The sequence below is a fragment of the Chionomys nivalis genome, chromosome 25, assembly GCF_950005125.1.
Source record: "Chionomys nivalis chromosome 25, mChiNiv1.1, whole genome shotgun sequence".
Lineage (NCBI taxonomy): Eukaryota > Metazoa > Chordata > Mammalia > Rodentia > Cricetidae > Chionomys > Chionomys nivalis.
The window spans coordinates 34,333,202-34,459,062 of record NC_080110.1 but is presented as its reverse complement, the minus strand read 5'-3'; the positions used below and the strand labels follow the sequence as shown (position 1 = coordinate 34,459,062).

At 39.8% G+C, this 125,861-nt stretch overlaps 1 pseudogene; it reads left to right on the top strand.

The window, feature by feature from the left end:
- The first annotated feature begins 22,304 nt into the window (after nucleotides 1-22,304).
- On the top strand, nucleotides 22,305-82,615 carry LOC130866212 (60S ribosomal protein L24-like; annotated as a pseudogene).
- The last annotated feature ends 43,246 nt before the right edge of the window (nucleotides 82,616-125,861 follow it).

Here is a 125,861-nt window from a genome sequence, read left to right as displayed (position 1 = left end):
TTTTAAATAGTTGTTCTTGCAAGGAACCTCTGAATGTGGTTGACAGTTGTATGGCTTGGGCAGACTGGGGGGCTGCTGGCAGTGCCACCGGAATTTATCCCTACTGCATGTCCTTGCTTTTTGGGAATTTTCTTTAGATGATACCTTGCTCAGCCTATATACAGTAGGGAGAGTCTTGGACCTTCCCCAAGCAATGTGCCTTACCCTCTCTGAGGATTGGATTGGGGTGGGGTGGGAGAGTGTGTGAAGGGTATGGGAGGAGGAAAGGGAGTGGGAACTTGGATTGGTATGTATAATGGAAAAAGTTTGTTTTCTTTTTCTAAATAAAAATAAAAAAGGTGATGGTTCTAAAGTAAGTAACTAAATTTTTATTTAATAAAATTGGTTTTTTATTTAGATATTTGAAAGTGCTATACATTGGTTTCCCATTCCTAGGGAAGGATTTCCTTCCTTATTTCCACCAAAATTCAGTGTCACTTCCTCTGCAGTACTAGTTCTTTAGCCTGGTTCCATATTGGAATCACTTGAGAAATCACACACACACACACACACACACACACACACACACACACACACACATACACACACACACACAGTGGCCTGGTTTCACTCCAGGAACTTTGAGTTGGTTTAGAGTGTACACTCAGTACTAAAATTTTAATTCTAACAACAAAAATGTAATTTTCTGATTATTTTCCAGTTACCACAGGTCAGGGAGGAGGGGCATTTTCCAGTGGATTGAGTTCTAAAAATAATCAAGATGAATTTGGTATTAGGAAAGGCATTTGAGATAAATGATCCTTGCCTTTGGTTAATTCCACTTGCTCAAATGTATGCAACGAGAGGAAGAAGTCTATTATTCCAAGGCAGCCCAGATCTCCAAAGAATTTAAGAGACAGGAAGAGAGGTCTTTGGAGTCTAGGATGCTTGCTGGTACTTCAAGATAATGAAATGGGCCAATGAGCGCCCAGGGAAAGGCTTTGAGGGTGGTAAACTGGGCGGGGTTAGGTAGTTCATCCTGCATCTCTTCTCCTGGATTCTCAATTTCTAGTCGTGGCAGCTCCTCAATTTTCTCCAGATACTACAGTTCTCTGTCATTCCCTCCTCTTTTACTTGCCGAAAACAAATGAGTCAGAAAAATGTATAGACTACTTAGTCCAAATGTACAGAACATTGCTGGTTTCTGTTCCATTTTCTGTACTGCTTCCAACATTTGTCAGGCTACCAGACTGACCCTTGCAGCACCCCAACCCCTGTTTACTGCCAGCCATTAGGTGGCATTAGGACTTTGGTGCCCAGGGAAAACAATTATAAGTGACCACTGGCCTTATTAGAGGGGTTAATGAAGCACGAATATAAAAGCTTGGAGACGGAAATTGGGGTTCAGCCTGAAGACCAGAAAAACAAAGCAGTCAGCCACTGGCTCTTACCTCCATCTCAGTCTTAAATGGTGATCCTGCCTCCAGGAATCTCAGAATGAAACTGTGTCTGCGAGCTGTCTCCTCCTGTCTTGTACTTCTCTCTAGGGCTGGGATTAAAAGCAGTAATGAGATTAAAGGCATGCACCGGCTGGTTTCTATGGCAACTATTATGGATACTGGGATTAAAGGTGTGTGTTACTACTGTCTGGTGTGTAAGGCTGACCAGTTGGCTGTTTTACTCCTTGATCATCAGGAAAGTTCTATTTATTGAAATACAAATGTAATATCACTACAGGTTAAATAAATTGCCAAAATGATTATTGCCATTTTATAGCAAAATGGTTAGTATAATATTTAAAATGTATCAGTCTCATTGGAAGCTTAGACCACTACCACCACCAAAAATCCCAAACCAACTTTCAAAACACACATTACTTTATATAGGAGCATCAAAACACAGTAGGTACTAAATAACATTTATAGGAGACATTTGCTTATTCAAGCACAAACATAAGCTATTCAAATGGAATGAGTCTGACTTCCATCTTGGCAAAGGTTCCAAATGATAGACATTACATTCTAGCAGTAAATATGAAGCTGCCATACTGAAGCTGCATGTTTACTCTCTCCACTAAGGTTACAGATGAATTAGGAGGTTGGAGGTTGGGTTGGTTCCCAGTGGGAGAGCTGTTCTTGACCTGATGGAGAGGGCAGGGTAAGTCTTCTATCCTCTCCCCAAGACTGAGGGGTGTTCCTGGTGACTCTCTCTCTCTCTCTCTCTCTCTCTCTCTCTCTCTGTGTGTGTGTTTGTGCATGAGTGTTACTTTCCTCCAATTGTGGGATCGTATTTATCCCACTCAAGAAGCAGAAAAGAGAGAGGAAGAACAGAGGCTGGTAACTCGAGCTATATGGTAGATGCTCCAGGATCGAAGGAGAAAGTAACCAATCAGAAGAACTTTTATTACCATCAAAGGAAGAAAGATAAGTGAGCCAATGAGATAGGTCTACAGAAGAATCCAGTCATGATAAGTGGTATCAGTCAAGATAGATTTTTTTTTGTCTCTTTTTTTCCCATCAAACCAGATGCCTCTATGGCCATAAACTTGATTAGCACTCCTCCTGAAGGGGTGGGGATGGATTATCCCATTTTCCTAGATGGTCCAAACTCAGGGAGAGTTTAAGTACTTTGCTTGATTGAACATAGTTAACTAAACTCTAACAGTGTGTTGCCTAGGAGTAACTGGAATGTTTTATTGGCAAAAAAAAAAGTTTGTTTGAGTTTTATTCCTTACCTCAAGTTTTCCAAAGTCAGGGTAAAATTTAGTTTTGCAAAAGGTGGTGGGGAAAATGGACTTGACTTTGAATAGGTGCCATTCTACTTGGTCAATTTTAGGGATGCAGGTTTCCATCAGGAGGGTTATTGATGTGTTGGAATATGAATCTCCCCAAAGCAGTGACTCCCTACTGGAAACTCACAGCAAGGAAGTTCAGTGACATTTGAATTCTCCTGCCTGCCCACTCTCCAGAGAAAAGTCAGGATACCCTCTGCATATTAGTCTCCATGGAGGTTCAGCAAGTGCTCTGGATTCATGAACAAATTTATTCCATGGTCAAAGAGCCTGGCTTCAAGTAATGCTGTTTTTCTTCTCTATTTGTTAACATACAAATCATAATGCTGCTTTAAAAAAGATTTCTTTTTTTATTATTTATTTATTTATTAAAGACTTCTGCCTCCTCCCCGCCACCGCCTCCCATTTCCCTCCCCCTCCCCCAATCAGGTCCCCCTCCCTTGTCAGCCCTAAGAGCAATCAGGGTTCCCTGCCCTGTGGGAAGTCCAAGGACCACCCACCTCCATCCAGGTCTAGTAAGGTGAGCATCCAAACTGCCTACGCTCTCACCAAGCCAGTACGTGCAGTAAGATCAAAAACCCATTGCCATTGTTCTTGAGTTCTCAGTGGTCCTCATTGTCCACTATGTTCAGCGAGTCCGGTTTTATCCCATGCTTTTTCAGACCCAGGTCAGCTGGCCTTGGTGAGTTCCGGATAGAACATCCCCACTGTCTCAGTGTGTGGGTGCACCCATTTGGACCTTGAGATTTCAGTCCGGTGCTCCAATGTGGGTCTCTGTCTCCTTTCATCGCCTGATGAAGGTTAATATTCAGGAGGATGCCTATATGTTTTTCTTTGGGTTCACCTTCTTATTTAGCTTCTCTAGGATAATGAATTATAGGCTCAATGTCTTGTTTGCATTTTGAGGTGACAGTGAGCAAATTCAGGAAATTATCAGACACAAGGAAATTTTCGTCATCTAATGAATGACATCTCATCTCTACTGAGTTATTATGACTCCAGTTTTGGGTCTTTTAAGTCAGATGAGTGAATACTTGTCCCATGACAGAACAGCAGCAAAGATGTTTGTCTTTATCTCTTTTGTTTTGTAACACCTACTGCTAAGTCAGTACAGTCCTAGAGGTGTGGACAGCTAGAACAGCAAGGGTATTTGAACCATGGAAGAGCTGAAAGTGAATTTTGAGGACTGAACTATATTATTGTTACACTACTATTATCAATGCCACCATCTTTATAGGTATACACTCTGGGTTCAATGCCACCATCTTTATAGGTGTACACTGTGGGTTCCACTGTATTATTGTTACACTGCTATTATCAATGCCACCATCTTTATAGGTGTACACTGTGGGGTCCAGTTCCTACTCACTGTTCAGTTTCGTTCCTCGAGACCTTCTGTCCCTTTGTTTCACTTCCCACAGTACTTTGCTCTTTGCAAAGCTCAGATTTCATTTTCAGTACCATTATCTTTTCAAATGGTCTTCTGTAGCCAGACACACATGACTGTGAAGATTAAAAAATTCTGTAGCTTGAGTTTTGTTCAGAATTTTATTACTATAATATCTTATGTGGCAAGTGGCATCTCCATTAAAAATATCAATTAACTCAGACACAGAAAGGCTAAACATAATTTTTTTTTTGATTAAGCCTGGGCCTGTCTCGACCTAAATCTTAATATTGAAATTTGTAATTACCATTCTAATTTAATCATTGTGGAAGGACTATAAATCATGCACGTTAAAATTGGTGCCGCTAATGCCATTTCTCTTTTGCTTTGAAAGCTCATTTATTAATGATTTCTTCAGAGATTTAGCCTACTTTGGGAAACTTTATATCTCATTTTCTTTCATGAAACATGTCCGTAAAATTCCTATAAAAATATTTTAAACAGTTTTTAAGTTTTTGTTATAAACAGAGAGTTAGTAACATAATAAATTATGATCAGTTTATATTTGAGTCTTCACCCCCTTAATAACTTTGAAATAAATTCTCCTTCATTATGGTTTCTATAGACATTCTTCTTCATGTTTATGTGGATGTGTGTTTATGTGTTTGCTCACATGTGTGGGCATGCATATGTGTGCGTGTGTGTACATGAGTATGTGTATTATGTAAAGACTGACATCAGAAGTCTTGCTCAGTTGCTCTCCCATGTTGCTTGTTTGAACCCAGAGCTCATGGATGAGATGAGTTTGGCTGGCCTGCCACCCCAGGGATCCTGTGTCTCCATTTTCTCTGTGTAGGAATTACAGACTGGGCTGCCACAACTGCCCCGTGTTTATGTGGGTTTTGAGCATCTGATCTTGGGTCTTCATATTTGTGTGACAACTGCTTTAACCTCTGAGCAATCTCTCCAGTCAGGTTTATATTTTTATTTGCCAATTTATAGCCAAGTATGGATATGGTGGATTTGCCTCAACTTTTAGGAATGCATGATATTCATTAAGGAGTTTTACCTCTGTACATATGGTTTCATAGAAATATGACAATTCATAGATCCTAAAACACAATGTATTTTCTTCTCTTTACTGCCTGTGCTTAGATTTCTCTCTCGCCCCTCTCCTACATCCCTTACATCAGTTTTTCCACCCATCTCATGGAGAACAGGTAACAATGGTACGAGTTAGCCCAACCAATCCTATAAAGATGGCCAATGAATCAATTTATAGTTTATTTGTACTCACATAACACCATATTCTTCAAATATACAGCATTTCTAAATAAGGGTATCTTTCCCCCTCTTTGTTCCTCTCCACAAATATTATTTCATATTAACTTAGTGCTTCTTGCTGTTTGACTCAATAATACCTCTTTTAATCATGTGAATCATGTGACGTACTGCCTTGTTATTTATAATGCTTATATAAAAACCTGTCAGGTGATGCTGCTCAGCCATTTATTAACAACAGGCATTTTGTTTCCATGCCTAAGCGCTTTTGATTAATGTTGCAATAAACATCTCTACAAGCATGCTTTCACAAACTATCTTTCATATCTATGGGATGGATTCCCAGGGGCACAATTGCTGAGTTATGGACTATATACAGCCTTAGTTTTAATAGCTTGAGAAGTTGTTTTCTGTAGGGCTAAAATGCTGCAAACTTTAACAATGCACAGAATCACACTTTCCTCTGAATGTGTTTCAGGAACACGTTCTATAGCTCTCCAGAGACCATGGAAGAAGAATGGGACCACACTCCCTTTAATTTGTGTTTTTCTCACTACTAGCAGACTTAGGCTTTTCTTATATGTTGTTAGTATGTTATTCTCTGCCATTTGTATGCTCATCCATTTTATCCACTTATATCCCTTTGGACTGTGTATGTATATGTGGGGTTTGTGCAGTATTATAAAGGATACAATACATCATAGACTAATTAGTCTTTTTGCTCATTTTTATTTTAATCTTTGAATTTGGTTATTGTTTTTAACTACATATACTTTAATATTGATTTATAATAACTATATAAAATAATGGGTTTCACTTTGACGTTGTTATAGTATATTTTGATCACATAGTCTTCATTGCCAACCCTTCATCTTATCTCCCTGGTTCTCTCTTCTGGTCTCCTAGTAGCTCATTCCACTTTAAATTTTAAAACTGTATTATTTATTTTATGTGCATCATGTTTTGCTGCATGTTTGTCTGTGCACCACATGCATGCTTGGTGCCTGTGGAGGCCACAAATGGGTATCAGATCTTCTGGTAATAGAGTTACAAACAGTTGTGAACTATCATGTGGGTGCTGGGAATTGAACCCAGGTCTTTTAGAAGAGCTATTAGTGCTCTTAGCTGTTGATCCATTCATTTATCACTGTCTTCTTTTGTTTCGATGACTTTTATTGTCTATATTACACATATGAGGAAAACATGCGATACTTATATGGTTTATTTATATAAGGGAACTATGGTTTATTTCCCTTAACATTACAATCTCCAGTTACTTTTATTTTTCAGCAAATGACATGACTTTTCTCTTCTTTAAGGATGATTGGTGCTTAATATTCCATTGAGTATACTTACCATATATTCTTTTTCAGGACTTCATCAATGGGCCATAGGCTGGTTCTCTTGTTGGTTGTTATAAATACAACTGTGATAAACATGGGTATCATGATGGCTCGTCTTCATTGTTGGCTTGACTGGGTTTAGATTCACTATGGCAACCCTGAATGTGGGTGACCCCATTCCATGGAATGGGATCCTGAGCAGAATAAAATGGAGATGAAAAGTGATCAGTTTCCTTACATCCCTTACATACATCCTGATCCCCAGGGAGTAGGCAGAGAGGAGAGGAAAGGAGAGGAGAAGAGGGGAGGAAAGGAAGAAGGGAGGGAGGGAGAGAAAGAGGGAGAAAGAGAGAGAGAGAGAGAGAGAGAGAGAGAGAGAGAGAGAGAGAGAGAGAGAGAGAGAGAGACTGGGCTTGGTGTTGGTTTTTGAAACCTCAGTAATGTAAGGAAGTAAGTAATAAGTCATGTTGCCATGACTTTTTTTGTTGTTGTAATGGACTGTGCTCTCAAACCGTGAGCCACAACAAACTCTTCTTTAAATTGTTGAACTAGAATCCTCTGGAAGAGTTCTACATGTTAATAACTGTGAAGTCATCTGTCCAACCTTCTTTATGCATTTTAAAAATCTTGTCTTAGTCGCCTTGCTTGTCCTAGTCACTGTTCTGTTGGTGCGAAGAGATGCCATGACCATGGCAATGTTTATCATAGAAAGCATTGAATGGTGGCTTGCTTATATTTCAGAGGTTTAGTCCATTTCCAGCATGGTGTGACATGGCGGCATGCAGACAGACATGGTGCTAGAGAAGTAGCTGAGAGTCCTACATCTGGACTCATAGGCAGCAGAAAGTGAGCGAGAGCCACTGGACCTGGCTTGGGTTTCTGAAACTCCAAAGCCCACCCCCTAGTGACAAACTTCCTCCAACAAAGACACACCTCCTAATTCCTCTAATATCTCTTAGGTAGTGCCATTCCCTGATGACTAAGCATTCAAGTATATGAGCCTATGGGAGTCATTTCTATTCAAACCACCACGGGGAATCATTTAACTGGGACTTGCAATTTTAGATGCTTAGTCTGTGATCTTTATTGTGGGACGCAGACAGTCACAGAGCTGGAGAAGTAACTGAGAAATTCAGATCCCCAGGCAGTAGGCAGGGAGAGAGAGAAAGAGAGAGGGAGAGGGAGAGGGAGAGGGAGAAAGAGAGAGGAGGGAGAGAGAGAGAAGGGAGAGAGGGAGAGGAGAGAGGGGAGAGAGAGAGAGAGAGAGACAGAGAGAGAGAGAGAGAGAGAGAGAGAGAGAGAGAGAGAGGGAGAGAGGGAGAGGAGGGAGAGAGAGCAGAACTAGGATGGTTGTGGGTTCTGAAACCTCCAAGTGCACCCCCAAGGACATATTCCTCCAAAAGGGCCACACCTTTTCCAACAAGGCCACACCTCTAATCTTTCAAAAACAGTTCCACCAACTGGATACTAATTTCAAACATATGATCTAAGGGGCCTTTCATATTCAAGCCACCACACTGCTCTTGCTGAGATTTAAATCAGCATATTACGAATGAAGAGAATGGATAGCCTTATCTTACTCCTGATCTCGGAGGAAACACTGCCAGTTTCTGTCTTTTCGGTGTAATGCTGGATATATTTATCATATATGTACTTTCTTATCTGAGGTATGATCCTTCTATTTCAGATTTTCTCATGTTTTTTTTTTTATCATGAAGGGTTGTTGAATTTTGTCAAAAGTGTTTTCTACATCCATGATATTACTACATGACTTTTGACAATGATTGTATTTATTTGTTGTGTTGTGTCTACCAATTTGTAAATGACCTGTTCTTGTGTACCTGGAATGGAGTCAGCATATCATGATACATATGATGTTTTGAGCATGCTATTGAATTCAGCCTTAACGCAATTTATTGAAAATTTCTTTGCTTCATTGATACTTGGCATTATTCTTTTATTCTCCATTCATTAACTTCAATCCTGGTTTTCATTATTTCCTCTTGCTAGTTTTGGGTTTGACTTGTTCTTGCTTTTTTTCTAATGCAGTGAGATGCTCACTGAGGTTACTGGCTTGGAAGTCTGTCTGGTTTTATCATGTAGGTCCTCATAACTGTCACTTCATCTCTTAGAGCATCTTTCCTGGATCCTATAGATTCTGAGAAGTTGTGCTCGGTGCCCACAGTGCTTGTGGACATAAAGATCACTTAGTCGGAGGATATTTGAAGCAGCTGTCCTTGTATTATGCAGAGAAGTACAACTTTTCTGGATGACAGTTTGACAGCACACGAAAAGATTCAAGAATTAATCCTCAAAGTGATCCAAGGATTTATCTTTTCACATGTTCAACCAAGCTCTATTTGAAAGAGTAAAACCCAACAATAAGCTAGGTGGATTACAACATAATGCTTCTTTTTTTATGACCTTCTTATGTTTTGATTTTTCTTCAAGAATCATGCATTACTTTTAGTGTTAACTTATTTTCTTTTCTTACTTTGAGACAATGTCTCACTGTCTCTTTTATTTTATGAATGAGAGAGGGAGGGTCTCAATTTATAGTTCAGGCTGGCCTGGAACTCACTATGTAGCTAAGGTTAGCCTCGAACTTTCGGCAATCTTCCTCCTACCTACATACATGCAAATAATGAAGAATCAGGTAGTTCAGTATGTATTTAACATACAATCAGTTTTGATCAATTCTAAGTCACATAGACATAACCCAAATGATGAATGTACATTCATTGCCAAAATATGACAAAAATTTGTGTTTTTTTTTTTTGTTTCTTGGGCATTGCAGTATTTGTTTAGAAAGGCACAAAGGACAATAAATTCAGTTTTGATAATCACAACAAAATTAGAGAAATTTCTTCCCATTTAATTTCCATTCACACAGTTTCTCCCTTCTAACCATCTATAACATCCAGATGCAGCAAAAGGGTGCTCTTCCTTCCTTCCTTCCTTCCTTCCTTCCTTCCTTCCTTCCTTCCTTCCTTCCTTCCTTCCTTCTTTTTTTCTTTTGCAACAGGGTTTCTCTGTAGTTTTGGATTCTGTCTTGGAGCTCTGTCTGAGGCTGGCCTCAAACTCACAGAGATCCACGTCTCCTGAGTGCTGGGACTAATGGCATGTATCACCACCACCTGGTGCTGTTTCTTTTCTCCAGTAGATTCTATAAATGGGTTTAGATCTCACATGCATTTCTTGCATTAAATTACAAAGTATTAAAAGATGGGTACTGTGGTGCACACTTGTAATTTCTAATTGCAGAGGCCAAGGCAGGAGGATACTGAGCTGGAGGTTAACCTGGCTATCCTGTGAGACCTTGTCTCAAAAACAATGCAGATCACCCCTCAAATTAACAACAACAAACATAAAACATTAGACTCTTATAAAAAGGGGAAAGGAGATTGAGTACATGGGGAGCTAGCCTGGTATTGAAAAGAAACATAGACGAAGGGAAAACACAGAAGAAAAGAGGGGCTTGCGAGTTGTAATTATTTCAATATTTTCTAGTTTTAAAAATCATAATAGATCCTGACTTTAAAATGATATATACTTGTTTCTCTTCTATATAAGAAATACCATAAATTCTTTGAACAAATCTACTTTGTTATGTTGTTGGGTTTGTCAAAATAGTACTTGCAAATCTCTGCCCTTCAGATAGACTCTTTAACTACCTGGTCACCGGGACTTGGATATTTTAGTCCTCCATAAATCTCAAGTTTTTTCCTTCCTTTCCATCCTCACCCCACCGCCACCCCAGCACTGGTCAAAGCTACTGTCAGCGTTCATTTGACTATCTATAGTTGTCTCCAAAGTGCCCTCTGCAGCCACTGGGTACCATATTCATCCATGTCTAGAATACCAAGATCAGTACTTTCAATGAACAAATTTAGTCAATCCATCTTCCTGATGAAAACTGTGAAAACATTTCTTCTGAAGAGGAAGGCAGAATTGACTGATATGGCCTACCACAAGGTCCATTTGCTTCCTGCTATCATCTGGATGTGGTTTATCTTAAAAATATTCACATCCTATAAGCCTGGTCCTCATTGTGGTGTTGTTGAGTGGTGGAATTTTCCTTTTCATTTACTTATTTATTTCTGTTTACAAAATTTAAAGACTTATTTATTTTATGTGCTTAGGGGGTCTTACTAATGTATGTGTACGTGTGTACCACAGTTGTGCCTGGTGCCTATGGAACTCAAAAAGGGTATGGTGTAACTTTTAAGAGGTTGGGTTAAGAATTAGGAACTAGGTGCTTTCCCATCACGGATGGATAATGGACGAATGCTTCCAAGCTTTATAGATTTTTGGATTTCTTTGTCAGGCATGTAGCAAATTTACCCTATATTACTTAATATTTATTTTTTAAAAGTGGGGCAAATCATGCCTATACTATTGAAATTGGGAAGAGGATAAAATAAGTGGACACAATACCCTGCAAATATGGCAGCCTTTCAGCAGATACTGCTGTCATTGTCCTCACTGCTTTGTGATAATTCTGCTTTCCTGGTGTTGAGAAACCAGCCTTTGACTGTGGTCTTAGAAATTTCTTATTTGCACTGGGACTGTTTTCTAGAATTGGAAGATGCAGTATTTCTGTCTTAGAGATTTACAGGGCACCCCTTTTCTCCCCTGTCAACAGCTTACTGAAGTTGGCGATGGCTTCAGAGGCTTGTGTTTTCAAACACCCACTGTCTTGCAAAGGTCTTGTTTCTCTCTTGACAGAATTTCTAAGCGAGTTCTCCTATGAACTTGTTTCGAAAGGATGAGCTAATTCTTCTTGGAAACAACCCAGTGACTCCATTTGTAGTGATATTGGTGCCAGGGAACTGCAGAGAGAGGGCACTTCATAACAGACACGTTATTAACGACCATCAGGCTGTGAACATTTTGGGTTTTCTTTGTCTATTTTGTTTCTACCTAGAGTCTTAACTTTTCACATTGTTTTATTAAATAAACAATTCTGACACTTCACAGGTGCCATTGAAACTCATGTTATGTTTCTTTGTTTCTCAAGAAACCTAAACTGTCAGATTTACCCAGCTCTGTCATCCCTCCCTCTCTCCTGTACTTTTCTCCCCTTCTTCCCAAAGTTGATCAAGAAAAGGAACAGAGACCACGCGTGAAAAACAGAACCAATGTGTTGGAATGTCGTCTGTAATCGCTCCTGCCTTTTGCACATTGGAAACGTATCTTTCTAAGACTCACTTGAGGTTGGCCATGTCTTGTTGGGAAGGTCAGCCTATTGATAGAGTTGTTCTTGGTGTTTATACAAAAATTCTTTCTGCTATTAGTTGCTGTTTATGACTTGTGTCTTAAACAAAATATAATAGATAGACCATACCCTTTAAAGTACTTTGTCTCCAAATATATTTTGAACTCAGGAAGGGTATTAGAATATGATTATAAAATATTTTCAATTTTTAAATTGTTTTCAGATGTGCAAGCTTCTAAGTTTTAATTAAGCTGTCCTCTAATTTAAGAATTATTTTGAAATATCATTTGCAAACTGATTTGCAAATTTTATAGTGATGTTAGCTTTATAAATTTTTATGGGTTGCATAGCTGAAGCAATACAATAACAATCATAATTAGCTTCTGGCATCTTGTGTGACAGGCACTGTGTCCCAGTCACAAATAGGACTTTACTGTGTCTTCTTGCTTAATGAAAGATGGCCTGCACAAATGGCATTCTTTCAAGCCAAACTAAATTAAATCAGTGCACCAAAACCTTCCTAATGCTTAGTTTTGCCTTAGTTACCAAAAGGGAAATATAAAGTTACATTCTGTTTCAGGTCTAAATTATTTCTATGGCTAACAAGTTTAATTGATTTTTACCTTTTTTTGACTATATTAGGTGAATAATCCAAATCTATAGTAGTCAAATATCTGTCGATTTAGCACAGTTTTTAAGGGCTTGAGACTGGGGATAAACTGATATATAGTGTAGAAACTTTGACTCCTATACAATCATTAAAAATAACACTGGGCAGGCAGTGGTGCACGCTTTTAATCCCAGAACTCGGGAGGCAGCAACAGGCGGCTCTCTGTGAGTTCAAGGCTAGCCGTGTCTACAGAGTGAGTTCCAGGACAGCTAGAGCTACGTGTAGAGAAACCTTGTTTCAAAACACAAACAAACAAAAAAATTGTTGAGTGGAATGTGCTCCACCATGGATTGTTCATTTTTCATATCGGACAGTGTGCCACTGATAAACACTGGACGCTTTGTCTTCTGTAAAACCTTGATTTTACTTATTTATTTTTTTTCAAGACAGAGTTTTTCTGTGTAGTTTTGGTGCCTGTCCTGTAACAAGCTCTTGTAGACGAGGCTGGCCTCGAACTCACAGAGATCCACACTGCCCGGCTGATACCTTAATTTTGCAGTATAGGTCTATGTTGGGTGAAAACCAAACAGTTATTAAATAACAGGACTGTGAAACTTTCCCCCACATCTGAATTGGTAATTGTAATAAGTTTTCTAATGTTGAACAGCTGGAACGGAACTTCCAGATGTGTGGCATGCTCTTTCAGAATGGAGGCATCTTGTTGTTGTGTTTCTGTGGGGATGGGAGTTCTAAACTTTCCCCTTAAGTTTTCAGGGCTGAATTATGACAGTAACAGTGAAACTGGAAGATAGTGACATTTTAGAAATTACAGAAACTTCTTGACCCACAACCAATTGCATTATTAAGCATCTAAGAGGACACTAGGAAAAGTCCATTCTGGATAAGTGCGGTAATGGTGTCTGGGAGAGGCCAGCCATATAGCAGAAAGATAAAACTGTGACTGGGCACAATAAGACATAACCTGAAATCTCAGCACTCTGAGGGAGAAGGAAGAATATCAGAAAAGCCAGCATCAGTTATATTCCAAGGCCATTTTGGGCACACACAACCCTATCTTAAGAAACAAAACACACAGACAGCAACCAAAAAGCAACGAAAGACAAAGCAACCACACCCTTTCCCAAGGGTAAAGGATAAAATTCTTGCTTGATTTCCACAGACATTGATTGCAAACCTCATGCTCCAGTTTCCTCTAGATTCTAGAGTCTAGAAGATCTGAAGTAAACGATTAACTAGAGGAAAACTACCTGCATTAGGAAGCATGAGTCCCCCAGCACAGAAAAGATTTAATATTAAGTACAGAATGATTAAGACCATAAGGAGTCATATCTTTGCTACATTATAGATTTTTGTACAGTGCTTGGCCCAGAACATCCATCCTGTATTTTCTCTTACCATTATCATCTTTGTCATATGTAGAACTTGATCAAGTGAAGTCAGTTTATAGCTATGCTATGAGGTATTTAATTAAGGAGTTATTGAGACTCAGGACCCTTGACTATCAGAGTGTCCCCCGCTAGTATGATAAGCTTTTCTGTGACTATGATGTGCCTTCCAGTGAGTACCCAACCCAAGGGCTCGCTGTGAGAGCTGTCCACTGCTGTTGATGAGGCCCTTCTCCTCTTTCTTCATGGAATAGCATTGTAATAACGAGATGTACGCAAACTAGCTCATACTTACAATTCCAGCGTTTGGAGGCAGAGACAGGAGGATTATTGTAAGTTCAAGAGCAGCCTGGCCTCCATAGCAAATTCCAGGCAAACCAGTGCTACGGACTGAGACCCTGCTTTAACCATCCCCAATGAAAAAATACACAATAAGAAGTAAACGTGGAAGGGTTGTGTTGGGTGTTGAGATTGTAGTAGTGGATGATGGATGAAGTCTATGTAAGCATGAAGCCCCCGTGGTAGAGAGACCTCAGAGGCTGTGTTAATTTCAACAAGGCACGTGCTTTTTACATCCATTGTAAATGTGTCTAGTTTTGTTGTTTTATTTGGAGCAATCGGCTTATTGATCTTGTTTTGGCCATTTAATGTCTGAAGAATTATTACCTTTTACTATAAAGATGTCTGCTTTTAGATCTTTTTGTTGATTTTTTTATAGGTTGCTGTTTTCTAAAATGTTAACCAAGCGCATAAGTTAATGCCTGATACATTTCTCCCTTTCTTATTTGATTTACTAATATTTAAGTAAAGATCATCTGGTTAGGATATAAGTGTTTTAAAAATGAGATACCCCAATCAACACATATTTAAATGTAGTTAAAATTCTAAAGCTCAAGTCACTGAATAATAGTTGGCCAAATTATGGTAGAATCCAAACAGCTGTTTGACAGCTTGTCAGAGTGGAGGGTGATTCCTTGCTGAATGGTAATTAAAATCACAGCCCAAACCAGTGTTTTAAGAAGTATTTTGAACTTTAATTCAGAGCTTCTGTGTGTGCCACTTTAATCAGTAAGGTCTCCTGACGGTAGGGCTGGTAATGGAGCTGTGTGATTGATTTTCTCATGATTATTTCTCACATTCTACAATCTTCATTTTTCTTCTTGACAGAAAATATTTCTTAGTCTATCTTTCTTTCTTTAATTTTTTTTTCCGAGACAGGGTTTCTCGGTAGTTTTGGAACCTGTCCTGGAACTAGATCTTGTAGACCACGCTGGTTGAACTCACAGCGATCTGCCTGCCTCTGTCTCCTGAGTGCTAGGATTAAAGGCGTGTGCCACCACCACCCGGTGTTTAGTCTATCTTTCTAAAGACAAACTGTGGGTAAAAGTTAAGTGGTGCTTGAACATTCAGAAATGTCTCTGTTTCATGGACGACCACAGTTTGGTTGCATACAGACTTCAAAGCTTGTAGTTTGGGCAGAAGTGGAATGTCAGCAGACACAATGTGAGAGCACTGGAAAGCCTCAGTTGACTTTACAGCTTTTGTTCTCGACCATCGCTATGACGCTATGACTGAGATAACCCATTAGGAAGCTCTCTAGATTACCTGAGTGCCAGGTGAGTGAGCACAGCTGAACCCAGAAGAAAGCCAGGGCTAAGATCAGCCTACATTGGCAGCTTGTGCACAGAGACCCTAAATAAGTCTGTTATCACTTCACGATTCTGTTTGGGGGATCGTGGCTTCATACGCAACACAACTGTGACATTTGATATCCATCACAACAGGTACATTTCTTTACCCCTTGCAAGTTGCTGCTCCCTTGTCTGCTCTCCACAGGGCTACTGATGAAAAGCACAAAGGAAATGTGATCCTTCTTATTATATTGCTAAAGTGTTGCTATGGTTTAGATAGGGTTGAAATTTGTCCACCAAGATTTCACATCTTCGAGGTGTGGTGATGGAGCAGTGGTAGGATTCTTAAGTGACCAGGCCTTTTAGGAGTCCTTAGGTCATTGAAAATGAATTGACATAGTTTTTGCAGGGCTGCACGAGTCATTCTTGAGAGAAGATTGCTGTTAGAAAAATAAGCCTGGTCCCTCCACTTCTTTCTGACTTTCTGTCTCTTGCTTGTTCATGTGTTAACAGCACAGTGATGTCATCACCATGAGGTCCTCAGCACAGCAGAGCAAAAGGCAACAACATGTCCTCATATCTCCAAAACTATGAGCTACATAAACCTCTTTTGAAAACAAAGTCACGCCGGGCGGTGGTGGCAGTGGTGGCGCATGCCTTTAATCCCAGCACTCAGGAGGCAGAGGCAGGCGGATCTCTGGGAGTTCGAGGCCAGCCTGGTCTACAAGAGCTAGTTCCGGGACAGTCACCAAAGCTACAGAGAAACCCTGTCTCAAAAAAAAAAAATAAAAAATAAAACAAAGTCACTCATTTCAGCCCCAATGGATTTGTCTACATCATAGCTCTGTGTCCGTGGCTCTGGGAACTTGGTGGATAAGGGGCTGGGAAGACTGTAAGAGTCAGAACACCAGGAAGTCTGCTGTGAAACAGTCTCTCATGGAAAAGGCTGCACAAAGAAGACCAGAACAAAGGCAGTATAAACAGCCATGCTGATGTGGAAGTGGGAAAATATCTTGGGGTCCCAGCTAGAATCTTCCCGGTAAGCGCACCTTGGGGTGCTACACACATGAATAGAAATGGGCCAAGCAGTGTTTAAATGAATACAGTTTGTGTGTTGTTATTTCGGGGCATAAGCTAGCCAGGTGGCCGGGAGCTGGGGTGGCAGGAACGCAGCCCACAGCTCCTTCAACAAGAAACAACGGAACAATTGAAAACCCATGTTTTCTGGGGAAGACTGTGGTTGACATATCTTGGCAAGATTGATTTTAAGAAGCCATGCACATCTATTGATATGAAATTAAACGAAATTACTTAAAAATCCTTGTTATTAATCTAGTGGAATAGGAAGTGATATCAATATCAAAGATTTGGCAGCAAGGGATACAAAGAAACTTTTAAGAATTGAGTCTCTTGGCGATATGCAAGATATTCATCAGTATGATTATAGGATAGGTTCATTTCAGGTTCCCTATCCTCAGGTGCCCCAGTGAACTAACTGGGGACATTGCCCTGGGCATCTGGTAGCCATTCCAAGTTCAAGTCTCTTGCCAACCCTTAGGTGGCTCCCTTAACTAAGATATGAGTTTCCCTGCTCCCCATCCAACCTTCCTTTATCCCCAATCACCCCTATTCCCCCAGTTCCCCTCATCCTCTCCTTCACACTTTTCTCTCCCCATCACCCCTCATCCCCATCCCACCCCACCCCCAAGATTCCAATTTTTTGCCCATCAATCTTGTCTATTTCCCATAGCTGGGAGGATATCTATATGTTTTTCCTTGGATTTACCCTCTTGTTTAGCTTCTTTAGGATCACAAATTATAGACTCAGTGGCCCCTATCCATGGCTAGAAACCAATTATGAGTGAGTACATCCCATGATCTTCTTTTTGGGTCTGGGTTACCTCACTCAGGATCGTATTTTCTATTTCCATCCATTTGCATGCAAAATTCGAGAAGTCATTGTTTTTTACCGCAGAGTAGTACTCTAATGTGTATATATTCCACACTTTCTTCATCCATTCTTCCATTGAAGGGCATCTTGCATATCGCCATAGAACCTTCATCTAGCGATGGATGGGGATAGAGACAGAGACCCACACTGGAGCACCGGACTGAGCTCCCAAGGTTATAATGAGGAGCAGAAGGAGAGAGAACATGAACAAGGAAGTCAGGACCATGAGGGGTGCACCCAACCACTGAGACAGTGGGGCCAATCTATTGGGAGCTCACCAAGGCCAGCTGGACTGCTACTGAAAAAACATGGGATAAAACCGGACTCTCTGAATGTAGCGGACAATGAGAGCTGACGAGAGGCCAAGGAGAATGGCACGGGAACCTTCATCTGGCGATGGATTGAGAGAGAGACAGAGACCCAATTTGGAGCAATGGTCTGAGCTCTTAAGGTCCAAATGAGAAGCAGAAGGAGGGAGAACATGAGCAAGGAAATCAGGACCACGAGGCGTGCACCCACCCACTGTGACAGTGGAACTGATCTATTGGGAGCTCTCCAAGGCCAGCTGGACTGGGACTGAATAAGCATGGGTTGAAACTGGACTCTCTGAACGTGGCGGACAATGAAGGCTGATGAGAAGCCAAGGACAATGGCACTAGGTTTCGATCCTAATACATGAACTGGCTTTGTGGGAGCTTAGCCTGTTTGGATGCTCACCTTCCTGGACCTAGATAGAAGTGGGAGGACCTTGGTCTTCCTGTAGGGCAGGGAATTTGGACTGCTCTTCAGTATCGAGAGGGAGGGGGAATGGACTGGGGGGAGGAGAAGAGGAGTGGGGATGGGGGGGAGCGGGGGGAGGGGGCAATATGTGGGAGGAGGGGGAGGGAAATGGGAAACAGGGAGCAGTTGGAAATTTTAATTAAAAAAGAATAAAAAAATGAGAAAAAAAAAGAATTGAGTCTCTTAAAGACATGATCTCCTGAGTAAATTGAGAGCAGGAGGACCATGGGAAAGGGTAAAAGGGGAGGGGAGAGGAAAGGAGGGGACCAGAGAAAAACATATAGCTCAATAAAATCAATAAAAAATTAAAAAAGAAGATAATAAGCAAAGGCTTAGGGTACAAAAAAAAAAAAGAATTGAGCCTCTTGGCACTAGCAAGAAAGATCCATGGTTAAGAGCACTTGCTGTTCTAGCAGAGGACCAAAGTTCAATTGCCAGCACCCATAGAGTGGCTTATAACCATCTACAACTTCGGTCCCAGGACCTGTACCTCCTTCAGACCTCTGTGGGCAGGGGTACAAATGTCATGTACTTACATATACTTTGGCAAGAGTCATACATGTCACGCACATTTATACACATGTGTAAAGCACTCATGTACATAAAATAAAAATTAATCTTCAGAATAGTCTCTAAAATAGTAAAAACCAAATGCCCAAATGAGTTTAGGAAGGGCACTCTATCAACTTAATTTCACAGAGGAATAAGAGGGTAAAAGAGCAAGGTGTTATTGTAAACCTGACGACAATGCAAGAATATGATTAGTAGGAAGAAGGCTTTTCCTGCTCCTTTAAAACAGAAACTCAGTCCTAAGCATGGACAAAGAAGCAATACTCCAAAGATTTTGTTTCATTTTCGTGTAGAAAAAAAAATCATTGTGTTGAAAAGCTGCGATTATAAGGTTTCCAAGTTAATGGACTACGCATTTTTAATTTTATTTTAAAAACATTTTTATTGTTTTTATTGAGCTATATATTTTCCCATTCCCCTTCCTTCCCTCTTTCTTCCCCTCCACCCTCCCCTCCTGCCCGCCACACTCCCAATTCTCTGGAACGGTGGTTTGTAGTCTGGTTATCTTTCGCTTTGCTTTATGTCTTCTATCCACTTATGAGTGAGTACATACCGTGTTTGTCTTTCTTAGTCTGGCTACGTTTTGATTTTGAGGAAAGTGGAATTCAGAAGATGGAGAAGACAGAACAGAATAGAAGTTTCTGTAATGAGTGCTGAGAGATACATTGATTTACTGGTATGATGAAAAGTCGTTAGGCATCTGCTTAATGCTATATTGACTTCCAAACCTCGCCCCCAAATCAAAGAAAAAGAGAGAAATTTACCCTTTAGCAAAATTTATTTCATTCGGAATGAGTATTTTATATATTATTTTTGTCTTGCTCTGACATTTACTGGTCCAGTATTAGTGGTGTGGCTCTCAACCTTCCTAATGTCATGGCCTTTAAAACACAGTTCCTCATGTTGTAATGAGCCCCAACCATAAAACCATTTTCATTGTTAGTTCCTAACTGTAATTTTGCTACTGTTATGAATCATAATGCCAATATCTGATATGCAGGATGCCCGATATGAGACCTTCAGAGGGGCTGTGACCCACAGGTTGAGAACCACTGGTCTGCAGGAAAGGAGGAAGACCAGAATGAGGTCTGCTTTGAGCTGTCTTGACAAGATTCCCTTGCTCCCTCTTGGGGTGGAGACTCCTAATTAATCGTGTGCAGATTATCACTTCAGCACATCCTAATGCACACACGGCTTTAATAGAAATAAGCCAAATAGTGTAAAAGGTTAAATGCATGGGCCTCAGCATCAGCCTCTTTATTGTAACTTCACTGGCAAGTGGATAACTAATTTTAATATGCCTTTGATTTACTCTCTGAAAGAAACAGAAAGATTCGATCCAGGCAAAAAAGGAGGGCAGTTCAAGACTCTGCTTAGTTAAGCGTGCTCACAAAAGAAGAAACTGACTTGGATCCTGGTGCCGTTTTGCACTGTGCTTCCCTTGGAAAACTTGCTTAGAAGCCTGTTCCACTTAACACACTAGTTTTCTGTGGCATCCCAACTTGCACGTGTTACTAGTTTTTCACGGTGTATTTTTGTCTGGAAAGAGCAGAACCTAAACTGAAGTATTAATATCTGTGAAATATTTTCACAAAAGTTGTACATTAGCAAACGAGTGAGTGGTTGATCCGTATTCCCACGGCAAACCAGTATTTAAGTAAATACCTCCATTCCAAATCCCACTGGCGCTCGCAGCATTCCCACGAAACCTATTTTAAGCGCTGTGTTCACATTTTGGCTTGGGTTACTGTACACGAGTCTCACATATGGATGCAATAAAATCCCTCAGGACAATTTCTTTGCTGGTGTGGCCTAGGATGGTATTTCTCAAAACTAGGACCCCAGATCTCAGTGTTCCACAGATACATTCTCTATAAGATAGTTTTCACATTTTGCGATTTGTCAGTGCTGAGGCTTTAAAACGCTTGCATGTTTGCAGATATCTGACTTTGCGTTTCGTTCTCCCATGGTAGCAAATTAGTGTTCCTGTCTAGTTTTGCACCAGTGTGGGGGTCCTCACTTCTCTGTAGTCAGTAGGATGCTCTAACCTTAACACGTACTGGGTTGTCGCATCAGAATCTAGGACAGAACTGTTGCCCTTGCACAGAGCGATGCTCCAGTTGTTGGTAAGGGAGGACTCAGTGAGAATCGTCTCAGCAAGAAGTATGCCTTTGTCCTTAGATTCACCCTTATCCCCTAAACCCCTACCGTGATCGAAGGCTGCCTATTCTTATTCTTTCCAAATATTTCTAAGTTAATGTGAACCCTCTCCTTTGTTCTGTTCTGTAACCGTTTCCATAAGATCCCGAATTTTACTTCCTTCAAGATTGAAGTATAGTTTCTCTTGTTACGGTAGCGATTCGGTTCTGCTGGGTCATCTATTACTCTTGTTACGGTAGCGATTCGGTTCTGCTGGGGCATCTATTCCGGGATATTCCCACTGGAGAGTAGTCATCTAATTATCTGGTTTAGCTCACTGTCATAAATTATGGCCACTCCCATTTGACCCCTGAGAAAGGGACAGACTTTTCTAAACCAAGAGGCTAACAAGAACTGACTTCTGTGGCTGCTGAGGATTGCAGAGTTTTCTTTCAATCTAAGCATCTTTGATGAGGACTCAGAATATTTCTGTCCAGGCAGCTAACATTTACTGCCCCTTTCTGATGTTAGTTCTTTCTGCTATAATCAAATGCGCCAGCACTCTGATGAAGGACAGCACTCTTATAATCTCAGCCTGTTTTGAATAATTTTATTATGTATGCATACAATTTCAAGTTGTCTTATAAATTAGTCATTTGAGAATACTGTTTTAACATAGTCATAAAAAGAATTCTTTGCTTGTTGTGTTTAAATTTCTTTAAAATGAGGGCAACAAACCATACAGTTAATAGTGCTCTATTAAAATTGCTAAATATACCTTAACATTACTTACAATTTTATAGACCTTTAAATTCCCAATTCATCTTTATTGCTTTAAAATGTAGTCTTAGAATTGTTTACTTTTTTAAAAATTAAAGCTTTTCTTTAGTAAGCAGCATAATAGGCTACTGATATTTGACTTTTCTTATATTTTGATAATTTAAATTCAATAAATGTTTTCTGATTTTTCTCCTGTATGGTAAAATAAATGCTGGGGCTTTCTTCCATTAGTGCAAAAACATCCTGTCTCTGACCTCTGTTGCATTCTCTTTATCATTTTGGTAGAGTAGAACCTCTTCTCTTCATGACTAAAATGGCCAGGTCTTGAAAAAACAGTCCTGCCCTTATCTTTATTGGTATTCCCACCCTACCTTCTCCCTGGCTGGAGTTGGAACATGAACTGGTGCAGGTTTGATTGAATAATGGTGTTCGAATAGCATGTCCAACATCCTGGAAATTATAACGGTGATTGAGTGTGGGAAAATGATCTTTAAAGATCTGATTCAGTTAAGAATCTTAAGGTGAGGTGCTTATTCTGGGTCACCCAAGGATACCCTAAATGTACTGGAATTTACCTTTGTAGAAGGGCTAAGACAAAGCCTGGAGTGAGACAGCCATCAGTAAGGGATGTCAGAAGCTCCTGGAAGGTAAGGGAAGCTGATAAGGAGCCACAAGAGCCACAAGAAAGTACAGCCTTTGTGGTGCGTTTAATTTCAATCCAGAAATACTGACTTTGAGCTTAGGAGTCTTAAGATATGTAAGAGAATAAATTCTGTGGCTTTAACGGTTAAATATATGGTTATTTGTTGCAGCAGTCATAGGCGACTGATGCACTAGGGAAGCCATTTAATAGCGGGGGGCTACAGTAGCCTGGAAACGGTTAGAGGATCTGAATCACAGCACACCCGTTGTCATTTGGTTTTGCCATTTTTACTAGAGCAATACACTTCAGATCTAAGGTCCTTGTTTACAAGAAGGGGGCCAGTAAAACTTTTTTGTATGATTATGGTAAATCCATGGTCTAAAAATACTTAAAGAACTTCTCGGATTGTATTCAGCGGCTATTGCAATCGCTAATACTTAAAAACTGCTAGCACTGAAACTGGCTCATGTGCACGGAGCTTGGAACTCAGTTCTCTCGAGTGCCTGAAAAATAATGCCGGAGAGCAGAGCCACAGATAAATCAGACTAGCGACCGGAGGGCAGAGTGCATACACGTTGCTTGGCATTGTAAATATTTCTGCCTCTGCCGGTGTGTGTGTGTATGTGTAGTTTTTAACGAAGTTCTGATGTTTAGCTGAATCCGAATCACTGTTAGCTAAGGTATGGGTTTAATGGGTGTTAATTAAGACAAAGCATGCTGTTTAAAAGGCCATGCCACTGGATCAGAATATTGCATTGAGGATGAATAAAATGTTAGGTTTTCTTTTTGAACTAGAAGGAGATCAAAGGGAGCCTGAGGCCTCTGGCAAAGGCAAGCATGCAAAGAAAGAGTACTGGTGATCCTCACTCTTCAAAGTGCCACCTGGCTTAGCTGCCCTGCAGGGAGGATGGAGGGACAGATGGGACAGGTGGTATCTGACCACTCTGCTCTCTTCTCAGGAGGTGTTCTCTCAGTGTGTGCCTTTCTCATCAATTTTGTGTGACCCTTCTGAAACTATACTGCACCTAAATTGAATTCAGTTTCAATGATTAAGTCAGCACACACACACACACACAAACACACACACACTACTCATAGGCATGCACATGTGTACACACACACAATTTTGTCCAAATCATTATTTTATAAACAAAGAATTATTTGCTTATTATACTCAATAGGTTAAAATTTTTAAATGATTTACAATTCTTAATATATATTCCAAATGTACTCAACATTTTAGAACATCAGGAGGACTATCTCAAAGTTAATGTAACTTGAGACACACATTACCTACCACAGTATAGAAATACTAGCTAATAACTACACCCAGTCATTTGTATTAATTTAAATTAAATCAGATTAGAAATTTGGCTTCTTAGTCACACACACCAATGACAAGAACGAATGTCTGCCATCCTCTGTCTTCACCACAGTGGACTCTTTTCTCTAAAATTGCGAGCCAGAGTGTACCCATCCTCCTTAGCTTTCTTCTGTCAGGTATTCCATCATAGCAACAAGAAAAGTAGCTAATATAGAAAATTAATACTGACAAATGAGGGCATTGCTGTGAAGAAAGCATGGCCATGTGCACCTTCAGAATTGTTTTACAGAAGATGTGTGGAAAAATAGAGAGCCAAGGGTGAGAGAAACCCTGGAAATGTGGTGAGTATAGACTGTGCTTTGATGTTGCAGAGGGGAATAAGGTCTCTTTGGAAATGAGGATAGAAGCCATTCGTGTTGTGTTCTAGCAGGACTCTGCCTACTTTCTGTTCAGGTCCTGGCAATTTGAGTGAGGCTAAATTAAAAAAGAATGGAATAAGGTTAAATTCAAAGACTAAAGAGTGAGTAGATAAGTGAGAATGTGAGCGACCTAGGCCAGAGCAGGCCTGAGGCTGCGAACTCCACAAGAGAGGGACTGAGCCAGCAACCTGGGCCAGAGCAATCCTGGGACAGTGAACTCCACAGGAGCATGAGCGGATCTGTACCAGGAACATTTGCAGAAACAAGACTGGGCCAGCAACCTAGGCCAGAGCAGGCTGAGGTAGCAAGTTTCATGGGAGCAAAATACAAGAGATGGAACAGAGAATATCAAGGGCTGAAGATACACTTAGAGGAAATAGCCCCATTGTTCAAAGAAAACATTAAATCTAACAAAAGCTTAACACAAAATATCCAGGAAATATGGGACACCGTGAAAAGACTAAACCTAAAAATAATAGGGATAGAAGAAGAAGTTGTTCAACTCAAAATTGCAGAAAATATATTTAACAAAGTCATAGAAGAAAACTTCCCCAACCTAAAGAAAGATATGCCTATGAAGATATAAGAAGCTTACAGAACACCAAATAGACTAAATCAAAAAAAGTTCCCTCGTCACATAATAATCAAAACGCAAACATACAGAATAAAGAAAGAATATTAAGAGCTGCAAAGGAAAAAGGCCAAGTAACATATAAAGGCAGACCTATCAGAATTATCCCTGACTTTTCAACGAAGACAATGAAAGCCAGAAGGTCCTAGTCAAGTGTTTTGCAGACATTATGAAACCAGCCGAGACTACTATACCCAACAAAACTTTCAATCACCATAGAAGGACAAAACAAGATATTCCACGACAAAACCAGATTTAACCATTTAACCAATACCTAGCCATAAACCTAGCCCTAAACAAAATACTAGAAGAAATACTCCAACCCAAGGATATTGGCTACATTAACAACAACAACAACAACAACAACAACAACAACAAAAAACGGACAATTGGTGATCTCAGCAGCAAATCCCAAAGAAGGGAAAAACACACAAATTAACATCACCAACAATGAAAACTAAATTAACAGGAGATAGCATTCACTTGTCATTAATATTCCTTAATATGAATGGTCTCGATTCATCTATAAAACGACTCAGGATAACAGACTGGATACGAAAACAGAATCCATTCTTCTGCTGCATACAAGAAAAGCACCTCAACCTTAAAGACAGACATCACTTCAGAGTAAAGGGTTGTGAAAAAAATTTCCAATTAGATGAACCTAAGAAACAAGCTTGTGTAGCTATCCTAATATCTAACAAAATAGACTTCAAACTAAAATCAATCAAAAGAGACAAAGAAGGACATTTCATATTTATCACAGGAAAAATCCATCAAAAGGAAATCTCAATGCTGAACATCTATGCCCCAAATACAAGGGCACCCTCATATGTAAAAGAAACACTTCTAAAGCTTAAATCATACATTAAACCACACACACTAATAATGGGAGACTTCAACACTCCCCTTGCATCACTGGACAGGTCAGTCAGACAAAAAATGAACAGAGAAATAAGGGAACTAACAGATGTTATGACTCAAATGGACTTAACAGACATCTATAGAATATTCCATCCAAACAGAAAAGAATATACCTTCTCAGCACCTCATGGAACTTTCTCAAAAATTGACCACATACTCAGTGAAAAAGCAAACCTCAACAGATACAAATATTGGAATAGACCCATGTATCTTATCAGATCACCATGGCTTAAAATTAGAATTCAGCATCAACACTAATTCTAGAAAGCCCACAAACACGTGGAAATTCAATGGGTCAAAAAAGAAATAAAGGGAGAAATTAAATACTTGCTAAAATTCAATGAAAATGAACACACAACATACTCAGATTTATGGGATACAATGAAAGCAGTGTTAAGAGGAAAGTTCATAGCACTAAATACCTACATAAAGAAGCTGGAAAAATCTCACACTAGTGAATTAACAGAACATTTGCAAGCTTTAGAACAAAAAAAAGCAAACTCACCCAAGAGAAATAGACGGCAGGAAATAATCAAATTGAGAGCTAAAATCAACAAAATAGAAACAAAGAAAACAATATAAAGAATCAAGGAGACAAATAATTGATTCTTTGAGAAAATCAACAAAATAGTCAAACCTTTATCCAAACTAACCAAAAGGCAGAGAGAGAATATCTAAATTAACAAAATCAGAAATGAAAATGGGGACATAACAACAGACATGGAGAAAATCCAGAGAATCCTCAGGTAATATTTTGAAAACCTGTACTCTACAAAATTGGAAAATTTAAAGGAAACAGACAATTTTCTGGATAAATATCACTTACTAAAATAAAATCAAGACCAGATAAGCAAATTAAATAGACCTATAACTGCTAAAGAAGTAGAAACAATCATCAAAAGTCTCCTAACCAAGAAAAGCTCAGGACCAGATGGTTTCAGCTCAGAATTGTACAAGTCTTTCAAAGAACTAATACCAATACTCCTCAAATTGTTCCACACAATAGAAACAGAAGAAACATTGCCAAACTCTTTTTTATGAGGCTACAATTACCCTGATACACAAACCACAGAAAGAGATTACTAAGAAAGAGAATTACAGGCCAATCTCACTCATGAACATTGATACAAAAATACTAAATAAAACACTGGCAAATCGAATTCAAGAACACATCAGAACCATCATCCACCATGATCAAGTCGGCTTCAGCCCACAGATGTAGGGATGATTCAACATATGAAAATATGTCCACGTAATCCACCATATAAACAAATTGAAAAATAAAAACCACATGATCATGTCATTAGATGCTGAAAAATCTTTTGACAAAATACAACATCCCTTCATGATAAAAGTCTTGGAGAGTGCAGGGATACAAGGAACATACCTAAACATAATAAAGGCAATATATAGCAAGCCAACAGCCAACATCAAACTAAATGGAGAGAAACTCACAGCAATCCCACTGAAATCAGGAACAAGATAAGATTTTCCACTCTCTCTATATCTATTTAATATAGTTCTTGAGGTCCTAGCTAGAGTAATAAGATAACAGCAACAACAAAAAAGATCAAGAGGATACAAATCAGAAAAGAAGACGTCAAACTCTCACTATTTGCTGATGATATGATAGTTTACATAAGCGACCCCAAAATTCTACCAAGGAACTTCTACAACTCATAAACACTTTCAGTAATGTAGTAGGATATAAGATTAACTAAAACAAAACAAAACAAAACAAAACAAAAAACAGTAGCCCTTCTTTACACAGAAAGGGCTGAAAAGAAATCAGAGAAACATCACCCCTCACAATAGCCATACATAGCATAAAAAAATCTCGGAGTAACTCAAACCTAACAAGTGGAAGACTTGTATGACAAGAACTTTAAATCTTTGAAGAAAGAAATTGAAGAAGACACCAGAAAGTGGAAAGATCTCCCATGCTCTTGGGTAGGTAGAATTAATATACTAAAAATGGCAATCTTACGAAAAGCAATCTACAGATTTAATACAATGCCCATCCAAATCCCAGAAAAATTCTTCACAGACCTTGAAAGAACAGTACTCAACTTCATGTGGAAAAGCAAAAAACCAGAATGGCCAAAACAATCGTGCACAATAAAAGAACTTCTGGAAGCATCACAATCTCTGACTTCAAACTCTACTACAGAGCTACAGTCTGATGACAGCCTGGTATTGGCATAAAAACAGACAGAAAGACCAATGGGCCTGAATTGAAGACCCGGATATTAATCCACACACCTTAAAACACCTAATTTTTTGACAAAGAAGCAAAAAATATCAAGTGGAAAAAAGAAAGCATATTTAACAAATGGTGCTGGCATAACTGGATAGCAACGCGTAGAAAAATGAAAATAGATCCACATCCATCACCATGCACAAAATTCATGTCCAAATGGATCAAAGACCTCAACATAAAGCCACCTACACTGAACCTCATAGAAGAGAAAGTGGGAAGTACACTTGAACATATTAGCACAGGAGACCACTTCTTAAATATAACCCCAGCAGCAGAGACACTGAGAGAAACAATTAATAAATGGGACCTCCTGAAATTGAGAAGCTTCTGTAAAGCAAAGGACACAGTCAACAAGTCAAAATGACAGCCTACAGAATGGAAAAGATCTTCACTAACCCCACATCAGACAGAGATCTGATCTCCAAAATATGCAAAGAAATCAAGAAATTGATCATCAAAAGAACAAATAATCCAACAAAAAATGGAGTACAGATCTAGACAGAGGACTTTCAACAGATGAATCTAAAATGGGTGAAGGACACTTGAGGAAATGCTCAACATCCTTAGTCATCACAGAAATGCAAATCAAAACAACTCTGAGATTCTGTCTTACACCTGTAAGAATGGCCAAGATAAAATCACCGATGACAACTTATGCTGAAGAGGTTGTGGGGTAAAAAGAATACTCCTGCATTGCTGGTGGGAATGCAAGCTGGTACAGCCCCATTGGATGTTACTATGGTGATTTCTCAGAAAATTAGGAAACAAGTTTCCTCAAGACCCAGCAATACCACTTTTGGGTATATATCCAAAGGATGCTCAATTTTGCCACAAGGACATGTGCTCAACTATGTTCATAGCAGCTTTGTTTGTCATAGTCAGAACCTGGAAACAACCTAAATGTCCCTCAATGGAAGGACTGATAAGGAAAATGTGGTACATTTACACAATGGAGTACTATATAGCAGAAAAAAATAATAACATCTTGAAATTTGCAGGCAAATGGATGGAGCTAGAAAACATCATATTGAGGGAGGTAACTCAGACCTAGAAAGACAATATTCATATGTACTCGCTCATAGGTGGTTTTTAAACATAAAGCAAAGAAAATCAGCCCACAAATCACAATCCCAGAGAACCTAGACAACAATGAGGACCCTAAGAGAGACACACATGGATCTAAACTACATAGGTAGTAGAAAAAGACAAGATCTCCTGAGTAAATTGGGAGCATGGGGACCTTGGAGGAAGGTTGAAGGGGGAGGGGAGAGGCAGGGAGTGGAGCAGAGAAAAATGTATAACTCAATAAAATAAAAGAAAAGAAAGAAAAAAAGAAAAGTGAGAATGTGCAGTTTGAGAAAGAAGAGAGTATGAAGGAGTTGAAAGTTGCATACAAAGTAACTATAGATAAAGCTTGATAAATAGATTGTGCTGTTAAATAAATCAGCACAAAAATAGAGGAACTTGTCACTTCTCCGTAGGACAACAGAAAAGGGGCCTTAACAGAGAGACCTCTCCAGCCAGGACTCTAGGATATGAATAGAAAAATCCCTTTAAAAAACATCTGTTTAAAAGGAGTGTTCCTGAAAAGACAGTCTCCAGTGTGCTGTGTTCAAGGATGCCTACACAAGGACATATTTTCCCCCAGATTCAGGTAAGGAGGTTATATAAAGCTGCTATGGCTATGGTCGAAGGGGTAGGCTGCTTGCTGAGCTGGCAGCAGAACTTGACATTTTTCATGCAAGGCTGATTTCCAAGCTTGCAAAATGAAAGAATTACGGGGTGGATGGAAATGCGTGCCAGTATTCTAAAAAGTGGCGGAGGTCCAGAAATGTGCAGAAATGTTACATTCCTTGTGCGGACCTCCTGAGTGTGTGGCGTTATGAAGGTGAAGTCTCAGTTGCAGTGGAGTCCTCTAGATGTAGATATTAGGAAAGTGTGAAGTCCACTGAAGAAGCATAGGTACCGAGTGCAGCTGGCCCAGCAGTGAGCCCACATGTTACAGGGCTTTCTTTCCCTTCTTCACTCCCTTCCTCTCCCTCCCTCCCTCCTTCCTTCCCTGTTTCCTTTCTCTGTCTCTCTCCTCTCTTTCTCCTTTGTTATTTTTTCCTTTTAGTTTTTTTTAAGACAGGGTTTCTCTGTGTAACAGCTCTGGCTGTCCTGGAACTTGCTTAGTAGTCTAGGCTGGCCTTGAACTCCCAGAAACCTGCCTGCCTTTGCCTCCTGAGTGCTGGCATTACCAGTGTACACCACCACTGCCCGGCTAGAGGAAGGGCTTTCTTAATATGAACTTTCTTAATTTAAAGTTCAATGGGTGCCCAGGTGATGTCACCGCAGGCCCTGGTTATTGGGCATGAAGCTTTAGGGTTTGGTATTTGCCCTGATGGGTTTTGGCCCTGCTGTGTTACAGTGTTTCCTAGTGTTGTCTAAATTCTTCCCTTTCTGAATAGGATTGCTTTCTTTGTACTATTGTCTGTCGGTACTATGAAACTTGCTGTTTGATTTGACAGGGGCTCATACTGAAGAGATTTCCCAGAGTCTCAAGAGTCTTTAGAGTTTTGAACAATACGAAACTGTAAGATTATGGGGACCTTGGTTAACACAATCAGTCTCTGGCTCAGATAAGTAGATACATGGATAAAAGACAAATATTCCTATATTTTCACTGTTATTCTGAATTTTTGGAAATTAATAAAATATAATGAGCCCAGCTATTAGTAGAACACATACATTAATGAAATAGGATAAATATAGTAAGGATACTGACTTCTGGGCTAGAGTGGAGTAATAATAGAACAACAGCCAGATTTAAAAGTGTACTCTTAATGTTCCTTATAGAGTTTATTAATATATACAATATGTTATTAATAATATTAATATAATATAATAATTTATCTCATGTTATCTAATACAGCTTTCCAGGGTAAATGTCTATTTTTTAAATTAAGATAAATAGGTAGTTTATGATGACATATAAACACCATTTTTACAGTTTCAAAAGTCCCCTTTATGTCCATTACTTGTTAATAGACAAACTGTATGAGAAAGCAATGGCTTCCTTTGCCATGCAGATGCAAACACTGCGGATAACTGAGTAATTTACAAATTTACACACATAGCTAAGAAGTGGCCGGACTAAGAACAGAGCTCAGAGATAAAACTTATTAATGAATCCAGCAATGTATAATTATATCTGTATTTTCTGTAGGTAAAGAATTTTGGTTCTGAATTAGAGCTGTCTTTCTGTGGGAAAATAGGGAACTTTCTAATATGGAGAGAATGACTTCTATACTTATTGATCTTGGAAATATTCCCTGAACCGTTAGTGATATCTGAAAGAATTAAAAAGAATTCTGTATCAATTGTTGGGGTGTGTGTGATAAAATCCATTTCTGTCCTAAGATTTCCCACTTCATACTTTTTAAGCACTTGAGAAATTATCCTTTAAGAAAGATGTTTCACTTGATCTGACTTGATCAAACCTATTCACCGAAATACCTTTATGTGTGCACATTGGACAGAATACTCTGTAGGAAGCCCTGCCTTGATGATAGTGGTCCAAAACTTGATGGCATTGCACACATGAAGTCAAATACCCACAAAGAAGATGAAGGATTTGAAGTATTTAGGAAGCAGACAGTTAATTCATTCTTGGGCTTTTGTGCACCCAGTTCTTAGGAAGTTCTTTTTATAGAGGTAGCAATAACAGGTATTCATCAGGAAAGTTGTGTCTGCTCTATATCTCATTCTGGATTACTAACTACAAGTCAGAGTTTTCTGACTTGGCATAAATCAAATGTGGCCCAGGTTGCATGATGGGAAACTCTTATAGTGATTTATATACTACATAGGATTATGGGAAAGAAATACAACAGTAATCATGAGAAACTCAAAACAGAAGAACACTACCCATTTCACGTAACTAATGTAGAGTAACAGCCCTGCTATGAAGGAAATAATAAAACAGTTTATTTTAAGTCAAATATGAGCTACCATGGCTTGGGAATGTAATGACATCTTCTGCTGTAGAAGAGATGACGTGAACTTTTGTAGCCAAAGAGCAAAGAAAGCCATAAATCAAAATTTTGACAAACGCATTGGTGGGAACTTTGGGCAGGCTAGCTAGAGCAAAGGGGCTAATCATTCCTACAGGCTTCATGCATTATTTTATATCATTCTTACCTTTAGAGTTGGTGAAGGCTAAAGGTTTTCTAAGTTTAATACAATCTAAGGGGTTCACTCGGTATTATGAGAAAATTAGCCATATGGGACTGCACATGCGGGTGCACACATGCAACCATACTTTTGAGAGGCTGAAGCAGTAGGATCATGAGTTTAAAAGAAGTTTGGGCAACAACAACAACAATAACAACAGCAGCAACAACAACCCTGTGTCAAAACCAAGTAAGGAAGCAAGCAAATAATCAGAACAGAAAGTCAGACTGTGTTCAGAGGTTGAGAGTGAACGGCTGTTTTCTCAAGGACTCATGATAGCTCAGAATGGTTTTGGTTCTTCAGTACAACATTCCAGCATGCGTACTCACCATGTTTTAGTGAGGCCAAGGTTAACTTCTCCAAAGAACTTCAGCTTCACAGTGTAAAGGAAAAACGATAAAGAGACCAAAAGTAATTTTTAAAATCCTCCAAATTAAGAAATGCTCAATCACTTGGACTTAGATGTTTAATCTGATCAGTTCTTTACATATTGTACTGGCTGGTTTTGTGTCAACTTGACACAAGCTAGAGTCATCAGAGAGGAGGGAGCTCCAGTTGAGGAAATGCCTCCATGAGATCCAGGTGTAAGGCATTTTCTCATCTAGTGATCAATGGGGGAGGGCTTTACCCATTGTAGGTGGTGCCATCCCTGGTGGTCCTGGCTTCTTTCTATAAGAAAGCAGGTTGGGTAAGCCAGGAGAAGCAAGCCAGTAAGCAGCACTCCTCCATTGCCTCTGTATCAACTCCTGTCTCCATGATCCTGTCCTGGTTGAGTTCCTGTCCTGACTTCCTTCAGTGATGAACAGCAATGCTGAAGTGTAAGCCATATAAACCCTTCCCTCCCCAACTTGCTTTTTGGTTCTGATGTTTTGTCACAGCAATAGAAACCCTAACTAAGACACATATCAAGTTCAAAGAACATGGAATCTGAATTTTGATGATCAGAACATGCTGAGCCAACCTAAATGATGCCATATACAACTGTATGATTATTGTAGTTATCTATTGATTTTTTTTTGTAATAAGAAGTAAATAACAGTGGGCAAGTACATTCAGGCTGTAGACAGGTCTGTGAAATAAATATTCCCTGGGAAATTTTAATTTAAGTTTGAACATTGACAAAAATAGTCTTGAATTGGAATAAAATGACTTAGAATTTAATACCAAAGGGGGGCCCAGGAGACCAACTATTTCATGGCTGTAATTTTTGGCAAAATAAATTTATATGCTTAATATAATTCTAATACTAATCTAGACTAGCTTTTCTTTTAAAGTCTTGCTACTGTTTCTAAACCCGACTAGCAGAATAAATGGACAAGAATGTTCCAGAATATTTTGAGAAAGAATTTCATATGGGAACTTTCACTACCAAATATTACATCATACATTTATAATAACATAATGTAGTCCTGATAAGAAAACAAATCATATATAAAAATCAGAAAGGCAAGAAACATGTTAAAATACATTGGAATTTATGTCAAGGAAAAGGTGACATTTCAAGTCAATAGTCAGTGACCTGATCATTTAATGAATGAAACAAAGGGTAGAATAGCCTCTTATTTGAATTTTAAGATGAAAGATTTATCTGTTTTCCATAATTAGGAATTTTCCATTTCTCTCTCCTCTAGTCACTGGTAATTACCACTCTACTCTCTGACTTTATGAGTTTGAATGTTTTAAATTCCTCATGTTAATGGAATTGTGTGCTGCTCACCATTCTGAATGGGTTTATTTTGCCTAGCATAATATCTTAAACACAGTTCATGTTGTTGCACGTTGAAGAATTTTCTTAATGTCAAGGAAGAATATTTCATTGTGTGTGTATACCACATTGTGTTAGCCTACTCGTCTTTTGTCAGACATGTAGGTTGTTTCTACATCTTGGATACTGTGAGCGATGGCAGCTGTGGCTACTACCACACTATGCCTTTGAGGTCTTCTTTTCAGTTCTTTGGGGCATGACCTAGGAGTTGCTAGACTGACCATGAGGTAGCTACATACAACACAGCCTCGCTAATACTGCCCTCTTTCCATAGGCTGCTGGACTTCAATGGAACAAAGCTAACTATTCTTGTTTATGTATGTATCAGAATGGCTACTTCCTTATATCGTGGCATACTTTCCATCTTGGAGATTGTCCAATATCAACAAATAAGAAATAAATAAATAAAATACAATCTCTGCTAAATTCCTTAAACTCAGACAGTCAGCTAAGAAGCTCCATCTTACATATCTATACCAGTCAGGACTAGTCACACATGTCTTGATGACAAACATCTCTTAATAACTTAAAATAGGGTTTTTGTTTAGTTCCTCCCCAATTCCTGAGATGGACTAGCAGAAGTGGCTTCCTCATTAGTCATTCATATAATGGGACCATTGGGCCTTTTACTCCTCCAGTGCAAAGGGAGAAATTAAACAGGATATTTAGTGCCAGTAAATAAATAATTTATGGAACGGTATCCAATGTTTTCTTCTGGTTTCTTGATATTTCCCTTGGATGACCAGAGGAGGAAGGACTTCTTTACTGCTGACAAGTTGGGTCTTCCACATGTCTACTGTTACTGCGCCTTTATAGTGAACTCCAGTCACCCAAACGTGGATTAAGGAGGTCGTCATTTGAGTTTTGTATTGCTTTTCTAGATGCATCATCTGCTAGAAAATGAAGCATTGTTTTGATATGTTTTGATCAAGTTCGTTGACCATGCAGTCCAAGTTTATAGACACTTGGTAATATTTTTTTACACTGTAAAAGTTCATTTCATTTATTCTTCAGGAAGATATTTTTCAAGTATCAACTTTACACGGAAACATAGAAACCAGCAATCTTGCAGCTTGAAAAGACGAGCAATTTTTCCTTTCTGTTTTTTACATTTCTCATCAATGGGTCTCATGCTGGCCTCCTAGCTGTTTGAAACTAGGAGATAGCACTATTGAGCTGAAGACATGCTGGCACCTTGATTGATTCCTTGAATGTTTGTGAGAAAATTCTTCCATCATTCATGAACAACATTTAACTCCTAAACTTGGAGGAGCAAGGCATGCCAGTGTCTCATTCTTTTATACATAGATTAATCTTCAGTGAATATAAAGCTGGGTGGTAATGCTCAGAAATTATTCTTACAAGAACAGTTTTTAAAAGTGCCTCTTTATGTTCAGCCATTTAATTGTTATATTTCATTTTATGTTAATTGCATTCTACTTGAGTCCATGAAAAGTGTGTATCAATCTACGTTAAGCGTCAAGGTTCAAGTGTATAAATTATAATAAAATTTGATCTTCAATTAAAGCCTTGACTCATGAATGCCTGTCTCATATATCAACAAGGGCCAGGATTGTATCCTGACATGTCATTTGTCAGAAATGTCAGAGACTGAACAAACGTGTAGCGTGGTGAGGTAGTGATCCTTACCTGGTTAATCATGGCTGCGGGAAAAGGTAAATTATGACCTGCCACACTCTCTCAATTCTAAACATAAACCCAAACCCTAGACTTTATATGAAAAGTAGTGATTTGGGAAATTTAAACTATTTTCAAAAATTTCTTAAAAAACTGTCCAGAGTTGGATATGATGGCACACGCCTTTAGTCCCATCACTTGGGAGGCAGAAGTAAGTGGATCTCTCTGAGTTCCAGGCCAGCCCGGGCTACATGGTAAAACTCTGTCTCAAACAAAATCAAACCAAAATAGTCTAGGCTAACAAAACACCTTGTGACCTTGCATTAGATAATTTATAGATATTTTACATCCATTATTTTATTGAATCTTATTACGAATCTATGAAGTATTTTGGTTATTGGTACTTTATAGTTGTGATAATGAGGCCAAGAGCAATCAAATGATTTACATGAGGTCACAAGGTGGTATTTGCTTAGGTACTATAAATTATATTAACTATTCTTACTCTTTAAGTGTGCTTAGTAGATGCGTTGTGAGAATTGGACCAGGCATGCGTTCAGGCATGTGGATGCCCTTTCTCTTCAGGTCCCAGTGTCTGCTGTCTCCATGTGACTGAGTTTGACCTTTGTGATTTCAGTTTGTCACCTGCCAAGTGGGAGCCTTCAGCAGACCTCCTGGCTTCTGCAGTTATGTCCAGCTGTGAAGCTCCCCCCGGCATCTACGTGGTGTCCAGGCAACAGTGTGGCAGCTGTTAGTCCGCACACACAGCCTTGTTACTCACTCCATTTCTGGCATTTTCTCTTTTGTCTCCACACAGTCTGAAAAGATCAAATATGAGGGGCTGGGCGATGACTCTGTTTGCTGCTCGTTCAGATGACTGAGTTCTGCTTCTAACACCCAGGTTGAGCATCTCACATCACCTGTAGCTCTGGTTCCAGAGGACCCAAGTCCCTCTTCTGACCCCTTTGGTTCTCTGCGTGTGCGCGCGTGTGCATGCACGCACACACACATACACACACACACAAATGCTTTTTTATAAAGGTCAAATATTCAATATTGGTTGACTTAGTCTGATTCCCACTTTTAAACTAAAAACTCTTACTTTTTTCCTAGATATATCCTTTCTGTACTGCTTAGCTATTAACTAAAAATGCAGTTCTAGCCTAGACCTCTCCTTTGATCAGAAACTCTAATTTGACTTGCAGTGTGTTTTTTTTATTTTGCTCTTAAATGAGAGAGTGCTATTAAATATGTAACTCCCAGTGCTATTGGCTCTTTTCAATATTCTTAAGTGTAAACACCTACTTCTTTTGCCTCTTGGGGAGATCTCCTGAGTAGTTCTTTAGTTTTTCAAAAGGTTAGATGACTTGGGAGACAGTTGGAATTCATGTCAATTAAAGAATTTTTTTTTCTAAGAGCTGGGGGTACATTGCAGTAGAGTATTAGCCTAGCATGTGGCTTATATGAGGGTGTGGGCTTGATTTCCACTGTCCCACTCCCAACCCCTCCCAAATCCCTTTCATTTGGATCATATACAAGGAGTTGCCATGGAGTTTTTCTTTCATGATGTTTTCTTGGCTACCACAATGCCATAGGGATTCAAATAGGCCCATGTTGCATACAATTAAACTTTAAAGTGATTAGAAAAATATGTATTTAGCTAGAAGCCAGAGTATTGTATTCATCTAGTACGGGTCCAGCACTATGTTGGTATATGTTATCTGATATCAGCAAACTCATGCCAGCTTCCTGGGTTTAGAAAGGTCGACGGGTTTCCCAAGGTCACACAGCTACTCAGCAATAGTCTTTGACTGAAAACTTGGAATAGGGTCAAATCTCTTTGTACTCCTGTGTTTACTTGTGTGTCGACTTCATGTGCTACCCAGTAACCAGATGGGCTCTCCTGGTTTCCTGCCTAGTTGAACGAAGACTATAAAGCTTCTCAACATCATAACTTGATTAGCCTAGTCACCGGAATCTCTCTATTTCTGTCTCTTTATCCCCCTGTCATCTCTGTCTCTCTGTTTATCTGTCTCTCCCTTGCTTCCTCCCTCTCTCTCTTCCTCTTCCCTTTCTTTCCTTGCCCCATTCTCTCCCTGACAAATACATCACGCACTGGTCACTGTTGTGTGGCCATCCTCACCCCATGTTTGGTTGTATGCCAATAGAGCTGATTCCTTTCTACTTTTTCCTCCTCTTACAAGAGTTATTTGGGTGTAATTGATCATGAAAGTTACAGCCATGAACTTTTAAGTAAATTTATATAACACAGTCTTTAGTACACTACCAGAGTCATATGAATAACCAAAGGTTAGCTATTAAAGTCATTACTCTGCTTGTTTGAGCAGACTAGTTTATATCATTGGAAAAATATTCACCAGCTGTATAACATTTATTTAAGTGGTACCTTCCATGACATCAGTGTTTATGTAAAAGACTCCAAGAGTCCCCAGCTCACAATATGCACTACATATGACTACCTATTTTGCTGTCATCTTCTACTCTAGGCAGTCAGTTCCCTGTGGTTTTTGGTTAAGACATGAAAACTAACTGTGTGCACTTTCTCACTCCAATTCCTCTGTTTGGTCGCTCTCAAATATAATTTCAGCTTATACAAATTCTGTATGTGCCAGAGGCTAACGTTTCGAATGACAGTAATTTCTTTCCTGAGTTCCATAGTGATCTAGCTGACTGGTTGTATAGCATAGCCTGTGTCAAACAACATTCTACATTTCTGGCATCCATCACATGTCTACCACATTGTCCTTGTCCTCAGGGAATGCATACACACACTTGGTGCTTCCTAACTTTGTCCAGGGTATTGATACATAAAATCAGATACATTTTCAAACTTGGATGCCTTTTCTTTGTCTCTCATATGTCCTAGTATTCTCCTCAATGCATAACCAGTATTTTTTATAAGTCCAAGAACAGTGACAACCTGCTTAGAAGTTGTGTTACTTACACTAACAGCAAATAACTGCTAATTTAGGAATCTATCATTTGAAGGTGAGCCATTATTACCAATCAGAAGTCGTATACTCGGCACATATTTAAACCATGCTTCCATGAATTATTGAGGCCAATTATTTCAATAGGACATATTGCAGACACGCAATCCTGTAAGGTATATGTCTATTAGTGAAATGTATAGCAGTTGCAGAGGTCAAATCACTAACTCCAGCACTTTGCCCTTCTCCATCAGCATTCCTGGTGCAGCCCCTTAAGTGGCAGATTATGCTTCTCTTCTCCTTGGCTTTGAGGTTAGCCATTGATTTGTTCTGATCAGTGGAATCAGGGCAAGAACTATAGCTGTGCAAATTTGGAATCGACAAGGACTTAATAGACCCCTCATATTTCTTATTCCTTTTTTTGCATCTTTTTACATTGTTATGTGGAAAACAGGCTCAAATAGTCTGCAGATCCAAGAAGGACGAGATACCAGGAAATAGCCATCCTGCCATCATCCTCTTGCTGCCTTACAGGGAAGCAGGAAGAATGAAGCCAGTCTAGTGTGAAGTGGGGTCCCTAGCCACATCCAGTCTGGATCAGCTGAACTTGAGAGACAGCCCTCAGGGAAGAGCGAACACATGCCAGCTGTCAGGAACCACTGAGAGCCTGGGATGGTTCATAGATGAATGTGGGTGGCTTCAGGTAGCAGAGTTTGTCCTCTGACTCTATTGCATCATTAACTAGTACCCTAACACCTACTAGCTTACTTTCAACCTAACACCTACTAGCTTACTTTCAATGTTTTAAAAACTATTATAAAGTCAATAATATTGAAGAATAAGCACAAGGAAAATAAAAGACAATAGAGGAGAAAGCAGTTGATAATTCCTCATGAAATTCAAGCCAACTTTTGTCTTCTCGAAGGGGCATTCTTTGTCTCTCCCAGTTTATGTTAGGCTCCTCTAGATAGGGTCTGTCATGCTAGGTCAACCCCTTCCTTTATACTTTGCTCATATTGGTGGCTCTATGATGGTCTTTATTCTTAAGTTATAAGGACACCACCCTCATTGGACTATAACTCCACAGGGGTGAGATTTTGCTATCTTTATTTACTACTACATTCCAACATCAAGTCCAATGGCACAAATCAAGGAACTCAGTTCTTGTCAAATAAAAAGAAACCATTTGGTGGACACCACTATCATTGGTGTATGGCTGAGGTTCACCAGGCACACATCTCTGGCATACTGTTCTCGGCTCGTTGTTCTGTCATCTATGTAATAAAAAAGGCTTTCCATGTTTGTGCCTCTAAGTGGTTTATACACTTCAGGTGCTTACTTCCTGAGCATGCTGCCTCCAACAGCAGCTGACCTCTTGCCACATCCAAGTGAGTTCTTCACGCCACACGGTGTCGTGACACCTTAGTGATTTTCCCGTTTATACTCTAACGATTTCTCAGACTTTGGGGGGAATCACCAATTTTCATAATGCAAGTATAGGTGGGGCATATCATTTTAGTGAAGGTTCAGAATAACTCAATGGAGGGAATTTGGGAGTCAGAAAATGCAGTATGTGTGCCTGAGTTCCTCTTTGACAACTTTCTATGTCATTAAACTAAAACAATGAAGACAACAGTGTAACATCTCCATGGTGTGGGAGTTGTAACAGTCAGGGAAAGGGAGTTTGCTGTGAGATTGTGTATCCTAGTAATGGCAAAAGCTACACCCACAAAGTCTGGCCAACATGCCTGCCTAACCAGGAGCTGAACAAGAACAATAGCAGTAGACAAGCTTCGGGAAAACTCATGAGGCCTCAGCTGTACACTAGCAACTGTTGGCAACCCAGGAATGTTGGGAGTGGGAGAGACAGCTTTACCTAGGGGAGTGCTCACTGCTAGGCTATCCAATACCAAATGGTCGGACCTGAAAACACACATGCAAGTAACAGTATATGGACTGAGCAGGCTGCACATACATGTTTAGGAATATGTATATATTATATATTATGTATATACATATAACACAGCACTTAATGAAAAAGGAGGTCATGGATTTGAAAGGACCAAGAGGAGTATATGGGAGAATTTGAAGGAAGGAAAGGGAAGGGGGATATGATGTAATTATAATATCAAAAATAAAAGAAATAAGTTTAAGGATTAAAATAAAAATATGTTAGTGTTCAAAAATTAATAAAAAATTAAGTGTCAAAAATTAAAACTAAAAGCATTATTGATAAAAATTATCCTTTAGCGTGAATGAAAATGACAGCTGACAAAATGTTAAAACACCTAATTCTCCAATTTCAGAAGCACTAATACACACTAGGTAGTAATTGTGAATTTGATACAATGATGGAAACATCAAAGAAAAGATGCAAGGCATGTGATGATTGACACATAGACAATGAACAATGGAGAAAATAAGAAACAGCCAGAGCCCAGAATGATGATTAGGAGGAGAAGCAAATAACCTGAATCTAACCCCCCAAAATAAGAATCTCCTGGATCTGAGAATTTTAATGAGGGCAGAACTCAGGTCTCTTTGACTGTAGCAAGTCTTCTGTAAACAGAGTGTAAAAAATACTCAAAATGAAGTATGAGAGAGATTTAGTTTTGAATCATGGCTGTGCTGCTAATAGATCCGTGACCTTGCATAATTTGCCTCTCAGTAAATTGGGAGTCATAATAATGGTCTTCTATGGTTGTTGGGGAAATTAAGATAATGTCTGTGATCCTCTGACACGTCCAGGTGCCTAATCAATGCTGGCTCCCCAGTTCCCTTCCTAAGAAACCACGTTGCCTGAATGAGCAGCAATTAGACTGTCTTCAGCCTCTTTGTACAAATAATTTGTACTAAAAATTGGACTCATTTGACTGTACTTTTTACGAAAAAAGAAGTGCGACAAAATTAAGGAGAACTTGGTGACAGAAATAGAGGCTTAATTCTGAGCACAGAAGCAGACCCACATATGGGCCTGGTGTCCTAGATACTCTCCCTGCAAGCCAGTTCCAAGGTTCCACTTCCTCATTGAAATCTTCCAAGGGTATTAAAAATGCCAGGCCTGGTATATGTTTTAACCTTTAGCAGGTATCACAGACTCTAGGATGACAGAAAACCAAAACCAAAACCAACAAAAAACTTCATCACATAAATAAATCTTGGGTTTTTTATGGAGTAATTTAATTATGGCGTGTGTGTGAGAGACAGAGAGGGAGGTGGGAGAAAAAGGGAGAGGGAGAGAGAGAGAGAGAGAGAGAGAGAGAGAGAGAGAGAGAGAGAGAGAGAGAGAACGAGCAAACTTCACACTGGTGAGGAAAGTATTGAAGAAGAGCTTTCTTTCCCCGACTGGAGTCTTTAAAAATAGGATGACTGGACTCCTTTAGCCCACAGTGGACCTAGAGTAGTTGAACTGATATTGTTCACAGAGAGCCTCAGTTTTATCTCAAGATACAGGGTGGTTCAGGATGCATAGTTTGAAGTAAAGAATGGACACATGATCCGAATACTGTATTAACGGCCAGATATTAGACAGGGTGACACAGTCCAGGTATGAGGAATGAGACAGAAACTAGACACAGAGGGTGAGTGTAAGTGTGTTTGTGACAGAGGGGACAAGAAGAAACGGGGTGTATTCCTAGTCTCTGAATGTACCTACCCAGTTGCCTAGGACACAGCTCATATGGTCCAAGTGCAGTGCCTACTGAGTGAGCATGCTCCATCCACTGATAAGGGGCACAGCACACCCCATTGCAACCTGTAGAGTGTGTGAATCTTAGGATGTCTGCACACTAGTTTTGGAACAGCAAACGTGGCTCCTGAAATAGATAAAATTGTGAAAACAGAAGCAATGAGGATGGGCAGGTCAAAACTTTCACGAGCCCACTGGCATCAATAATGCTTTTGAATGTGTTCGGCCATACCACGCTTTCACTTCAGAACCGCGGTTTGCACATCTAGGAGGAGTCTGCTCACTGTGAGGTCTCTTTAAAGGTATATATATAGGCGGTATTATGTCCTTTATAGTCACAGTATTTTCAGCTGCAAGTTTATCCATATTTGGTCTACGTTTCTTGTTGTATGTGCACTTGTTTGTTTGTGCAATAGCTCTCCAAATTATTATTCTTTATCCTCTACCAACCTATTTGTCAATCTAACAATGATTGATTTAGCTGTATATCTATCAATCATTTATCTATGTGGATCTACCTGTCTCTATCATCTGAATCACTGCTTGTAAAATTGTGGATCATGACAGCGTATAAGATCACATAACTGAAAAGGGTTTCAAAGGGTTTCGTGGAAAGAAACAGCAAAAGCAAAATATTTCTGAATGCTTAAAATATAAAAAAAACCCTCAAGATTAAGCATGTAAGGGATCACCAGTGTTTCTGACAGCTCTTGCCCATAGAGTCTTTTCAGCCCCAGCCTGGACATCCTGCGTATGCACTTTACACACCTTTGTGATAAACAACACCAGTGATGGTTGCCTGAAGCACATTGGCTCTGATTTGAGATGACTGTGCTTTGAATTGTGGTAGTTTGTTCATTTTGCTCTGATAGAAACACCAATGGTTTCATTTGAAAAATGAAGACTTTAAAGATTTTCTTACTGTCATTTCATTCCTCAGCATTATATATCAAATTAGTATATCTTTGGGGGTGTGCTGTTTTAAAATGCTAGACTTTTTAAAAAATTCTATTTGAGTTGTTGACTTGAGCATTATAAAAATCTCTAATGAATTTTGCTTTGGGATTAGGACAGACGTTTGAAATGGCCCAATACACTGCTTTTGTCCTATGTACTTATGTGAGGTGGATTCTCAGCAGACAATTAGAAAATGACAAAAGTTTATTTGCTCTGAAAAACATTGGGATGCTGTATGTCCCGCATTGTCAAACATTTAGCTACAGTTTGTGCACGTAAAATAAAAAGATATGTCCTTCTGATCGGCAAACTTGTGTTCTTTAGAAATTGTAAAATGATACACATACTGAGGAATTGTTTTAAAATAAATTTATGAATTTATGTATTATCAGAACATGTTTATTGATACATTTTATCTACCTATATAATAAAGGTTGCGTGGAATTTTCCTGGACACAAAAGGGTCGTGAGTGGAAAAAGTCTAAGAGTCTCTGATGTATCTATCAAATATTTATGAACATATGTGTGAATGTATACCTTTCAGTTTAATTCTAAAAGGGTGTTTGCCATAGCTAGTTGTGCAGAAGGGGCATGCAAAGGTTAATCTGTGGACATATGAGCCTAGCTGCCGAAAAGCACAGAGAAGTTCTGCCAGCAGTGTCCGTACCCCACTTTCCAAGGCAGTTCCACCCTCAAATGGGCACCAACGTGGGTACTGCCTTTGTACTAAAGGGTTAGGCGGATTTCATCAAAGAAGTGCAGCCCAGAAGAATAAGAAATTGCTAGCAAGAGTTTTGCTGAGAGCTGGAAGAAAATAGCACCCTTCGCCGGGCGATGGTGGCGCACGCCTTTAATCCCAGCACTTGGGAGGCAGAGGCAGGCAGATCTCTGTGAGTTCAAGACCAGCCTGATCTACAAGAGCTAGTTCCAGGACAGGCTCCAAAGCCACAGAGAAACCCTGTCTCGAAAAACCAAAAAAAAAAAAAAAAAAAAAAAAAAGAAAATAGCACCCTTCGTGACACAATGAAAGAAGGTCATTCTTCATGTGACACTTGAGCAAGTATGTAATTAGACAGGGAACAAGGACTCTGATCTCCACAGCATAGGAGCAATGTGGATACAGAAGGGACCAGTCAGAGACTATGGACCGTTCAAGAAGACAACCTGCCTGCATCCGAGCTTGCCTTCTGTCTGTAGTGGATACGCACTCCGTCTATGCATTCAGAGTGGACCCTCTAGTGGACTGTGTAGCTGGTGGGACAAGAGGGTGCCTTTCTTTTTTTTTTTTTTTTTTTTTTTTTTTATTTTTTTTTTTCTTTATTTTTTATTCTTTTTTAATTAAAATTTCCACCTGCTCCCCGTTTCCCATTTCCCTCCCCTCCTCCTAAATATTGCCCCCTCCCCCCACTCCCCTCCCCCTATCCCCACTCCTCTTCTCCTCCCCCCACACCATTCCCCCTCCCTCTCGATACTGAAGAGCAGTCCAAATTCTCTGCCCTGCGGGAAGACGAAGGTCTTCTATCTACGTCCAGGAAGGTGAGCTTCTAAACAGGCTAAGCTCCCACAAAGCCAGTTCATGTATTAGGATTGAAACCTAGTGCCATTGTCCTTGGCTTCTCATCAGTCTTCATTGACCGCCATGCTCAGAGAGTCCGGAATCAACCCATGCTTATTCAGTCCCAGACCAGCTGGCCTTGGTGGGCTCCTAATAAATCAGTTCCACTGTCACAGTGGGTGGGTGCATCCCTCGTGGTCCTGATTTTTTGCTCTTGTTCTCCCTCCTTCTGCTCCTCATTTGGACCTTAAGAGCTCAGACCGTTGCTCCAAATTGAGACTCTGTCTCTACCTTGATCCATCGCCAGATGAAGGTTCTAAGGTGATATGCAAGATATTCATCAGTATAGGATAGGGTCATTTCAGGTTCCCTCTCCTTAGTTGCCCAAGGTACCAGCTGGGGACATATTCCTGGACACCTGCGAACCCCTCTAGAGTCAAGTCTCTTGCCAACCCTAAGATGGCTCCCTTAGATAGGATATATACTTCGCTGCTCCCGTATCCATCCTTCCTATATCCCAACCATCCCAATCCCCCGAGCTCCTCCCATCCTCCCCTTCTCATATTTCTCATCCCATTTCCCCTTTGCCCCATGCCACCTCACCCGCAAGTTCCCATTTTTTGCCCTGCAATCTTGTCTACTTCCCCCTCTCCATGCGGATGACTATATGATTTTCTTTGGGTTCACTTTCTTATTTAACTTCTATAGGATCGCACATTATATGCTTAATGTCTTTTACTTATGGCTAGAAACCGATTATGAGTGAGTACATCCCATGTTCCTCTTTTTGGGTCTGGGATACCTCACTCAGGATAGTGTTTTCTATTTCCATCCATTTGCACGCAAAATTCGAGAAGTCATTGTTTTTTACTGCTGAGTAGTACTCTAATATGTATATATTCCACACTTTCTTCATCCATTCCTCCATTGAAGGGCATCTAGGTTGTTTCCAGGTTTTGGCTATTACAAACAATGCTGCTATGAACATAGTTGAACAGATACTTTTGTCATTTGATGTGGCATCTCTTGGGTATATTCCCAATAGTGGTATTACTGGATCTTGGGGTAGGTTGATCCCTAATTTCCTGAGAAATCGCCACACTGATTTCCAAAGTGGTTGCACAAGTTTGCATTCCCACCAGCAATGAATGAGTGTGCCTCTTTCTCCACAACCTCTCCAGCAAAGGCTATCATTGGTGTTTTTGATTTTAGCCATTCTGACAGGTGTAAGATGGTATCTCAAAGTTGTTTTAATTTGCATTTCCCTTATCGCTAAGGAGGTTGAGCATGACCTTAGGTGTCTTTTGGCCATTTGAATTTCTTCTGTTGAGAATTCTCTGTTCAGATCAGTGCCCCATTTTTTTATTGGGTTCATTAGCATTTTAAAGTTTAGTTTCTTGAGTTCTTTATATATTTTGGTGATCAGACCTTTGTCTGTTGCAGGGTTGGTGAAGATCTTCTCCCAGTCAGTGGGTTGCCTTTTTGTCTTAGTGACAGTGTCCTTTGCTTTACAGAAGCTACTCAGTTTCAGGAGGTCCCATTTATTCAATGTTGCCCTTAATGTCTGTGCTGCTGGGGATAAACGTAGGAAGTGATCTCCTGTACCCATATGTTGTAGAGTACTTCCAACTTTTTCTTCTATCAGGTTCAGTGTGTTCAGACTAATATTGAGGTCTTTAATCCATTTGGACTTGAGTTTTGTGCATGGTGATAGATATGGATCTATTTTCATTCTTCTACACGTTGACAACCAGTTCTGCCAGCACCATTTGTTGAAGATGCTCTCTTTTTTCCATTGAATACTTTTAGCTCCTTTATCAAAAATTAGGTGTTCATAAGTTTGTGGGTTAAAATCAGGGTCTTCTACTCGGTTCCATTGATCGACTTCTCTGTTTTTATGCCAATACCAAGCTGTTTTCAATACTGAGGCTCTGTAATAGAGTTTGAGGTCAGGGATGGTAATGCCTCCAGACGATCCTTTATTATATAAGATTGTTTTGGCTATCCTGGGTTTTTTGTTTCTCCATATAAAGTTGATTATTGTCCTCTCAAGATCTGTGAAGAATTTTGATGGGATTTTAATGGGGATTGCATTGAATCTATAAATTGCCCTTGGTAGAATTGCCATTTTTACTATGTTGATCCTCCCTATCCAAGAGCAAGGGAGATCCTTCCATTTTCTGGTATCCTCCTCAATTTCTTTCTTCATTGACTTAAAGTTCTTGTCAAATAGATCCTTTACTTCCTTGGTTAGGGTTACCCCAAGATATTTTATGCTATTTGTGGCTATCGTGAAGGGTGATGCTTCTCTGATTTCCATCTCTGCTTCCTTATCCTTTGTGTATAGGAGGGCAACTGATTTTTTGGAATTGATCTTGTATCCTGCAACGCTACTAAAGGTGTTTATCAGCTGAAGGAGTTCTTTGCTGGAGTTTTTGGGGTCGCTTATGTACACTATCATATCGTCTGCAAATAATGAAAGTTTAACTTCTTCCTTTCCGATTTGAATCCCTTTGATCCCCTTATGTTGTCTTATTGCTATTGCTAGAATTTCAAGCACTATATTAAAGAGGTATGGAGAGAGTGGACAACCTTGTCGTGTTCCTGATTTTAGTGGAATAGCTTTGAGTTTCTCTCCATTTAATTTGATGTTAGCTGACGGCTTGCTATAAATAGCTTTTATTATATTTAGGAACGACCCTTGTATTCCTAATCTCTCTAAGACCTTTATCATAAAGGGATGTTGAATTTTGTCAAATGCTTTTTCCGCATCTAATGAAATGATCATATGGTTTTTTTCTTTCAGATTATTTATATGATGGATTACATTGATAGATTTTCGTATGTTGAACCAGCCCTGCATCTCTGGGATGAAGCCTACTTGATCATAATGGATAATTTTTCTAATGTGTTCTTGGATTCGGTTTGCCAGTATTTTATTGAGTATTTTTGCGTCGATGTTCATGAGTGAGATTGGCCTGTAGTTCTCTTTCTTGGTTGTGTCTTTGTGTGGTTTTGGTATCAGAGTAACTTCAGCTTCATAAAAGGAATTTGGCAATGACTTCTCTGTTTCAATATTGTGAAATACATTAAGGAGTATAGGTATTAGGTCTTCTTGGAAGTTCTGGTAGAATTCTGCATTAAAGCCGTCTGGACCTGGGCTTTTTTTGGTGGGAAGGTTTTTTATAACAACTTCTAATTCTTCGCGACTAACGGGTCTATTTAGATTGTTCACCTGGTCCTGGTTTAACTTTGGTATATGGTACTTATCTAAAAAAGTGTCCATTTCTTTTACATTTTCCAATTTTGTGGCATACAGGTTTTTGTAGTAAGATCTAATGATTCTCTGAATTTCGTCTGTGTCTGTGGTTATGTCTCCCTTTTCGTTTCTGATTTTGTTAATTTGCGTATTCTCTCTCCGCCGTTTGATTAGTTTGGATAGGGGTTTATCAATCTTATTGATTTTCTCCAAGAACCAGCTTTTTGTTTCATTGATTCTTTGGATTGTTTTCTGTGTTTCTATTTTGTTGATTTCAGCCCTCAATTTGATTATTTCCAGTCTTCTACTTCTCCTAGGTGAGTCTGCTTCTTTTCTTTCTAAAGCTTTAAGGTGGGCTATTAGGTCTCCAATGTGTGCTTTCTCCGTTTTCTTTATGTGGGCACTTAATGCTATGAACTTTCCTCTTAGCACTGCTTTCATAGTGTCCCATAGGTTTGAGTATGATGAGTCTTCGTTTTCATTGAATTCAAGAAAGACTTTAATTTCTTTCTTTATTTCTTCCTTGATCCAGGTGTGGTTCAGTAGTTGACTGTCCAATTTCCATGAGTTCATAGGCTTTCTGGGGATAGCATTGTTGTTGAATTCTAACTTTAATCCATGGTGATCTGATAAGACACAGGTGGTTACCGATATTTTTTTGTAACTGTGTAAGTTTGCTTTGTTACCGAGTATGTGGTCTATTTTCGAGAAGGTTCCATGAGCTGCAGAGAAGAAGGTATATTCTTTCTTATTTGAGTGGAATGTTCTATAGATGTCTGTTAAGTCCATTTGATTCATTACCTCCCTTAATCCTCTTATTTCTCTGTTAGGTTTCTGTCTGATTGACCTGTCCATTGGTGAGAGAGGAGTGTTGAAATCTCCTACTATTAGTGTGTGTGGTTTGATGACTGCCTTGAGTTTTAGTAACGTTTCTTTTACATAAGTGGGTGCTTTTATATTAGGGGCATAGATATTCAGGATTGAGACTTCATCCTGGTGAATTGTTCCTGTTATGAGTAAAAAATGTCCATCTCCATCTCTTTTGATTGATTTTAGTTTGAAGTCAACTTTCTTAGAAATTAGTATGGCCACACCTGCTTGTTTCTTAGGTCCGTTTGCTTGATAAACCTTTTCCCAGCCCTTTACTCTGAGTAGATGTCTGTCTTTGTGGTTGAGGTGTGTTTCTTGTAAGCAGCAGAATGTTGGATCCTGTTTTCGTATCCAATCTCTTAGCCTGTGCCTCTTTATAGGTGAGTTGAGTCCATTGATATTAAGTGATATTAATGACCAGTGGTTGTTAACTCCAGTCATTTTTCCTTTCTTTCCTTCTTTCCTTTGGTAGTAGAGTTTGTGTGTTTCCCTTCTTCAAGTTGTGCTGGTGAAGGGTCATTAGATGTCTGAGTTATTGTGGGCATTGTTGGACTCCTTGGTTTGTGATTTTCCTTCAATTACTTTCTGAAGGGCTGGATTTGTGGCTACGTATTGTTTAAATTTGTTTTTATCCTGGAAAATTTTGTTTTCTCCATTTATAGTGAACGAAAGCTTGGCTGGGTATAGAAGTCTGGGCTTGCATCCATGGTCTCGTAGTTTCTGCAGTATATCTATCCAGGACCTTCTGGCTTTCATGGTTTCCATAGAGAAATCAGGTGTAAGTCTGATAGGTTTACCTTTATAGGTAACTTGACCTTTTTCCTTTGCAGCTCTTAATATTCTTTCTTTATTCTGTATGTTTTGTGTTTTGATTATTATATGACGAGGAGATGTTTTTTTTTGATCCAGTCGATTTGGTGTTCTGTATGCTTCTTGGACCTTCAAAGGAATATCTTTCTTAAGGTTGGGAAAGTTTTCTTCTATAATTTTATTAAATATATTTTCTGGACCATTGAGCTGTAGATCTTCTCCTTCTTCTATCCCTATTATTCTTAGGTTTGGTCTTTTTATTGTGTCCCAGATTTCCTGAATGTTTTGTGATGAGAATTTGTTGGTTATGCTGTTTTCTTTGATGAGAGTGTTTATTTTCTCTATGGTATCTTCAGTGTCTGAGATTCTTTCTTCTATCTCTTGTAATCTGTTGGTGGTACTTGTCTCTGTAGTTCCTGTTCGTTTATTCAAATTTTCCATCTCCATCCTTCCCTCGGTTTGTGTTTTCTTTATTACTTCCACTTCATTCTTCAAGTCTTGAACCGTTTCCCTTACCTGTTTGATTACTTTTTCTTGTTTCTCTTGGTTTTCTTGGGTATCTTTGAGAGATTTATTCATTTCCTCTACCTTTTTGTTTGTAATCTCTAATTGGTTGTGGCAGTTTTTCACCTCCTGTTTAAGGTCCTCTATTATTTTCATAAAATTCACTTTTGAGTCGAATTCTTCTAATTCTTCTGGATTAGGGTGTACACTTCTCATTTCGGGATTCCTGGATCCTGGTGATGTCACGTTGCCTTTCAAGTTGTTGGGGGAATTCTTGCATTGGCGCCTGCCCATCTTTTCCTTCAAATGGAGCCAGGAGAGGCCTGATGTCTTGGACCAGTCTTTGCTGTGACTAACTCTCTAGGTGTATCTCCTCAGTGTAGGGGCAGGAACCGTTCTCTTCCAGGTGAACTCCTCAACACCAAAACATGGATGCGTGGTATTCCAATGACCCGCGTAAAGAAGGCCGAATGCAAGGGGTCGGGCGGGGTCAAGTAGAACACAGGCGACACTGCAGTACAAGCTGGAGGTGCCTGCGCTCCCTTTCGGGGGTTGCTGAGGCCTGCCCGCTAGGCAGGCACTCACTGCTCTGGTTGGGTATCCTTAGTGTAGGGGCGTTTGTGCTCTCTACCGGGACCGTCCGCCCCAGGATAGTACACACTCACCCGTCCCGATGAAACTTCTGGCACCTACACAGGAACTCCTGGATGCCCCAATGAGCCAGGGACTAAGGGAAGTAGGGCGCAGGCAGAGCAGGTCCAGGAGATCACAGCAGAGACTGCAGCCCCAGCAGCAGGGGCCCGCTTTCCCTGGCGGGGACCTTGAGGCCTGCCCTCTAGTCAGGCACTCACTGGTCTGGGCTGGTAGCCTTAGTGAAAGGGCAGGAAACTGTTCCACAGCTAAGGACCTTGCAGACAAGGCAGGCTTGGGGGTGGGGGTGGGGGCGGGTGTGTAGGAGAGAAAGCCTTGCAGCAGGAGCTGGGGGAGGGGTGTTTGTGCTCTCTACCGGGACCGTCTGCCCCAGGATAGCACACACTCACCCGTCCCGATGAAACTTCTCGGCACCTACACAGGAACTCCTGGATGCCCCAATGAGCCAGGGACAAAGGGAAGTAGGGCGCAGGCAGAGCAGGTCCAGGCGATCACAGCAGAGACTGCAGCCCCAGCAGCGGGGGCCCGCTTTCCCTGGCGGGGACCTTGAGGCCTGCCCTCTAGTCAGGCACTCACTGGTCTGGGCTGGTAGCCTTAGTGAAAGGGCAGGAAACTGTTCCACAGCTAAGGACCTTGCAGACAAGGCAGGCTTGGGGGTGGGGGTGGGGGCGGGTGTGTAGGAGAGAAAGCTTTGCAGCAGGAGCTGGGGGAGGGGCGTTTGTGCTCTCTACCAGGACCGTCTGCCCCAGGATAGCACACACTCACCCGTCCCGATGAAACTTCTCGGCACCTACACAGGAACTCCTGGATGCCCCAATGAGCCAGGGACAAAGGGAAGTAGGGCGCAGGCAGAGCAGGTCCAGGAGATCACAGCAGAGACTGCAGCCCCAGCAGCAGGGGCCCGCTTTCCCTGGCGGGGACCTTGAGGCCTGCCCTCTAGTCAGGCCCTCACTACTCTGGGTTGGTAGCCTCAGTGAAAGGGCGAGGGTGCCTTTCTTATTTCAAAGTATAGGTTCAGTTACCTTCGGCTATTTTAATTGAAAAGTGTGTGTGTGTGTGTGTGTGTGTGTGTGTGTGTGAAAGGACAACTTTCATGAATCAGTTCACTTCTAACATGTGGGTCTCAGGGTTTGAACTCAGGTCTCAGGTTTGGCAGCAAGTGCCATCACCCGTTGAGCTCACCGTCCTCAGCTAATTTCATAAAATCAAGTCCCACACCCAGGAATGAGAAGCAGCTCTTGTGACAGGAGACACTTGCACACACACACACTCATCCTTATGTACACACTCACCATATCCAGGCACCAGTTCCTGATAGCATTGAGCCAAATCTTGAGGAAGAAACTTCAGCTTTGCTGTGTGAGACATGCAGTGTGGCATTTACTACGCTCCTTTCTCTATGGCATGTGATGAAGGCACAGGAGTCCATTTGGGAGCCTGTTCATTACTTGGGCGTCCATTACTTGACAATCTTTAATGCAAAGTTCTTAAAACTATCTCAAAATCCAACTTCAATAGATCCGTTTCTCCTGATTCTGCAATTCATGTTCATCCCCCTGGTCACAGAGTGGTCTCATGCGATTTTCCTTTTCAATATTTATGTTTCATGCAATCCTTACCCTTTCTGAAAACACTTTTCCTATTGATCACATCTGTAATAGCCACAGACCCCTCTGACCTGCCACTCGCTCCCTGTCTCACTATACTGTGTGTTTCTGAGTAGTAGTGAACACTCTAGGAACACATCTTCTGTTGGTGCATGGTTTTTCACATGCGCCCCTTGGCTGTCTGTCATCTTCCCTTCACTCATTTGAATCCCATGCTTTGTGAATTCAGTATCCCTGCCCATCTTTCCCTGGAACAAGGACAGAGCAGGTGTATTGCAGGCAGAGGAGCAGCTACTAGGAGATCATATGTAAAGCAGCAAGACATCCGATTTTATTCTCAAACGGCCCTTTTCTGAGACAGCACATTATCTGTATAGAAGACATACCATACCCTAATAAGTCATTGCTGTGCAAAATGAGACCCTCAAGACACTCTTGCCGTCAATAACAGTGGATTAGTTGCTCTCCATGGGTCCCGGAGGCTGTTCTTTATTTGTGAGAGGGAAGAAAGAAGGAAAAGCGAGAAGACTGGAGGTCAAAGGCTAACTATTCCACAGTAATGCTCACCTTCTCCTGACCTTCACACATCTGTTTTGTATCTGCATACTTCACGTTAGAATTTTTTTAATGCAGAGGAAAGTGGAAATGTCTGTTTGGTGACTAATACCTTGCTCTATCAGGACTGGGGTAGGGGTAACCACTGGACTATAGGTGTCCTGAAAACCAAGAGAATCTAAGGAGAGGGCTTAGACATTGCAAGTCACAACACAGGTGGAAATGTGAACACACACAGTCCTAAAACGCCTATAGACAAAGGGCCTAAAGTCTGTGTTAAAGTTTATTCGTGCTTCATGTGTGTAAATTCTAACCACTGGGCAAGCAGGATTGAGCAATGGTCTGAGCTTGCCGGCAGGTATGAGTCTTTACAGTAACACAGCTACTGACCGCCCCAAACACGGGGCCAGTGTTTGTTCACATCCAAGAGTCCATCACACTCTTCTTTCAAAGTTGCTAAAGCATATATTGAAACCTTTAAAACAAAGCAAAACAAACAAACAAAAAAAACAAATGCAACTCACACGGGTGTATCCACTACTTCTGGGCCACTGGAGCTAATGCCATTGCCTGTAACTTGCCTAGCTCTAGCCCAGAGAGTGAAGGAGAGAAATGCAAGGCTCCTACAAGCCAACTGTCTGGAAATCACTGGAAAAGCACCCAGGACAAAACTGGTTATAAAAGTCACTTGTATCTGCGAAACTCACCCTCTTGACATGGAGGAGTTAACCAAATGCACAGAAGTGCTGATTTTCTGGGTGGGAGTGTGGGGGTGCACAAACACTCATTGCACTTGTTAATGGCTTTGTGCAAAACCAAAGGCTGCTAGAGAGCAGATCTTTTCTCTGCAAAGGCCATAAAGGGTGTGCAGGAAACGGCATTTTGGAAGCCAATTTTGTATATATTTCGTATGCATTGAAGGCTAATTAGGGTACTGTGAGTTTTAGTTCCTTTAATTGTTTAGTGTTTTCCCATTTCAATCCCGTGTTCTGCATAAATGTAGGCGTGACTCTGGTGTTCTAAACTGACATCGGCATTATTCCCATCATGTGACTGTGGGGTTGAAATTATGATTCTAAGCAGCCAAAGTGCTTTTCTCAAGGACAAACTCTAAGCCTCAAGTCCACAAGGGCTTTTTGACCTCCTGTTGATTTTTTTTTTTTTTTTTTGGTTTTTTCGAGACAGGGTTTCTCTGTAGCTTTGGTGTCTCTCCCGGAACTAGCTCTTGTAGACCAGGCTGGCCTCGAATGACCTCCTGTTGATTTATCTATAATCATGACTCTTTGCATTACCACATCTTGGTGAACTATCTTGGGGAATATAATGCTTGGTAGAAATGTCTAAAACTACCTGAAGACACCACAACTCAATATTCTTTTTATTCATGAAATAGAGTGGAGCCAAGAGAGTCCCACAATTTCTCCTCTCTCTGGTGCTCTCTCCAGGTTTGGGGCATCGGTTCCACATCCCCTGTATCTTCATCTCTATCCAGTACCCCACAGTGACTTTGTTTGAAGGAAGAGTAGAGGCCCTGAAGTTTCCTGCTCTTTTTCCTTCCCAATCCTCATCTCATCCTTGCTTCTTTCGCTAGACTCAGTGACTATCTATCTGTCTGTCTGTCTGTCTATCTGCCTATCTATCTGTTTATATCTATCAGCCATCTATCTGTCTATCTATCTGTCTGTCTGTCTATCTATCTATCTATCTATCTATCTATCTATCTATCTATCTATCTGTATCTATTTCTTTATCTCTATATCTATCTCTCTATATAATTTCAAACTTTGAAGATGTTTATTTTCATATTGAATTATTTCCATCAGCCTCTGATGACTAGAGAGAAAACCTATAATACCACAATGTCTCAAATTCATTTCCGTGTAACTCCTATCTAAAATCAAACCCATCTAGAATTGAGTCCCTAGCTGGTCCTCAAAGTATTCTTTAATTAGTGAATGGGTTTCAGAGAAATTTTAGTCACAGATAAAACAGCTTAAAAGCCAAGATAGGAAATCCAACCAGTTGCCCAGACAAATTTAAGTACCATTAATGAGTTTCTTTGGCACTGTTTTTACTTCAAGAGGTACACAGTATAATTTCCATGGGTACAGAGGATAGAAATCCTTTTGCAAAAGGGAACATTAATGTGACGGAAATATCTCAAGAGACAGCGGAATTCAGTGAAGCATTATATGTTTGACTGAGAGAGAAAAGGATGCTTAGGAAGAAACAACTTTGGCTGTGAAGAGGCCTTAGTTTCTCAGCTGTTCTGCAGGGGTAGGCTTCTCAACTGTCAGCAGCTTCTCTACCATATGTTTTCCTGTATGTAAGAGAGGTGACAACCACAAAATCCTGGTCACTGTCAGCATTGGAATGCACACAAGCGTTGTCTCAGCCACAAGCAAAATTGGTAACAACAAATCCTTATTTCCTTATTTCTATCCTAGGTTGGCCTTGAACTTCTGATCCTCATGTCTGACCCTCTGAACGGAGGGTTTGTAAGAGCTCCCACAGCTGACTCCAATACTTTTAAATAATGTATTAATAAAACCCACAAGAAGTCAAACGTAGTGGCGATTATCAGGCGCCCTTGGGTCAAGACTGATTTCTCCATCTAAAGACACTCACAATATTGTTGACAAGTGATGACAATTATCTCTTGAACTCACTGCTGTGCCTCCAGGGGCTGCGAAATGAAGACGGACTTGGACTATTAAGTTCTTTAGTTAGAGAATTCGAGGGACTAAAGAAAATGAAGGCAACAGAATGGAACCAAAAATAATGCTAGAAGGAAAAGGAAATGAAAACGGAATGCGAGGGCAAGGCCAGCGCTGTGATGTAATCATATTCCAGCTCTAGAAACTCAGCACCTATTATTGCTATTTTACAGAGGAAGACATCAGGAGTTGGAAGCGGTAAGCAATTTCCTGAAGTCACAGCCCCTCCTGTCCATTCCACTGTTAATGACTGAGTCATCAACTCTCAGCTTGCAGCTGATGCTTTTGCAGAATGTCTTAGGGTACAGGAGAAATAAGTTTAGGATAAGTAAAAATGCTTCCTCCTCCTCCTCCCCTTAAAGGTACTAGAGAAATGTGATTTGTTGTGTAAACAAGGTTTTGAAAAACCCGACAAAACAACCTCTGTGGATTGCTCCATTGATTTTTTTTTCTCTAACAAAGCTGTGATTGTTTGAGACAAGGACCACACAAACGTAGTGCTAGACACGTATAGTCTGCCGAATTCCAGTAACCTATAGAACAGTGTTTCTCAATCTGTGGGTTGCAACCCCTTATGGGGGCAGGGTCTAACAACGCTTTCACAAGAGTCACCTAAGAGGATTAGAAAACACAGATATTTACACTACGGTTCCCAACAGTACGAAAATTACAGTTATGAAGTAGTAATGGGAATGATTTTATGGTTGGGGTCACCACAACATGAGGAACCATATTAAAGGGTCGCAGCGTTAGGAAGGCTGAGAAGCACTGTGCTAAACTTTTTTTGGCTTTGCAGTTCAATAGCTCTCTGAACAATTCTGGAAGCACGCTCTGTAAATAGTGGTTCACCTTTCTTTTATTTTACTTTCATGTGTGGTGTTGTGTGTCATGTATATACCTGTGTAGGTGTGCGCATAGGTGTGCATGTGGGCGTGAAGGCCCAAGTCTAACCTTGGGTGGCTTTCCCCAACTTTGGTATTTGAGACAAAGTCTCTCACTGAAATTAAAGGTCATTGGTTAGCTTAGACTGGATGGCCAATGAGCTTCTGGGATCAGACTGCCTCTACCTTGCTCCCCCTGTGCTGACTCACAGAAGCAACACCTGGCTTTTTAATGTGTGTTCTGGGGACCCAAACTTGGGTCTTTCTAGTTATGTTATGGCCCATGTCCCCAGCCCCTTCCGTTACTATTGTTGTTATTTTTAGAAGAGGATCCTGGTACAAGAGGACAGGGATGCCAGCCCCTAAAACATAAACTTATTGTTGTGAGACTTGTACATACAGGAGAAACTCTCCAAACAGAGAAGCCTGCTCCATACTGGAGATGAACATCCACAAAAGAAACCTGTAGGTCATCTCCTCTATCCATCAGGAGCAGGATGCCTGCGATCCCGAGACATCCTTACCAAAGAGGAAACCCTGGATTTAGCTGTCTTCAGTACTGCCCTCATCACACTTCTCCGGGTCACCACCCATCAACTGCACCATACATGCCCCCCTCCCCCAGACCTTTTCTGTGTTTTAGTTCTAGATGGTGTTAGAAGCCTAATTCTAAAATACTCCTTTGGGGTTTACAGATTTCTCTGAAGATCTTTTATATACTCATGATGTCTGTATGAAAAGGGCAACATTTCTAAGCAAGGAAAGGAAGAGTTGCCTTACTCCATAGGGAATATAACTTTTATGCTTTATGTTTTAATATTTCATTATGTGTTCTGGTGGTAGAACTTATTAATTCATTATTTTACTAATCATAGACTATTTTATAGCCACATGACAGAGTGAACATATATCTTGATTGAAGTCATTTGTGTTTATGTGATTAATTATTACTATCAAAACATAGTAAAACTGAACATTAATAAGCAGAAAATAAAGATAAGCCCGTCATGCAAAATACAGCTTTTGCCTCAAAAGGATGAAGCGAGGGTTCATTCTAAACTGGATAAGAATGACCATGGTCTGGGAACATGGATCAGGATTTTTCTGAAAGAATATGTTGCAACATGGAAGCAATTATAGAAACTTTCATAATTGCAAAAAATGAGAGAAAGAGTCAGAAATCAGGGCATTTATGAAATACATTGCTTCTTATGCATTATTACCTTCAAAAAGCAAATCTCTGCATGGTGAGCTTAGTTAGATGAATATTATATGATCATAGATAAGTGAACAGTGAGGGCTTGCCATCACTGGTTGTCAGTAGCCAAACATTTCTGAGAATTTTGCTATGAAATTGTTTCATCTTTTATTTAACACTTTCTCCAAGATTCTTTGCTATTTGGTTTCAAAGTTAAACTCTCAGTAGATATGTAATTTTAATTCCTCTCACGAGATTAACAGCTGAGCCCTACTCATGCATCTATGAATTATAAGAAAATAAGATGCAAAAATCATGAGACTTCAGTGCTAGTATTTTTTTCTATAATATAATATATATTTAATTAAATGCACAAAGGGAAGAGAGAATACGACTGGTTCCTGGTGTAAGCTATCACATTGTTTTTAATTTTTTTCAGAATTTTGTACATGAGTACACTATTTACATAATTTCACCCCTTCCTTTCTTCTTCCAGCTCCCTGTGTTCCCCTACTCCCTTTGAAATTCATGACCTCCTCTTCCTTAATTATGATATAGATATATAATATGCACACATATGTATATATAAATACAGATTGCTGAGTCCACTTAAAGTTCCTCATATGTATGTGTGTCAAGGGATGATGACTTGGGACTGGATAGCCTATCAGCGAGTTCATCTTTGGAGAAGACTAATTCTCCCTGTCTCAGCAATCACCTAAGGGTGTGGGCCTGTGAGATTCCCCAGATCACATCCACTTTGGCATAATCAACTGGTACTGAAATTGGGTAGGTATGGTCTAGATAGCCATATTGTTGGGACTTCATGGGTACAGCTTCCCTGCCACATGTATTTTCTCCATTTAATGTTATTTGGGGCCTGTGTCAGTAAACTCAACCCCCCAAAGAAATTGACTAGAAAATAGTAACTTTCAAGATTTTCTGTCAGTTGTTTGAAAACAGACCTGAAGATCTTCTTCTGTAACTGGCACAGCCATAACGATTAAAGGTCCTGTATCAATTTTCATCCTGATGTTTTCTGTTTGGGTTTTGGATGAGTGGACATACTGGATTAGTTGAGATCCCCAGAGTTGGACCTCTAGCTCACGACTCTGTTAACACCATTTGTAGAGAGAAAACCTGAAAAAAAAAAAAAGAAATAAACACATGTCAAAGTTGGCACTTATGGGGAAAGGCACCAATATCTCAGAATATTGCTAAATACAGAGTGGTCAGAATGGCAATATGCATCCAGGAACTTGAAGGGTGTCATGTAAGGAGGAGTGAATGTAGAACTCTTCAACTAAAATGCTTAATAGCACAAGCTGTGTTCCCAGGGGAAAGAATAGTTGTCAGTAGTGGTGAGATGGGAATTCCACAGACTTGCCTTTCAGGGCACAGTCTGAGCATGATGAGTCTTTCCTGTCTCTTCATCCTCTGCTAAAGGTCTTTTAAGAAATGATCTTTTTACTGCCTTTGATTTTTATCTTGTGAGGTCCTTGTGGTTCTTCAGCTCTATCCTCAGATCTCTAGGTAACTGGGCTTGCCATCTTCCCTGACTCTCTAGTCTAGTGCTTGGTCCATGCTCTCCTTGTTTTAACAGGATAGATACATTTTCTATTTACCGGCCCACACATCCTACTAAAACACAGATGAAGAGGATAAAAGCAGAAAAAGTTCCTAACATGTGTACCTCCTGAATATACTAGAGAGGAAGGCCATCTCACCCCTTGCTGGATGCATGGCATGGATATCTATAAGAAGAGACAGATGAACATGGGAAGGACGCATGGGCATTTATCCATTCAGGCTTTGTACAGTGTGGGAAGACCAGAGAAACAAGGGAACTTAGGTTTATGCTCAGGATTGATACAGGCAGACAGCTGGGCAGAGGGATGATCAACAGAAACCTGACCCATCAGGAAATCCTATCACTCGCTTCTGAGAACTACTATACAAAAGACAGGACCTAGACTGGTGGAGAAGTAACAACTGGCAGTCCCCAGTCTACAGATACAAAGGGCACCTTCATTGGAGATGTTGCATTTTGTCATTGAGAACCACTCTTCATCTTTTAAAGATGCAATCAGAGAGAAGGAAGAGGTGTCTAGAGGGATTTCTAGCTAATTGTAACATGGATCACAAAATGTGTTAGAATCAGGTCCTCTGGTTTAACCCCATCACTTCTTACATCAAGAACAGCTAGACGCTGTCATAAATTTCACTTTACACACGGGTAATCTCTTACTTTTGTATAATCTCACTATGTTCTCACATTATTGATGTAAGGGTTGATGACTTTGTACTGTGAATCTCTTCAGACTTTTGCCAGTTTTCCTGCTTGACATGAGTCCGTGTCTAGACCGTCAACAAGGCCCAGACCTCCACTGTCTTCCAAATTGCCATTGCTTGTTTTGCAGGTGTCTTTTAAAAGAGTCCGGGCAGCTGCCAATCATTCACAAGAAGGGTGCTTGAGGCACAAGTCCTATAAGGAGTGACGTTAACAGACATATTTATTTGCTAGGGACACCATAATAAGACATCACAGACAGGAACCTTCGATGATGGTGATTTGTTTTATCATAAGCAGAGGCTAACAGTTCAAATTCATTGTCAATAGACTTTTGGAAAAGGTTTAAGTGTGCGTGAAAATTTTAAACTGCAAATAAAGATTTAACTTCTGACTGTGCAAATACCCCAGGCTTGTTGCCTCCAAACACTTCATTTTTATTCACAAATATACACTGTGTAGTACTTAGAACTTAGCACTTAGTACTCATATTTTCCCTTAAAACCATTTCTCTCTACTTTTTGCTATAGGAACTGTTTACAGATTTTTAAAGATAAAACAACCCATCAACTCCTGTGAGAATGCTATTGGCTAATAATAGCTACAATTTCGTTAAGTCCCATGATACAGCATTGTTGCATTGCTTTGTTACAAGTATTTAAAAAATGATTTTTTTTCCAGAATTGGTCTTGTTTTTCTCATTAATCCACATTTTCCTCCTCTCTTGTTTCCATGCAACTTGTAGGATTAGAAAATAATAATAATAATTTGATCATGATATCTGCCAGACAGCTTAGTATTTAAGATTCCTAATCTTAGTTGTCATTGCAGAATTTGTGAAATAGTTTTTGAAAATTACACAGTAAGTGCCAGAGCTGGGTTCTAACCTCCACTGTCCACCCCTGAGCTCAGTCTGCTAGGTCCTAATGCCTCTTGAGCCCGTCGTCTGTGCTGCATTTGGGTGTAGAAGTCCATCCCCGTTCCTGGATATATATACTCAGTCTATAATGCTACAATTGTAGTTTTAAAGCTACCATTTATTAGTTTGTCCCTCACCAGTTACAAACTGTTACACAATAGCATTGTTTATGTGCAGGACTTTTTCTGAGTCACATTCTTTAATAGACTGCTTCTATTGACCTGCCTTTGAGAATCATAAAATGCTCTTAGAAGTCAACAGCCTGTGGTGCTACGGAGAGATGCTGCCATCTTTAAGACGTTTGACATGGTGGTAGAAGTTACAGCAGTGGGTGCATGCCTGCATTTTTCTCAAATGCTAATGTGCAATATTTGGGGGTAATGCATTATGAACTCACTAACGTCATATCTGGAAGCTGCCATTTATAACACGCTTCTTCATTTTTCTCTATATTCCCTGAACCCCATTTCTCTCTTTTGAAAAAATGCTTTCATTTAATTCAGTGTTTTGTTTAAAAACATGTTTATTCATTAACCACAAAGAATTCTCTGAATATTTAAAACAACTTCTATGTTAATTGCTATTGGTGCTTTTGAGAGGCCCTACCTAGTGTGCCAGAGGCAGTGAGCAACCACATGTTACAGAAAACTAGCTCTAACCATGATTTATCAAAAATAAAATCTATCAAAGTCCCATAAGCAGTGAAGGATGAGCCTAAACACAGAGTCCTTGAGTAGTTTCCCTTGGATATGTTCAAGAACTGTTCCCTGAGTATAGTTAGAGCTGAGGAATGTGAAAATATTGATTAGTTGCCGAAATGCCAACAACAACTTAATGCACACCATGCATCTCAATGGCTGTTTTCCCACATAAGCACTTGCTGTGTCTGTGTGTTCTGGTGGTGCCAGAGATGCAAACCAGGGGAATCTTGCACAAGCTGGGCATGTGTGCTGTGCAGGTGCTAACCCAGGGGCTTCATGCACAAGCTGGGCATGTGTGCTCTGCAGGTGTTAACCCAGGGGCTTCATGCACAAGAGGGGCATGTGTGCTGTACAGGTGCTAACCCACCTCAGGCTCTGTTTGGCTATTTTAAAGATTCTATTCTGTATATTTTGCCTACTTTTCCATTGGTCTGCCTACTCTTGTTTTTCATGGACACATACTTCTGTCTGTTTGTGAAGGTGGTGCTGATCCTTTCCCTCAGTAGTTACAAGTCTTTAAATTTTGAGTACGCCTAAACATATTTTTGTTCTTCAAAATATTTATGAGGCCAAATTCACCAATCTTTTAAAAAGAGGTTTTAAAAGTTTATTTATCTCCTCATAGAACCTTTATTATACCAAGAAGAATCCCATTACTTTCCTTTAGTATTTAAAAATCTGAAGCCTTTCCCTGTTTACAGGCAGCTTATGTATTTTTTTTAGTGAGATCAAGATGCTCTTATATACTTGCATCTATCTTTGTCAGCAAATCTTTGACAGTAATTTTCCTTTCAGAATTCAGCATGCAAGGCTGCTGTTGTGTTGATTTCATTTTCATACATATTCAACGTTTATGTGGCAATCACAGAATCAATCAAGTCCCTGAAATCTAGAGGAAAATTATTTATACTATTATGTTGAGCTATTTCAAGAAAGACTAGAATAGAGTTGCGTAGATAAAGTATCCTGACGATAAGAGAAACAAAGCTGTTTTAATGTAACGTTAAGTTCCTACTTTGTGGTCCAGGATGGGGGAGGGTAAGATGGAAACAGGCTCATAGGTGCACCCTCTGAGTTATATCTGTTCACTCATATTTTGAAATAGGATTCTAAACAGTCTCAAAGGTTGGAATATTTCCCAAGTGCCAGAGTTGTGAAAGGTCAGCACAGTGGACCATAGAGTTTGCAGCTAGGTCTGACAGGTCTCTATTTATCACATCTTCTGTACGATGAAAGTTTTCTCACACTCTTCTTCCTGGATGCTCTAGCCTGCTTCCTCACTAATAACTCTAGACACTGGGCCAGGATGCTCTCTAAGATGCTCTCCAGTGCTGACTGTGGAGTCCCTATCATACCATCTGAAACTTTCATGGATGTAATATTTTCTCTTCTACAGCAATTTCTTGGTAAAATCTCAAGGCAGTGTCTGACATACTGTAGGCCATCAATAAACTTGAAAAAAACATTTGCAAGAGAAGTTAGTTCTGCTATTTTGTAGAGGACCTATAGACTATAGTGTTTGTGTATTTCATAGCAGTGAAGGGGCTGAGGTGGGTGAGGTTCAGTCAGTAAGTTTATGCATAAGCCTGAAGACTTCAGTTGCATCTCTGGCATCCAGATGGAAGTCTGAGCACAGCAGTGCACAACTATAGCCCCAGCACCACTGAAGCAGAGGCACAAGGATCTCTGGGGATCACTAGTCTGTCAATCTAGCTGAGTCTATGAACTCCAGGTCCAGCAAGAGACCCTGCCTCAAAAATAAAGTAGAAAGCAACTAAGGAAGACAAAATGATGTTGTCCTTTGATCCTCACAGAGACACGCATGTGCACATAACGCACACACATATTCATAAAATAATGAGGAGTTAGGAAGTCCCTGTGGGCATGCAAATAATGCTTGTGGGCATAGAAATGCTAGATGCTTTGTCTGATTATTATAGATTGCATACATGTACAGAACCATTATATTATGTCTCAGGAGTATAATGCATACATGTACAGAATCATTATATTATGTCCCAGGAGCGTAATTATGTTTATAAAATTAATATAATAATATTTGTCACTTTAGAAATAGGCTACTTATTTATGAATAGATAATGTTTCTTACCAAAGGCTATGCATGCTCTAAAAAGGATCACACACACCCATACACGCACACACACACATACACACACACACACACCCAACTGTGCCTTCCTCACATGGTTGCTTCTATGCCAGCTTCTAGGAGCTGTTTTAGGGGGTCTATGTGTCTGGCCATATTCCAGCTCCATGATCCAGGAAATGGTCATAATCTCTGCAGCTGCAAGCTCTGGCCTCTGGGAACGACTTATTTAATTGAATGATTTTCAAAGTTAAAGGGAAAAATGCAACCCACAGAATGAACTTTATTTAAATAAAATACACATATGCTTCAGAAACAATGCTATGCATGTTTCAACATTTTCATTTATGTCTCAAGTTTAAAATAAACCATGACACTTAGTAATATGTATTTCTTGATTCAATAATACTTATTGTTTGTGTGAAAGTCAGAAGTGAATGTCAGTTTAGAACGTGCCTATAACATTCCTCTTTCCCTGAGTCATGATAAAATAATTTAAAACACAAAAGCAAAAACCTAAGGGCAAAAGGGAGAATCGTCAACATTTTCAAAGCTTAGTAGATGGGCAAATAATGACAAAGTCAGCAGAAGTGTTTTCTTTGGGCAAACGGAAGCTAACAGTCTAACAGTTCCCTGTTCTCAGGCACTTAGAAAGACCCTGGGAAGGGAGGGCTTGGTGCCCCTTAAAGAAATGCTTACTTGGTTCAGGCTTGCAGCTGGAGCTTAGAAACTACATTTACTAACTCTGGTTCCTCTCCCTCCCTGGGGAAGAGAGGCATGAAGTAGGTTAAACTACCTAGAAAGGTCCCAAGAATGTCCCTATTTTGAGATCCCTTTATATTTTAAGACTTTCCTACCTCAGGTAATTCCATTGGCCAAGTTGGGCGTAGGCTCTGTTGGGGTGGCTACAGCTCTTGACTTCTCAATGGTTGTGCTACATCTTCCAACTGAGTTCATCAGTGAGCCTTGCAAGGGTCCACAAGGAGGTCCTGGTTATGATGAAAAGCTGACAGGCATGACAAAAGATAAAAGATTGGAAAAGAGTTATTACTTGCATCATGTAAGGATCACTTCAGAAGCAGCATTCTCCTTCTACTGAGGAAGCACAGAGATTTTATCCTGGACACTGTGCATATTCCCACAGAAAAGCTGCACTATAGGGGTGACCAGTCTCAAACACACTGCCATCAAGATATGTGCTTCTGAGCGTGCTTGGTTTAACTGTTGTTCATGAAGGAAACAAACTGAGCACACTGCTGCTTAACTCAAGGCCAGGGAGCACTTGCTCAGAAGGTTAAAATGGATAGGCAGACACGCCAGTTTCTTCACTGAACAATATTTTATATAGTGCCTGTGAGATGGCTTCATGGGTAAAGGCACTTTATGCTATGGCTGGAGACTTGGTTTGATCCCCAAGACTCACATAGCAGAAGGAGAGAAGTGACTCCTGACATTATCCCGTGACTTCCTCACGTGCACCATGAGTGCCCCTCCCCTTAAATCACTGTAGAAAACACTTCTGGAAAGTTTGACTGGAAAGCTAGGCATGGTGGTGTATGTCTGAACTCCTAGCACACAGAAGGCCAAGACACAGGACTGGGAGGGAATTCAAGGCTAGTTTGGACGGAAATAAGGTTTTTCTTTCAGAAAGAAAATGAAAAACTTCTAGCTGAAGCTAAAGGCATCCATGGGCAGGCTAGTGCAGAAGGACCATGTTGCTTCTTGCTTAGCTGCTGATAGCCCCTGCTACGGGTTCAGTGTGGAAGGCCACGTGTGTTTGAATGTGTCTGCTTCCTGATCTGCCAAGATGTGAGCAGTCTGTGTCACAAGCTCCATCTGGTACAGCCAAGCCACCCCAGTCCCTGTGTCCCTCTGCCTTGAAGGCTCTTGTCCACAAACCCTCGAGCTGAAATAGATCGTCCTTAGTCCTTATATCACTTTACCAGGAAGTTGGTGAAAGCGAGCCAGCACACCCTCCGCCCATTGTCCTTCACAATCTATGGTTTTCATTTAGCTAGTGGTGCTCCTGGTTTGCTTTGTGAGTGCGGCATGAATCTAGATTATTATTATCATTGCTATAATATTTCCATTGAATGAACATTTAGAACAACAATTCTCAACCTTTCTAATACCTCATTCTGCGGTGATCCCCAAGCATAAAATTGTTCCATTTCTACTTCATGACTGTAAGTTTGCTACACTTATGAATTGTAATGCAAATATCTGATACCCAGGATATCTCATAGGATGCTATCCCTGTAAAAGGGTCATTCAACTCCCAAAGGGTTCATGGCCCACAGGTTGAGAACCACTGGTTTAGAAAGCTCAGGTGAAAATTTATGCTTATTCGTGAGCCAAAATTTTCATAAAAATTTCACTTCTTAACATGTGCAAAGTATATGAATAACACATATGTGAATTACAAAATACAATGGTAACAAATTCTCTAATGTAAGAATTAGACTATCAAAAATTCTGGACAGATGCTCTGACAGCCCAGCTGCATCTCCCTTTATCACCCGGAGCTGGCTAATCTTCTGGACGTGACTTTCCTGCCCTTTCTTTTAAGTCTTTGTTAACGATGGGGATCTTCATTTTGCTAAGTCGGAGACTTTTGAATCATCAAACTATATATAGTCTTCTTTGAACTTGCTTTTTCAAAAATTAGATTAAAATCTAATATTCCGTTTATGAGATCACCTCTGTTAGTGTGACAAGTTGTAATCTTTTATTTTCATTGCTGTTGTATAAATATATGCTGTTTTTTTGACCCACCCTCTTTTGCTGAGTCATCCCAAATATGTTTGTTTTGCCTTTCTTAATTTTGTTTTTACCCATATGAAATACCTGTGTGAGCATTTTATATGCTTTCTGAAATGGATATGCAAAAAATATTCTCAGATTTAAGTATGGAGTTATTGGGTGGTTTGTGCACATACATGTTCAACCTTAAAAGATAATGCTAATGTGTTTTTCAAAGACCATTAATAACTGAACGGTTCTTGTGTCTCCACATTCTTGATAGTATTTCAAGACAGTCTTAATTTCTTCCTATCTTCTTGTCTATAAAACAAATTTACCATGGTGCCTTCAACCTCTTAGCTTTGAAATTCTGGGTTGTACAGTATAAAGTACGGAGGTGTGCATAGACTATAAGAATCTTTACCTAAGGAACATACGGGTTGAGAAACTGAGTTTTCTAAGCAGCCCACTAAGTGCTCTATGTGGGCGTGTTAATTCTCTTCACAGCCAGGAAGAATCGCCCCTGCCTCTCAGAAGCACATATTAACTGCATCAGTATAGTTTTTTTCTTTTTTTTGGTTTTTCGAGACAGGGTTTCTCTGTGGCTTTGGAGCCTGTCTTGGAACTTGCTCTGTAGACCAGGCTGGTCTCGAACTCACAGAGATCCGCCTGCTTCTGCCTCCCGAGTGCTGGGATTAAAGGCGTGCGCCACCACCGCCCGGCCCTCATCAGTACAGTTTTGACGTCAGTGTGCTTGCTTGCTCTGTGGGTTGGAGATGCATGCATATCGTAGCATGTGCTGTTAATTTTGCATTCCTACTGTCTCTGTAACTATTCTGCTTCCTCTCTGTCTTATCATTCAGCAGATCTGCGACAGATGTTCAGCACTGCTGCCCTAGGCACTACAAAAATTTGACTTCTGTTGTCCAAATGGAAAACAGTGAGAGGCAAGAGACAGCTTTGAAAAAATTAAAAGCCAGAAAGACAATGGATCAAACAAAGACAGACAAACAAGACAATAGCGCCTCATCCAATCAACTGAAGTTTTGAATAGAACATGTACTGACCTGCCTTTAGCGACTTTTCTAGCGATTGCTAGCTGTACCAGGGTTTGGTTCTCCTTGATGCTCAGCCTGCTGGCCCTTACTGAAGAATTTGAACTGTGAGTCTTTCTATTTTCAATCTTGCCACCTCATCTACCCACATTTGTTCTGTCAGCTCTGATTTTCTGGAGAAGTCTTACCTAATGAGACTTCAGTATTTCTGAGGTGACTTGAATTTGACCCCTAATTTGATTTGCTCAGAGCGACTAATGGTCCTATTTCCAGCAGTAACTGGAGCATTGCCGGTGCATGGCATGATCAGACAAGGAATGACACCCTAAAACCCTTTCTCTTAACCAGTATAATATTATATGACTGCTTCTGGAATATTAGATAATATCCCTGGAATGAGGAAGGAAAAGAATAAGCTCTGGGATTTGAATTTCATACCTGAGTGCTTCTTCAGCAACTAAGTCTGCTCTGAAGGAGGCCCTTGCCATCCAAAGCTCCAGAGCTTAGGTGGTTGAAAATTAATCCGAAAATTTCATTCAGCAAATGACTGAATTACAATGTAGCTTGAACTTCCAGGCTTGAAAGTTGCATAATACCCAAGGGAAGGCATTGTTTACAAAGGAATGCGTGAACAGCGTGAAGATACTTGCGTCTCATGCCAATCAATTCCAACAAAAGATAGAGAAGGACTTTAATAATTAGGAAAGGGAAAAAAAATAATTAGGAAAGGAGGTTGGTGAGATGGTTCATTGGTTAAAAGTGTCTACTGATCTTATAGAGGACCTGAATTTGATTTTCCAGAATGTACAATGAAGAGTTAGATCACAATCTCCTGCAACTCCAGCTTCCAGGAGATCCAATGCCCTTGACCACCACAGGCATTACAATCACATGTACAAACCCACTCTCACACCCATATACTCACTAATTACAAATTGTAAATCTGAATAAACATCAGCAGGATAGGAGAATCTATTTGTTGTTCTTACCCAACCAATGGGCTTATGGATAAAGTGGTCATCGGTCCAGGGATGGAGCTTGTGCATGGACCAAGATACACTTCAGCTCCCCAAGACTGACCTATAAGCAGTCTCTGCTGAGTACTCTATTTGTGCTGAGTCCTGATATGGCCCCATTCCCTTGGATGATCAATTAGCTACCTACCTGGTGACAGGTTAATTATATAGAAAAAATTATTAGTTTATTCTTGCAAGAAAAATCATTTGGTTACATAGTTTCACTGCCAACAATTCTGCTAAGACTCACCATCTGTGAATCAACAGAACGCATTGTCCACTGTCAATGGTATTTCCGCCATCTGTGAATTAGTAGAGCGCCTTGTCTACTGTCATGGTGTTCCAAGTAGTATTGCTTTGATCAAAGAACGCACTTTCCACCAATGAGCCCATGTTTCCGATATCCCTGCTCTTACTATGTTCCTCACCATAGCAGGCAGATTGAGTCAACAATAGACTTTTCATCATCCAATATACATCAGAGTAGAGTGTTTCTGAGAGTGTGCAAGGTCCTGGGTTAAAGGAAAAGGGATTAAGTGCCATTTAGGTGGAAATACCTTATAAGGCTCAGAAAAATTTCTTTGGGAAGGTTCATATGCTCTGAGTAATAATCCTATATTTGCTGCAGTTTCTGTCATCATATGATTCATGGATCAAGGAATCAAAAGGTAGAAGGAATACCATCCAATGAATCAAAGGGAAGATCAATCCGTATCTAAGGATTTCTCACCCCCTGGTAGAGAAGCGTCAGTGCCTTACTGCTCATGCACAGAAATGGTTGTGCCATGTTTGGTAGGGTTATGACTTTATTAGGGATCAGCATGGTTTGTGGCAATGGCTACAGAAGCCAAGGTGACATGGAGGGAATGATGACTCTGACTTCCTCTCTTCCCCCTTCTTCTCTGTTGCTGCCAGGACTCACTAACTTACTCATGCTATCCTCAAACTCAGTAGCCCGACAAGCTTTAATTTATGATACTCCGGCTTCAGCCACCCATGTAGCTGGGAACACAGAGCCATCCCACTAGATCTAGCTGTTTAGCTGATATTTAAAGAGGACAATGTTGAGTAAACAGATTCCTCTCTGTAATGATGTGGCAGGTTCCTCCAAACAGTTTAAGGCCGGAATAAGACAGAAGTCTCCTCTCTGCTGAGCAGGAGCCCTTCTCCAGAGGCTGCTTCTGTATTCTGTCTGCATTCTCAGTTCTTGAATCTCTACCCCTGACCCTTATGCTAGAACTCTATTGTCAGCCTACCTAGGTATCTGGGTTCTTGTTCCTTAGAGGCAAACTTGGATTTTCTGAACTCTCAGCATATGTTGAACTAAACCAACTCCACATTTACACATTTAAAACTCTCTCTCTCTCTCTCTCTCTCTCTCTCTCTCTCTCTCTCTCTCTCTCTCTGTTTGCTATCCCCAGCTACCCTCATTTATTTTCCAGATCTTTCTTGTGTTTTATTTCACAGAACCTCAGCCTGCAGAGTGATTGAGAATGAAAGAGTGTATCTGTAAAATAGCAATGGCTTCGGAAGACAAGGACAGGACACAGGAAGTTTTGAGATGAGGCAACTATGTGCAGAGAAACTGGGACATTTATGATGAGAAGCTCACAACTCTTAACTATGTTCCTGCTCTTCATATTGGAAATTGCAAACACTGGGACATCTTGGAAAGAATTCCAAAGGAAGTTTGTAATCCAGAAGGTTCTTCTCACTTCTGTTGTGTTTTAGTAAAGAACTTTATGTTTTGTTTGCTTCCCTTTAAGCTGGAGATAGATATATTTCCTTTTAGGGCAGTATCTACAGTGCCTCAGGGACCAGGTCCACACAGGTTCTTCACAAACTTGACTTCCTTTTGGACAGCAAGTTCAGGGGGATGCATCCTTGGGGAAGCGAGGAAAAAAATGTTTCATTACTGAATTTCTGAAGTAAGACTCCATCCGTTTGTGTCCTGCTTGACTCTCTACAGGTACAGGAGTCTGTCTTCTGGTATCCATCTTTTACAGGTACAGGCAAGTACTCTCTCTTTTCCCGTTTGCCTGAATCAAGGCTGCAGCTACCATGTCCTTTTCCCATCAGAACCCTTCTACTGCATCAGAGCTGCGGGGCACATCTGTAATCCTATCACTCTGGACACTGACAATGGAGGATTGCACGAGGAAGGGCAGCATGGGCTATACAATCTGAGGTTGTCAAAACAAAAAACAAAAATCGACCTAATATATCTGGGAAAGGCGTCTCACTGTGGTTACCTCCAGTCCCCCTGGTTGATTAAATGCCTTGTCTTTCGGCATCCCTGAAGGATTCTTCTGCCCTCATTCTTTTCTTTCATTAACTTATTTGTGTTAAAAATTTCTATCATGATGATTGCTCTGCAGGGGTTTGGGCCAATGGCTCAGTCAATAAGAGCCCTTATCACTCAAGCCTGAAAACCTGAGTGCAGATCCCCTGTACCCCTTTAAGGCTGGGCATAGTGGCATGTGTCTGTAACGGATGCCTAGACCTCATTGCCAGTCAGTCTAAGCAGTTCATGTCTGGATTAGTGAGAGATTCTGTCTGTAATAATGTAGAGGGTGATAGGGGAAGGCCCCTGAGGTGTCCATAAGCGTGCATATGTGGGTACACTTGCAGGGACATATGGATGCACCCCTCCCCCCCCACAGCAAATCCATACACATAGATCACATATGACAGGAAGGAAAGAAGGAAGGATAAAATAAAACCACACCCAAATAAGCAGGGGGACAAAGCTATAATCAAATAAAAACACATACAAAAAACCTGTAGAGTCCATTATATGTTGATTAACTACTCCTGCACATGAGGCCTGCCCGCCCTGGGGCTGAAATATCCATTTTCCCTCTGTCGGAGAAAAGTGATTTTCTGTTTTCTGGCAAGCAAAAGTTATAGTTCAGTTGTTCATCTCTAGTGGCTATGTGGCCTGAAATCAATAATGGGGATTGGCTGAAGACTAGAGAGAGGCCTTTCTTATAAAAAAAAACCTCATGCTGTCTAGGGAAGAGAGCAGGGGTGTGAGGTCATTATGGACATTGTAGTCAAAGTTGGGAAATGATTCTTCTTCAGAAGGTGCTGTTAGAGGCTTCAGAGTCAGATCAGAAGTGGGAAATAAATAAAGACTTGCGGAGGGAGGCAGAGCACTGCTACGATGCCGGCAGATAGCTGTATTTTTATTGGTGGATGAGCGAGACGGTGGGAGAGCATAAAAGCCAGTGAGCCGAAGTCCAAAGAAGCTGAATAACTCAGGTAGATGCCTCACAGTCCTCGGGCATCTGTACAAACAGGAATCTTAGAAAAAATGCTCTCAATGAGTGATATACGGGAAGCGACACACGCGAGGGAATTAAAGACACAAATAAGTATTTTGTGTTTATCAGTCAGCACAAAAATAGACATGAGCCAATTTGATGTCTTCTGTTTCCCGCTCATGTACTTCTCTGGTAATGGAAAAAGAAAATCGTGATGAGGGCCACATCTGAAATCCCCTTTCTTTAGTTGATATGATTTCTTTGTGAGTTAAACCAATCCACAAATAAAGAACAACGGATTCAGTACAGGAATAAGTATCTCTAATCTGTCGCGTTTAATGCTGGTTTACTGATTCAGCCCACTTCTTCCTCGACGCCTGGGTATAGCCTTTGGTTTATACTGCCTGTGATCAGTACTAATAGAATTTCATATTAGTTCAGGAACACATTATACTCCTCCTAATTTAGAACCTCAAAGATTGGTTACAGCTACGGCATTTCTGCATAGCCTCATTTTTAGTGAACACAAACAGTTACCATTTATAATAGACCTCTTTAATGGATGTTTTTGGCCTACTGAGCTGAACCACAGAATGAGCTGCTTTTAAATGGAACTATAAAGACCTGACCAAAAAGACATTCTGGAAGAGTTGACCCCAGGAAAACTGTAGTCTCCAACTTTACCACCTGACACATACTATAAACGTTCTCTCTAAAGTTCGATGGCAAACCAGTGTTAAATTACTCGGGGAGTAGCTTGAGCTCAGATGCACAGTGTAAATTCGATGTAGAAATAAGTTTGGATTAGAAAGTTAGAGCCAGACGTAGTGATGCATGCCTGTAATTCTAGCACTCAGGAAGCGGAAGCAGGAAGACCAGCACTGGCTACACAGTGAGCTAGAGGCTATTCTAAATAACAACAAAACAGAAACAAAACTGAGAAAGTTAGGAAGACTATGAGAGCCAGTTTGGCCCCATCCTCTGGCCTTGTGAAGATACGGAATGAACACTTGTGGATGAAGAGACTGGGGTCTGAGGCCACCCAGCTAGCTAATGGCCAAGGGAGGACTCAATCTCATGTTCTCATCTTTGGTACATGTTATCAACAGCTAATAAAAATGAAAAAAATCATGTTTATGATATCTTAGAAAAGGAGACATGAAGCCTGAGTACAGTAAATGAGACATTCAGAAGGGAGACTGATAGAAAGAAGAGCTTCTCCATCTGTGTTTATGTCTCGAATTTTCTTTGCTCTATCTCACCCAGCCACACACACCTTCAAGGGACCTGTGGAGCTCCTCCTAATCCAAACCATTGGGCTACTATGTTTTCTGCTGCACCCACATTACCATAGAAGGTTTACTGGCATTGTTGAGAGAAAACATGATTTCCTCTTGTGTATTTTGTTAGGACTCTGTTATCCAGTATGGATTTTGAAGCATCACTGTTGTTATACAGGATGGAAGACTTGAGAATGAAGGGAGCAAAGAGCAAGTCCTGCCTTTTACTGTTAGCAAGAAGTCTCCCTCAGTCTGTCTGTCTATCTCTATTTTTGTCTATCTGTCTCTGTCTCTCATTTTGATGTTTTTGAGAGAACAGTCTTGTATCGCCCAGGACAGGCTTAAGCGTGTTACCCAGTTGATGCTGGCTTTGAGCTCAGATCCTCCTGCCTCAGTTTCCCTAGCACCAAGATAGCAGCTGTGTGCCACCATTCCTGCCTTTCGTCCTTGTTTTAATTGAAATTCCACACACTAATTAAAATCAGAATGAACACCATTCCCATTTTGAAATGCATTCCATACCATCTTTTGATTTGGAAAGGAAATGAGATAGGTCTCGGAGGGAACTTTCTGTGAGACTGACTGTGAACACAGCAAGACAAGATAATGTGCAAAATTATCTTTATAACTCAAAAGATCAGAGAAGGCCACATATTATAAGATTAATCAGTCATAAAATGACCTGGACAAGAAGAATCTAAGCACGGTAGGATTGGAACAAGTGCAGAACACAGCTCTTTATCTTACATAAGATAATTGGTTTGCAGTATCCTGGTTAAAATGGGGAAACACGCATCTGATTCTGAAAATGTTCCTAACGTCCAGTTGCAGATAAGGGAGTTATACAATTTTAGGCAATCAAAGGAGACTAGAGTAGTTATTAATAGAAATTCTGGTAAACAGGGTATCTTCGCTAATATTCCATTAAAGTATATCCTATCTGTACAAGATGCCTTTGATACAAGATAATGATCTGGGTAAAAGATTGCTTCTCTACAGCTGACTTCACTTTAAGAATCTTCTTCCGGTCCAAGGAGCGTGGTTCTTCATGTAGTAAAATATAACAAATCAGAATTCCTAGCAGAGTTCTTTGACATTATCTTGGTGGTTACTTTTATTCCAGCGTCTGCATGCAGTTTTCAGAAACATTTCTTTGAATTTACATGTCATTTCACTCGGAGGCATTGTTTTTTTAAACGTCTTATCGTGATGAGCTAGGTTGGGTGTTGTTTACCTACTGTGTAGTTAGAAAAAAAAAGACTACTTTTCTGTCAAATATTTGTTAGGGATAATTGTAGATTATAATGATTTCTTCTTGAGACAAAGATATTTGTATAATAATCTGTGTCTTTGAGACTGAGAATATAAGGTCAGAGGCTAATCTCTATACACCAATGTATAGAGCAGTGGTTCTTAACCTGTGGGTCATGACCCCAGTGAGGGTCAAGCAACCCTTTCACAGGGGTCACCTAAGAACATAAGAAATGAATATTTACTTTACAATTCATAACAGTAGCAAGATTACAGCTATGAAGTAGCAGTGGAAATCACTCTGTGGTTGGGGTCATCCCAGCATTGAGGAACAGTGTTAAAGGGTTGCCATGTTGGGAAGGTTGAGAACCGCTGTCTAGAGCGTGCATGCATTTTGGATCTTTCTGATGACTGTGTTCTAACTGAACACCCACATTTTGGTGTCCCAGATTGCATTTGTAACTTTGTTTCCATTCATACAAAAAGAATGCAGAGGATGTTGAGGATTGTGGATATGAAGACTCAGGATAGCTGAATCAGAGACAAACCAATGAGTCAGTACCAGGTCAGAGCTGACCGCCATGCTGACTCCAAAGAGCCAGTGACAGGGGCCTGCTATGCATGCATTTTAGAAGCACCTATGAGTTACTCTTCTCCTTGCTGTGACAGAAGTGACTCACAAGGCAGCGTGAGGAAAGGAGGAGTTATTCTGTCACAGTTTAAGGGCACTCTCTACCTTAGTAGGGAAGGAACACAGCTTCACCTTCCCCAGAAAGAGTGAGTCTCACAGTTGGAAGAAGCAGCTTGTGACCCTGAAACTTGTGTCCACAGTCAATAATCAGAGAGTTGAATGTTGAGACAACTCAAGGTGTTAAATTTGACTAGTTTTACATTCATGCTGCAGCATTTTCAGACGGTTTTTGACCTTTACTGCAACTGTCCCTGATATTTAATCCCCATCAGCAAAAATTTCAGCAATGTAGCAATATCACAAAATGTTTACTTTAAATGTTTTCTTTTTGATATTCACAAAAGCTGTGATCAAATACTCTAAACAAGTAACAAATGTGAAAAAATCTAATAAATTAATGCTTTTGGTCATGTATGAAAAAGGAGTATATAATTTAATAGTGCATTAAAATATGGATTTTGATTTCTTATATCTAATATTATGACTTGACTATGTAAGCACTTTATTTCTCTCAAATACACAGTATGAATGAACTGCATATATAAATTTGAAGTACCATCATGAAGAAAAAATGTTGGTTTGAAAACTGAGATGATAGTCATAGTGAAGCCCCTACTACTACACGCCTATGTTGCTAAGGTTTTGGGTATTCTAAATGGCCAGCTGTAGTAGTGCAGGCAGATGGGACAGGGCTAGAGAGATGGAGGCAGGAAGTCAAGGACGCTAAACAAACCTTTCGGAGCTCATCCTCACTTGATTTAAAGCATGGGATTTTTCGAAAAATATATGGCTTCCATGACTCCTATTCAGACAAAACTTATTTTATCATAATTTTAATTACATAATTGAGATAATTTATTAGCTACAAACTTTAATGAAATTTTCAACCTTTCAGTTTGGTGTTGTTATGGGATTCCTGGATGTGTGACTAAGTGGGTCTCTGATTCTTGTGCCTTCTCTTAGACTCTTTTCCTATTGTTTATTGTTTTTGTCTTGTCCAACTCCAGTGTGTGAATTTTTGTTTTATCGTATTATATTATATTTTATTATTATCCCTTAGATGCTTGTTTGTTTTCTAATGAGAGACAAGGGATCGGTATGGGGAGGGAAGTGGGGGGGACTGGGAACAGTAGGGGAAGCCATAATCAGTATGCATCTATTAGAAAAAAAAGTATATTTTCAATAAAAGGAAAGAAAAAAGAAATGCAAATGAAAGCACAAAATGTTAAAAGATGAAATTATATACCCAATAATATTCACATTACCATGTTCTAGCTAATAGGATGCTAAGATTAAAAATGTTGCTGAGGTATCAAAAGAGAACAACATGATACATTGAGCCATTTAGCCTGTATCTTTGACATTTTTTTCCATTATGAACCCTCTCATCCTTTCAGTAATCTAAGAAGCCCAGCCAAGACAAGAGAGTAGAAGGGCTCATGAAGAGAGTTCACTCTAGTGTTCTCTGGGTTAAATGTTGTGCTACCGCCGGTTATCATCAAAGCACGAGCTAATTCCAAATTAGCTACAAAAACGACAACAGCTGAAATTGCAGCTAAATCTATTTATTTGGCTCCCAATGTGTCCTTCCTAATAGGCCCTGGAGTGCACAGAACTTCATGTCCAGCACTTATTACACGTGGCACCATGCACAACTCCTTGTTGAATCACCCATTCACTTTAATTACAGACTGATGTTGCTTAACATCAAATCTGCTTTGTTTCATGGGCTTATACTCATTCATTTATTTGCTTTGCTTATGTTTTGATAATTTTACTGCTAGAAAAAAGCATGTGTAATGACTTTCTTGTAATCAGAAGGGAAGCAAGATTAAATGAAAGTTTTATAATAACCTGGTTGGTCGTATTTACTATTGGATTTGATAGCAATAAGTCCTTAAATGCTAGGGCTTGAAGGAATTTCATAGTTAATTAGCATATGCTTTTAGAAATGAAATATTTAAAGAAACAATAGTTAGTTACATGTGATTCAAGCAAACTCATCTGAAAAAGAATGAACTTTTATATTCAAAATATTTTATCAAGTCCTAGTGATCATAATGGAATAAAAGTAGAAGTCAATAGCAAGAGAAACTACCCACATACAATGAGAGGGGACCACATGGTCTTGAATGGCCGAGGAGTTGTAGAATAAACCAGGTAGAAACTGAAGAAGTACTAGAAGCAAAGGAAATGAAAAGCACAACTCGCCAGTGTCTTTGGGACAGAGCTAAGGTGGACTGACAAGGAAGGCTGATAGCTGTGACTATTCACCTTTTAAAAAAATCAGACCTCAAATGAATAAACAGTAAAACACCTCAAGGTCTTAGGGGAGAAAAAGCAAGGCACATTCCCAATCAGTAAGAAGAGATAAAGGGATAGATACTTAAAAAATGCATAGAATCAGACAAAAGGTACTTGTTTCTTTGAAAAAATAAGCAAGATTGACAAATGCCTGCCTAAATTAATCTCCCCAGAAGAGAAGACTCAAACTATTAAAACTGTAGATAACAGAGGGGAAATGACAGGAGTCTAGTGACATACCAAAGAACTGTTATGAAAACTTGTATTCCAAAAAAACCTGGTAAATACAGAAGAAATTCATCTATCTATCTATCTATCTATCTATCTATCTATCTATCTATCTATCTGTCTGTCTGTCTGTCTGTCTGTCTGTCTGTCTGTCTGTCTGTCTGTCTGTCTGTATGTCTGTCTGTCTGTCTGTCCATCTATTTATTATCTATTTGTCTGTCTATCATCTACCATTTATCATCTATCTATCTATCTATCTATCTATCTATCTATCTATCTATCTATCTATCATCTACCATTTATTTCTCTATCATCTGTCTACTATCTTTCTCTCTGACATCTGTCTGTCTATCATCTATCTATCTATCTATCTATCTATCTATCTATCTATCTATCTATCTATCTATCTCTATCTATTATCTATCTATCTATCTATCTATCTATCTATCTATCTATCTATCTATCTATCTATATCTATCTATCTATCATCTATCTATCTATCTATCTATCTATCTATCTATCTATCTATCATCTATCTATCTATCTATCTATCTATCTATCTATCTCTATCATCTGTCTATCATATCTATCATCTACCTATCTATCTATCTATCTATCTATCTATCTATCTATCTATCTATCATCTATCATCATCTATCTTCCTATCATCTCTATCTATATGTCAACTATCAAAATGAGTGAAGAGCTCATAAGAGATTCATAACAATTGAAGAAGCTGAAGCTATAATAATAATAAATATAATATAATGTAAATAAATATAACATGTCTCATAACATTTATCCCTATACTACAGATAAATGTGGTCTTCACGTCTCATCAAAGAAACTTCTTGTTGCAACAGAGACCACTACAGAAACCACAAACAATCAAAATACACAGTTGCGGAGCATAGTCCCAGTGGATTAATTTACAAAACACTTCTTCACTTAAGTCTCAGGGAACATTGCAAAAGAGGGCCAGAAATATTGTATGAGCCAGAAGATCAAGGAGATTTCTGTAGCATTGTGTCTCCTAGTAATGCCAGAAGCTACATTCATAAGGTCTTACCTGCATGAGTGCCCAAACATGAGTTAAACAAGGATGATGCCAGTGGATAGGATAATATAGATGGGGAATAGTTCTAAAGGTCTCAGCCCTACACAAAGAACTACAGCCAACTAAGGAATGTTGACAGTGAGAAAAATTATTCTTCCACAGAGAAGAACACACCAAATGGTTTTCCAATAGCAAATGGTCAGTCTTTAAATATAGTATACATATACAAATATTATATTATATGGAAAGAAATGGTTATATTTAGGAATACATATATTATATATATGTGAATATGGTAACAATGAAAGAAAGCTCATGAATTTGAAAGAGAGAAAAGAGAGGTATATGGGAGGGTTTGGAGGAAGGAAAGAGAAGGGGGAAATTTTGTAATGTTATAATCTCAAAATATCTCTATCTCCAAGCCCAAGAAACTTCCTAAACCAACCAACAAAATAAACAAAAACAACAAACAAGACAAAACCAAAACCCAAAAGCAGAAAAATCTATAGCTGAATTCACAGATCCTCCCCAACCTTTGTTTCATAAAATAGAAAGGGAAGGAACACTTCCAAACTCATTCTATAGAGCCAGAAGTATCCTGATGCCAAAACTGAATAAGAGCACAACAAATAAGAAAACTATAGACCAATTTCCCTTATCAGCATGTATACAAAAATTCTTTAAAAATTTTGAATTTTTCCCCCTTTATTAAAAATAAATTCTTCTATCATACAATATATCCTGATTACAGTTTCCCTTCTCTAACTTCTCCCAGCACCCCTCTATTTCTTTGCTCATCTAGAGCCACCCTCTTTCTGTATCTCATTAGAAAAAAACAGACTTGTAAGAGATAGCAATTAAACATAACAAAATAGAATATAACAAAATAAAACAAAAACCATCACACTGAAGTTGGACAAAGCAAACCAATGGAAGGAAAAGAGCCTCTGAGGGAATTCTTTTTTTCTTAACATTTTTAAATTCATTTTTGTTGAGCTCTACATTTTTCTCTTCTCCCCTCCCTGCCTTTCCCCTCTCATTCAATACTCTCCCAATAAGATTCTTGCACACTGACTTCAAGGACACACTTACAAGATCATGCACAATGACCAAATTCTAGAAAAGCAAGGATGGCTCAACATATACAAATCAAAAAATGCCATACATCCATAAAAAGACTTCAGGCAAGGGATCAGAGACACATCTCAATAGATGCAAAGACATCCTTTGACAAAGTATAATATTTCTTTATGACAAAAAATCTTAGGAATCTAGTCATAAAGGGGGATTCCTCAATATAACAAGCACTGTAAATGATAAAATAAATACTCCATATTACATTAAAGATAAATTGAAATCAATTTCTCTATAATAACACAAAGGTTTTCCCCCCTTTTCTAGTCATATTCAATATAGTGCTTGGTACCTTAGAGCAGTGATTCTCAAGCTGTGGGCCACAATTCTTTTGGGGGTCAAACAACCCTTTCACAGGGATCATATATCATATATCCTGCGTATCAGACATTTACATTATTATTCATAAGAGTAGCAGAATCATATTTATAAAGTAGCAGTGAAATAATTTCAAAGTTGGGGGTCACCACAACATGAGGAACTATATTAAAGGGTCACATCATTAGGAAGCACTGTCTTAGAGTATTAAGACAAGAAAAAGAACCAAAATAGATAGAAATCTATAAAAGCAATCCGTAGATTTAGTACCATCTACACTAAAATCCAGTAATATTCTTCACCGAACTAGAAAAGGTACTGCTAAAATTTACACAATAGCATGAAGACCTGACTAGCCACACAATCCTAAACAAAGAGTACTTCTTGGGGATTTAGAGTATGTGATTTCATATCATAGAGTAGCTGTAACAAACAGAGCCCAGCAAAGGAATAAACCAGAGATCATGAAATAGAAGTAGGACTCAAATATACACTCACACAGCTATACTCATCAGATGCCAGATGAAGGTATCAACATCCAATGGAACAAAGACAGCCAGTTGAACAGTGGTGTTGAGAAAACCAGATGTCCCATGTAAAGGAGTGACACCAAAGCAGTACCTCACAAGTTCCATTTAAGTTAACCAAAGACCTTAAGGTAAGTGTCAAAACTCTAAATTGCTTGAAGAAAGCATAGGTGGAATGTTGAGTAGTAGTAGGCATAGGTGTGGATTTTAAGAAAAGGACTTCACTGGCACAATAAATAACTCCAAGAATTGGCAAATGAGATCACATGCACTTCACAAAACATCAAGGAGGCAATCACTAATATAAAGAGACAACCTATAGCCCTGGAAACTTATTTTTGTCAATATACAGGATTTATAAAGAATTACAAAAATTAAACATCCAAACTCCAAATCATGCAGTCAATAAATTGAGACATGAGTTGAGTAGATATTTCACAAAGGAAGAAATACAAATGACCAAGAAGCATCTGATAACATGTTCACCATCCTTAGCCATCAGGAAAATGTAAATTAAAATGGCACCAATATTCTATCTCATCCTAATCATAATGGGCATCACTACTAAGAAACAAACAATAGCAAATACTGGAGAGAATATAGAGAAAGAGGTACCCCAAAAATACTGCTGTTGGGAATGTAAACTTGTGTAGCCACAATAAAATCAGGGTGAGAATTCCTAACACAAAAATAGACAAATAGATCTACCTAGTGATCTAACTGTATCACACCTGAGCAGATACCCAAAGGACTCAAACTCAGCCTACCAGAGTCCCCTGGACATCCGTGTTTATTGCTGTACTATTCATAACTATCCAAAGTATGGTGCCAACCTAGATGCCCATCAACAGATGAATAGAGGACAAAAATGTCATAGATGCTCACACTTGAATTTGATTAATACATAAAGAAGAGCGAAATCATTGACGTTCAGGGAAAAATGGATGGAACTGTATAGTATGGTAATAAAAACAGTACCACAGCCTCAGAAAAACAAATGCCACATTTTCTCTCACATGAGGACTCTATATTTACATATATATTATATATGTACATATACATATGTAGCATGTGAAAAAGGAAGGCCACTATTAAAGAGGAAGAAGCAGTCTAAAGGGAAGGGGACATGGGAGAGGGGAATGGAATATAGATGACATGGAAACAGGAGGGACTCTTTAGAGGGAGGAAAGCCAGTAAGCAGAGAAGAAGGAGATTGTGGAGCCAAGGGGGGTAATTGAAGAAGAAAGGAATTGTATTATAAAGTTAATAAACTACATATCAACATAGATGCCTATCTGCATTCAAATTTGGTAAATTAAATGAAAATTCTAATTAGGGAAATGTTTCTGGCCACAAATCTGTTTAAGAAATAACATACAGTTTTCGCCATCTTTCCTCCAGCTGGGCGGCAGCTCCCATCATTGAAGGTCGAGCTGTGCAGTTTCAGCGGGTACAAGATCTACCCTGGACACGGGCGGCGCTATGCCAGGACCGACGGGAAGGTTTTCCAGTTTCTTAATGCAAAATGTGAGTCCGCATTCCTGTCCAAAAGGAATCCCTGGCAGATAAACCGGACTGTCCTGTACAAAAGGAAACACAGAAAAGGACAGTCGGAAGAAATTCAAAAGAGAAGAACCCGCCGCGCAGTCAAATTCCAGCGGGCCATCACTGGTGCATCCCTTGCTGATATAATGGCCAAGAGGAATCAGAAACCAGAAGGTAGGAAAGCCCAGCGAGAGCAGGCCATCGGGGCTGCCAAGGAAGCAAAAAAGGCTTAGCAGGCATCCAAGAAGACCGCAATGGCTGCTGCCAAAGCCCCCAAAAGAGAAAGAAAGAAATAACATACATATCATTATCAAAGATAATTAAATATGTTCATAAAAGAAATGTGCACTATTGCCTTTCAGCTGTTTAAAAAATACCTTCTATGCAAGCCAACTTCACTGAAGCAGAGGCAGATCGTGAGTACCAGAGAGATGGGAATGAAAAGTTGTCTATCAGAGTTCAAAGGTTAGTTTATGAGATTAAAAATAAATCTCATGGTGTCTAAGGTGACGGCATGGATGTTAATTATTTTAAAACTTTAAAACCAAATATATCTAAAAGTCACAATATTTGTGTGTATATAATACACATATGTAATAAATGTATTCTAAAATTCCATTTCAAAACCTGAACTGTTGAAGAATACACAATTTATGATGTGGCCCACTGTACTGTGTAGTTTAGCCCTACTTAAGGAAATTGCTGAACTTGCCCAAGTAGTACAGCTACATGGTTTTAAATAAAAATTTATCCTCATTGATTACTTTGTCAATGATGCCATTACTTTCTTTCCACATGAAAATTTTCTTCCTGTTATATCTTCTAAATTAAAGTGACTTAGCTAAATATCAGAAAAAGTAAGACTATTCCTCTTCTAACTTTGATAGTTGAAGCATGTTTAACTGATAGCAATGCCTTATGCTGATGGTAATTTGGTAGATTGTACACCTCGTGGTATGATGTACTGTATAGCAACAAACAAGATCAACAACTACTTATTCAACCAAGAAGTAGCCAGTGAGTGATTATTGCCCTTAAATATATTAGCATTGTTATTGTCTGCATTTTCCCATGAAATTTGTGTTGTTTCTTCTGCTTTCTACGTCAGGTTGGCTACACTGTGTGTAGGTTGGTCAGTGTTCTCCAGAGGAACCAGAGTGATCTCCTCCTCTAACACTGTGTGTGTGTGTGTGCGTGTGTGCGTGTGTGTGTGTTAGAGTGTGTATTATTCGATTGGTTTTAGAGGCACTAAAAGACCAAAGAGCTAGGGAAACCAGCAACTTCTCATTTGGCAAAGCCAGAAGCTTCATAATAAGAACTGTCAGTGATGCGATCCCACACTGAACTTGGAAGCTTCAGAATGAGAGATGTCAATGATGTAGTCCCACACTGAGCTTGGAGGCTTGAAACCCTACCTTCTGGGTCACTTGTGGAAGTCTGAATTCAGTAGCTGAGGAATCTGGAGTCTGATATTCATTGATAGGGGTAGCATTAAAAACATGTACCTTTTCAACTCAAGAAGAATGGAGTGCATGCGTACAGGCACGTGTGAACATCCCCTTCCATTTAGGACCCCAGCCTATGGAATGCACTTTGTTTCCATTCTGGTAAGTTTGCTGACTCATATGACAATGGTCTCTGGCAATAACTTCTCAGATCCTGAGTCCCATTTACCGGTGTTCTTGGTATCCCTCTATCAAGTCAAGCCGACAGCCAAGACTAGCTATCATACACATTATCTGTTATTCCACGAAGATCTCCTTCTTCATGTGTAATTCTATAAGATTATGGCTTCTGGGTGGTCTTTTAAAGATAAAACTGGGAGTCAGGAGATGATCCACTCGGAATAGGAACAATGATCATTCTGTGTGCATAATTTGCCCAAAAATCAGAGGAAAATCAACTGCTTTGAAATATTCTTTGCCTCTGAAAATCACTGTCAAAGATTTCCAACTTACAGGCAACTTCTCCCAAACTGTACACTAGAGTTTCTTGTCAATGATAAACTGGTAGTTTATATAAAAACAACCCTGCAGTTAGAAGACGGCATTCAGCAATTTCATCTTAGCTTTTGGACTTGTGGCTGAATTTAACATTAAAAGGTTCCAAGTTTTATGCTTCAAATTCTAGAGTTGCTAGCAATACGACAGCAACAAGCAATCTTTATCAGGTAGAGAAAGAAGGGTAACTGATTCTTAGCTCCTACTATTAGTACCCTGAACCACAGTTTATGCAGTGTTTAACAGTGCAAGGCAGGTTTGGTAGGTTTCAAGCTTGATTATAAACTTTTGCAAAAATGCATTTGATTTCTACACTTTGGGTTTTCATTTGTATTCAGGCTTTGCACTGATGAGAAAAGTACTTAACAGTGAATTGCTTATAGCTTCCATAAATGGAGATATTTACCTTCATAACTACTTACCTTAAAATGTACATTTACTTGTAGTTTCCTACTGATGAGCAAAACTTTCTTCAAATGGTCAGATGCATTGAGAGCCCTCTCTGGAGTTTTTTTTTTTTTTTTTTTTCTTAAAGAAATTATGACACATTTACAATGATGCCTGATGCTATCTTTGCTTGGTCTTTCTTGTCAAGTTTCTTTGAATCACATAATTCTTTTATAGCCAGTGTGTCAGTTTTAACAAGTCATATCTCAGATCTCCATGAAATGATTCACACACTGAGCATATTTAGCCAGGACATGAAGTGCAATAGAACATCATATTCTGGCCTGGGCAGGAGAGCTACATCGCCTGCTGGCTGAAAGGCTCTGTGGCACATGCCATTATCGTGACTGGTAAATGTCAGGTCACCGTAGACCTAGATAGTATGAAGGTCTTAGGGACTGGGTGTGATCTTATCAATGCACACAAAGAAATGAAATTTGAGATGCACTGAGACCAGCAGGTCTAATAATGTGTAGCATGTTCCTGCATTCATGCACGTCAGCAAGATGCCAAATACCATTCACACTCCTTTGCTTTGTTATGCAATTTGCCTTGTTCTTTCATGTCTAGTAGGTATCAACTAGAATTCATTTGTGTTCTCTTTTCCAAACGTTTTTTTCCTTGAATGATTGTATGTCGTAGACTCCTTTTGTTTGTCTGATTTTCTGTAGATTTTAGATTATGAGATTTCCTTTCTTGGATTTGAGTATACGGATTTTTCCTGTGCCATCAGGAGCAAGTACTCTTATATTGAGTGAGTGTAGTTAGGGTGTTATGTTGTGTCAATAAGATATGGTTTCCTTAATAAATGATGACTATGGAGGAAGAAGATTATTTATGTTCTCTTGGTCCTTTGATACTATTTTGTTTCATCAGATTACCTCTGGCTACCTTCTTACTCTACTTACATAGATAATCAAAGATCACCATCCCCAGAGAGGATTTCTTTCTTCCCTTAAGTATGATACCTTCCCAAGAGTGACTACTTGGTTCCCAAGAACTTTTTAATTCCTTTTATTGTCTCATTTCCCACAACTTACAAGTACTTTGATACACCAGGTATTGTTGTCTGGGTTTCTGTCCTGCCTGGTTTCTGTCCTCCCAACAGGTCCCACAGCTGTTTAGCTCCAAAGAAATCACATAGAGGTCTACATTAACTATAAACTGATCAGCCCATTAGCTCAGGCTTCTTATTAACTCTCATAACTTTTATTAGCCCATTATTCTTATCTGTGTTAGCCACGTGGCTCAGTACCTTTTTCAGTGAGGCAATTACATCCTGCTTCTTCAGTGGACGGGCCAGGACTGCAGAGGGAGCTTCCCACTTTCCAGAATTCTCTTGTTCTCATTGACCTGCCTCTACTTCCTGTCTGGTTGTCTCACCAATACTTCCTGCCTGGCTACTGGCCAATCAGCGTTTATTTAAAACTTAATTGACAGAATATAGACAATTCTCCCACACCAAGGTATAACAGTCATTCGAGGGTAATTTCCAAGATTTTAATGTCATAATTTGGGTTTTTGATCCTGCTGCACGTACTGGCTTTGTGGGAGCCTAGGCAGTTTGGATGCTCACCTTACTAGACCTGGATGGAGGTGGGTGGTCCTTGGACTTCCCACAGGGCAGGGAACCTGGATTACTCTTAGGGATGATGAGGGAGGGGGACTTGATGGAGGAGGGGGAGGGAAATGGGAGGTGGTGGCGGGGAGAAGGTAGAAATCTTTAATAAATAAAAAACAATAAAAAAAATTTACATGAACTATTTACAGAAAAAAGTCATTCCAGCATAAGGGAATCAAAAGAGAACATTGTATATTCATTTTGATATGTCATTTCCTAAGGGAGGAAGATGGTGGGTTAGAGATATTTTGCACCTCATACATCACCACGGGGCTAGAACAAGCCATCAGTAGTTGGCTTCTGGAGAAGAGGCAAATGAAAAGGCAGAAGAGGGCTGCAAGAAAAAGCTGACAGAGACCAGACATATGAAATCCAGACATATTTAACAACATAGCCAAGAGAAGGACCTAGACAAAATTGTAGGAAGTGGGGGCATCCCTTTCAACAGTGTGGCCTTAAGAAATAACAAAAAGGAATGTTTCTGTGATCTCCTCAAGTGTACAAGCTGGAAGTGTAACCTAATGTGGGGGACCTACAATGTGTGCAACAAGAACATGCTGACAGAGGGGCTTCCAGCGCTTCTCAGAGAGCTCACCGGTGCTGCTGTGAGCAATCATCTTAAGAGGGGTCTAACAATAAAATCTTTAGGGCTGCATATGGTTGTATCCCCCAATGCCAAAGCTCACATCCTCTCCATTGGTTAACTGAATGAGATACCTGCTACGTCAGCATTCCTTGGAGGGTACTCCAGAGAGGGTACAAATGATAGATCAAATAACAAGTCCATCAAAATCCAACATGGTGAACCAATGAGTTTTTGGGCATATTCACCAGATACGGGAGGGTTGACCACACAGAGCTGAATCACCACAAATTTCCACCCTACCATGGAAAATGATCTCATGGAAACTGCATTGTGAAGTCCCCTTTCAGTTAACCCTTTCATTTACTCTAGCTCTCCTGGATCATTTGAAGCTGTGAGAGGAACATGTGGTAACTGGAATCCCAGGTCCTGTGGCTCTTCCCTCTGTCTACCAGGGAGTGTCAATAGCTCTATTTCCATTGCCACAGACCTAGGTGTTACTGTAGTGGTCTGCTCAGTTAGTTGCCATGGTTCCTGAGCCAATACATTCTCTAACCCCAAATAGTGATATGACAATCATGTTATGTTCAAAAGGGGTAAAAGGTAATAACATACCATCCCAGGAATCAGTACGTGCCCACAAAACTGGTTGTAATGTAGACTCTGGTTTGTGGATACAGCTTTCTGTGACTGGGAAATGTGCAATGGGTGCAGAGGGAAGTTCAAGGGGATGGTGCCTCATTCCTGGGATGCATGGATACATCAGCTGAGTGTGAGTGGGACTGTAGAGTGTGTGTGGGGGGAAGAGATGTGGATAGGATGTAGAAGATATTTGGTGTCTCATGCATCACCCTTGGCAAAGAAGCTTCGGGCTGCATTCTGCTCTTTCTGAGTTCTAGAGGCATTTGGTGGCCCTGCAGCCACTACTGGGCACTTTCTCTACCGCTCCTATACTGGTAGATTGGAGACATCCCACTGGGATTCCTCAGACTTTCTTGCTTGGAACAGACTGAACCATACTCATTGTATTCCTGGATCACGATATGAATTTAGCTCACCAATCATAGCAGATTGCTGATGCCGCAGGGTAGAACCAGATAGCACACAGGCAGTTTTGGTCTAACCCATTTAGACTTCACAGCTGAAAATGGCACAAAGCACTTTTTCCTCTTGCACCAAATAAAACTATAGCTCAACGTGGGGGATCTACAATCCGAATCGAGTAAATACAGCAGCGTGTCAGCTTTGGAACAGAAAAAGCACTTACATTGCACTCTGTATTTCCTCAGTAAGCACGACACAGATTGACAGGTCTTTGCGGTGGTTTCATTTGCTCTGTGTTTGTTTGACTGGATCAGTCCTCGCCGTAGTATTTTACACCTTCGTCCCATATAGTTTTCTTCTTCCACTATGCCGCTTCTCACTTTCATTCCTACTCTATTTACATCCTTTTTATTGTTAGCAATTAATACTTTCAGTTTAAGTAATTGAAAAATTACCAGTATGTCCTATTAGGGTTTCTGCTTATTCCTTTTATAGTATTATGAGGGATGTAGTTGAAGTTTCTAATTTCTTTTTTTCTTTTGTTTTTTGGTTTTTCGAGACAGGGTTTCTCTGTGGTTTTGGAGCCTGTCCTGGAACTGTCCTGTTCAGTTGTAGACCAGGCTGGTCTCGAACTCACAGAGATCCGCCTGCCTCTGCCTCCCGAGTGCTGGGATTAAAGGCGTGCGCCACCACCGCCCGGCTTCTAATTTCTGATAATTTTATTTAAGCATTGTTTTTGAACTGTTGCTTTTATCATTGTTGTCTGTTTTCTTTTCTCTGATTGGTAGTGGGAAACATGATTACCTAGAGATGGTCACATATTAATATCAAACTCATAAAATCCTGAGAGATATATCCATCACCACAGATATGTAAACACAATGTAGAAACATAAGCTTGTTCAGCCACAGAGAAGAATGAAATCAAGGCATTTGCAAAGAAAGAGGACCTGGAGATTATCCTGTTAAGTAAAATAAGCCAGACTCAGAAATATAAATGTCATGTTTTATCTCAGATGTGGAATCTAGGTTACATATATGTGTGTGATATACATGTGTGCCATATACATGTAATGTATATATATTCATATATATCACTATATACATTTATATCACATACACACAATGATACAAAAAAGTAGGAATGTGGCACAGTGTAGGAATGAAGCTAATGAAAGCAGGAAACCCCAGAGGGTGCAGAGGTAGAGAAAAAAGAGAAACAATGTTTTCTCTTCTATGGAACCTGAAGTAAAATTAAGTGGAAACAAAGAGACTGAGTTGGAGAGTGAAGTGGGGGAAAAGGCAGAGCAATTGGGTGATAATAGTAAAAATGCTATGGTATGCATGTATGACAGAGATAATGAAACCTGGGGTGATAATGGTTAAAATGCTATGGTATGCATGTGTGGCTGAGATAATGAAACCTGGGGTGATAATGGTTAAAATGCTATGGTATGCATGTGTGGCTGAGATAATGAAACCTGGGGTGATAATGGTTAAAATGCTATGGTATGCATGTGTGGCTGAGATAATGAAACCTGGGGTGATAATGGTTAAAATGCTATGGAATGCATGTGCAGCAGAGACATTAAAACCCATATATTTTTTTTTTTTTGTGCTAAAAATTTTAAGGTAGCTTGCCCTGGGGACCTCTTCTAATTTTAGAAATCACTTGCTTAGTTGGTTTTCATATATGATTTAACAAACTCGAGATCACATATTCGGAGAATATCATGGGATGCGAGTTCATGGAGCTTTGTTAATTATTGGTTGCCCTTGAATAAAGAAATTGGAGTTGCTTTTCTCTCAAGAGCTGAAGATATGGAAATGGCTACAAACCATTAAATCTCATGAGTTCATACGTTTAAATTGCTCCAGAGTACATTTTATGTTTTAATTTAATCTTACTTCAAATACATTTTTCTTGGAAAGTGCAATTTTAAAGTTATTATAGTAAGGAGGTATTATATTTTTTAAATTCAATTCCATATTCTGTATGCTGACATTGAAGACTGACTAATGTCAAGGGGATCTAGGTTTTAATTTATGCAGGGTCTTTTACAAAACCTGTTGCTCGTTTGAAATAAAACACCATTTGAGTCTAATTAGAAAGAAATGATGTCACAAAAATGGTTGACTTTTAAGGCAACTCAATGGCAGCTTTAATATTAATTTTAATATCTGATTGATATTTCAGAGACTTTTCTCACAAAGTGCTACTCCACCACTTCCTTTTGCTGTAGTGTAAACATCCTAACTATTTAGAGCACTATCTTTGTGATAAAATGTTCCATTCACCATGCTTTTTCCTCTGAGAAAATTAGCTTTGCTATTGCACAAAGAAATAGCTTTGATACACATTCTAGTCCCCGCCTAACAGCTGCTGACTCATAGCTGTAAGAGGATGAAAAGACATGAAGATAAGTCTTATCTTGAAGAATTTAAGCTCTAAAAAGAGATACTCAAGGACTGAAATAGGTACTCTTTTTGGCACACATCTTACCACAATAAAGGAAATCAAAACATGGAAGAAATAGAAAGATCACCGATGGTCTCCGAAAACCGAATTTAGGAAAGGATTTAAAGAAAATTGAGCAGAATATCACAGGGATTGGGGGGTTGGATTGTGTTTTCCACTTCTGATCTAATGCTTTCTAGCTGAGTAATAATAATAAACATTTACAAGATATTTATTACAAGGTAGGTACTCAGCCAAATACTGTAGATGCGTCTTTAACTCTAAATGTTTGTTGTGTATAATCCTGTGATTTCGGGTGAGATAGTTGAGGGTTGTAGAAATTAAACTACTCATTGAGGTTCTCACCGCAAGGGAGAGGCAAACACTGGACCAGGACTTGTCAATGAGCTGCCTATTTTAAAAATGCCTGTCTCTTTGGGCTCCAGAGGTCTCACTTTTAATGTGAAGTTAGGAATATTCATTTCTCTTGTTTATTAAAGACTGAGAAAATAATAATAATAAAACCTCTAGTCTAGTATATATGGCAGTTGCTCACAAATGATGGTGAAAATATTGACATTTCTGGAGTGAGGATATGTGGACTGGGACATGTAGAATATTTGCTGCATGGGTACAAAGGGAGGGAAAGAGAAAGCGATGGAATAGCACAGATCAAAGAGCAAATAACTATCCATTTGTAACTAGCACAGTAACGATTAAAGGTGGACCAGTTGGCTCCTTCCTGGATAAGGTCTTGAATCAAGAATAGATCTCTTTCAAGTATTTGTAAAACCAATTGTACTTGAACTAATATGGGATGACAAACATGGAGGACGTCATGTAGATGTGGGGTGACTTGAGCTAGACACTCAAACACCACCCCCCACCTGCTAATTTAGTCCTGCATTCTGTGTGTGCTCTCTTCAAAGACAGGCTTTCTGAACTGCAACAGCTGCAACTCTAATGTCATCCCAGTACCAAAGACAGAAGAAAAGGATGTGATCATATAAAGCAACATCCTAAGGTTCCTTTTCACTCAGGTACCGTTAGCAGGAATGATTGAAATGGTTACATGGTAGACTTGACCATGGAGAATCAGGATAGGTGATATTATATCATCATCATTATTATTAATTATAGTATGTTATATACAATATGTTGTTATATTATATAATATATGGCAAATTATATCTTATTATTATTGCTATTATTATTTTCTTTTTTGATACAAGGTCTCACTCACCTTATAGCCCTGGCTATAAAAATGAAGTTTCATAATGTAGCCTAGCCTGGTCTCAAATACAGTCTCCCTACTTTTACCTCTCTGGTGTTGGAATCACAGGTGTGCACCATGGGGCCTGGGAAATTCAGTTTACTGTAAAAATACTTGCACACCCATGCTATTGGTGTAATGTTCACAGTAAAGTTATAGAATCAGCCTGGGTATTCATTTAATGGATAAAGAAAATGTGGTGCATATAGACAATGGGATATTCAGCTGTAAAGATGAAAAAATTATATCATGTGCCCCAAAGGGACAGAACTGTGGATGATTGTGCTAAGCAAAATAGGAAGATTCACAAAGGCGAGTATGAGTTCTCTCTCATATGTGAGATTTAAGAAGATAGGGGGTCATAAAATTAAAAGGGGGAAAAGGCCATGGGGCAAAAGAGAGTATTGGTGGTGTTATGTATGACCCAAGTGTGTTGAAAGTGTGTATGAATATGTCATCATGAATGTCATTACCTTGTAAAATTCACACACATTTGTAAAATAAAATAGAATAAGTGATGGTGGAGATGACCTGATTACTCAAAGATTAATAGAAATTTTCAGGGAAGTAGAGAGAAATAAATGTCTGAGGACCACTGTGGTTTTTCCCCACAACTGTGTATGTAACCCTAACCTTACTTCACCTAAACAAGGGCGAGTCATTCACCTTTGCAGTCTTCCTTGAACAATGTTCTTTCCAGATGTTTCTTGTGTTTCTAACGTGTCCATTTTCCTTATTTGCTTAACCAAGCAATGACAGAGTATTTGTTTTATGTGTATCTTTCTTCCTTGAAGAAGATGCATTTTCCAGAGTCCCCAGTCAACTTGTGTGGACAATGTATGCACCTTTGGAATCTGGAGAAAAGATTCAAGGAAGTGATCGACATTGAGAATAGAATCACACAGTCAGTTTGTACAACACCCCAGATTGGAAAGTTGGACTTCAATTCTATCTAGAAAAGAAAAGGGGTCTGTTCTTTAACGATTGTAGGGAACAGATACCTTGTTCTGTTACCATGCGAAATTCACTCAACCAAAATGTAAGTGGAACAGACACCTTCACAGCTTGTCTCTACAGACCATTTTCTTGATTTTCTCTCCTTCAAATTTCCCACTGTACCAAAAGAGCTGTGCCCTTTAGACCTGCAGTAACCCAAATTCATGCCACTGCTGTCTGCCTACTGATGAGAACAGCACACTGGTTTGCTATTCTTGAAAAAGAGGTTCCAGAAAATTGTAAGTTGTTCTCTGAAGTTATGAAATGTTAGGTATGAAATTTAAATCACTTTGATTTTTACATTTAATCAGTCAAATGAGAAAACTTGAATAGCACAATCAAAATTCTTTTTAACATGGCACAGATCAAAAGTCTCTCTCTCTCATATATACACACACACACACATTTCTGTTTTAGAACTAAATTTTAGTTTAGATGTCTTATGATCTTCCCAGTTATGGACTGGTTTTGGACCTGATAAGGTTTTGAATGGATAAGGTTCATTTCATAACTGAATAACTAGCTCTATGTATAACCTTGAAGGAAGAGTTTCATCTGAGCTCAGATGAGAACTCAAAGTGTATTTAGGAGACTAAGCCTACACACTAGCAGCATTTGGAGAGATGTCGCACTGATCTTTTATAGGTGTTGAATGAAATTGCAGCATAGACAAGAAACGAGATTCAACGAGGGCTGTGAACAAGGGGATTTCAGAAGACTTTCTCATAGGATTTAGATGAAATATTTTGTGAACACTTGTGCCAGCCAAACAGTCCAGAAGATTGAGTTGTGTCAGAGAGACTAGGCGGCTCCTTTGGAAGTCCTGGCTTTCTTGCAGAGCACTGCCTGTGTTAAATTGTGCAGTTAAGATCACCTTCCTGGACATAGATAGAAGACCTTCGTCTTCCCGCAGGGCAGGGAATTTGGACTGCTCTTCAGTATCGAGAGGGAGGGGGAATGGTGTGGGGGGAGGAGAAGAGGAGTGGGGATAGGGGGAGTGGGGGGAGGGGGCAATATTTGGGAGGAGGGGAGGGAAATGGGAAATGGGGAGCAGGTGGAAATTTTAATTAAAAAAAGAATAAAAAAAAAGATTGAGTGAACGACAGATCTGATTGTAAAGGAAGCATCACACCTTTTTGTAAGGTTGTGATTGGTTTTGTAAGGTTGTGATTGGTTTTGTAAAGTTCTGGTTTAAGTAGCTGCACAAGTTTTTCAAGCTAGTCAGTGCTTCCTTGACATTTTCTAAGTTGAATATTTTTCAAAGGATCATCTTTCTGTGGAAACAATCCATATTTGCATACATTCTATGGTCAACTTCACATTATTGCCTTATTTGCTAAGCTAGATGACAGGTAGAGGTGGCATGATTGTATAATCCTTAGTCAAGGGCCAAGGATCCTATTTTATATTATTGGGTAAAATACCATGTTCAAACCTTGTATCTTGCCTGATGTAGTGGTGTACATCTGTAAACCCAGCATTCAGGAGAGGCAAAGACAGGAGGATTGGGCAACACTGCAAGTTCCAGGGTAGTCTGGGCTGAATTCTAAACTTGCCTGAGTTACAAAACAGAAAATCCTATCTCCAAAAAAAAAAAAAAAAAAAAAAAAAAAAAAAAGGCGTGACTGGCAAAATGTTTCAGTGGATAAAGGTGCTGTTGCTAAACTTGATGAACTGAGTTGGTGTCTAGAATTCGTGTGGTGGGAGGAGAAAGCCGACTCCCACAGTTTGCCATCCGACCTCCACATGACGCTATGGTGCACACATGGCTCTGATCCCCTCAAAATAAATACATAAAGAAGTCGATGTGTAAAAGCTATTAGAAAGGAATTTGTGTTTCAATTTTGAACCTAAAGAAGCTAATTCAATTTTCTTTATTGTTGTTCACTTTCCATATAATATATTTTTACCTTATTTTTACAATGTCCATATTCTCCCAGATTCTCATCCCAACCCTCCCCATCCAAATACCACATTTTCTCTCTTAAAAAAATCAAAATCAAACCAAATGAAAATAATAAAAATCACACACAAGCATGCATGTACACCTCAGGTCAGCTCCTTCACCTCTGAAAACCATGAGGTCTGCTTTATGTTATGGCTGACCATGAGGCCTGCCCTGGGTGTGGTTGAAAGGCCCGTGCCACTCCATAGAAGAAAACCAGTTTTCCTTCATTCAGAAACTATCAACTGCAGGTAGTAACTTCTTGGTTAGGGATGGGGATTTGTGCCTACTTCCCCTTCCCCCAGGTCAGTTGATTTCTCCACACAAACAATAGGGAAATAACACCTAGCTCTAACACGGCATTGCATACTGAAAATGAAATAATTCATGTAAAGCATTTAACAAAGTTCCCTGAACAGAGCTGATTCTTAGAAAAAAAATATAAATATCAAATTTTGGAGGCATTTCAAGGTCAAGCAAAAACCTGGCACAAGGTAAACTCCCAGGAACCTACAAGGAAGACCCCAGCTTAGACTCAACAATAGCAGAGTAGCCTGAACTGGCCATCTCTTGTGACCAGATTGGTACCTAGCCCAACAGTGTCCGTAGAGACGCTTCATCCAGCAACTGACGGAAACAGATGCAGATCCACAGCCAAACATTAGGTGGAGCTCGGGGAATCCCGCAGAAGAGGGGGGAGAAAGAATTGCAGGAGCCAAAGAGGTCAAGGACTCCACAAGGAAACTCACAGAATCAACTAACCTGGGCTCATGGAGGCTCACAGAGACTGAACCGATGACCAGGGAGTCTGCATGGGACTGACCTAGGCACTCTGCATGTATGCTACAGTTGTGTAGCTTGGCCCTCTTGTGGGACTCCTAACGGTGGGAGCAGGGGCTGTCTCTAACTCTTTTATTGGCTTTTGAGACCTGCTTCTCATATTGTGTCGCCTTGCCCAGCCTTAGTACAGGGAGAGGTGCTTAGTCCCACTGCAACTTGATATGCCATGTTGATACTCAGAGGAGATCTGCCATTTCCTAAACAGAGACAGAGGAGGAGTGGATTGAGCGATGGCAACACAGGGTGTGTGTGTGTGTGTGTGTGTGTGTGTGTGTGTAGGGACTGGGAGGAGAGAGGGAGGGGAAATTGCAGCAGGGATGTAAAATTAAATAAATAAATTTAAAAATATTAGATTTTGAGGGAAATGGGAGGAGGTGGAATTTTTAATAAATGAATAAATTAAAAATATCAGATTTTAATTATGTCTTCTCACCTGTGTGAGCAGCGTGGGTATGTGCACATGAGTGAGGGTGCCCTAAGAGGCCAGAAGAGGGTTTCAGATCCCTTGGAACTGGAATTGCAGAGGGTTGGGAGTCCATGCCGTGGGATGATGCTGCCCACACGTGAGCATGAACTCTGTCCTCGGTCCATTCTTCAGCCCATTCTATGGGATGGTACCGCCACCATTTGAGCATGAACTCTGTCCTATGTCCACTCTTCAGGGTGCTGGGAACTGAACTCAGGTTCTGTGATAAGAGCAGATTTGTTCTTAAGCACAGAGCCATCTCTCCTCATCCTTTTATATAGTTTACATGTAATAGTTTTTGGTAATATTTAATATTTCAAAGACTTAGAAAGAAAAATGGTGATGTGTTTGTTTTCCTTGTTGCTTTTACTTTGAAATGATAATGCGCGGCTTTTCAATGAACTTCAAAATGTGAGGTTAATTGATGATTTATAGTTTGTCCATGTTAAGATGATACTGTTTTGAACTTATTTTATTAAATATTACTAAAATTAAAATTACCTGTTTATTGTTTAAATAGGGTTTGAGTTTATGGTGATGAGGTAGGGTCTGAATAAACATGTTCCAAATACTTTTGCTTTATTCTCTATTTCTAGCAACATTTACAGACAAAGGGATAACTGTTGAGTGTGTGGCAGGGTCACAGAATAAGAGATAAAGGAGCTGAATTGCAGCTCTAATGTTAAGCTTGTTCACATGTTCTTGGTTTTGTGTTTCTATTTGCATTAGTCAAGATTCTTCTGAGAAGCATAAAAAGTAGTGCACACATATTCATAAGGAGGAGTTATTAGATTGACCCACACACTCAGAGATGAGACATCCCATGATTGCCATATGTTGGTTTAGGAGGCAGGAAACCACCTGTAGCTGCTCAGAGAAGCTGAAAACCCGAGCATGGGTTTTCAGCTGCAGTCTGAGGATGTGGGATCAGTACACCACGGGAGGCTCTGCAGCAGACTCACACAAAGGCTCAAGAGCCTGGAGGCTGAAGTCCATTAGCAATGAGATAAAATTGATGCTAGAAGAGCACAGGTTTGAGCATGAACTCTGTCCTCTGTCCACTCCAGGCCACGCCGTGGGATGGCGCTTCCCACACTCATAGAGTTTTGCGCTCAGTCCTCTCGCCCGTACAGTCTTCCAGCTGGATACTTTACCAGTTGTTTTTAATGTAACTATCAAGATTAGCCGTCAATATCTCCAAAAGAAAAGGATGAGTTAACTGTCTCTCTTCATTGTTGACTTTTGAGATTTTGAACTTTGTGGAGGGATTCTTATGACACGGTACTCAATGATCTAAGAAGGAGCATCCTTTTCTGTGCACTTGGAGCATGAAATTCCCTCAGTTATCATAAAGAAGCTTTAAAAAATGCAGGAGCTGGAGAGGAGGCTCAGTGGTTTAGAGCGCTTGTTCTTGCAGAGGACCGGGGCTCTGTTCCCAGCACTGACATGGCGGCTTACAACCATATGTAACTGTAGTTTCAGGGGATCTGATGAGGACACCAGGCACACACACACACACACACACACACACACACACACACACGGAGGCAAAACGTTTACATATAGAATAAATAATTTTAAAAAAAGCTTTAAAAAATAAAAAAAAATTCTTGAAAATAACCGTTGGAATGAATGTGCCAACGTGTATTGCTGAGTCTGCCACCCACACTTAGGTGCATAGAGAGCGACACTAAGGTATGTCCTCACCTATTATGAGAAGTTGAAACAGCCAGCCAGTCTACCTCTTCCATTCCCACACTTCGTATTTTCTCATCTACCCATTTATTAATCCCAAGTAAATAGATAAAAGGGACACAGTATTCCACAGAAAGTGAGAGGGTGCAGGGCGAAGAAATACCATGACTGTAAGGAATAGAAGGGCTGTGTTCATATGTACAGATATTTGATATTAGGTAATTTTCTCTAGATCATATGGGTAGAGATCAATAGTAGTCAGGGTGCTCTAAATGTACAGAACAGATAGAATATATGTATTAAATATATAAACTATATTTAATATATATTTTAATTTAATACATATACATTAAAAAGCAGATATACTAGATTGTTTTCCACAGGTGGTCTGCATAGTCTAACAACGGTTCCCCTACACCAGAAAGGTTGAGAATCTGGTAGTTCTCAGCCCACAGAACTGGCTGTCTTTCCGCAGTCCCAGCTTGGTTCTGAAGCTACCAGACAGTGCCTCTCACATTTAAGGTGTGTCTTCATGCTTCAAACGGTTGGATCAAGAAAATTCCTCACAGAAGTACTGGTGGATTATGTTTTAGTTGATTCCAGATATAGTCAAATTTACAATTAAGATTAGCCATTACAGGAACTAATGATAAACAGAGTAAAATATGCCCCTCCCAAGCACCAAAGTAGCAAAGAGAGAGAATAGTAATGAAAATATCTTACAGATTTGACTCTGTGGTTTGTATTTTTCTGGGGTCCTCACGGTACCATTTACTAAGTGTATTTGTGGGAGTGGATGGTGATCATAAAAAGTTTAATCTCAAGGAATATAGGTTGCCCTGAAATAAATGTGATGTACAAAGTCTTTCATTGAGAAATTTCTCTGCTTGTTCCTGGGTGAAAACTTGCAAATAAACCCTAGTAAACCAACTAGCAATAGAAAAAAAAAAAACTAAGAGAGAAGTAAGAAAAAAGTTTCAGAATAAGCCTCTTTTATTGCTGCATAATTGGTCTATTCCAAAAGAAAAAAATAGTATTTTGGTGAAAATAACTTCAGCAGAATCATTAAGTGCTGTTCCATCAGGTCTTTCAAACCAGTAACTCCCAGGAAGCTTGGATCAAATAAATGGGAATATAAAGATAAATGGGGAAATCGCAGACAGGATAAACATCAAAGGCAATGAGGCCAACTGCGGTCAGGTCCACTTCTGCTCAGTGCAGTTAAAGGTAAACGGAAACGCAGCTTGTGAAGTCCTGGCATGATAGCAGCCGGGGACCACTGAGCAGGACAGGATGCTGTTTATTTTGTAACCACTGGTTGGATCCACTTCAGAGACTCATTTCATGCCATCCAAAGGGATTGCAGGAGAGAAGGAAGGACACAAAGGAGCTAAGTTTTCACTGTGGAATCTCCCGTACCCACTCTCAATTCCATATACACATCAATATGCATTTTATTCCCAGTGGTGGCATGTTCTAATCCCTTGACTGAGATACACGTGTTCGGTCATGTGTTCTCTCTCTCTCTCTCTCTCTCTCTCTCTCTCTCTCTCTCTCTCTCTCTCTCTCTCTCTCTTCCTGTGTGTGTGTGTGAGAGAGAGAGAGAGAAGGAAAACAGAGAAAGAGAGGGAGGGAGGGAGGGAGGGAGGGAGGGAGGGAGGGAAGGAGAGAGAAAGAGACAGACAGAGAGAGAGAGAGAGAGAGAGAGAGAGAGAGAGAGAGAGAGAGAAGAGTCATTTGCTAAGGGGGAATACTCAAGAGTAGTGTTCTTCTGGGTAATTTTGGACTTTACATAGGTAACTTTTAATTCTCGTCTGGTTCTTTCTGTCCATACTAGAATAGTAAAGAAATATACCACAATGCCAGTCGGCAAAGCACAGTTTGAAAAATATCCTGGAAATGTAGCATCCAGCAAGGGATGAGCAGAGAAGGGGGAGTCCCAAGGAAGAAGTCTCACTGTGATAGACCCAGGAATGTACAGGAGGGTAGCCAGAAGCCCCCCTCCCATGCTCACTGGCCCTGAGCTCAGGGACTTTGGGCCTGGCTCTCTTTCTCATCAGGAGTAGGACAACCACCAATGTGATCAGTTGCTTCTGAAATCCAGCTGAGGACATAGCGTCTCAGGAAATTTGTCCTGGTAACTTATTTGCCCTTCAGTATCTTCAGTAATCCCGTGGGCTCTGTTCATCTTCATTTCCACTGTTCTTAGATCACTGGCCTGGGAGCAGTGATCTCATGGAACTTAAGTTTGGCATCTTATTTGATGTTTTTTGTTGCTGTTATTTCCTTTTCATTCTCTCCAGTCAGCTCAAGTTTCACACCAGTAAGGTGTTGTGTTTAGGTGAGTTTATTCTTCCAAAAAATTTCTGCCTTCTTAATCTGCCTTCCACAGTGTTTGGTTTTGGTGCTAGGCTTTTTTGTTATTGTTGCTTTATATGTTTGTTTGTTTTTTGGTTTTATTTACTTTCTTCTTCTTCTTTTTTTAAACAGAGTTTTTCAGTGTAGCCCAAGGTATAACAGGAGAGCACACTTCCTATCTTGTTCCATTGTTTTTTTCTCAATTCTTTTCTTCTTGCTCTGTCTTTCACTTTCTTTGCTGTGTCTAATCTACTCAGTGTTTTAAAATTGAGCCAGTTTTAAAAACTTTTTGAACTGTAATTTGTATCCAATAAAACTAAAAAATAATGATAATAAAAAAATACAATAGGATAGCTGCCATCACAACCAAATGATTTAAAACATTTTAGTAACCCTCTCCAAATTTCCTCCCTTCCCATTTAAGTCAGTCCCCTTTCTCTTTTCCCTGTAAACTCTATTCGACTTCTTTCATTATATTTTTTATTTTTCTAAACTTTTATATATACGAGTTAATCATGGTGGGTAGTCAGATTGATGTTTACCTAAATCTATTGCCTGTCTTTAAAGAAAAGAAAAAGAATGGTCTGAAGTTGAAACTGGACCCATTGCAGAGGCTGCTCCTTGAGTGTCAAGGGGATCTTGACTCAATTAATATCCAACAATCCCAACAACAAAGAATCAATAAAACAAAGCATTTTCAGAAAATAATTCTTGTCACTATAAACAACAAAGAGAGACCCTAGGGAACTACAGTTGAGAAAAGAGACTTCCTCCCTCTAGAACAATGGTTCTCAACTTTCCTAACACTGTGACCCTTGAACACAGCTCCTCATGCTGTGGGGACCCCCAGCCATATAATTATTTCATTGCTACCTCATAAGTGTAATTTGCCACTGTTATGAATCATAATGTAAATCTGATAGGCGACCCCAAAGATGTTGCAATTACAGCTTGCCATCGCTGCTCTGGAGGTTGTTGTGAGTGGGAGAGATGAGACAAGAGCAGGAAAACAAAGCAGAACAGAGCGAAGCAACACGGCGAACTCTGACTCAGTCACAGTAGAGGCAGTTGCAGAAACATCGTCCCAAGATTTCAGTGGAGGAAAGTGTGACCAAGCAGGAAATTGGAGACTCTCTGTAAAAAGATATTTTTGGTCTGGTCTTTCAAAAGTGAGGTGATAGTCACGTGGCATTTCAGGTGGAGACAGTAACATGTTTTTGGATTGCAAAATACTGTTCTCCCTAGGACAAGCCTGCCCTAGTTTCTTCAGTCCATTGCTGGATACTAAAACGACATACTTTGTAGACCTGAGTTCAGGATCAGGGAAATATTCTGGGTTATCCAGAAAGACCTTGTCTATTCACAGAGTCCCACCGAGAGCAGCCTCTAGAAGGACCAGAGTCAGAGAAGATGTGATGACAGAAAGCGCGGGTGAGGGAGACTAGAAGCAGTCACCCCCGGAGGTGCAGAATAGGCCCAGGACCCAAGGAATGCAGGTGCTCTCCAAGAGCTCATCAAGGGAAGGAAGGCAATTCCCTGACCTCAGGAGGATGGGCGCTCTGCCAGCATCTTAATTTCAGCACGCCAGACTCATTTCTGACTTCCAGAAATATAAAATAATGAGTTTGGGTTGTTAGGATCCTCAGTGGCAATTTGTTATACGAGCTGTAGGAAACGAGTCCCATGAACAAATAGAACTTCTCAGGAAGCGGGGACTGCTGTAGCTGGGATATATTCCAGGAAGTTTCTGGGGTATTAGTGGGGAATGGAGCTAAATATGTAGCTTGAGAAAAAGGAGCCTGACTTTGAAAGAACAAAATACTGTTAATGGGAATGTAACTTGGCAGTCACCAAACATTTGCAAATGTTTGCTAAGTGCATTTGCTGCATATTGTTATGGCTTGAATTTTGCTGCCTTCCCTGGTACGTTGAAGTTGTAGCTAGGGCCTCAGAACGTGACCTCACACGGAAGTATGGCCATTGCAATATTGCAATTGTAGTTTATCAAGCCGAGGGTGTGTTGTAGTGGGGTGGGAAGGGGAATGTTAACCCCGAAAGGGAAGTGGGGAGGTTTGGATAAGGCTGGATCTCACAGAGGCATTTCCTCCTCGAAAGCTCCTTCCTCTGACAACCCTAGTTTGTGTCAAGTTGACACACAAAACCTCCCAGCACACCTCCAGTACACCCAGAATTTATTGCTCTGCTGTCCATGAAGGTTGAAGAGAACCCCATATTAGTTAAATAAAATACAATGCTAAAATCTATTTTGATTGTTTCTTATCAAGATTCTTTTGACTGCAACTAAATCGCTACATTAGATGGCAAACTACTAGAAATTTAAACATACATGTTGCCAAAAATCAAGATCTGAGAGTAGCACACTCCACTGTCAAATGATTCGAATACTCTTTCATTTATAGGTTCTTTTGAAGCTCTTTTAGAGGGTTGAGATTTCTGTGTGCTAACAAGTTAGCTTGATCGAGGATGCTTGGGCAAATATGAGGCTGTTGACTATGCATAGCAATAGTTACTGCTAGAATACTGGCACGTGGTATGTGCATGTGTGCACACACTCATGTGTGCAAGCACCCGAGGATCCATCCCACATCCCATGAACTCTACGAAGGCACCTACATATATGTGAGAAGGGAGAAGAGCCCTACAGTCATGAATGCTGACTTCTCTATAATGATAAGTAGCATCATCTCTCTGGAGAGAGTCACGGTCTCTACCGTGTTATTCAGGAAGCACGCTCACCATTTGTTATATGAGGGCAACCAATCATCTCTTGAAGCTACAAATCAGCCTGTTTGTGGAAGTGCACTGAGAAGATTAAAGATGATGAAAAACTTTAATGGATGCAGGAGAGAGTCACCTTCCCCAACGTGTCAGAAAATGAGAGTCTAGAAATGCTTGCGCTCCCCTTCCATATTTTGCGTTCCTGTCTGTTGTTTCAAGAGCTAACAGGCTCCTAGGACCACATTGGTGTGTCTCTGCTTGCCCAAGAGCCCAGCAGACAGAACTCCTGATATTACCCTTTGTTTCAGTCAATACCTTAAACACATGTGCTATTTGTTTCCTTTCTAGCTTAAAAATAAAATGTGGTGATAATAAAGCATCACCTCGATGAACTATATGGTCACATGCATTTTAAGAAGTGCCACGCTAGTGGAACCTCTGAATTAAATGGGTGATGTCTGGTTTCAACAACTTTCAGTGCAAATAAGAGTTAAGTCCAAGAATAAACACAATGCCTATAGTTATTCCTCTTATTCTCTTCTGCACTGCCAAAGTCTTCTTTGGTTATGCACAAGGTGAGAAATACGAGCTTCTGAGAAATGGCTGGGTTTCTGTAAGCACGCCAGTCACTTGTATTCAAGCCTCAGAGCAGGCCATTACTGCTTATTTATTTTACAGTTATTTATTTTAAAATAAACTGTGATTGCAGGTTTCTGTTTGCTTCTTTATTTAAGTAACTAGAAAAGTCATTTAAGGAATTTTTACAAGAAGTTCTGGAAATCTCTTCAGTAATGACAGTCAATATTCTCTGAGTGGTGGCACACGCCTTTAATCCCAGCACTCAGGAGGCAAAGGTAGATGGATCTCTGTGAATTCGAGGCCAGCCTGATCTACAAGAGCTAGTTCTAGGACAGGCTCCAAAACTACAGAGAAACCCTGTCTTGAAAAAAACCTAAAAAAAGAAACCAAAAAATAAGAAGTGCTATTGAAAGTGATGCCATCAGCCATTGGCACTTTTAGAAACTATTCATTTATTCAACAGCAATACCATGCCTCTTGTGATCATATCACTAATAGTACCTTATAAATATGGAGCATTTACACTGTTCCAAACATATGTATCAGTCATCAAAATATCTACCTATAGGAAAGAAACTGAGACCCAAACAGGCTTAGAAACTCACTCAAGAATCCAGTAAATTTGTTGTAGACTCAGAATTTGATCCTGGTCATAACTTGAATATATGATACCTCATTGAATTATATAGAAACTGAACTTAAAATGTGCATTACTATATGCCATGACCTGCATTTTTAATCATATTTAGTCAACTATATGTGATAATCTTGTCAAAAAGATCAAAATCTTAAGTGTTTGATTCTGTGGTTTATACATCCAGTGTATCAGGCTTTCTTTTGGCCACCTACCAGCTCCCAAATCATGACACAGAGACTTATTATCAATTAAGAATGCTTAGCTTTATCTTACACTTGTCCCACTATATATATCTTATATTTAATATAATATTATATTATATATTACATATATAATATATATATCTTATATTTAACTTATTTCTCTTCATCTACATTTGCCTCAGGGCTTCTTACTTTTTTTTCATTCTGTATGTCTTACTTTTTCTGCTTCTTCTGTGTTTGGCTGTTTGGAAGCTGTCTGACTATCCTGACGCATGCGCCTCCCTCTCTTTCTCCCTGGAGACTAGCTTCCCGCTCCTACTTACTCTTGCTGGCTGCCAGCCCCATCCATTCCTCTACTACATAGCTACTGGCGGTTCAGTTTTTCATTAGAATAATCAGGTGCCTTAGGCAGGCAAAACAACAATCTTTACTTTGTTAAACAAATATAGCATAAACAAATGTAACACATCTTTGTTTAGGTAAAGTAATATCCCACAACAATCCAGCTTTATTCTGAGATGTGTCTTCAGTGTTTCTTTGGGGGCACAGACAGAAGTTGAAATCAAATAGTGATATGAGTCTTGTTCTGCCTTTTAACTGATTTTAAATCAGTTGTGTTTACAGATTTGAATTAATAGAAAGATATATGAAGGCTCTTTTGATTTCATTTATATATATGACCAAAAGTAAACAACCTACTACAAAAATTAGGAAATAGACTCTTGTCATATAGACTTATAGGTTGCTTTGTGAAGAAATATTTATTTATGAAGCATTTAAATTGTTCTTTGAAGGCTTGGAAGGATAATATAAGTGGCTTTCTCCCCTCATTTGAAGAAAAGACTAACTGTAGCTCAGAACTAAGGTTCATTCATTCATTCATTCATTCATTCACATTTTAAATTCCATGCATCATTATATAGAACATTCTGTGTGCACTGCACAATCTCTGAAAATGCAGTGGCTATAGACGCTTGACCTTAGAGGTTGTAATCTAGCTGAGGAAATAAAATATGCTCATTCAACTAGAGTGCCAGGTAACGTGTGAGAAATCTATCATGTGAGTGCTCCTGTTTTCTTGTATACTTGGGGATGTAAATATCAATAAAATCCAAGTTCCAATCTAGAAGTAGGGATGAAGTTTGGTTTTAAAAGGATGACTGTTAACACGTTTTGACGGCTTTTTCTGGCTACCTTTTAAATTTTAAATTAAATAAATAAATTTTATTTATTTTGGCATGCAGTTGCTTTTTTGTTTGTTTTTGAAATGGGTTTATTTTTGAAGCAAGCATATAATGCATTCTTTGCTATATTCACTTCTCATTTCCATATCATATCCCCTCCCAAGATCCTCTTTCACCCCCCCCCCCTCTCTCCCTTTCTTGCTCGCTCTCTCTCATATACCACTGGGTTTAATCAGGGTTGTTGGCCTGTGCTGGATGTGCAATTATTTATTGGATCATAGACAATTTGTTAGCAACTAAACTACTGAAGAAAATGACCCACCCAGTAGCTGTTGAATGTCAAGAGTTGCTCAGGTAGGGGTGGGCTGTATGTGCCCTCTCTTGCTCATGCTGTAATGCTGGTGGGCCCAATCTTGGGCAGTCTTGTACAGACACCCACAGTTTCTGCAAATTCCTAAGTGCAATGACCTTATGATGACCAGAGGATGGTCTTTCATGGCACTTTTCTCTCTGTGTCCTCTGGCAACTACATTTTTTTTTCTGATTTCTTTTTTGCAAATTTCCCTAACTGTGTGTGTGTGTGTACAGGAATGTATGTGTACATGCATGTGAGAGTGTACATGTGCATTCTTGTGTATGTCTGTACATGCATCTGTGAGTGGGCATGTGCATGCTTGTGTGTCTGTGTGTGTGTGTGTGTGTGTGTGTATGATATATGGTGTAGGAGACCTTCTGTATTTGTGTTGCTTTCATTGGTTAAATAAAGAAACTGCCTTGGCCTTTTGATAGGGCAGAAACTTAGGTAGATGGGAAGGACAGAACTGGATACTGGGAAGAAGAGAAGAATCAGGCAGACGCCATGAATCTCCGGCCTGAGATGGACGTAGGTTAGAATCTTGCCAGTAAGCCACAGTCATGTGGTGATACACAGATTTAATAGAAATGGGTTAATCAAGATGTGAGAGTTAGCCAATAAGAGGCTAGAGCTGATGGGCCAGGCAGTAATTTAATTAATATAATTTCTTTGTCGTTATTTCGGAAGTAAGCTAGCCGGGTGGTGGGATGTAGCCCACTCCTCTTACTACAGATATAGATACCCTTCTAGGGCAAAACATTCAGCAGTCACTTCTAGCATGTTGACCAGTTCTGAGTAGCTGTGTTAATTGATGGAGCGAATTTCTGGAGCTTAACTGAAAGCTGAAGTCCTTAGATCCCTTCTGCTCTTGTTCCAGTTAGTCCTGTGTGGGCAGAGGTCAGGTGGAACTGTAGGTCCCTGATACCTCTTTAGCTCCTGGGGTTCTGGGATGTGAGGGAGGGAGACAGCAAGTCCTTTTCTGATAGTCCCCTCAGTGACCAGACACTCTACCTCGTCATCGTCTGGTCTCAGATGTCCTGTGTGTCCACTGCCTGTGTAGTTCTTATGTTGCTAACCATCCCCCGCCCCCGCCCAGAGCTTTACTGAGTAGACATTTGAGAGGACTCAGAGCTGGGCGCTGGAGCTCAACTCTCTGACCTACTTTCCTGCAGAGATCCGTTTGGCTCTATAAGTCTGTGCACAGATCTTGTCCATTGCATGATAAGAGCTTACTACGAGGTATCTCCTACTTTATTTTAAAAATAACACTGGGTTTGCTTAAACGTGAACTTTGAAAGAGACAGAAGGAAAAGCAGAAACATCACCCAGCACCATTTCCTGAGCAGGTGGCTGCTTCTCTCAGATGGACCAAAAACGCTTAGATTTTTGTAATATTTGAGATAGGGAATTTTTATTATTTCACCTTATTTTTTGGTCTTTTTTCCTCCTAAAGGCTTCTGTTGTGCTTTTTTTCTCAGAAGACAGCTTCCACAGTGGTTCTGAAGCTCTCACTCCATGAAGTTCGGATGAGCATTTACATCTGTTGCAATCTCCTATTGAACATTTATCACAATGTGGGAGGGTATCTACAGCCTAGAGGCAGATGAAGAGATTTTGTTGAGTTAAAATTACAGAAATAAACAAATGTTTGGGTTCTCTTCATCCTGCTCTACACGAGCAGAACCCCAGGCCGTCGGAATGATGAAACAGGGTTAGTCTGGCTACTTGTAGGCAGAATGTCTGAGTGAGGGGAAATCAGGAATGCGGTTGGCTGTTGTTAGTGGGTCTGGAAGTGTGTCGCTATTTGTAATCCAATTTTCACCCCGAGTGAGTAGCAGTGAGCAAGACAGCCGGATAAGCCAGGCTCATATCAGGCCCTGCCAATCGCCGATTTTTGCTTTATTTTGGAGAAGTTTGTTCACGGTGCTGTGCCTCCATTTCCTCATCTTTAAACTGAGGCCACTAGGTACTCATTGTAAGGTTGTTGTAATGGTTGAAGGAACAACGCACACAGATAATTTTGCCCAGGACTTGGCATTATAAACACTAAAATTTCTTGGGGCTGCTACCTTCTAGATGAGAACGTTAAGGCACAGAAAGGTAAGGAATATATCGGCATGCTTCATTATGGAGAAGCGGCCAAACTGGGATTTGAACTCGGTTTAAATTTCAGTTTGGCCGTATTGTGTCTTGAGGACGTGCACGGAGATCCCAGTAGATGTGAACCAAGGGTTATATTTTAGTGACACTGCCAAGATTTTTTTTATTTTGTGGAAATATTTATGCTGCATAAAAAAGTTGCTGTTAAAATCCAATCTTCTTTATCAAAACACAGATAAGCCTATTAATCCTCAAAATAAAAGTATGTAAGTAAAACCTCCTCGGGTAGATAAAGGTGACTGTCGTAAAGGCCACATTTAGCTGAAATTTGAACCGGTGGGTAAGAATGAACGGCTTCTTGGACAGGTCACACACAAGAATAATCTAATAAAACCGAATTAATTCTTTCTATTGTTATTCCTGGCTCACTTAAAAGTCAAAGTTAAGATCTCTTTTGGTCAACTAAGAGTGGGGTCTCGAGGAAATTATATGAATTTTAACTATCTTTTAAAGCGTCTCTGGACTGACTAGGTTTCTGTCTATACAGAGCATCTGCGAGTAACGGCCTGAAGTGTTTGCTTCCTGAAGCTTTTGAAAATGGCACAGAAGAGTGGGGAATTTCAGCCCTGATTTCACTTTAGAGTCTGGTGGTTAAGAGCATAAATGCTGGAGTCAGACCCCCTGGATTATAGCCTAAGTGCATGTGTCCTTTAATAAGCGATATCCTGACTCCATGTTTCATTTTTATCTACAAAAGGAGCGTGGCAACCAGCTCATCTTAGATGCTTTAAGGATTAAGTGGAAGAACGTAATAACACACAGAGCACAATGCCAAGATGGGCCATTGTTGGTGAACTGCTGGCGACACACAGAGAAGCTGAAGCGCCTACTGGCAAGGGATTTTTCCTGCACCTGAGAGCCGGTGCTCTTACCCACCAAGCCGTCTCTTCAGCTCTGGCCTTCATGTTTCTGTCCAGTAGAACACTGATTTGGAGGCTGGTTTTCTAAACTGTCATCTTGGTCAAGTCTTAATTGTCCTGAAAGCGTCCATGAGTCCCCATGGTCAGCTGTTAGATGAGCCGTGGAAGGGAAAGATCTATGAAGCATTCAAGCTTCAGAGCTAGCGGTATATCTGCTCCGGCTCATTCCACATGGCTAATTTCAAATATCCATGAAGCTTCTCAAACACAGCATGCCACAGCAGAGAAAATTTTCCCTGTTACATTTGCCCTATCTTATCTTCATCTTTTCCTATATATTTCCTATCTGTGCTTTAGGTGGAAAAACCCTGAGTCAAATCCATTTGTTAGTATTGCCATCTTTAACCCTGAAACAAATAAGGTAACTTAAAATTCTATCCACTCACCATCGTGTCCAATATAATCACTATTTTATTGCCGTTGGCTTTACCCTGTTGATGAGAGGGGCTATAACAAGGGGACGATAGGGGTGGCCAGCCATGCTCCCCAACCAGTGCCATCAATGGTGGGTTATTAATAACATATGCTCTCTGCCCACAGAGAGCACTAAGGACACAGGGCCACACAAGAGTGTGCTTGAGAATAGAGTAAAATGGTGGAGGTTGTGGATGTGAACTTTGTAGAAGCAAGGGGATGGTATGGATCCCGTTTTCAGTGGAAGAATACGATCAGCTTGTTTGAATAATTATAAGGGTTTGTAGGTATATAGTCAATTTTTTTCAGAAAACCCAAAGCCAATAGTTTAGGGAAGCAAAAATTCAAAACCTGTCCAGTGTCCTGTAAATTTTGACTACTCTAAGATGCTTGATATTATAGACAGGGAGAGGCAATGTGTTTCAGCTATCAACTGATTGGCTGGTAGCCATCCACCTTGGGAGGGTGGGATCTACTATTCTCTGTCTACTGATTCAAATGTCAATCACCTTTATACAAGCTTGAAGCAGAAAATCTCAGAAATGACATTTTGCCAGGTATCCTTCTCTCTGAGAATCGCTTTTCTCACAAAGTTAAGCATTAGAGTAGAAACCAAAACTTCTTGCTTGGAGATAAACAAAAACCACAATTTACCTGCTAGAGAGGAGGTTGTTTGACTAGAGGACCTTAGCCACTCAGGCAGAAGAAGAGGGAATTAGTGACTGGGAGGGCCTATAGATTTTACCAGATGTCAAAGCAGTACAAAATATACTAATTTGGGGGTCATTTACCACAGTTGCCTCGGCCATAAGATCATAATCTCTTACTTGAATGATGGAACATTTTACTTTCTTCCAATCCTCCTACAATCTGTTCACTTTGTAGCAATAGTAACATCTTGTATAAGATCCAATAGGAATTAAACTCTTCCTATGTAATGTTCTCTATGGCAACCCATTTTCATTTTCAGCCTCAAGTACCAAATGCCCAGACTTCTTCACTTTATATTTAGTTTAGGGCATGCAATCATCTTTTGAAAATGCCATTTGCATTCTAATATTAGGGTCTTTGGCCACTGCTCTGCATGAATGCTTCCTCTTCATGACAGGTCGCTGTTGAGAGTTGCTGTCCCTGAGAACCTATCTGGTGATTTGGCTGAACCTGGTCCATTCACCTTTCAGACTCTTTCTGGTCAGCATCTTACTTCAGTTTCTTCATATCTAACTCATGACCCCTGGAATGATCTCAAGCATTTATTAGCCTATTAAGAAATTCCACAAAATTAATGTCTTAATTTTGCTTGTCACTGTATGTATCCCTAAAGTCTTCATAAACACTAGCCATATGGTAGATATTCATAGAACAAAAGAATACAATGGAATACAGCTTAAGTGTCTCCAACTCTTTATTTAGCCAGATACTGGGAGTCTTGTATAACCTTATGAACTCCAGAATTCTCTCAAGATTATCTTGAAAAAATAATCTTTTCTCTCATTCTCCAAATATCCCCACACAGTCTGAAGCAAACTCCCTTATCAGGGGCTTTTGGATAGTCGAAAAAGTTATTTACTTGGATGAGTCTTACTGTTATTCTTTTCAACATCAGGACAATCTGGTCCTGGCCTCAAATTGGTTTTTATATAGTAACTATGTTAACTCTCTCCATCTGATTGCTAGCATTTCTCTTGAATCGTGATCAAGGGGTCCCACTGTCGGTTCCTTCCAATTTCTTTGTACATTTAAGTGTGAGGACAACCAATTGTCTTATGTATAGGATCATACTGAGGTCCCTCAGATCTCCAGATCCCAGAGTCTTCTACCCTTTTCCCGTATCTCTGGAACTGGCAACTAATACAGTCCATCCAATCGCTTTTCTCACTTCCTGTCTGTAACCTATTTCATTTTTCGTAAACAGTGTTTTGTCATTTCTTCATTTGGAGACTGGAGATGGCTCTCCACATCACCTGAGTGGTTAACTGGTCTCCCTGGCCTATGACAGGGTCACAGTTTCCTCTGAAATGTCATACCAGCACTTTCTGCCTTCGGATTAACTCAGGTGTACTCCTGGCTTTCCATTAACTTTTTTCTGTTGTATTTTGAAGCCTTTGCTTCTTTCTTTCTCTCATTTTGCTTATCTTTGCAGCTGGTGGTATTCCGAACTGACAATATTTGATTTTCCTTTCTACTGTGTATCTTATTTCTAACTACATTTCATAGTGTTGACTGTTTTCACATTAGTAACTATGCATCTTTCCTTCTAGGTGTGACATTCCATAAGCATCCCATTTGCTTATCTTGGAAATTTTTTATTTATTTATTATATCTGAAGGTTGATTTTACTAGATACAGTTTTTGCTTGTTTTTTAAATTTGTTTTCTCTCACAGGACTCTGTATATGTTATTCCATCCTCTCTTGGCCTATAAGATTCCAGTTGAGAAATCGACAGGAGGTCTAATGAGATTTGTTTGGGGCCATTTGATTTTGTTTCCTTCCTGATTTTAAAACTCTGCATTTTTTTTCTTGGAATTTAAATATATCAGAAGACCTTTGGGCCAAATATACCTGGGGTTCTTTCAGCCTCCTTGATCTAGCTATCCATATCTTCCTAAGATTGGAAACTTTCAGCTAATATCTGAATGAAACATTCTCTATGAGTTTTCCCTTCCTATTTTTCTCTGGACCATCCAATCCCTAGAATTTTTCTTTGCTCAATAATATCCTATAAGTATTGATGAAATCTATATTCTTTTGTTTCTCCTTAATTGTCTGACTGGGTTATTTCAAAACATCTTCTTTTGAGTTCAGAAAATATTCTATTCCTCCTGTTGGTTCTTGAGACTTTCAGCTGTGATTTTTATTTGACTTATTGAGGCTTCTAGCTTCAGCATTTGCACTGGGAACTTTAATAATTCTCTTTATCTTTTCGCTGTGTTTCTCATTTAGATGGTGAGTTATTCTTTTGATTTGTGTATCTGTCAGATCTCACTATTTTCTTTAGAGTCTTATGTAAATTGTTGTTCAAGTTTTCTATCAACTTCTTTTCTTTGATCTCTGCTCCTAGGAAGTTTTTATGCTCTTTTGACATCATCATTTGTCTTGCTATGTCATATTTCTACTGTCCCTCTGTGTATTGGAAATTATTTTCACTAATTTAATAGACTAGCTCCCACGGTAGAGGTTTGTGAAATTAAACACTTTGCATAATCAAGCTAACAGTTGGGTAGATTATATTGGTTTTAGTTCCTGTGGGGTACAATGTATAATTTCCATGTAGCTTCTTTAGTTACAGTCAGTGGCCAAACATAGGCCAATCCCCGTGGGTCCTTGGAAATAGGACATACTATTTACACAAATGAGTACAGTGATTCATTGGGCCTTGGTGGATGTGGTACAGCCTACATTAGGATGAGGCTGGACAACCTTGGCCCACCCAGGTATGATTTTCATCAATATATGTGGGTTTTGAAATGCCTATTTAGTTGTTAGGGTTTGAATGGAAATGGTCTCCATTGGCTCACAGGGAATAGCATCATTTGAAAGAATTTGGCCTTGTTAGAGTTGATAAGGCCTTGTTGGAGAATCTATGTCACTGGGGATGAGTTTGAGGTTTTAGAAGTTCAAGCCATGCCCAGTGTCTCATTCTTTCTTTCTGTTGCATGAAATTCCAGATGTAGAACTCACAGTTACGTCTTCAGCACCATATCTGCCTGCAAACGACCAAACTTCTTACCAAGATGATAATGGACTGAAACTCATCTGTAAGTCAGCCTCTATCAAATGTTTTCCTTTATAAATGTCATTGTGTCATTTTGTCATGGTGTCTCTTTATAGTAATAAAACCCTAAGACAGGATGGCCCAGCTGTTTCCTAGTGCAATGCATAGATAGCCAGGCTGCTTTCCTGCTCCTTGGGTGTTCCCGGTGGCCATATTGTTTAGACGGGTCTCTTTGAATCCCTTCTGAAGAATGGACTATACCAACCAGTGGGCTGTGTTGGTTCTCAATCTTCTTATTCTTGTTATTATATTTTCTATTGGTTATATTTGTCTGGTAGCTCCTTAGTTCCCATCTCTATAAGGCCATTGTACATTTTTATGTTCTATGACATCTCATTGCATCTCCATTACTACTTGGTACTTTACTTCAAACATTCCAACAGAATAGAAATTGTCTTTATTTTATATGCCGGGTACCTCTAGTTAGAGATCTTACTGGATCCCACTAATGTTTGTGAGTAAGAGGAACTTTGAAATCTTTACCCCTAAGCATTCCTGCTTGTTTTCTGTATTATTGTGTTAATTAATTAAAATTCTAAAATACCTTGCATATCAGGATGGATGTGAAAATGGTCACAAAGTAGCAGCTAACTCTCCTAGTTTGTTTTCTATTAGTGTAATAAAGACCGTGATGAAAAGAATCTTGGGGAAGAAACTCTTTATTTGGTTTACATATCCAGCTATAGTCCTTCGTTGAGGTAAGTCAGAACCTGGATGCTTGTCTTAGTTTTCTATATCTGTGCTGAAACATTATGACCTATAGCAGTGTGAGGAAGAAGGGCTTTATTTGGTTTACATATCCTCAGTCACAGTTCATTGAGAAAAGCCAAGGCAGAAACTCAGAACAGACAGGAACCGGGAGGCAGGAACTAAAACAGAAGCCTTGGAGGAACACTGATTACTGACTTGCTCCCAGTGGCTTCTTGTATAACTCAGGATCACCTGCCTAGGAATGGCATCACACATAGTTGGCTGAGCCCTCTCTCATCAATCATTACTCAAGAAAACAAACCACGAATTTGTCTTCTGGTCAGTGTGACGGAAGCATTTTCTCATTGGAGGTTCCCTCATTCAAGACGACTCTAGAGTCCATCAAGTTGACAGAAAACTACCCAACACACCAATCATATAAACTGGTGCTCTTTGAAGCTCCAAGTTCTCTGTCTGGATGAACATTAGCCAGAATCACCTGTGCCTGCCGAACATATAACAGAGGAATGTAATGGGGGAAAATCTCATACACAATAACTGAACAAAAAGTAAATCAATAGAAGGCCTTCAGTTTCCAGGGTGAGCATGACTTTAAGTATCTTTTGGCCATTTGAACTTCTTCTGTTGAGAATTCTCTGTTCAGTTCAGTGCCCCATTTTTTAATTGGGTTAATTATCATTTTAATGTCTAGTTTCTTGAGTTCTTTATATATTTTGGAGATCAGACCTTTGTCTGTTGCGGGGTTGGTGAAGATTTTCTCCCAGTCAGTAGACTGCCTTTTTGTCTTAGTGACAGTGTCCTTTGCTTTACAGAAGCTTCTCAGTTTCAGGAGGTCCCATTTATTCAATGTTGCCCTTAATGTCTGTGCTGCTGGGGTTATACATAGGAAGCGATCTCCTGTGTCCATATGTTGTAGGGTACTTCTCATTTTCTCTTCTATCAGGTTGAGTGTGTTCAGATTGATATTGAGGTCTTTGATCCATTTGGACTTGAGTTTTGTGCATGGTGACAGATATGGGTCTATTTTCATTCTTCTACAGGTTGACATCCAGTTGTGCCAGCACCATTTGTTGAAGATGCTTTCTTTCTTCCATTGTATACTTTTAGCTCCTTTTTTGAAAATGAGGTGTTCATAGGTTTGTGGGTTAATATCCGGGTCTTCTATACGATTCCACAAGGTGGTAGGTATTACCCACTCCCTCAATGTCAGGAGCTGTGAAATGTACATGTATAGGTGTATAAAGCACATATAGTGTACATATGTATAATCTCAGGCACAGTTTCAAGTTTTTCAATGTATCATCTGTGGATTGAAGGTGGGTGGATAAGGTACTTGCTTCTCATCTTTCTATACTGCCAGGCATTGTGAGTCCACCTGAATTCTGCATCCTTAGCTATCATGAATTTTACATGGAGATGAAGTATCAATGGTGGACACCTGTGATGTGTACTTCTCTTCCATTCCCATTGTTCCATGGGATTCCACATGTAAAATATTTCAATGATACAATTATGAAGCACTTCAGGAAGGCACCAGTGAAGCATTCTATCAAATACTGGCATGCCTGAGCATAGTACTCTGTAGACCTATGTATTTTACATATTCCAACAGTTGGCCCGAATCAATTGAAACATTGCTTTAACTCATTGTATGGTATCCACTTCTGTAACATAAAATGATAACATTACTATCCTATAGATTTTTGTTTAATTTAGTGAGTTAATATGTGAGTCAGTAGCAATGATCAAAACAGTGTTGTATGGTGTCCAGTTCCAAGCCCAGTGCCGTTCTAAACCCAGTGGCATACAGCAGTGAGCAATTTCTCCCGTGGGAGGCTGGGGAGATCTTGGTCTGTGCACATCTGCACTGTTTCACTCCGTTTCACCTTTGCCTACTTCTGCAGTGGTCCCCAGGGCATGTTCTCTCTGGGACTATCAGGAATGCAAGGAAGTGGCAAACACACACACACACAACACAGGAAACGCTCCTGCTCAAAATACACTCATGGGAATTTCATTGTCCAAAGAAACCTGCATGTTCTAAAGGCAGCAACAAGATAGCGTCAACATTTGTCATACGTGCTCCAGTCTAGCATGTCTGCATGTCTCTCTCTCTCTGAGTGTGTGTGTGTGTCTGTGTGTGTGTATGTGTGTGTGCACATGCATGTAGAAGACAGAGATCAACATTGGTGTCTTCCTCAATTTCTGTTTGGCCTAATGTTTGAAACTGAGTCTTCCCCTAACCTTCTAGCACTTCAGTTAAGTTAGACTGACTGGTAGGTTGGCAAGCTTCAAAGAGGCTCCTGTCTCTGCCTCCCTCCCCAATGCAGCTGCACACTGCTGTCCTGGACTCTACATGGGTTCCGGGCATCTGAATTCAGGTCTGCATTGCTATGCAACAGGCATGTTACGATTGAGTCATCTCCTTGGCCTTGACTCTATATTCTATGTGGTGTTAGAGAACGAAGAACTTGAAGTTGCTGCTATGTTTGCTGAAGCTGGAGTTTAGTAGGGAAGTGTGTATTTGTGCATATATATTATAAAATACATGAAGGGGAACCTCCTTGGAGAGCTGGGAATTGTTTTGTGTGCCCTAGTCTGGATTTCAGCCCTTGAGCTAGCCTGGCATTGGGTAAAGGCCTTCAGAGAGAACACTGTGTGCTCATGAAAAAGTGGGTCATATATACATATGAGGATTTTTGTGGGACTAGAGTGTCCACAAACCTCAATGGACTCCAGGGATTCTTAACACAAAAAGTCCAAGAACTGCTAACTTCGGACATTGTTTATGGGGAAAAGGCATTTTAGATCCAAGAAAAAAAACCTTTCAAGCAACCTTTTGGAACCCAGCCCATCGGGAAGTAGTGTGATACAAATAGATCTTATCAGGACAAATCATACTCAAATACAATCTTATGATAATTTCTGTAAATACGCACTTTGTGTTGAGCCTCAGGCCAAAATGAATGTTTTTCTTACACTTTTTTGCCCACTCTTTGCTTCACTAAGATTACCCAAGGTACCAAGGGACTCCAGCATCAAATATTCCCCTGAAGTGATTTAGCTAAGCTTAGATTTTCTTATTTAGCATCTAAAATAATCTAAGTTCCTAAAACTCCCTTACTGTATGGAATCAGTGAATCATAGAAGAAAAGAGAGGGGAGAAGGAACGGCTAGAAAGGCAGGGCAGGCAGTGGTGGGATGTGGAAAAAAAAACTGTGAGTTTGAGGCTAAGAACCTTGGTGGGAAGTAGTGCTGTTGATTTTAAGGACTTGCAAATAATTCTGAGCAAACTCAACTCTGACCCAAACCTTTAAAAGGTTGGAAAAGCAAAGTCTAATTCTGTGTGTTCTCACTGAGAGTTCACAGGGCTCCACAGTGCCTGATTCCAGCTGGAACTGGACATGGAAATACTTATACTTAAATAACACTGAGGAAGGAACCCCTGAAAACTGTCTGATCACGGAGGATTGAAGAGAAACTGAAAATACCATTATTTCATCTTTTCTTCTTTTCTTCCTTTTGGCAGAGGATCTTTTTGTAAGACATATTATCAGTCTTCTGTCTCTTTGGTAAGACAGAATTTAAATGTGCTTACCATGAAACAAATGTGTCAGCAAATAGCACAAGAAACCATTCTTCCTCCAGGTTTTAGTACCAGGAATAGCTGCGTGGTTCGAGGTTCTTTTTTTTCCGTGTTTGACAACTAAATGCCAAACTCTAGAATAACTTCTGAGTTATTTCATCAGTGTGTTTGCTTCCCTTCTAAAACAACTTTCTTTAAAAAAAAATACCAAAATTAAAAAGTATACTATATAAATAAAATTTATACATTTTCTCTTATATACACAGTCCAGCTTAGATTAGGTGTCCATCAAAGACTGACATGGGACGGCCATGGCATTCAGCAGTTATGGCTGCCTCCACAAGATCAGACCAGTCAGCATTCTAGCATGGAGGGGGACTGTTTCACCAGCCTCTTCATAACTGAAGAACTATGGACAGTTGATGGCTGTTGAGGGAGGAAGTCTCGGGCTTTTTAAGGGTGTGGCCCCTGATAGGTTGACCATGCTCTGGTTGACTCCACATTCATGATATCCATGTAGTACAAATAGGAGTCAGGAGGTATAAGACTACAGTCAAAAATAAAACTTCATAGAAGAACATGAAATTGAAAAGGGGGGTCAGATGTTAGGAAGTGGATCTAGGAAGAGGTAGGGAAGGAACAGGGAGTAGATATGATCAAAATAAATTACTTGCATGTATGAATTCCTCAAGAAATTAATACAAATCTTAAATTTTAAAAGATCTGGGCTTCTATTGAGGCTCGTACTGTGTTCTGTCTACACAGGTGTTGACAGTGTAGTCAACCAATCATTTCTTGAAGGTGAATCTGCATAAGCCAAACAGATGAATCTTTCTGGATGACTGGGAAGTCTATGTGTTTGCAGAAGCAACACAAGAGGGTCTTGACATCAGACAGCTGAGCTCTTTGCTTCTGCACATGTTGAGGACACACAAGAATGGTGTGCCCTTTCAGCAACTTCTTCATTGGTCCAGCACTTAGAAAGATGGCAGGAGTGTCCTTGTCTCAGCCCTAACATTTATTGGAGGTTGGAGTGATTTTAGAAGAATTATTGTCAGGGTCCACACTGTATGTTTTGTTTAGTGTCATGTTATGCTGTTTATGAAATACAAGAAATACAAGCCAACTGACCATAGTTTCACAGACAGTCATGCTTCAGAACCATAGTACATCTAAGGAAGAAACATCAAGATAAAGTTGCTCCTGAATTTCCAACAGAGGAGATTCCTCAGCCTTAGCTTAGGTGGATAATGAGTTTCCATAGCTCTGTCTTCCTAACGGACAAAATAACAGCAACAAAACCAGCCTTAAGCAAATTATATGTCTTTTTATATGTCTTTTTAATCCCTCTCTCCAGGTATATTAGAGTAAGGCTGAGAGATAAAAATGTTATTTACACATAATAGAATAGGGGGGAGATAAAGATTGAAAAAGCCAGAGGATGAGAAAGACAGGACTGAAACAGTGTAGTCTAGACATGGCAGAACTGCTGAACTTAGGAGCTCACGGTAGCTGTGGTTGCTGGCAGAGACCAGTACAAGATGAAGCCAGTCAATGTTCCCACACGGAAGGGAGAGCACTCACGTACACTCACCCTTAACATAGTTTTAGCTAATGTAAGTTACTTCACACAGTGTTAGTTATCACCATGATGTGTTCTAGGCTTCCAAAATATCTTTATTTTATAGTCATCCTACAACTTCAAAGAGTTCTATTGCTTTATCAGTAGCTCTCCTACCCTGTCTGAGACCTTGCAAGCCCCTTATTCTATGTTATCAAGTGTGACTCTTGTGTGTGAGGAGTTCTTCATGGGCTAGTGCTGTATGCTATTCATCTTTCATGCAATGGCTTGCTTTTAAATCTAACTTTTAGGCCCTGGCACGGTGACTAGAATATTGGAGAGGTTCCAAAAAAATCTTTTTTTGGGTTTCATTCGCACTGGTTAGCCCAATGGAGTAGAGGATGTCAGAATTCTAGGTTAAAATTTAAAACATCACAGTTTTGGACAAAATTGTTAAAAGTGAAAATGAGTCTGGAGATTCTGCCTGATTTCCCTTAGATGTCAGTGTAAATCTGTGCTTTCTGGTTAACATTATTTATTTCTACTGTGACATGGTCCTATGGATTGCTTCTTTTATTTTAACTGTTTCTCGATAAAATAAAACATGGAGGCCTTCAGACAACTTACTTGCTCTGAGCATCTGGGAATGATGAAAAGGATATTTTAGAGAGTAGCTCTCTTGTAAAACATCCTGGATCACACCAGAGGCAGTGCCTTGATTTTAGCATTGACTTGAAGGAAGCAGAATGTTGCCCCTAAGATAGCAGAAACTTTCCAAATGTCCTGCAGATGAGAAAACTGCAGGGCAGAGTGATGGCTCAGTTCAACACTGATTGAGACTGGTATACAGCGTCTCTCTCATATCAAATCCTAATTTATCCAAACAGGGACAACAGCTTGATTTACAGCAGTAACCTCTGTTTCTGTTTGCTTTGGAAAATGGTAATTATAGTTTCCCAAACTGTGATTAATAGATATGATAGGCACGTAAATCCTCCCCTCATGGGATTGCGATATATCCAGTTTTCTGGGTCACTATGTATTTTGCTTGTAAGGGTCAATAAACTTTTGAAATAATACTTTGAAGTAATTCAACAGCTTTGACAGCTTCTCTTTCTGAGGGAAACAACATTTGCTGTGTGACAAATATAGATGAAGTATTTTCCTCTATTTTCTGTTATTCTAGCTTGAGGTTCAAGACTGGGCAACAAGGCTTATTTGACTAAGATATAAACATAATATTTATATGAATTTTTAAAAATGGTTGCAACAGACTGAAAATATTGTCAGAGTTTTTTTTGGAACAATTTTTTTTCTGTATATGTGGAGATGGTATTTAAAATGTGATCGAATAGAAAAATTCTGATATTGTCATTTATTAGTATATAAAGAGTTCTCACAGATTAACAAAATGATAAAAGAGATAAACAGACCATTTAATGCTATAGTTCTTGCTGCAAAATATATAGTAGAACTTTATAAAGCTATTTATAAGTTATCAACTTTGGGCAATCAGCTCTTTCATTAAAAAGCTGTCTTATAAAGGTTTGATCTAAAGTACCAAAAATTTTATGTAATGGCACAATTTAATATTGATTCCTCTATAAATCCAAAAAACTATTCCTGCCATAGAATTCCTCTTAGCTGCCCTCATATTTTATGGCAGCAATCATTTGAGTTGGTATGTTAAGTATTTGGTACATAAAAATGTTTTGAGCTCTGCAATAAAAAGAAACCTCTAGATAATTTTTACACTCTTCCTTATGATGCTATGTGTACACCTGAAGCATACACAGTGACTCAATACTTTTGGCTGCTTAATGAGTGGAAATAAAAAGAGAAATGATAGATGTTTCCAGGTGTGCTGTCAGCTGCACATTCCGAGCGAGCTCTCTGATGGTTCATTTCACACATACTAATGAAGTAACGGTATCATTTTTTCTCTTAAAGAGATAACTTCAAAAACAAATCTCAGAGAGGGTATATCTATGCCTGTAGATTGAGTATCATCCCTGTGGTTGGCTTCCTGGGATTTGGCATGTATGGGACCTCTGGGAAATGGCCATCATCTCTCTCTGACCTTAGCCATTAGTTAGAAGTCACTTACATTCTACCACTCACTGGTTCTGGACTAAAGACTTTACGTGTGCCAGAGTCTATGTAACTTAACAAGTCAGCAGTCCTAAAAAGATGATGGCTGCCAGTGACTGTGCTCTTGATTAGCTGCTCATGTGATGGTTTTATAGGCCACGGGTCATAACTGTTTCTTACGGACTTAGTGGTGGGTTTTACAGGTCATAGCTGTTTCTTATGGACTTAGTGATGGTTTGTGGCCCTGAATATTCATTTGCTCACTTACATGTGGTTTCTGTGCTGAGATGCTCCACGGACATAAAGAACAATGTGAGAGAACTTTGCTTCAGCAAAGCTTGATCACCTTAAATCCTCCATGCAACTTAGCCAGCCAGCATCTCACTTAATGTACTCTGCTTACAGTTTTGGCTTTATGGCATAGAAAATCAAATTTAATATAGAAAAGTAACTTCTAAGAGTTAAAAACAAATTTAAAAATGGAATTAATAGTCAAATTGCTGGTACTTTTCAGATAGAAACTTTTCCAAATACACAGTAATTTCAATGCATATTGTACATAGGTCATAATCTACAGGATGAAGACTGAAAAAAGGAAATTCCTAACTTTTTGTTATATGTATAATATTGGTGACAGTATTCTGAAATCATTTTGTGTATTGTGTGGAATAAAGCTAATGAGCAAATATGTTAGCATGGTGGCAAAGGTAATTTAAGCATGGAAGAGAGGAGATTCTGTAATAAATTCAGTGAAAGCAAGGGAAATAAATTGCTCTAATTTTGAATTGGGAATATCATGAAATCAACTCATGATATAAGTTCTTTTAAAATTAAGAAATATCTGCTATATTCGTGGAAAAGGAATGGAAATGGTCAATAACTCCATGGAAAAGAGGATCCAGTGCCTAGGTTGGTGTATCCAAATACCAATTAAAAAAAAAGAAAGGAAAAAAATCAGTGCTTCTGAAAGAAATGGCTGATTCTAGTTCAGAGGCAAGAAGTTTGTAAGATGAGCATGAAATACTCTTATTAAAACAAGAAGGAATTATGAAATAGGGCATGTCAAGGAGTCAGGAACCAATTTGGCCATAGATTGAATAATTTGGTCACCAATATAATATCATAATATCAGTAGGCTGAAACTCAGAGGATATGTTTAAATTCATAAATACATGATCATATTTCAGGTATGAAAGTGACTCATCACCTTTTGATGATGTTGAATAATCAACATATTATCTTTAAAAATGGTGAAGGGAATGGATTCAACATTTATTGCATCTTTCCAACAAGTGACTTTGAGGTTTCTTTCTTAATAGATGTATTCCTGTCAAGAAGAAGAGAAGAAATAAAAGAATATTGCCATTTTAAAATCCACAATTCAAGTAGTAAGTCTAAGCAATAATATCTGTAATCATTATTATTTTTTGTTGTTTTTATTTATTTATTAAAGATTTCTGCCTCCTCCCCGCCACCGCCTCCCATTTCCCTCCCCCTCTCCCGATCAAGTCCCCCTCCCTTGTCAGCCCTAAGAGCAATCAGGGTTCCCTGCCCTGTGGGAATTCCAAGGACCACCCACCTCCATCCAGGTCTAGTAAGGTGAGCATCCAAACTACCTAGGCTCCCACAAAGCCAGTACGTGCAGTAGGATCAAAAACCCATTGCCATTGTTCTTGAGTTCTCAGTAGTCCTCATTGTCTGCTATGTTCAGAGATTCTGGTTTTATCCCATGCTTTTTCAGACCCAGGCCAGCTGGCCTTGGTGAGTTCCCGATAGAACATCCCCATTGTCTCAGTGTGTGGGTGCACCCCTCGCGGTCCTGAGTTCCTTGCTCGTGCTCTCTCTCCTTCTGCTCCTGATTTGGACCTTGAGATTTCAGTCCGGTCGCTCCAGTGTGGGTCTCTGTCTCTGTCTCCATTCATCGCCTGATGAAGGTTAATATTCAGGAGGATACCTATATGTTTTTCATTATTAAACATGTCTGGTGAACTATAATATAGTGTTCATGAAGCAATTATATAAATAGATTCTAAGTCTGATCAAGACTCCGTGTATTCTCCAGTAATATGAAAGGAACAAAAGACTTGATGGAATAAAAAAAAAATCTAGACAATAGAAAAAAAAAACTGTTGACCATATATCATTTCTATATACATATATATGCATATGTAATATACAATATATAGCATAATATATCTATACGATTGTCCTAGTTAGGGTTTCTAGTTCTGTGATAAAACCATGATTTTTAAAAAGTTAGGGAAAAGGGGGCTGATTAGGCTTATACTCCCACTTCTTATTCTATTGTTGAAGGAAGTCAGGACAGGACCTCAAACAGGACAGCAACCTGGAGGCAGGAACTGATGCAGAGGCCATGGAAGGATGCTGATTACAGGCTTTCTCCGCATGGTTTGCTCAATCTGCTTTCTTAGAGGACCCAGAACCATTAATCCAGGGACGATTCCACCTACGATGGGCTTGGCTCTGCCCCATCAATCACTGATCAAGATAATGAATGGCCTGCAGGTTTGCCTACAGTCCCATCTGTAGGAGTCATTTTCTCAACTGCGGTTCCCTCCTTTCAAATAACTCTAACTTGTGTCAAACTGACATAAAAGTAGCCAGCACAATAATATTATAAAGGAAGGAAAAAGGGTAGAGAGTAATATTATAAAGAGAAAAGAGTCTTGAGAGACCTATTACAATATATGTAATTTAAAGACCTTTATGGGAAGAAAACTATAATAATTTTTATTAGAATAATTTTGAGACAATGAATACTTATATTTGAAGGACTTAAGTTTGAGACATTTTATTTTAATTTTTATTTATGAACATGTGGATGTCTCTGCACATGAATGTAGGCACCCACAGAGAGCAGATGAGGACATCAGAGTCTGGAGCTGGTGTTACGGGTGTTTGTTAGCCGCTTAATGTAGGCTCTCAGAACCAAGCTCAGTTCCTCTGCAAGAACAGTACCCGTTCTTACCTGCCAAACCCTCTCCCCATCCCCTTAAGCACTTCCTTCCAAGTTTGATAATACGTGTAAATTGGGTTTTCCTTCGGTATGACTTTCATCTGCAGTCATGCCAGCATTTGTCTTAACTGTTCACCTCTGTGAGTAGATGGATACCCATGGGATTGTTCTCAGGCTTCTGTCCAGTCCTTAAACGAGGCTACAGACTGCCCATACTGCCCAGTCAGCACCACCTGGATTAACAGATCTTATCGCCCTAGCGCTCAGCTTGTTAAAATCAAATCCCGGAGTTCTTCCTCCCATATTTCACAGTCCACTCTTGGGATATCAAGGCTTGTTTTATTTAACCTCTTAGCTGAGTCATTGATAAGTAAAACCACATTTCCTGCAGCCTACTGTTTTCCTTCAAGCAGTGACACTATTTTAATCAAATGTCTGTTGTGTGAGTACAGCTCACTGTTTTAAGTTAACAAAGAATAGCTTGCCCTTTCGTGGACAGGAAATGACAATGAGCTTCTCACACATTTAAACACAGATGTGTTGGCTCCCAGTTTATCCTCACTGTTCACAGCTTCCTTGTCCATCAGTTATGCTAGCATTTCCCACTGTGGTGTAAATTCACCAGAATTTCGCTTCTGAGTTTATAGAACAGTTTCGCTACTTTTTTTTTCTCTTTGGAAACATTTCTTTAAGCTTACAAAAAAAAACCCATCTTTGTTACTGAATATTAATGGGGCATAAGGAAATGCAGAGCTGGGCAGATGGGTCAGTGGGTAAAGCGCTTGCCACACAAGTGTGAAGACCTGAGTTTTAGTTACCTGTACCCACATAAGGTTGAGTGTGACAACACACATCTGTAGTCTTCATGCTCCTAGGAAAGATGGGCGACAGAGACAGAAGCATCTCCTGAAACCTGCAGACCAGTTAGCCTGGCATCCGTGGTGGCAAGCCACAGAAGAGGTCCTGTCTCAAACAAGATAGAAAGAGAGGACGAACGCTACAGGCTGTTTATGACCTCCATACTTTGATCATGACACATGCTCATCTATACATGCACACACAACACATGCCACATGAAATAGGAATAGTGTCCATGATGCTCATTACTCCAGATATCCTTGGATTGTCTTTAAATGATTATATTTTTTATTTATGTGTATGTGTGTATGTGTCTATGTGTTAGGGAGGCCAAGAGAGAACACTGGGTCATTTGGAACTGGAGTTACAGGCAGTTGATGCTGCCTCTGCTGTGCGGAGAACCAAACTCTGGTCCTCTGCAAGGGCAGGTGCTCTTCACCACTGAGTCATCCCTCCAGGCCCTCAGAATATAGTTTATTATAGAATCTATGCACATTTTCTATTTCCACAAAGTCGGTCCAACTGTATTTACGGTTTATAATGTACTTTCACACTTCAAATATATAACAAGCATTTACATTTGTAAGCAAGGGAAATGCACCTCTTCTTTCTAGGAATGAGAGGCTTGTTGTGTGTCTCTCAGCACTTACTCCCTGTGGACACTCGGGGATGGCATGCTGACTGAGTCCCTTTTGCCTGCTGCTTTGTTTGTCTAGAGCAATAAGAAACCTCCAAACAAACCTAGTGGTAACCATGGTGGTTAATATGGGGAATACAATATTCTCTCTGTGGAAACGTGGAAACCTAATTGTCTTCACAGCTTGACTGACCTGTTCCTTAGTGTTTTCCCAGGGATAGGCTCTTCAGCACCATCATGTGACTCTCATTAGTCCTTAGTTGAAATGTAACCAAAATGGCCAGGCCTCTTGTGCTAAAAATTCTCTTAAAATTCAGCAACATCAATTTTCCTTTTTAAAGTCCAATTATTTCTAACCATTTAGTCTGAACTCTGCTTCATATAGTGTCACAACTTACCAGGCCAATTTCCTTCTGGCTACAATTATTC